Source organism: Artemia franciscana, unplaced genomic scaffold (genome assembly GCF_032884065.1).
Source record: "Artemia franciscana unplaced genomic scaffold, ASM3288406v1 PGA_scaffold_67, whole genome shotgun sequence".
NCBI lineage: Eukaryota > Metazoa > Arthropoda > Branchiopoda > Anostraca > Artemiidae > Artemia > Artemia franciscana.
The window spans coordinates 1,327,564-1,471,742 of NW_027062705.1; the positions used below are offsets into that span (position 1 = coordinate 1,327,564).

Below are 144,179 nucleotides of genomic sequence, written 5' to 3' on the forward strand. Positions count from 1 at the left end.
CTAAATAAACTAAAAAAGAAAAAAAAAGGAAAAAAATAAAGGAGAAAAACAAAACTAAAAAACGAATGTATATACAGACCGGGACACCGGGATACAAATGACGACCGGGACACAGGGAATATAAATGACGACCGGGACACAGGGACACAACTACAACGGGGACACCGGGGGAAACAGGGGGATATAAATGACGACCGGGACACCGGGACAGGGAATGGTCGATTAGCAATCACCATCAACAAAGCTCAAGGGCAATCATTAGAATCATGAGGTTTATATGCAAAGACAATGGGACAGCAAAGAATGTTGTATATTCGCAAGTTTTACGTAGTTAAAACCATATATATATATATATATATATATATATATATATATATATATATATATATATATATATATATATATATATATATATATATATATATATATATATATATATATATATATATATATATATATCTATATTCACAGGTGGGACATAGGGACACAACTACAATGGCGCGTAACTATTATGGCGCGTAACGACTTACGCGCGCGGGGGGGCATAGGGACACAACTACAATGGCGCGTAACTATTATGGCGCGTAACGACTTACGCGCGCGGGGGGGGCTTGGGGGGGGGCGCCCCCACCAACTAGGTGTTGGGGTGGCGCGAAGCGCCACCCCAACAGCTAGTATATATTTATATATATATATATATATATATATATATATATATATATATATATATATATATATATATATATATATATATATATATATATATATCTATATTCACAGGTTGGACACAGGGACACAACTATCTTTTAAAAAATTAAAAAGATTAAAAAAAGAAAAAACCTAAAAAGAAAAAACGTAAAAAGAAAACTTTCTTTTTACGTTTTTTCTTTTTAGGTTTTTACTTTTTTTAATCTTTTTAATTTTTTAGTTTTTTAGTTTTTCTTTTTAGTTTTTTACCATTTTTCTTTTTTCAGTTTCCTTTTTCTTCTTTATTTTTCAGCGTCACTATGAGAACCTTTGTTTTTTTAACTAAAAGCTGGTAGGCATTGATGACCTTATCCAAGTCAAAATCCCAAACACAATCATCATCGCTAACATTTTCAGTTTTGACTCTCGCTGTCCAGGTGGATTTTCATCTAACTGCGCGGTTTTGCGTTCTTTAGCCACAAGCCTTTTGGCATTAACCCTTTGAGCAGATTCCTCGGCTGTTTCTTCTGCCATTGTAGGATTTATACTAAAATTTCTCTTTGAATTAACTATTTGAGCAGCTTCCTCGGCTGTTTCTTCTGTCATTTTAAGATCTGTACTAAAAATTCCTCTTTACGTGCCAAGCTTGCTAAAGCTCAACAATTTAAAATAAACCTCAAATTTTAAGTATCTGTTTTAAGGTTTTCAAATTACTTTAATCTATTGTCAATATATTTCTAAATATTTATGCAGTTCCCAGTTTTTACATTTTAGTTTGTTTTCTTTTTCTTCTTTATTTTTCAGACGTCATATGCAAACCCTCAACACAAAAATACATACAACTTATTTTTATATATATAGAAGATATAATCTGGCGTAACAGACATAGTGTAACAGACATAACACACAAACAACTTATATATATATATATATATATATATATATATATATATATATATATATATATATATATATATATATATATATATATATCTCAAAATTTTGATCGTATGACTTCGGAAAAAGGAAGTGGGTGGGGATGGGGAATCTAGCTGGCCACCAATCGTTTTGGTTACGAGTTTGGAATTAGAATGGTGATTTCCGTTCGAGCAAGCCCTCTTCTGATTTTATATGACCATTAGTTCAATACGATTTCCTTGACAACACGAAAACAGAGCAAATAAGCACGCATCCGTAATTTTTTCCTTTCGGCAAAATTATGAAATTTCACATTTTTGCAGATGGAAGCTAAAAACCCTCATAGTAAGGTTTTCCGATGCATGGACATCCTTTGCTTTCGCACACCCTTTCTGTTTACCTTCCCCAAGTTTCTCCAGGTACCCCTTTGGAGCTGGGTCGACTTTGGCTATATATACAGTATCATGCCACTGACCCCCGTTCCAAACCAAATAACCATTGACACCAAAATCTGAACCACTGTCTTCATGGACAAAGGATTTCTAGTCGAGCGTGCTAACCACTTGGCTAGGATAGCTTAAAATTGTACTGAATAGCCTTTTTGCGTTCAGAGATTCACCAATATCACGATTTCAGAGCTTTCCAAAATTTGTTCAAAACAAGTAGAATTTATGTTTCTTCCATTAATGAAAACTAGCTTACACGTTTTATTATCAGATCTTATAAAAGTTAAAGAGGTAGTAAAGGGCTAATTTTTCGAATGAATTAAATGCAGAAATTCAAAGTTAAAATACAGAGAAATTACCCAAGGCATATAGCAGGATGTAATCAATAAAAATTTCATACGATATAATAATAATTGTGTACTCTACAGAAAGCATAGAAAATATATAAAATCGGCATTCAGACTTTCAAGCTTTACGGTTAACACGAGTACTATATACGGTAAATGTTTAGTTTCATCACAAGCTATCTAAAATAGAAACTATGCTGTTTTGCGGCATAGTTTTCATATTATAGCACTTAAAATGCTAATTCTAGAAGCGCATCCATTTCTGGTTGACCCTCCACCTCCATGGGGCAAACTAAAAATGCGTAAAGTGGACAGCGTTTGGAAGCCGAGGGAAAAGTGGGGGTCGTACAAAATTTTAAATACCAATTCCGGTTATAAGTGGTAAATTCTGTATTGCAGGAGGTCGAAATCGCTCACTTTCACTTTCGAGTTTAAACTAGCGAGCTGTATCTGAACAAAGCAAACATCCGATTTTGCTTACAGATAACATTACCTATAGAGCCAAGCGTATTATTCCATGAGCTGAGTTAAATAATTGAGGAATTAGGACTAAAAGACACTGTTAATAATGCCCAATGTTCTTGGTGACAGAATCATCTTAGTAATGTTCGGGTCTCCTAAGTCGTGTAGATTCCCTTGAGAGCGTACCTCTCAAAACCACGGGAATTGTGCCTGGATTCCTAAACAAGGACGATTAATAAATAATAGTTTTATTTCAATGCTTACATACAAATTTTCAGATAAGGTACATCAAAATTCAACTTAAATTGTTTCGGTTGTCCTACAAATTGACTATACTGTAATCAATGTTGGATTGGAACTCAACCAAGAACTGACTCAAAACTAAACTTCTCCTCACGACGTAAACTTTTGGTATCTGCCCATATCCTGTCTTTTTGCGTCGTTTGACCTTTTCTAAAAAAGGTATTACCTTTTTATACTAGCATACCGTTCTAGTATGTGGAGGTATTGAGGTCAATCACATGAGGTCAGCTGGTTAACTTTTTATATAAACTCGCTTTTTTATTAAACTTGTTTGCAAGTGTAAGAAACAACATTTCTTCCTTTCACTGTTGCAAAAACAACAAATAAGTCGAAACGAATTTCGAAGTTTGAAATTTATAGGGAAATAAAATAAGAAATTTTATTTTGAATTTTATACGGGAATAAAATAAGAAATTTTATTTTGAATTTTATTGGGGGATCGTATGCTTGTATGTCACAATATCGCCACATGGTTCCCCATTTGCCTCTAAGCAGTAAGTTACACAGTTCACAGATTATCCACTATTGTATTGCTTCAAACAGTTAACAGGAGAGCTGGGAAAATCAGTAGATCTCTTTTCTTTGGAGGAAGGGGCTTCAGAAACTTTCAAAGATATAGTTTTTAGAGCCAAATTTTTCCGAGCGGTTCTTCCTATCAAAATGGATAGAGGATTAAATATCTAGTATCTTTTCTGCTGGAGGAATGTATTGGGACTGGGTATGTGATTTCGGCTGTAAAATTGAGCTTTACTTCCAAATTATTGTAAGTATTTTATAGTGAAATAAAAGATAATGTCTACATTATACCGTTCAGCAGCTTTTATGTGAATCTCTTTATATTGATAAGATACTATTTAGTTACTATTTTCAGTTGTTGTGTTTTACCCTAGCCCAGTGGATTCCGGCACTGTATGATACAGGGGATTTGGCAGGAATAATACTTTTCTAGTGAATCCTCCTCTTAAAATATCAGCGTAACAACATTAGGTCGAAGAGAAAACCGTAGTCTCAGGTGCTGTCTGTGGATCAGATATCTTGATAAGTTGTGTGAATCTTGAGTTTCTCGAAAAAGCCGCAGATCTGAATTTCCTTATGATTTCATGATCATGCATCAAAGACAAAGAGGCTGTTTGATCGGGTGATGGTGGGTACTGAGGATACAGAACAGGACGAACAGAATGATGTTGTCATTTAAGGCCCCCTTTAAGAAAATATTAAGAGGGTAGTGTTTTCAGGCTTATCAGTCTCGAAGCGTTGTAAATGTATTGGTTAAACTTTGGCGTAAAAGCTAAAGGTGGATTGAAATGAATATCATAGCGAAAATAGACGGAAATTAAACATAAGAGAAATGTTTGAAAATAGAATATACAACATTCGAACTAAAATAATCAGCAATTAATATACATAACTAGCTGTTGGGGTGGCGCTTCGCGCCATCCCAACACCTAGTTGGTGGGGGCGCTTCGCGCCCCCAAGCCCCCCGCGCGCGTAAGTCATTACGCGCCATTGTAGTTGTGTCCCTGTGTACCACCTACGAATATAGATAGATTTATATATGTGTTTTGAACTGCGTAAAAACTTGCGAATATACAACATTCTTGGCTTTCCCATTGTCTGTGCATATACAAAGCCTTATGTACTTATAATGACGTCATATGCAAATGCTCTTTTTACAAACAAACAAACATGCATACACACAACTCGTTTTTATATAGATAGATAGATAGATAGATACAATACAAATTAACTGCGTAAAACTTGCGAATGTACAACATTCTTCGCTACCCCATTGCCGGTGCATATAAATAGATTGTTAGGTTTACCGACCCTCAAACATGCAACATACAATTGTCCATGGGAAAAACAATCATTATTAAGATCTATACCACATTTTTCTAATGATTGACCTTGAGCTTTGTTGATGGTGATTGCAAATGCTAATCGAATTGGGAATTGCAATCTTTTAAATTGAAAAGGCAGATCTGTTGGAATCGTGGGAATGCGAGGAATAAGAACAGCCTCACCTCAAAAGACCCTGTCAAGATTGTTGCCTCTATTACGTTTTCCATTGTTTTTTTTACGGCAAGTCGCGTGCCATTGCGAAGCTTTGGTGGGTTTATGTTACGCAACAATATTATTGGTACGCCTATTTTTTAGTTGTGGCACGTGTGTTGGAAACCCTGAAAGATCCAGGGAATTTAAAAATTCAGATGGATAATTAACCGCCTCATTTGGTTCCAAAACTGTGTCGACTGACTTGTAAAGGACTGCCTGGTCTCGAATCTTGGTTCAAAAAATATTGTTGATTTCGTGGACGTCTATATTTTTGGGTGCAAGAATCGCTCTTTCACTTAGCTATTTATTATTTTTATAATTATTTAGAATATTCGGAAATACTTTTTCAATTAATTCATTTTTGGACGTCACTAAATTACAGAATTCAGCAGGTAGTTGTATACCTCCTGAAATTGAGTCTACTGGGAGCTTTCCGTTTCCAATTGCCAGCAATTGATCTGAAAATGTTTGACCAGAGTCATCGAGTCATCATTTTTTGATCGAATTGATGTCAGAATCAGTTTTATTACAAACGTTTTACCAGTACCTCCTGGCGTATCCAAAAAGAAAATTTCTCCAACGTTGTTATCGACACAGTGCATTATCGTATCATAAATGTCTTTTTGTTACGATGTTAACTTGGAAATGTTATTTTGTACATACGACAATAGATCACTCGTACTGTAACTTTGTTCACGATCCATTTCTACACATGTCGAAACAGCAGCGGTACGATTAGGTGAAGGCATTCCCAAATCCTGAAGAGGTTTGTTTGCCATACATATGCACAAATCTATATATATATAAATAATCTTCTATAGTAACTAAAGTGTAGTTATAAGTTTCTGATGTAAAATCAAAAGTCATATCTTACGTCTCTAACCGTTTTCGATGGAGTATATCTTCGGACATTTTCGATTTATATTTTTCCCATAACTCTGTCGGAGCTGAAGGAGAGCGAGTTGTTAGTATGATTCCAAACAATGCACGAATTTGACTTGGAGTTGACGTTTCTCACGCGTCATTGATGCAGTTATCCCAGTGTTGGTCATTCTCCATATAAATTCAGAGCTTGGCATGCACTGCGGTAAGTGTTATGTATAGTACTGTTTACAGTTCAAAAATACTCAAAGGACGTCGGACCGGGTGCATTCACCAAAAGCAGACGTAGAAAGAAGCATTCATGTTTATTGGGGTGAACGGTGTAGAGTCTTCCTATCGTGGTATCTTTGAAGATAGTAGGTTGGCCGTCGACTGACTTACCCTGTTTTCGACTTTCAAATACTTTTATTTTTAGCATTCCACATGTAATACGAAGGCACTTCAGTATACAGCAGTTTTTTTTGCAAAAGAATCATTTTTGCATGGCGAAAAGAAAGCAGGTAACGTTGTATCCAGTGGATTCAGGGCTCTTTGTTGCACGTTGGACTCCGAAAAATAAACACGTTGACCATTCTGTAAATGTACCGCTAAGTGAACAACAACTGGACTACGTTCATGTTTCGGAAATGAAAGAACTCGCCAAACAGCTTCATTACTGCTTATGTATCTTTCAGCTTGATATTGTACGATTTCGTCGATATCACTGATTTCGGACTGCAAGCCAAAAACTGCCATGTCACTGCCTTTGTTGACGTATTTACATATGTATTTGATTGCCTTTATGGAGATACAGTATTCAACGTTTATGTGTGCATTAAATGTTTTTGATAATTAAGGGGAATATGGAACAAACCACTGGTTATCTACTTCGATGTGGTACCGTTACGCTTCTTTATTATTGCTGTTTTACCGCCATCTTCAGTAGATCTTCTTCTATATTGTGGGTAACCATCATTGCCAGTAATTGTGTTGGGTACTAAAAGTCGAGGATATTGCTTTGTGCACCTCCCTTTAGCCATGCATGGTGAATTTTCGTTCACTGCACCGCAAGGTCCATGTATCATATTTTTTACAACAATATCATATAACCCCTTATCGACATTTTCATCAGGTATTTCAGCGGAAATCACATCATCAATTTCATTAGAAGTAGTTTTATAATATAGCCAGATTAGTATATGTACGTGTGGCAATCCTCGTTTTTGCCATTCCACCGAGTACATCCAGCATCGCACTGACCCAAACACTTCAAGTTTTACTATTTAGTTTGTCAGTGATTTCAAATTTTGCCGGAAGACACGGGCCGTAATGTCATATCTATGAACCGCCGATTGTCCTTGAAGTAAAAGCTGATGTATCTCGTCCCAAGATTGATTACATGTAAATGTAATAGATAAATCTGGACGACCATAGAGACGAACATACGCAATAGCATCTTGAGCATATTCATGCATATGACTGGGACTGCCATTATATGACGAAGGTAAAATCGTTAATCTTCGAACGTTTGTGGTATTACCGTCATTTACAACTGCATCTCGCAAATGAATTTTTTGTTCAGAGCGGAGCTTGGTCTGATTCGGACGGATAAATTGCAAACGTTCTGATTCAATTTTTGCATACATATCAACGATGTATTAATGAAACAATTGACGGCATTTTAAAATATAACTGTCTTCATCCTGCCGAATCATTAGTCTATTGGAAAAATAATGCATTGCACTGCACTTCTTAGTAATTTTTTGTTAGTGGCTGGATTTATCAATTTAATATTAAAGTGATAGCCGTCGGCTCCATCCCAAAAAATGATAGGATATTGTAGGGCATCGTAGCATCGATGAGTTTCAGCAATTCTTACCAACTGAGCGTTTCGCTTATGAAGACTAATATCTTGAGGTAAAAAGTGATCACCGACTTTAATGATTGCCACTTCGTCGATAGTTGGAGCATTGTATCTACGCACATGTTGGCCAGGAGGCGTTTTGTCAGCGGAAATAATAATTTTATGCGTATTAGTAGGCATCAAATCGATGGCTGTTTTGAACAGACGCACTAAATTATTATTTTCGTGGAAAAGATGTTGCAATTGGGAAACGATTGTCCTTTCAACGTCGGGAGAAATTTCGCAACGTGCATTCAATTTAGAATTTCTGTCACTGATGAAGTACAATTGTAGAAATTTATGATTCTTGCCTGAGAATGGTAGAAGGGACCCTGCTTTATGATAAATTTGCCCTTTTACTTTGAAAGTAGGCATAAATTGATCTGGATTTTCGATTTGGGCACCAAACGACGTCATTTGGAAACATGAGTTAACTTTTCCCATCTGTGATAAAAAACGCTTAGATTCTGACGTAGTTCCAGTAGGCAAAGTCTTCAATGGCTCTGGTGGTGCAGCCAGTAGAGGAAGTTTAAATTTTCCTGAGGCGTAACACATTCCCATTGTTTCACCATTGAATTTCAAGGCCTTGCAATAGGGACAAATTTTAAACATAGTCCCGATTTGAACACATCTACTCAAGCTATAATCATCGACTGGGCTGTAGCTGAATACCAGGAGATAATTTTCAGGTTGCTCTTGTGATTCCTCGGCACGCTTTCTTTTCTTACTTTCTCTATCAGCCGCAAGCCTGTTTTTATGCTGTTGTTGTGATTCCTCGGCACGCTTTCTGTTCTTACTTTCTCTATCAGCCGCAAGCCTGTTTTCTTGCTGTTCTTTTGATTTCTCGGCACGCTTTTTTTTCTTACTTTCTCTATCAGCCGCAAGCCTGTTTTCACACTGTTGTTGTGGTTCCTCGGCACGCTTTCTTTTCTTACTTTCTCTATCAGCCGCAAGCCCTTTTTTCTTGCTGTTCTTGTGATTCCTCGGCACGCTTTCTTTTCTTACTTTCTCTATCAGCCTCAAGCCTGTTTTCCTGATGTTCTTTTGATTCCTCGGCACGCTTTCTTTTCTTACTTTCTCTATCAGCCGCAAGTTTTTTGGCATAGACTCTTTGAGCTGCTTCCTCGGCTGTTGCCATTGTAGGCTCTTCAGTCATTTACAATTAAACATTTTTCCGTTCACGATCTTCTTACAATTAAAAATTTGTCTTTGAACGATTTTCTTAAATACTTTTAATGACGTCATCGTCATAACAAACATGACGACAACTAACTTCATGATGACATGACGTCACTCGACAGATAGACAGACAGACAACTTATTTTTATACATATAGATAAGGGGAGTTGATTCTTCTTTACATCTCTCTCTCTCTCTCTCTCTCTCTCTCTCTCTCTCTCTCTCTCTCTCTCTCTCTCTCTCTCTCTCTCTCTGTCTCTCTCTTTCACTCTCTCGCGTGCTTATCGATGTTAGGTATTGTATAGGCTGGCGAATCGAATGTTATTGACCTTAGAAATTTGATGAAGAGTTTCCATATATTTGTGCAACCAAATAAAAAACGTTTATAAATTAAGTATTCGTGGAATAATAGGGCTAGTTGAACACCATTTTAATTGGAGATTATTTTATTATAGGGAAGAGAACAGAATAAAGTGGAAGATCATCTAAAGTCCGTAGTAGATGATTAAATTCAAAAATATTGTTGAGGAGAATCCCAATTTTTCCCATATAGTAGTAGTAGTAGAACAATTTTGTTAGAAACAAACGTTTCTTAATCAATGGCACAACTTAAGCGAAGCTTGCGAGGCTGTGCTAAATTCAAGAAAAATAAAAAAGAGAATATGGAGAATGAAAGAATATGGAGAATGAGACCATATACCCAAACCAACAACTACCTTGCATGACCCCAAGACAAAAAAAAATACATGAATATTACAAATGAATAACCTATGGAAAGTTTATTTTATTTAATCTGTTTCAAAAGTATACCTACCGAGCAACTCCACACGTAAATCAGACTTAAACTGGCCAAAGCTACCTATTTTCTTAATATTAATACTCAGTTTATTCCAAAGTTTTGAAGCTCTGCAAGTAAGTGAAAAAGAAGACCTACTTGAAACTAATCGAGGAACAAAAGCATTTCCTCGTATCCAACTAACGTGGTGGTGAACATCAAACCTCTCACAAAATACTCCTGAAAAACAATCAAGAAGGCTCTCACTATAATACTTATATATAAAAATCAACGTATAAAAATCACGTAATCCAGCTGCAGGCATTATATTTAATTCTCTGTACACAGACCTGGTTCCCAACACCACCAAAAACTCGGATAGTATTGTTCTGGATCACATGGATGGGACGAACTATTGAAGGGAAAGTACCAAGCCAAATCGACGAGCAATACAAAATGCAGGGGTGAATCAATTCAATTCAATTCAATTTATTCAAATAAAACTACAATATAACACCAATAATAATAAAGATCCTGGAAGCGAACTTGTTGAGGACCATAACCACAAAAAATTGAAAATGAAGAAGAGAGAAAAAAAAAAAAAAAAGAGAAAACATGAGTAACTAAAGCAAATTGAATAAGAATTTAGAGAGTTATAATATCAAAATTTTAGTACATTGCTATACAGCGTGCGAAAACTTGTGGATAGCTCGACACTGGAGGGTATTATATTCCATTGAAGTATAGATTTATAAATGGGGGATCGCTGGGCGGAACTAGAGACAAACTTGGGGACAATGAAGGAACGGTTGGATGAACGGAGACAGAGGCCTTCAGAATTATTAATATTAAAATAAGATAATAATTGAGGAGGAAGATTTTTATGGTAAGCGGAGTATGCAAGGTATAGATTTAATTTTTTGATGATTTGTTCAAAAGGGATAATACCAAAATCGGAGTACAAGTCCTGGGTGGGATATAGTCGGGGCAGCCGAAAAACTGCTTTGATGGCACGGTTTTGGGCAGATTTTAATTTATTGGTAACTGAAGGAAAAGTGCTGCCCCAAACAGATCCACAGTATGAGATATATGGGTAAATAAAAGAGTAATAAAGGGTGACAAGGATATCGGAAGGAAGAAAATAATTCGCACGATTAATCATACTTACCTGTCGCAAAATTATGGCTCTGATGTAGGACACGTGTGTTGCAAATAATAGGGAGGAGTCTATGTGAACACCAAGAAACTTGGCAACTTCGACCTGTGGGAGGAGATTGGTAGAATATTTTAGGCCAAGTGCTTGCTGAGCTTCATTTTTTTTTGTAAGGGGTTCGAAATAATACAACCTGACTTTTCTTGATGTTAATGGTCATGCAGTTAACTAGACACCACTCCTCTACTCTATTCAGAAGGGTTTGAGTAGAGGCGACAACAGATGGTAAATTAGGACCGGTGATGAAAAAGTTGCTATCGTCAGCGAAAAGTACTGGGTGCACTGATGGACCCAGGTCCGTAACCAAATCATTAACATAAAGGAGAAAAAGTATTGGGCCAAGAACAGAGCCTTGTGGGACGCCCCTTCGAACAGGTAGGGGATGTGAAGTCAACCCGCCCAGACTCACACTCTGTACTCTACCAGAGAGATAAGAGCCAAACCATGAGAAAGGAACTCCACGAATCCCTAAGTTGTTGAGTTTACTTAATAGAACACTGTGATCAACCATATCAAAGGCCTTAGAAAAGTCCAGAAATAAGCCCAATACAGTATTTTTAAGGTCAAGTTGGGAACGTATAAACTGTGTGGCGTCTATTAGTGCATGAGCAGTTGAAAATTTGGAACGGAAGCCATATTGATGAGGAGAAATCAACGAATCTGAAGAATGAATCCCAAATAAAAAGGGAGAAAGACGTCGGAATATAATTCTCTCGAGCACTTTAGATATAACTGGGAGAAGTGAGATTGGACGATAATTACTTATCTCAGACGGATCGCCTTTTTTATGAATCGGGATAACAATTGCTGATTTAAATAATTCTGGGAAGACTCCATTGGTCATAGACAGGTTTGCTATGTGCACAATGGGTTCACAAACATAGGAAGATACGGTCCTAAGAAGCTTATTACTTATGCCAAAGAAGTCAGGTGTACTACTATTAGAGAGACAATTGATAACTTGAAGCACCTCTTTACGATCAGTTGGAGAGAAAAACATAGATCCAGGATTCTTGCTAGGTTGAACTGACTGGGAGAAGGAACAGGAGTTAGCATTTGGAATATTAGTGAAATAATTATTAAAAGCATCCGGTACTGAACTTGGGTCAATTAATCTGCCACTGATGTCCTTAAGGATAAGAGGTACAGATCTTGAACTTCTTTTTTTTGAAAGAATTTCATTTATTGTTGACCAAATTTTTTGCAAGTTCCCTTTGCAATGAGAGATTTTCGAATAATAATAATTTTTTTTGCTTCCCGGACAAGTTTGGTATATAAATTTTTGTATTTTTTATAATTAGTCAGGTCAATAACGTTACTGGTTTTGCAAGCTAACTTATATAGGTCATTTTTTCGATATGAAGAGATTATCAGGCTATTTGACATCCAGGGGCGTATATGGCTAGTTTTTCGGTTTGATTTACGAACTGGAAAGATTGAACTGATAATGTCACTCAGTCCTTGTGTAAAACCATTTGTGGCTGAATTAACATCCTGACAATCCAAAACCTTGGCCCAGTCAAAGGATTTCAAACGATCCGTGAACCTGTTCATATTCACAGTATTATATATTCTATTATATGTAGGGGTTTTAGTTCTAGAGGGCTGAGTAGTTGGTAGGGAGGGTAGCGAGAGATAGATTGGAAAGTGATCTGACAGGTCAGAAAATATTATTTTGGAGGACAGGTGGTTTCCCAGGGAAGTGGATACAAAAATGTTGTCAATTACAGTAGCTGTAGACCTCACAGGATCAACTCTAGTAGGAAAAAGGATTGTGGGAAGAAGACCACTTGAGGTGAATGTTTCAAAAAAGGTATCACAATCATTATTATTGCTAACATTTAGTAAATTACAATTGAAGTCCCCAAAAACTATTGCCTTCTTTTGTGGTAAATTAATAAAACTAGAAAAATCATCAAATAGGTTACAAAAGAAAGGGGTCGGAAATGAGGGGGGCTTATAAAATAATGAAAAAATAAGAGAATTCTCGTCAACACTTATGTCTACGATTATTGAATAAATGCATCTATTATTTATAGGTTGCGAGAATAAGGATTCACAGTCTAATAGCCTGGTGAATTTCAGACTTGACCGGATGTAAAGAGGAATGCCGCCAGAGGACTTGGTTAATTTTCTTTCAATATGAATAGCTTGAAAACCAGGGAGGGAAAGTTCATTCTTATCATCAATTTCTGAAAGCCATGTTTCCGTTATTCCAATTACGTCGAAAGGGCAGTAACCATTAATTAAAACTAAGTCTTTAAAATTAGCCCACTTATCCCGTATACTTCTGATGTTAAAGCAAATTACATTAAGTTTGGTCTCTTCCATTAGCTTAGGTTTCACATTTTTTACAAAATCAAAAGTGTCGAGATATTCACAGTTAATTTGGTTTAAAGGGCTATCGGGGCTAGCTAAGGGGCTGGTGGGCAAATTATTTTGGTCGTCGTAATAGTTAAAAACAACACTATTACACAGTGATAAATTCGTGAGAAACGTAAAATCTTGTACGGTGCACATTTAAACATCCATTGTGGTCTGAGTTTCATCATCTCCTTGATTAGAATATTGGAAATCTTCTTCAGCCGACGAAATATCATTGGTGGTAATTTTGGACTGGGATGGAAAGTTTGCCGTTTTTTTCTTAGATTTCTTGCCTTTGACTAGGGCAGTGGCATCGATTACCGTCTTGGGGGTTGTGGCAATTTCAGAGCCTGCATTGATTTGATTTGCAGTTGAGTCTACAGACTTAACTAGCTTTGATGTGGAATCTATGTCCTTTTTCATGGAGGATAATTGAGCCATAGCTGTTTCTAATATGTCATCACCTAGGAGTTTAGTGATAGCTTTCTTCTTGAGAGTATTTTTGGTTTCCTCAGCTTCATTACTAACCTCAATTAAGTGACTGACTGTGAGATAAGTTGCAAGCCTTTGCCATTCTTGGCTATTTTTAGATGAATCTTTTGGAGGGCAGGATGTTGAAGTAAACTTAGGTAAGGGATGGGGGGAATGACTAGAACCTTGAGTATGAACATTATTTGCCTCTTTTGGAAATGATACTGTCTTTGCATCTGCTACAGCAACTGTTGCTTGGCTTCTACTGGGCCGATGGGGTGTGGGTTGCCAAGGGATTCTTGCAGCTACAACTGAGTAGGGTAGGTTCATTTTATCAGATGTTCTAAGGATTACAACTCGCTTTTGGTGAGCTGGGAAAGATTGTTTTTGGAGGGCTGTGTGTCCCTTCCGGTTACAATTTCTGCAGAAAGGGTCTGACTCAGGGCATTCACTAATTGCGTGGCCTGTTTTTCCACACTTAAGGCAAGACGGATGGACTGTTTGCAGTGTTTTTTGCTGTGGCCGTGGGCTAGACAAGTGGAGCATTGTAGGGACTTAGGCTTATAAATCTTGTAAAAAAGAGACATACCTTACAAGAATATTTCTCCGCTTAGCTCAACTTTGCAGGAAATGAGGATTGAACGGCTAGGGTGAAGAAAACCTTCTTTGTTTAAACTTAGCCTTATAGCAGTTGAAGGATTGATGAGAAGACCTGAAGAATCTATTAGTTCAGTTTGTATTTCCTCCACTTTTACACTGGTATCAACACCATACAGCACATACTTGTGTAACTTTTCCACATCTTTTTTTGTGGCTAAAATTTTTGAGCCATCAAGAATTATTTCTTTGGATTTTGACAGGACATGGTCTGCCGCCTGAGAAGACGGCAGATCTGCCGTCTTCTATACGTATAACAATCGTAGAACATTTGAGGGGAAAATATGTTTTAATTTGCGCATGATACCTAAGTTACGTGATAATACTTTCGAAACTTACTTCGCATGATCTTTAAATGATAAGGTTTCATCAACATTAATTCCGAGGTATTTGGTGAATCTTGTTCGTTTAATAATTCCCCGCTCCGAAATCATTTCCATAAACCAAGGGTAAAAATTTGGAGATCGAGAAAAAATAGCAAAATTTGACTTATCTGTATTCAGGTCAAGGTAGTTTTTTAAGCCATGGACATATCTTGCTCATTGATGCATTTATCGTTGACATGAGTAGTTGTTTCGTAGGGGTAAAACACACCAAGGTGTTATTATCTGCAAAGAAGTGCATAGTAACCTGGGTCTTACTCGGACCGTTGTCAACAAAGTCGTCAATTCTAGGCAGAGCTTTTACAACATGCGGCAGATCATTAATAGGAATTAAGAACAGAGTCGGGCCCAGTACCAATCCTAGGGGAACCCCCTATTAACAACATTTTCACTAGACAGAAATCCTTGTAAATTGTCATACTGCTGTCTATTTTGAAGATAACTGCAAAGCAAACCCAATGTAGCACCCCTTAATCCATTAAATCCACATTTTTAAAAATAATATTCGATGGTCGACAGTGTCAAATGCCTAAGTCCAAAAATATACCAGCTACCCTAAGCTTTTTATCAAGAGTATCATTAATTATATTGGTAATAAATGAAATCGCCATTTCTGTTGTTCTACCCTTCCTGAAACCAAACTGATTTGGATGTGGAAGTTTATGACGTTCCAAATGCTCATAAATTCCAATATTAATACATTTTTCTAAAACTCGTGAAACAACAGGTAATAATGAAATTGGTCTATAATTCTCCAAATCATTCTTATTACCACCCTTAAACACAGGAATAATTCTTAAGATTTTGAGACAATTGGGGAGCTTCCCTTGCTTAAAACAAGCATTAATAAGGGACGTAAATATATGTGAAATGCTCGGAAACGCGGTTTTTAAAACAAGAAGATTAATGAAATCACTCCCAGCCGAAGAACTTTTCATCTCAAAGATGGTCTTACGAATTTCATCATGAATGACAGGTCTTAGATACATTGATACATCGACAAAAGTACCCATAAAAGTTTCAAGCGTAGGATCGTTATCAGATCCTACTCTACTACAAAAAAAAATCGAGCCCAAACAGTTGCAAAATGCTCCGAAAGGGCATTACATATTACATCAGGCTCATTCAACTTTAACCGATCATCGTAGTAACTTCATCAGGCAGAATCGAATCTGATATAAGACTTTTAATAATTTTCCATATTCTAGCTGGGTTACCACAAGCATCTTTAAATTTAAACTCAAAATATTTTTTTCTTCGTGTTTCCCAAAAGTTTACTAAGAGCATTTCTAAAATTTTTATAAATTCTATTGGAAACTGGATCCTTTAATTCCTTATTGAAACCCTATATAACTGGTCTTTCTTATTTATGCACCACAGAAGACTAGGTGACAACCACGGCTTTGTCGATATCTTTTTCCTTGACCTTGTCCGATTCATTATACAAGTTTTACTCAAAATAGAAATCAGTATATCATAAAATCCCTAAAAATTTACATTTATATCATCTAGATTTTCAACTACATTATTCCAATCAACATTAGAAGTTTCTAGTTTAAACTTTTCTAGGTTACTCTGGTTGAGCACGGGTAAGATATTCATTTCAATCTAGGCCTTGCTGCTTCGGGAAACAAACTTTAAAACTTGCTGAAATCCCAAAATGGTCAGAAACATTAGTAACAATAACCCCTGGATCTAAAAATTTTCAATTAGAAAAAATATTATCCATTAGCTTTGCTATTACAGTGGTAACACGTGCACAAATATTAATAGTGGGAGCTAAACTCTATGACATGCAAAGCTGTGGGAAATCCATAGGAGTATTCAAATTTAAATCGTTAAGGTCAATATTAAAGTCCCCAAGCATGAAGAATGGGTGCGAACCAGTAGGTTATTCATCTAACTGTTCCTCCAAAATATCCATAAAGGACGGTATAGACCCAGATGGTGGTCTGTATAGCACAACAACATAAACATCTTTTGGCTTAAGCCTAAGCTGAAGGATAAGTCGCTCAAATAACATCTCGTGATACAGCACTAGATCGCTTCTTACCAATATCTTGATATCGCTCCGTATATATGCTCCAATTCCTCCCTGTTGTCGAAGTTGACGATTCCTATGATAAAGTGTATACCCTGGAATATCCAAGAGAGCAGAATTATGCTCATTTAGTCATGTTTCTGTGAGACCAATAACCTGAAAAGTGGAAAGTTTACATATCTTGATTAAAAAATTAAAATATGAATTCAGACCCTGGCAGTCAAGGTGGAAAATTCTGAGATATTCAGAATCACCACCATTTTACCTGGACTTCAAACCATCTTGAAATAGGTACTTCGAATTACAAGAAACATATCGACCAGCAATCCCAAGATAATAATTCCGGTGGAGCTGCTCTGTAAACATACTACAAAAATCTACAGTTGAAGCTTCCAAATTTTCAAGACGGCTGTTGTTGCCCGGGGTGCCACGATCACCATCAACAATATTCATACAGTTTTACAACAAAATAATATGGCCTCTTCTCCACAACAAAATAAAAACAAAAAAGAACAACTAAATAACTTAACAAGAACAAAACAGAATATAACAAACAACAACAAAAAATGACACTTTCCATCTCAGAAAGAGACAAACAAAAAAAAAGAAACAGGCCGTATTCGGTTTACCCGTAACGAATCCATATTCAAGTCACCAAATACACATAATCCTTTATGTGTAATTCAGTAAAGGATTTGGCCTTATATTTGCCTCTCAATAATATCAGAAAATAATTCAGGGTTAAAGTCTATATCCTTTATCAAATGAGTTCAATATTAAATTACCAAGATTTAGTCAGCAATTCACCAGCATTAAGATGATTGTGAATAAGGATATCCTTATTTTACCCTCCCCCCCTTGTTGAATGGAAATACTATCCTTTCTACATACGGAACATATTTCAGGCTTTTTCTGTCGACCCATATAATCAAGATTTACATTCTTTTTACCGCGTATAAGAATAAAAAGAAGAAATTATGAATTTAGTAATTTTTCGGTCAAGGCGAATTTTCCTCAAGATTTTAGTTATTTTGTTTTTGATCGACGACAGGCATATTTGACATTTCTGCCTTAAAACAGTTTCAAGAAGTAATTGAAGAAATAAAAACCACATTTGTTGATTTTTTTGCAGGCCCTTAATTTTTAATGAACAAGTTATGGTTTTCCAGCAGTTTTTTGAAAATATGCCGTATTACGTTGCATAGAAGATGCATGGTATGTATATATATCATTCTAGAATCAGTAATACACTGTAGGAAGGTCAGATACATATATTGTGATTAAACCAAAACAGGTATTTCACAGAAAAAAAGAGAATTAAACAGTTATCATTCAAAAACTAACAAACACACTAACAATGACTCACAGTAACGTGTCACAAAAGTACCAGCATAGAAGAAGCCTCAAAATCAGCACAGATAACTTTTGAAGAAATTTACCAGTAGGCTATTCCAAGGATAATGGAGCCCCATTGTCCACCAAAAAAACAAGGTCATTTTTTTGCATAGAAAAAAAGTACCCTCACTGATAGAAAGATCAGGATAAGTGGAAGAGCTCTAGAAGTTGCAACTTCAGCAAAGTTCCCAGGAGTCCATTTTGACAAAAGATTGACATGGTAAACACATTTGGAAGCCACCAAAACCTCTATTTTGAAGAAACTGGTTCTAATGAAGTAAATGGCTAGAACCTCTTAGGAATCCTCCATAAAAACTGTGATGGATTTGTATAAATTATAGGCTATCTATAATTTAATATTAGGCATTGATATATTATCAATATTATAGCATTATATAATAAATTTAATATATATTATAGTATTGATATATTAAATTTAGTATAATTTAATATATCATATAAATTATGAGGTATAATTGAACACAGAATCCAGGCTTGTGGTACAACATCATAAAAGAACTTTTGAATACATGAAACCCTCCAGAATTCAGCTATTAGGATAACCTTCAGTCTTCCCAGTCACATTCCAGTTGACACCCTGAGGGGAATTGCTAGGGTCCCAAATAGGAAAAATTCTAGTTAATTGATTTCTTGCTATCTTAGAAAGGGTTTAGGTTAGGATAATGAAACTTCCAGGAATGGGTCTACAGGCTAAAGTATGTCCCAGGAAGGTATTTTAAAGTACCCACATCCACTCCTTCTCCCTCTAGAGGGCCCTGAAATTTGCCTACATGACAGGTCTGACCTATTGAAATTTTGACAAAACAACATTTTACCTTAATATTCAGTTACTAGTTGCTTTTTATCTGCCTTTAGTTCTGAAAATTCAATTCCTGTTAATTGAGCAGAATTTTGGGCCATATCAATGTTTTTTTTCAAAATTTAGGAATACTCCAAAACCTTCTCACACTCTATACAGATGACTCTAAGCTCATTGGGGCAGCATCATCTTGGGTAGAGGCTGCACCAATCCAAGCCAATCTTGACAAGCTAGATGACTGGGCTAGACAATGGCTACTTGAATTTAATTCAAGTAAATGGAAAGTTTTACATTTTGGCAATAAAAAGCTAAAACATATTTACACCATGCAAAACCAAATAACTGGTCAAAGAGAACCCCTAGTTGCAGTTACAGAGGAAAGAGACTTGGGTGTCATAGTTGACTGCCAGTTAAAGTTTTGAAGTCATACTGAAAAGATTGTAGCTAGTGCAAACTGCACTTTAGGGACAATTAAATGAACATTCATGATTAGATCTCCATGAACAATCACCAAGCTATACAAAAGTCTTGTCAGACCAAGGCTAGAAACTGGCATGTCAATTGCATCTCCCTTCTACAAAGTGGACATGGACATGATAGAGAAAGTACAGAGGAGAGCAATAAAGATAGTAGATGGGTGCCAACATCTTCCTTACCCAATGAGACTGCAAACTCTGAACTTATGCAGTATGACTTACTGAAGAAAAAGGGGTGACATGATTAACACATACAAATTGATTTACAACAATCCAATTCATGGTCTCTTCTTTATTGATTCATCACAGTGGACAAGGGGTCATTCTAAGAAGCTCATAAAGGTCAACGCTCAGAGGAGGGAACACCATCACTTCCTAACCAACCAGGTAGTAGACCAGTAGAACTCCCTGAGCAATCATACTGTATCCAGTAAGACCATCAAAGAATTCAAAGTCTCACTTGACAAGGAGTAGAGCAATAAGGAATGGAGGCTGGAATGGGACACCTTGGAGTCCCAGACCAGAAAATAAACCCTTGTCTATAAGACCAGCTCAATATTCAAAACAATTCCAAATTGATCCATATGGCAATTTTTGAAGAAATGCTGAGCAATGCTACAGGATAGAAAATGCTTCAATTGCTCCAAGTTGCAATTTAAGGTATTTTAAGGTATGTATTTGCATATCTTTAAAACCTTATAAAATTGAATTGAGCAAAGTTATGAAGCTGAAAACAATTTTGTTGTACTTCAATTAAGCAGAAAATCTATTTTGCAAGGTTTCACTTTTATAACACACATTTTTAAAGGTCATCAAAGGTCAGGGCCCTCTAGAGGAAGAAGGAGTAGAGGTAGTTGCTTCAAAATGCCTCCCCAGGACAAACTTTAGTCTATAGATTCAGCCCTGAAAGTTTCATTTTCCTAACCTAAACCCTTTCTGAGGTAGCAAGAAGTCAATTAACTAGAATTCTACCCCCAAAAATAGAAGAGAGAATGAAGACTATCAACAAAGCACTTCACAAAATCCAAGCTTTCATCCCCAAACACATTGTCACTTCCACACTTCTCAAAGACCTAAGAAGCATATCCCAAAATTACCCTCTGGAGTTAGGCTGTTTAAAGAAACTGATTTGAACTGGAGAAGTGAGACTGTATCTAATCCTCTACTTATAGCCTACCAGATTCCCCCTCTTGGAGAACGGTCATTCTTAAGGGATCAGCTCAAGTTGTTCTTGAGCTCATCCCCAATAGTAAGGTTAGCTTTCCGCAACAGTTAACAAGTCAGCTAGTTTTAAGGAGTAAACAAATGAATTACCCAGATTACCTTGAATTATACACAGATGGTTTGCTAAGACTTGGACTTTCTGATGGTTCCTCTGTCCTATCAGCAGAACTAAAAGCCATTAAAATGTCTCCAAATACTTTCTAGCAGTCCCTCCTGCCATCAAAAAAGTGGTTATTTTTAATGACTCAAAATATGCCCCCTAGCTGGTCTCAAAAATAAATTTGGAAGCCCCTGACTATGATTTATCAGCAATTAGGAATTCCCTTCTAGAACTTTCCAGACAAGGAATAGGAGTTAAGTACCAGCACATACCCAGCCCCTGTGGAATCAAAGGAAATGAGGTAACAGATGAGACTGCACAGCAGGCAGGAGATGGCAAATATATGGAGTCTTACCAAAAAACTATAAGGGATATAATAAGGAACACAATCAATCATATTTGGACCAAATTATCTCCACACCTTTCTTCCCCATTTCAATCTAGATTGGCCAACACTATATATTTTCAAACCTGAGCTGGGTCAGTTTATTTTGCAATTATTCAGCAATTTCAGCTATATTCAGCAATTTTCATTTAGGTTTCACTGTAAATATATAGTGGCTGGCCTCTTCTGAAGGAGAGATACTAAAAAACTAAAAGTAGTGGGCAATCCATTTGACTCCATATCATTTGATAATTGTTATATGGTTCCCTTTCTAAATGCACTCACCTTTTCCCCTGATCATCCCAGACATGGTAAAATTTTAGTTTTGCAGGTTCTGCTGTTTTGAAAACTTGGTGAATAAAATGCTGAGGAATATAGCTATAATGAACTCCTGAAAAGGTGTACCTATTTCAAGGGATATCCATCATGCAGCTTGATAAAATAGGGTAAATTTTTATTGTTTGTATTATTGACTTAAAAATAAAGTGAACATACCACTCAATGCCTTTTTTTCAGATCTTTTTGATTATAATAATTGCTTCTATTGCAAATTCAAATTTAAGCCCTTTTTGGGCTCTTGAAAATGTTCATAATATTTCTAGTTTTTGGGTATAAAAAGGGCTTAAAACATTGGTTTCAAGCTTAAAACAAACAACCTAACCCTTAAAACAAACAAAAGGGTTGACAAATGAAAACAACATGATAGCTAGTCTCACTGCAAAAATATAGCACATAGCTAAAATAGAAACTGGTTTTAAAATATACATAATAAGGTATTACTCAAAGTCTAGAGAGGGGGGGGGGGCAATTCGCTCACCCCTTATAATTAACACTCATGTATTTTTTTATAAATAATAGAACTAAAACTATTTTCTGTTAAGAATTATTTTTGTAATATCTTGGGTATGAAAAAGTTTTTTGGTTTAAAAAAGGCTTAAAACATTGGTTTCAGACTTAAAACAAACAACCTAACACTTCAAACAAACAAAATTTATGATAGAAGCATTTTATATAGAAGCAATTATTATATTCATATATAACTTGAAAAAAGGCATAGAGTTGTATTTATTATGATTATATTATTACTTGATTATATTATAATTATACACTTTATTGTGTGAATAACAAAAAATATACCTAAATTTACAGTTTACAACATAATTTAGCTAGGATAAAAGTGAATGTGTCACTTGATACCTTTTTCTATACTTTTTCATAATAAGTGAATGTGTCACTTGATACCTTTTTCTACACTTTTTCATAATTCAATAATTACTTCTTGTGTGGATTCCATTTTTAGCCCTTAAAGACCTTAATTGTCGCCAAAGTTTGAAAGTAAGTTTCTAATATCCTGATTAACAGAGCATTCAGATAGCTAACAATCAAACTTACCTCTAGAAGGTAGAGATTTTACCCTGAATCAATATATGACATTCATTTCCATTGTGAATTCAGTCTTAACCTACCATATTCTTTCTAGCATTATCCAAATATATAGCCCATATTATATATTTTGCTAATTGTTTAGTTTTGTAACAAGCAGTCTAAACTGGAAACTATGCTGTTTTGCGGCATAGTTTTCATATTATAGCACTTAGAAGTGCTAATTCTAGAAGAGCATCCATTTCTGGTTGACCTTCCTCCTCTATGGGGCAAACTAAAAATGTGTAAAGTGGTCAGGGTTTTGAAGCCAAGGGAACATTTTGAGTTGTACAATATGGATAAAATTATATTTTAAATAATAATTCCAGTTATCACTGGTATTTTCTGTGTAGTAGGAAGTTGAAAGATAAGTAAAAAGCTCATGCACCATTATTGTAACTTCCAAGATTGTTCACTTTCACTTTTGAGTTTAAACTAGGCAGCTGTATGGGCAGCAGGGTGAGGTCTGTATTATGATTGGTTGAATTGTTAGTTGATTAGAATACAGACATTACCTTGCTGCCTGCTGGGGCTCATGAACTAATATGCTTTGCTCTATAGGTAATGTTATCTGTAAGGAAAATTGGATGTTTGTTTTGTTCAGATACAGCTGGCTAGTTCAAACTCAAAAGTGAAAGTGAACAATCTTGGATATTGGCATTGATGGTTGTTTGAGTTTTTTACTTATCTTCACTTCCTACTATGCAGAAGTTACCAGTGACAACTGGAAATAATATTTATAACATAATTTGTACAACCCCAACTTTCCCCTTGGCTTAAATACCCTGTCCCCTTTACACATTTTTAGCTTGCCCCATGGAGAAGGAGGGTCAACCAGAAATGGATGCACTTCTAGAATTAGCATTTCTAAGTGCTATAGTATAGAAACTATGCTGCTTTGCAGCATAGTTTTCTTTTTAGACTGCTTGTGATGAAACTAAACATTTACCTATATTTTCTATGCATTTATTGATCCTCAATTTTGTCACTGGTGATTCAATTTTTGAGTAAACCAGTGTTAACAAAATTGATGGTAACACAGGTATATAAGTGTATCTAAAATAGGAGTAAAAGATGGCATTTTTAAGGGTCCATAAAGGGCTTAAAACTGAATTTGCAACAGAAACAAATGTCTTTTTTTTGCAACAGAAACAAATTGAGTATTCAGATAACTAAGAAATAAACTTACCTCTAGAATCGGAATTTCATCTTGAATCCATATATAGAATGCCTTGATTTTAGCTAACCTTTTGACTAAATTAAACTCCTATTTATATTAAGGGGATATTTTAATTGCCAACTAGTTATTTAACCCATCACTGTCTATATGAAATGCTTTATTTTGGCCAGCCAGGTGACTAGTTTCAGTTCCTATGTACTAGTTAGTTTTGATAAAACTGTAGTTTAAGGGCTTTTTGCTAGCTTGGAAAGTAGTCAAGTTAGTTAAATAAAACTTCAAGGGATGAATTCAGGCCCATAACTATATTCTGGGAAGATATTGTCAAGGGTGGCTGTTGTTTATCCCCCCCCCTCAGTATTTACCCCTCCAGATACTACCCTCTGGAATTTTTAATTCCAGGGGGGATGGGAAAAAAAACAACACTTTTCTTTGAATATTAAAACAAAGCTTACTATTCTAAATAAACAGCCATTTTGTTTCAAAAATCATTCTTAAAGAATTAGGACAAAAAGTCAAAACTTTACCACAAAGAGCAAGGTCTTGTGGAAGGGTCAACTCCTTTCTTATATGTAAAAATTTCTGTTCATTTAAGTTTTGAGGTTGCTCTATACTTTAGTTGAAAAAACTTGTTTTTTAAATTTAATTTCTGATTATTTTTAAATAACACCAGGAAATTTGGCTCTATCTCCAGGAATAATTCCAACACTTGTGTCCCTTGTTTTTTGAATTTAATTTAAGATCATTTTTAAGTAATGCCAGAAAATCTTGTTTTTTCTCCAGAAAAAATTCTGTTACTTATGTGTAATATGCCACTCACTCAAGTTTACAATGAAAGGTTCTTTGTTAGTTTCGTCATTACTCTAGATACAAATTTCGGTAATATTATTTGCACATTAGGGGGGGGGGGGAGTAAAGTATAGTGGGTCTGCATGCAAAATGTAATAGGTACAATTATTCTAGATATTTTTAGGTAAGAATTGTTTTCTGACTTTGAACTGTCCAAATACTTTACTCCTCCCCCTTTATGTGTAAATATATAGCCCAAACTATATATTTCCTATCTATTCTGTCACTTGTCTTTGTCTTGTCTCATGCTAAGCTAAAAAAAAACTAACAAAGAAACTGGTTTGTTCTCAAGCTTTACACAGCATAAACTTGAGTCAGTTGCATAAAGTTTATTTTCAACCCACATGAATGTTACATTATGGAATCTTGATGAAATTTTGGTTCAAAATATATGTCAATTTCTTACTACCCTTTTAATGAGTGAATTGGGAAATTACCCTATTTTCATGAATTTGGCTTTTGGAAAAAAAGCAATTCCTGTTGTTTCAATTGAATTATAAAGTACAGTGTGTCAAGGGTATATTTCTAAATTTAAGAAATACATTTATGTATCTGTGAAACCTTATAGATTGAAATTTTGCAAAGGTATATGGCTAAAAACACATTTCTTGTGTCTCTTTTGAGCAGAAGCTCTATTTTACAAGGTTTCTCTTTCATAATTCCAAAGATTTTAAAGGGAGAGTCTACTCTGTCAGAATATGGTGGGGAGACAGGGACATCCCAAGAAATCATTAAGTTTCTTGGTGGATTCCTGAGTGTTTTGTTCACCTAAAAGTCATTCATGCTCACCTCCCAGTTGCCAAGATTTTTTATTCAATATATTGTTTGGCTATGTTTTGGTTTTTGCAAATGATGCCATGTACTATCTTAATACTTCATATATGCATTTCTTATGATATCATATAAGCGTTTTCTTATATGATGTTATTCATAACATAAATAAGATTGTTGAGTTTCCAATGCATCAATTATTTATTTAATATAATTTCTGTTGGAATGCACAAGAAACGAAAATTAGCAGTTGCAGTTACTATAAATAATGATTCTTTGAAACCAAATCCTGAACTATCAAATGTGATAAGAAGTGAAAATTGACAAGCTGGACAATCAATTGTGACAATACCAATATGGGCAGCTAAAGCAAAGGCCATTCCGAAATTATCTGAAGTAATTGAAATGAGATATGAGATATACATTTATTAAGAAAAGAAAACAAACACTATTCGCCATTTGCCTGCCAAGAAAGGCAATAAGCTTGTAAGGGCAAGCGAGGTTATCACCCTCAACTAATTAAAATCACGTTCACATCACGCTACTCAATACAAAAGAAACTCAACTGATGAAGGAAGAAAGGAAAAAAGAGAGAGAGGAAAAAGACAAGAAGAAGACAGAAAAAAATTACACAGCAAATAAATCAGGGAAATGCCTTGAATAGAATGACAACCTGGAACGGGCCTTACATCAAAATTACTCACGAGATAAAAGAAACTTCTTTACCTGTGACTTGAAAGCTGGAAGACTATGCACATTTTTCACACCCTCGGGCAAAATATTCCAAACATGGGGACCATAATGGCGAATCACAAAAGGTGCCCAAGTAATACTCCTAAACTCATGAGTTAAGTTATCAGCTTTTCTTGTATTATGATCATGACGGTCTCTATTAAAAGTAAAAAGATTTTCAAAAGCAGGGGTGAGCAGGCAATTCAAATATTTATATGAGAAAATTGCAACTTGGTAATCTCAAATTTGGGATACATCCATTAACTTATTCTTTTTAAAATGCTCATGAGCAGGGACCTCATCAGAATCATAAAATTCCTATAATAATTTTACAGCTCTATTCTGAAGTTTCTGTACTCTTTTGAAACATGTTATAAAATTATTTGCCCATATAGAGCATCCGTAGCTAATATATGGACAAAATATAGAAAAATAAATCATTTTTAGAATCTTTTTTTGACTAGATTTTTAGTTCTTTGCATCACCCCAAGACCTCTGCTTAATTTTCAAAAATCAAGAAACTTGTCAAAAATGAAAATGAAGAGCAAAGATACAGGCAGTTACAAGATATGGGTGGTTAGACAATATGCAAAAACAACAATTAGAGCATGTTGATAGTGAAATAAAGAGCAAGGACACACGCAGTTAAAAGACATGTGACACTAAGTAAGTGAGCAAGTCAAAAATGAAAAGCAAAGACACACGTGGCTAGAAGACTTGTGACACTGAGCATGTGAGTCAAAAATGAAACTGAAGAGCAAATACACACGTAATTAGAAGAACAGCAGCAGCAGGTCTGAGCGAGTCAATGAAAAGCAACCTGGACAGCAAGAATCAAAACATGTCAAAATTGAAAATGATTGCAATGATGATGGTGTTTGGAGTTTTGACATGGATAAAGTCATCAATGCCTACCATACCGTTGTAAACAAACAAAGGTTAGGTGATATGTGTTTCATAATGATGACTCCAAACAAACCAAACAAATTAAAAATGATAGAGATAATTATTAGGTGCTGGATTTTGACATGGATAAGGTCATCAATGCCTACCATACTTTTGAAAATCAGAAACCCGGACTAGATAAATTGTTTGAAGAAAAATAAGTTTTTGTCCCACCACTTGAACAATTAAAAGAAAGAAAGGTTTGGCGATTTGTCTTTCATAATGACAAAAGACAACCTGAGGCAAAAGTTAAAGGTCCAATAAAAAAGTGTTATTTCACAAAGGCACTATTTTTAATCTAAGGTCTGTCTGGACATCAAAACGTCAATAAAAGGTTCAAATTTTCTGTGTTTAGAAGTCAAGCACTAATGAGAATTCATATATAGATCCTTCCACATACCAAGTACCAGGACTTTGTACTGTATATATCTATATATATAAAAATAAGTTGTCTGTCTGTGTGTCTGTCTGTGGATGAGGTGACGTCATGTTTCTGTGTCCACTGACGTCATGAATTAGTTGTCGTCATTTTTGCTTTGACGGTGACGTCATTCAAGATATTTAAGACATATGTTCACGTAGAAATCTATTAATGTTTAAGTTTACAATGACTGATGAACTTACCATGGCAAAAGCCGATGAAGATGCTCAAAGAGTCTATGCCAAAAAACTTGCTGCTGATAGAGAAAGTCAGAAAAGAAAGCGTGCCGAGGAATCAAAAGAACAGCAAGGAAACAGGCTTGAGGCTGATAGAGAAAGAAAGAACAGAAAGCGTGCCGAGGAATCAAAAGAACAGCAAGGAAACAGGCAAAAACTAAAAACTAAAAAAGAAAAAACTGAAAAAAAGGAAAAAACTGAAAAATAAGAGAAAAAGAAAACTAAAAAAATATTAATAAATATAAAAAATATAAATATAAATATAATATAAATTAGCAATCAACAAAGCACCGAGACACAAATGACGACCGGGACACAGGGAGTATAAATGACGACCAGGACATAAGTAAAAAAAAAAACTAAAAAAACCAAAAAAATGGTAAAAACTACAAAAAAACTAAAAACTAATAAAAAAACTACAGACCGGGACACCGGGATACAAATGACGACCGGGACACAGGGAATATAAATGACGACCGGGACACAGGGACACAACTACAATGGGGACGCCGGGGGGCACAGGGGGATATAAATGACGACCGGGACACCGGGACACAAGGAATATAAATGACGCCCGGGACACTCAAAGAGAAATCACAGACCGGGACACAAATGACGACCGGGACAGAGGGAATATAAATGACGACCGGGACACAGGGACATAACTACAAAGGGGACGCCGGGGTGCACAGGGGGATATATAAATGACGATGGCGACTCAGGGAATGGTCGATTAGCAATCACCATCAACAAAGCTCAAGGGCAATCATTAGAATCATGAGGTATAGATCTGAATACGGATTGTTTTCCCATGGACCATTATATGTTGCATGTTCAAGAGTCGGTAAACCTGACAATCTATTTACATGCACAGACAATGGGACAGCAAAGAATGTTGTATATTCGCAAGTTTTACGTAGTTAAAAACATATATATATATATATATATATATATATATATATATATATATATATATATATATATATATATATATATATCTATATATATAAAAATAAGTTGTCTGTGGATGGATGGATGGATGTGTCAGGTGACGTCACCTGAAAAAACTGGATCAGGTGACGTCAAAACTGAAAAAACTAAAAAAAGGCAAAAACTACAAAAAAAACTAAAAACTAATAAAAAAAATAAAAAAGCTAAAAAACTAAAAAAACTATAAAGGTAAAAACCAATAAAAAACTAAAAAAAAAACTGAAAAAACTAAAAAAAGGCAAAAACTACAAAAAAAACTAAAAACTAATAAAAAAAGTAAAAAAGCTAAAAAACTAAAAAAACTAAAAAAAGGTAAAAAACTAAAAAAAATAAAAAATAAAAAAAACTAAAAAAAAGGAAAAAACTGAAAAATAAGCTAAAATAAAGGTAAAAACCAATAAAAAACTAAAAAAAAAAAGGAAAAAACTAATAAATGACGACACTCAAAGAGAAAAAAAAGGCAAAAACTACAAAAAAAACTAAAAACTAATAAAAAAATATCTATCTATCTTCTATATATATAAAAATAAGTTGTCTGTGGATGGATGAATGGATGTGTCAGGTGACGTCACCTGAAAAAACTGGATCAGGTGACGTCAAAACTGAAAAAACTAAAAAAAGGCAAAAACTACAAAAAAAACTAAAAACTAATAAAAAAAATAAAAAGGCTAAAAAACTAAAAAAACTATAAAGGTAAAAACCAATAAAAAACTAAAAAAAAAACTGAAAAAACTAAAAAAAGGCAAAAACTACAAAAAAACTAAAAACTAATAAAAAAAGTAAAAAAGCTAAAAAACTAAAAAAACTAAAAAAAGGTAAAAAACTAAAAAAAATAAAAAATAAAAAAAACTAAAAAAAAGGAAAAAACTGAAAAATAAGCTAAAATAAAGGTAAAAACCAATAAAAAACTAAAAAAAAAAAGGAAAAAACTAATAAATGACGACACTCAAAGAGAAAAAAAAGGCAAAAACTACGAAAAAAAACTAAAAACTAATAAAAAAAATAAAAAAGCTAAAAAACTAAAAAAACTAAAAAAAGGCAAAAACTACAAAAAAAACTAAAAACTAATAAAAAAGCTAAAAAACTAAAAAAACTAAAAAAAAGGCAAAAACTACAAAAAAACTAAAAACTAATAAAAAAAATAAAAAAGCTAAAAAACTAAAAAAAACTAAAAAAACTAAAAAAAGGTAAAAAACTAAAAAAACTAAAAACTAAAAAAAACTAAAAAAGGTAAAAACTAAAAGAACTAAAAAAGAAAAAAATAAATGACGACACTCAAAGAGAAAGCGACCAGGACAAAAGGAATGTTCGATTAGCAATCAACAAAGCACCGGGACACAGGGAGTATAAATGACGACCCGGGGGAAACAGGGGGATATAAATGACGACCGGGACAAAAAAACTAAAAAGAAAAAAAAACTAAAAACTAATAAAAAAACTAAAAAATCTAAAAATCTAAATAAGCTAAAAAAGAAAAAAAAAGGAAAAAAATAAAGGAGAAAAACAAAACTAAAAAACGAATGTATATACAGACCGGGACACCGGGATACAAATGACGACCGGGACCCGGGACACAGGGAATATAAATGACGACCGGGACACAGGGACACAACTACAACGGGGACACCGGGGGAAACAGGGGGATGTAAATGACGACCGGGACACCGGGACAGGGAATGGTCGATTAGCAATCACCATCAACAAAGCTCAAGGGCAATCATTAGAATCATGAGGTATAGATCTGAATACAGATTGTTTTCCCATGGACCATTATATGTTGCATGTTCAAGAGTCGGTAAACCTGACAATCTATTTATATGCAAAGACAATGGGACAGCAAAGAATGTTGTATATTCGCAAGTTTTACGTAGTTAAAACCATATATATATATCTATCTATATTCACAGGTGGGACATAGGGACACAACTACAATGGCGCGTAACTATTATGGCGCGTAACGACTTACGCGCGCTGGGGGGCTTGGGGGGGGCGCGAAGCGCCCCCACCAACTAGGTGTTGGGGTGGCGCGAAGCGCCACCCCAACAGCTAGTATATATATATATATATATATATATATATATATATATATATATATATATATATATCTATATATATAAAAATAAGTTGTCTGTCTGTCTGTGGATGTGTGGATGGATGTGTCAGGTGACGTCACCTGAAAAAACTGGATCAGGTGACGTCAAAACTGAAAAAACTAAAAAAGGCAAAAACTACAAAAAAAACTAAAAACTAATAAAAAAAATAAAAAAGCTAAAAAACTAAAAAAACTATAAAGGTAAAAACCAATAAAAAACTAAAAAGGCAAAAACTACAAAAAAAAACTAAAAACTAATAAAAAAAGTAAAAAAGCTAAAAAACTAAAAAAACTAAAAAAACTAAAAAAAGGTAAAAAACTAAAAAAAATAAAAAATAAAAAAAACTAAAAAAAAGGAAAAAACTGAAAAATAAGCTAAAATAAAGGTAAAAACCAATAAAAAACTAAAAAAAAAAAGGAAAAAACTAATAAATGACGACACTCAAAGAGAAAAAAAAGGCAAAAACTACAAAAAAAACTAAAAACTAATAAAAAAAATAAAAAAGCTAAAAAACTAAAAAAACTAAAAAAAGGCAAAAACTACAAAAAAAACTAAAAACTAATAAAAAAGCTAAAAAACTAAAAAAAAATAAAAAAAAGGCAAAAACTACAAAAAAACTAAAAACTAATAAAAAAAATAAAAAAGCTAAAAAACTAAAAAAACTAAAAAAACTAAAAAAACTAAAAAAACTAAAAAAAGGTAAAAAAACTAAAAAAACTAAAAACTAAAAAAAAACTAAAAAAGGTAAAAACTAAAAGAACTAAAAAAGAAAAAAATAAATGACGACACTCAAAGAGAAAGCGACCAGGACAAAAGGAATGTTCGATTAGCAATCAACAAAGCACCGGGACACAGGGAGTATAAATGACGACCAGGACAAAACTAAAAAATCTAAAAATCTAAATAAACTAAAAAAGAAAAAAAAAGGAAAAAAATAAAGGAGAAAAACAAAACTAAAAAACGAATGTATATACAGACCGGTACACCGGGATACAAATGACGACCGGGACACAGGGAATATAAATGACGACCGGGACACAGGGACACAACTACAACGGGGACACCGGGGGAAACAGGGGGATATAAATGACGACCGGGACAAAAAAACTAAAAAGAAAAAAAAACTAATAAAAAAACTAAAAAATCTAAAAATCTAAATAAGCTAAAAAAGAAAAAAAAAGGAAAAAAATAAAGGAGAAAAACAAAACTAAAAAACGAATGTATATACAGACCGGGACACCGGGATACAAATGACGACCGGGACCCGGGACACAGGGAATATAAATGACGACCGGGACACAGGGACACAACTACAACGGGGACACCGGGGGAAACAGGGGGATGTAAATGACGACCGGGACACCGGGACAGGGAATGGTCGATTAGCAATCACCATCAACAAAGCTCAAGGGCAATCATTAGAATCATGAGGTATAGATCTGAATACAGATTGTTTTCCCATGGACCATTATATGTTGCATGTTCAAGAGTCGGTAAACCTGACAATCTATTTATATGCAAAGACAATGGGACAGCAAAGAATGTTGTATATTCGCAAGTTTTACGTAGTTAAAACCATATATATATATCTATCTATATTCACAGGTGGGACATAGGGACACAACTACAATGGCGCGTAACTATTATGGCGCGTAACGACTTACGCGCGCGGGGGGGCTTGGGGGGGGCGCGAAGCGCCCCCACCAACTAGGTGTTGGGGTGGCGCTTCAACTAATAAAAAAAATAAAAAAGCTAAAAAACTAAAAAAACTAAAAAAACTAAAAAACTAAAAAAAAAGTAAAAAGAAAAAAGAAAAAAACTAAAAAAGCTAAAAAAAAGGTAAAAACCAATAAAAAACTAAAAAGTAAAAAAGGAAAAAAACTAAAAAAAATTTTCATCTAAAAAAACTAAAAAAAACTAAAAAAGGTAAAAACTAAAAGAACTAAAAAAGAAAAAAAACTAAAAAAAGGAAAAAAACTGAAAAATAAAGGAGAAACAATCTAAATAAATGACGACACTCAAAGAGAAAGCGACCGGGACAAAAGGAATGTTCGATTAGCAATCACCAAAGCACCGGGACACAGGGAGTATAAATGACGACGACCGGGACACAGGGACATAACTACAAAGGGGACGCCGGGGTGCACAGGGGGATATATAAATGAATAAAATTAAGAATAAAATAAAAAAAAATAAAAAAGATAAAAACTAAAAAAAAAAGTAAAAAGAAAAAACGAAAAAAACTAAAAAAGCTAAAAAAAAAGGTAAAAACCAATAAAAAACTAAAAAGAAAAAAAGGAAAAAAAAACTAAAAAAACTAAAAACTAAAAAAAAAAAACTTAAAAAAAAGGAAAAAACTGAAAAATAGAAGAGAAAAAGAAAACTAATAAAATTAAGAATAAAAATAAAAAAAAATAAAAAAGATAAAAACTAAAAAAAAAGTAAAAAGAAAAAACGAAAAAACTAAAAAAACTAAAAAAAAGGTAAAAACAAATAAAAAACTAAAAAGAAAAAAAGGAAAAAAACTAAAAAAAAATTTTCATCTAAAAAACTAAAAAAAACTAAAAAAGGTAAAAACTAAAAGAACTAAAAAAGAAAAAAAACTAAAAAAAGGAAAAAGACTGAAAAATAAAGGAGAAACAATCTAAATAAATGACGACACTCAAAGAGAAAGCGACCGGGACAAAAGGAATGTTCGATTAGCAATCAACAAAGCACCGGGATACAGGGAGTATAAATGACGACGACCGGGACACAGGGACATAACTACAAAGGGGACGCCGGGGTGCACAGGGGGATATATAAATGACGATGGCGACTCAGGGAATGGTCGATTCACAGGTGGGACATAGGGACACAACTACAATGGCGCGTAACTAATATGGCGCGTAACGACTTACGCGCGCGGGGGGGCTTGGGGGGGGCGCGAAGCGCCCCCACCAACTAGGTGTTGGGGTGGCGCGAAGCGCCACCCCAACAGCTAGTATATATATATATATATATATATATATATATATATATATATATATATATATATATATATATATATATATCCACCTAAGTTACTGCTAATAATCTTAACAAGTTCCTGGCTTCTATTTTCCAGAGCCTTCTGACATTGTCTTATCAATTACCTACTGATATTCTCCCATCTGCTTTCCCCTCCATATCTCCATCTCAGATCAAAAGAAAAATTGGGAAACTACAAAAACAAGTGTCTGCCTTTTAGATATCCCATTTCCTCTTGTTAGTGCTTTCAGTGACTTTCTCTCCCAGTCCTTGTCTGTTATTTTCAATGAGATTACTGAGTCTGGCCAATATCCACAAATTTAGAAACAGGGTTTCATAACCCCCTTGAGAAAGAAAGATGGAAAACCTAGTTTGAAGGTGTTTGTCCTATTTCACTCACTCGTATATTCTCTAAACTATATGAAGGATTCCTTGTGGATTGGCTAAATGAGAGAGAGACTACCCTTTATTGACCTGAGACAATTTGGGAACATCAAATTCATTTCTATTTCCCATTAATTTGTTTTTTTATGGACTCAATTAGAAAAATTCTGAAAATCCTAATTGCTGGCTATATTTAATTTCCATTGACCTTCAAAAAGCATATGACCTTGTTAACCACAATATATTGGTTGAGAAACTTGTAACTGATTTCAATATTAATCCTTTCCTGGTTAAATTGGTTGTCTCCTTTTTAACAAATAGATCACAGGTAGTCAAATATCAGAATGATTATTGCAGTCCTTCTCTGTCCACAATGCCCCTAGGTCTCCTCCTTTTGTCTGTTATGATAAATAACCTGGCTAAGGAAGTTTTTGACAGGTGGAAATTTGTGGATGACCTAACGGTTGCTGAAACCTGCTACCAAAACTCAGTAAGCAACCCTATGAGTTTCCTAAATGATATTGCAGATGATGCTGCAGTCTTGGACATGAGAATAAGCCCCTCTAAATCTATGATAATGTCAATATGTTTCCTTAAAACCTCCCCCCTTTTCTCAACCCTATCCCCCGATATATTTCTCTGTCTTCCTTTAAATTATTTGGGGTTACAATTTCCTCTAATTTAAAATGGGGTATCCACATTAAAAACATGGTCCTTAAAGCTAATGCATTCATGTCTCTCCTTAAGCTCTTGAATAAATTTAACATCTCCCTCCCCATCCTATTATGTATGGATCTATACTTCCTTTGTCCAACCACATCTTGAAAATGCATGTCCAGTTTGGCATCCTGGCATCTCTCATTATGGATCAGAAAAAATTGAATCCATTCCAAATGAGCCCTGAAAATAATTTTCAAAGAAGCTATGGTACCATACTTGCTCCTTCTAAAATTAAATAAAAAACAAGTTTTTTTCAATGGAAAGTAAGGAGCGAGATTAAAACTTAAAATGAACAAAAAATACTTTGTATATGAAGCGGGATGCTTTCTCATTAACGCCCCGCTCTTTACGCTAAAGTTTGACTCTTTCTCTTAACTTTTTAAAACAGTAAAAAAAACTTTAGCGTAAAGAGCGGGGCGTTGATGAGAAAGCATCCCGCTTCGTATACAAAGTAATTTTTGTTTAAAATTACTTTAAAATTACTTTCATATTTTGTATATGAAAGGGGAAGCATCCCCTTTCATATACGGAGTAATTTCTGTTCGTTTTAAGTTTTAATGTCACTCCTTACTTTCCGTTAAAAAAACTTGTTTTTTATTTAATTTCTGAACGTTTTTGAATCAATTCATGTTTTGATTTTGGCTCTCTGCAGATGAATAATTAAAACGAAATTTGCATATTTACTTTTTTTGCTAAATGGCTTTCTCATAGTTTTGATCGATTGATTTTGAGAAAAAAATGAGCAGAAGAGGAGGCTTAGTTGACCTCTGATTTTTTTGTTACTTAAAAAGGCAACTAGAACTGAATTTTTTTACGAATATTTGTATTAGTAAAAGATATACGTAGCTTACAAATTAGCTTACGTAACGAACTTCTGTACTCTCATGTTTTATTACGTATATGAAGGGGTTTACCCCCTCGTCAGTACCTCGCTCTTTACACTAAAGCTTAAATTTTGTCCCAATTTCTTAAGAATGCCCCCTGAATCACAAAAGCCATAGAATAAATAGTTGAAATTGCTGAAAATACTTTAGGGTAAAGAGCGAGGTAATAGGAGGAGATGAGCCCATCATATGTGTAATAATTTCTGTTCGTTTTAAGTTTTAATGCTTCTCCTTACTTTCAGTTTAAAAAACTTTTTCATATTTATTTTTTCATTGTTTTTTTTTATTAAATAATGCTAGAAAATGCTGCGCTCCCTTCATGCAAATTTTCTTCCCCCATGACAAATTCCTCCAAGGAAAGTTCCCCCCCCCAACATATCCCCCTCTTCCTCCCCCCCCCCCAACCTAAAAATCTCCCTGAAAACGTCTGTACACTTCCAAATAACCCTTACTATATGTAAGCACTGGTCAAAGTTTGTAACTCGCAGCCCCTCCCATGGGGACTGTGGGGGAGTAACTCGTCCCCAAAGACATTGTTATAAGGTTTTTTCACTACGCTGAATAAAATGGCTATCTCAGAATTTTGATCTGGTGACTTTGGGAAAATAATTGGCATGGGAGGGTGCCTAAGTGCCCTCCAATTTTTTTGGTCACTTAAAAAGGGCATTAGAACTTTTCATTTCCGTTAGAATGAGCCCTCTTGCAAGATTGTAGGACCAATGAGTCGATACGATCACCCCTGGAAAAAAAAACAAAAAAAAAAAAAAAAACAACAAATAAACACACATCCATGATCTGCCTTCTGGCAAAAAATACAAAATTCTACAGTTTTGTTGATAGGTGCTTGAAACTTCTACAATAGGGTTCTCTGATACGCTGAATCTGATTATGTGATTTTCGTTAAGATTCTACGACTTTCAGGGGTTGTTTCTCCCTATTTTCAAAAATAAGGCAAATTTTCTCAGGCTCCGAAATTTTGATGGGTAAGATTAAACTTGATTAAACTTATATATTTACAATCAGCATTAAAATGCGATTCTTTTGATGTAGCTATTGATATCAAAATTCTATTTTTTGGAGTTTTGGTTACTGTTGAGCCGGGTCGCTCCTTACTACAGTTTGTTACCATGAACTGTTTGAAAGGCCAGGCTGAAAACTCTTGAGCACATGAGAAGAATGTTGTGCTTCTGTTTTGAAAAAAAAATGCAATAATAAACCTTTGTACAGAAAACATTTTCTCTAAAAGACATTCCCCATCCAGACACTGCCTACCATGTATGGTTTCAGAACCCCTTCCTATCTTGTCCCCTCTCCATTGCTTAACCTCTAGGTATGATATAAATCTTTGTCCCCTTCATTACTGATAAAATAAACCACTAGTTTTTCCTTTTTTTTTCTTTGGTACTGGTGATGCCCAAGTTTTATGTTCATTTGATTCTTTTGCTCCCTCTCCTTTGTTTATATGTTCTCTTTTAAACCTTTTCAACACAAATTAATCTCACGTTTTTTTAGTTTTGCTTTTTAACTTTCTGACAATTTACTGCTTAGTTTTTTTTTTACTAATGAATGGCTTTGCCTATTTAATTCTGTTGTTTTTGAAATTATTTAGCCAGTTTTTTAGTTGTTGTGCTAGTTTCATGATTTTTATTTTTATGGTTTTATGATTCTGAAATGTAAATTCAGTCCTTCTGGGCTTGTAATAGTCATATTTTGAAATTAAATATCCTATCTCATCTTATATATTAGCCATTGCCTTATGAATCAAATTCATTAACCGAAGGTTAGCTTTAAAAAAACATGCAGGTTAGAATATGGCATCTTTATTTATTGAAAAGGCATATCTTGTTTTTCATCTTTAAAATAATTTTTGGACATTTTGCCTTGCCTTAATAGTAATTTTGAAAAACAAATTTTGCCACAAAAGACATTGTTTGTGGAAAAGTAAAGAGCTATGTTAAACCAAAGATGTGCATAAATAAAGTCAAAAGCTTAAAACAGATATAAATCATTATTAATAAAGAGATGAAACCCAGAAAATATAGAAACTGTAGTAAATAATCAGATATAACTTAAAACGTACAGAAACTACCATTAATAGGAGTAGGGCTAATGCCCTCCAATCTTTTTAAAGACCAGAAACTCATTTAAGCTTAACTGAAAACAATTGTATTTTGAGCAATATGTATTTATTTGTCATATCATCCACAAAAAAAGAATTAAAATCACCATCCTAGCAATAATTACGAAATAGTACTAATTGCTGCAGATTGAAAGCTTAGTATTTATCTATGTTTGTTCCTGAAGGTTTCAGCAATTATGGAATTGCGAACCTTAAAAAAGGAAAAAAAACACTTCGAGATATATTTAGTTTTCAGGAACAAATTTCCTGATTTTTCTTTTGCACCACGTTTTAATGGTAGTTCAACTATTGAGCTTTGGATAGATTGGTATGGGGAATATTGTTCAAGCAAATGGGTTGAAAATCAATGTAATTTTTGGGTTTTTATAGGTGAGAAACAATCCTCCATCATGCTACAAACCTAAGAAAAGACAAATATTGACTGACCATTTCATCTTAAGAATTATGTTGCACTGTATTTTAGTTTAAGTGCATTTTTTTAAGTAAATGCCTTTTGAGCTTATTTATTAAACCAGTTCTGATTTGTTGTTTAAAAGAAACATTTTTAAGGATGTTAAGAGTCAATGGAATCAGATTCGTTTCTAGTTGAGGTTTGCCTTGATTCTGAAATATTTAGTGTTGTCTTCACAGCCTGAAATGTTATATTAGGTCAACAGAAAAATAACACTTCACAGCAAGAATCAATGCAGCTACATTTGTCAAGAATTTTCTGTTACTGATGAGCTCTTGTTCATCCCACCATGTTAAAATTTTAGAATCTACTTGACCTCCCTGCCCAACATTACCTCACAGTTTCAGCTGTTAATTTGTACCCTTAACCATACCTTAGATATTATAAACATGCTCTTTTGACAACCTGGATGCACATAAAGTCTTTGGGTTTACTTCAGTATACCTTTCAACATTCCAAGGAAGTTTCACCTTAATACCTTAGCCATTCCCGAGATATTGTAGATGTGTTTTTATGGCACTTGGTATTAACCAAGTGACATATAGAAATCGCAATTTCTGTTGGTCTGTCTGTTGGTCTGTCGGTCCGGGTTTTGCTACTTTAGGCACTTTAGGCACTACTCCCTTTCAATTTATTAACATGCATGTACAATATTTTACTACTATGCAGCGTTGCTGCATCTTCCAGATTCTCGGCAATTTTATCCGTGGCCTCCACTTCACAGCTCCTTAGTTCATTTTTTAATGCTTTCTCCACTTTCTTAACATTCTTTTCTTTGGGTATGATCTATCACTCAGATAATTCTTGTACAAGCCCCTTCTTTTTTCTCCATTAAGCTTAAAGTCTTTTCACTAATAATCCTAGCTGTGGTTTTAACTTTCTTCCCTGGGACACCATCAGCAACTTCACGAATTGTTTTCCCAAAATTATTCCATCTATCTTCCACTTTATCAAATTTTAAACTCTCCAGTTTAGTATTCGACTGTTCCTGGAAATTTTCTCTCAAATTCTCATCCTGGAGTCTATCAACATCATAACTTTCTGGAAGGTAGTTACCCTTCGGAAATTTCAGCTTTAAATTAACCTTAGACACTACCCGATGGTAATCTGTAATTTTCAAAAACGTTCAAAAACGTTCAGAAATTAAATAAAAAAAACTAGTTTTTTTAACTGAGAGTAAGGAGCGACATCAAAACTTAAAACGAACAGAAATTACTCCGTATATGAAATGGGTTGTCCCCTCCGCAATCCCTCGCTCTTTACGCTAAAGTTTGACTCTTTGCCACAATTCTACTTTTTAAAACAATTAAAAACTTTTGCGTAAAGAGCGAGGCGTTGAGGAGGGGACAACCCATTTCATATACGAATTAATTTCTGTTCGTTTTAAGTTTTAATGTTGCTCCTTACTTTCAGTTAAAAAAGCTACTTTTTTTATTTAATACTTTTAGTATCAATAACAGCACTCCTATATACCATGGTATCTTGTATTGATCCTGCCAGTCTTCGGTTTACAATAACATAGTCAATAAGGTTTGCTGTCTCAATATCAAGTGAATACCATGTTAATTTATGGGCCATTTTATGACCAAACACCGAATTGGTTATAAGTAAATTGTTATACCTTAGCCATTACTGTTTTCTTTTCCCCCATCAAATTTGGTGATATATAGGTCTGAGATATCAACTTAGGTTCTTATAAATTGCTTTTTGTATTTCTCTTAACTAGAGTATATATCTGATGAGCAAAAGAAAGCGTTAATTTACGATAAGGCCATTTCCATTTTTTAACCGCCCTCTATCCCATAGTGCCTTGCTTGCAAGATATTTCTAACACAGGATATCGCCGTTCATCCTATCATTTAATTATAGCATGATTTAAATGGGAAGACATTGGCTATTCGACGGGAAGATCAGTCAGTATGGGAGAGAAGAGCTCCATTATGTCCCAGTAATGTAAGGAAGCTTGTGAAGTCTGGAGCGAAAGTGATAGTGCAGCCCTCTAACCGACGCGCTTATCCTATGCAAGTATGTAGTTTTTGGTATATGAAATACAACCTATCTTTTTTATTTTTATGTTGAATGCAAACCCTGCATTTAACGTAAATAAAAAATTGAAAAAGTGGAAAATATGGCAAAGAAAAGGTTTTTGAGCCATAATCAACCCTCAGTAGAAATTCTGACTGAGGAAATTCCAATATCTATAATAACTCGCATTTGACATTTGCTTAAAAAGTTTAACAAAGAAGAGGTTTTTGAGCAGTTAATAATCCTCACTGAAAATATTTGAATTAAAAAAAAAAAAAATCTTCAAGACCTTGTATTTGACTTTCTAAAACACGTTAAGCAAAGAAGGCATTTTTGAGTCATTATAAATTCTCGTTGAAAATATTCGGCTAAAAAAATTCTCTCAAGATCTTCCATATGACAGTTTGTAAAAAAAAAATAGACTAAAACCACACTTTTGGGCCATTCTTGATTCTCATTGAAAATTTTTTGCTAAGGAAATTCCTTAAGAAAAACGCCTCTAGTTGTGCTCTAAACAGAAGCTCATATTTCTTTTTTTTACTTTAATTGTAAAGCCTGTATATTTGATTTGCAGACTGTAGGATAGAACATAGGATGCTACTGTGAAATTTAGACTAAATGTATTTTATTCTTAAGTCCCTCGCTAACTTCTGTTATTTTAATTGATAAATAAACTAGACCGAGCTTTATTTAGATCCAGTTGTACTTCACTAATTGAAAAAATTGTACTTCTTAACTATTTGAAGTGATTAGCACTGGAACCCTTAGGAAACTAACTATTTTAGAAGCTTTGTTCAGTCATTGTCCTGAGACATTAACTTTTGTCATTTGATACGAAAGAACTTCTGAGGTTTGTTATGTAGATGTGTGTATATCAGTAAGGTGTGCGTGATTTACCAAAGAAATTCTGTGAATATGAAATTCTGTGACTTTTTCATTAACAAATCAGTGGCAAGACCTCAGCACTTGTGAAATGAGTGCAGCTGACGGATCGTATCGTACCCGGTAAAATATGCTGGTCGCAATTTTTTATTCCATCCAGGGACTGAAAAAGTGTGCGCAGATGGAGATAACCAATTGGGGTAACTGTTGGATGTCCTTAGACTAACCACAAACTGCAGAGTAAGCTCTGTCTCTACTCCATGTTTATCTGCCACCTGTTCAGGCTCTTCTCAGTCTTGGTGTATCCTTGTAGAGAGAAGGAGAACCCCCTGTCGAAAGAAAAAGTATACTAAGCATCTTTAGTGAAGTAAGCAGTCATATTCGTTTTCCTGACCCCACACTACCACTACTACTACTGCTAACAACTCACCGCAGCACCAAGCTGCCTGAGGCTAAGACAGCTACGCAACCTCCTCCTCCATCTCAATCTTTTCAAAGCCTCCCTCTTTATACTCTCTCAAGAAGTCTCCATTTCCTTTAAATCTTTCTTTACGACATCCTCCCACCCAAGATAATGACGACCTGCTTTCCATTTAACCCTAGATAGTTGGCCGAAAAGGACAATCTTCGACAATCTGTCATCCTTCACCCGTAGACCGTGCCCTAACTATCTCAATCTTTCTTTCATTATAGCCCTAGAAAGCGGAATTAAACCACACTTTTCGTACAGCCTACTGTTTGAAAAACGGTCAGTCAGCCAGCTACCCAGAACAATCCGTAGGTTATTTCTCTAGAAAACATCTAGTAAATTTTTATCCGCTTTTCAGAGCGCCCATACTTCAGAGCCATATTTGACCACTGTCATTATTGTACCTACCAATATTCTAATCTTGGTTTGCAGAATTATTTTCCTATTCTTCCAAACCTTCTTTCATTGTGAAAAAACACAGTGAGCCTTTGTTATTCTGCTTTTAACGTCTTCACTGCTCCCATTGTCTTTACTAATATTACTGCCAAGGAAAGTGAAGCTGGCTACTTGATCAATCTTTTCGTTACCCAGCGTCACCTTTTCATCTCCTCTTATTCCTAGCGTTAGTGACTTTGTCTTCTTAAGATTGATTTTCAAACCTATTCTAATACCCTGAATAATCTGGATAATACCCTGAATAATACCCTGAAATCATCAGCATAATCTAGGTTCAGGAGAGTTGTTCCTCCCCATTTGATTCCTCGGTCTCCTGTGCTCTTTAAGACAAAGTCCATCAAACTGAGCCACATATAGGGGGATAGAACACAACCCGACTTAACTCCTGATCCAATGCAGAACCCGCTGCTAACCTTATTTCTTACCCTCGTACATAGAACTAATCCCTTTAATGTGTTTTCTGGTAAGAGCTTTGCTGAAGCTCTTCTATCAACAGAATCGAACGCTTGCTCACATCTGTAAAACTGAGGACCAAAGATGTTGACAAATAAGGCACTTCTCAACTATTACCCTAAGAATAAAAATTTGGTCTTCACTTCCTCTACCTTTTCTGAAACTGCACTGTTCTTCTTAAAACTTTGTCTATAGCACCTCTCAGTCTAAAACGTATCATACTACTTAGTGATTTGATACCTACAGAGACCATACTAATGCCTCGATAATTACGACACTCAATTTTATCACCTTTCTTATAAAGTGGCTTATTTAAGGTCTTCCCAAAATCGTTAGGTACTTCCCCTTTAAAAAAATCATGTTCATAATCTTTAGTAACTTATTTCTAACCTCGGAGCCACCATATTTAAGAAAATCATTTACCACACTATCAGCACCTGGAGCCTTATTATTTCTTAATCCTTTCAGTGCTGTTGCTTCCTCACAAAAAAAAAATCTTGCTTTACATCAAAGGTATTAAGAACTTTTTCATTTTCCTCTATATCTTGTCCTGCAAATGTATCTCGGTATGGGACATTCTCAAAATGTTCCGCCCATCTCTCTTTAACTCTTTCCTTATCACTAATTGTGGTCCCGCTCCTATTTGTAACTGGGACAAGTCCAGATAGACTACTCCCTCTCAATTTATTAACATGCCAGTACAATATTTTGCTATTATGCCGTTTAGCTGTATCTTCCAGATCCTCGGTAATTTTATCCACGGCCTCCACTTCACATCTCCTTAGCTAAACAGTTAGTTACCTAGCTGTCACATCTCCATATTTTAATGCTTTCTCCACTTTCTTTACATTCCTTTTGTTTTCATATGATCTATCACTCAGATAATTCTTGTACAAACCCCTTCTTCTCTCTATTAAACATAAAACTTTTTCACTAATTTTCCTAGCTGCAGTCTTAACTTTCTTCCCTAAGACACCATCAACATTTTCACAAATTTATTTTTCTAAAATTATTCCAACCATCTTCCACATCGTAAAATTTTGAATTCTCAAGCTTAGTATTCAACTGTTGCTGGAAAGTTTCTCTCAAATTCTCATCCTGGAGTCTACCAACATCATAACTTCCCGGGAGGTAGCTACCCTTCCGTAGTTTCAGCTTTAAATTAACCCTAGACACTACTAGATGGTAATGTTTACTTTTAACATCAATAGCATTGTATCTTGCATTGATCCTGCCAGTATTCGGTTTACTATAACATAATCAATAAGTTTTCCTGTCTTACCATCAAGTGAATACCACGTCAACTTATGGGCCGTTTTATGACCAAACACCGTATTGGTTATAACTACATTGCTATGCCTACAAAATTGCAGAAGTCTGCAGTTATTACTGTTTTCTTTTCCTACGCTAAATTTACCTTGGCTAGCATACCATCTATCCCTATTTTTACCGACCTGGGTGTTGAAATCTAGTAAAAACACTAAATTTCTACCTGGAACCCTGTCTATTTGCTCCTGTAACTGTAAGTAAAATCCATCTGAGTCATTAGTGTCTCCATCAGTCGATTCAATAGGGCCATATACTACTATAACTGATACCCTGAACTTCTTAGTCACAAAAGGAGCAATTAGTATTCTATTATTAATACCTTCCCAGCCTTAACAAGACTTAGCAGCTTTCTTATTGATCATGAGCCCTACTCCTTGTCTATTTACCCCATCCTTCCTGCCTGAGTAAACAAATTCTATATCACCTAATTTCAAACCTACCGGTAAGTTACTCGTTTGTAGGTTTCACGCAAGCGGTGGTGAAGAAAAGTGGAAAATTGCACATTTCTTCGTGTTTGTCCGGGCTTTTACGGCTGTCGTAACGATTGTTTTGCTCTACCACACATTTTTGTTTGAAACATTTTCTTTTGGCCTGTGTTTCATGAACTGTTGCGCTAATGTGCGCGTAACTTTCCCCAGAAGATAAAAGCTCCGTTCCAGGACAGTACTGTGAGGTCTAGGAAACGGGATGCAAAAAGCTGCACCTCTGTCAACGTAGAGCCGCCAAAGACCTTTCTGTTCTTTAGTCCTTTTTATAGAATTAAATCCCAAGCCGCCAGTCTAACTCAAACCAAAGCAGCTGATGCCTTCCCCCATCCTACCAGTGTCTCCTCTTGACACCCTGGAAGAGCTGGAAACAGGTAGTGTTAAACACTGTACCTCCGATATAAATGGTTTAATTTATGAACAAATTTAAAGTTTCAGAGAGATCAAAGATTTAACCACCCCTTTAACCGTATTATTCAAGTGTATTAACCTGACAATAATTCATTGTACTAATAAACGAATTTGAGACCATTGAAGACTTACCGTTAATCAACATTCTGGGGAGAGACTTTCACTCAATCCCCAGAATATTTCTTCCATATGTCCTCTCACTTATGAACAGTACAGACGACATAGATTTATGCGAAAAATTCAAGTTGTTAATATTGCGTGTACCAGTAATTCCTGGCCCGCGACCAAGGAGTTGGTTACATGTTACAGATACGTTTTGTAGTAAACTTTGGAGGTCGTGTTGTATTATGTGATGATCATTTATAAACAGTAGAGTCCTTAGCTTTAACGATATGCCAAATAAATGCGGTTTTACAGACCATACAGTTGCTTTGCAGGCCTATGAAGCAGTCTAAGAAAGTAGCGTTACAATTGTGCATAAAATAAGATGTTTGGATGAAAATTAAGGTACTAAGATAATAATTAAAACACACAAATCTGATCCTCGAAAATCTCATGATACAGCTCAGAATATCGTGGTGGTAAAACTGACTAAACTTAAAGTAAGAGATGATAATGATTTGCTGCTGTCGACTAGTGACGTCAATACATTTGTGCATCTTTTCTCAGAATTCATTAACGACTAAAAGTTTTACTGCTTGATGCCTCAGTTTTAAGATATCTCTATTCTAAGTATCACTTCAGTTGTGAATAAGCTGAAGGCACTCGATTCACTTATATCTAGTTGCCCAAATTAGATGCTGATTAAGTCAATTATCAAGTGCTCTATTCACCTTTAGCAACACGAAAACATTGCTCTGTCTCTGTAATAGGTTAGATTATATATTATTTTTTTTTTTTTACTTTTTTTGACATTATGATGAGTGATGTTTAGAAGTGTGTACCCAAAGTTTATTTGATGCAAATTTCAAAATGCATTGAGAATTTTCAAAGAATTTGTTTAGATCCCAAGAATTCTCATATTTCTTTCTTTGCCAGGGGTTGGTATCATGCAAATGCATATAACACTCGTCGAGAAATAGAACCTTCACTTTTCGGTTTTCAGAGGATATTAATGGAAAGCAATAGACATTGGAACACCTACTATGCCTTCTAGTTTTTGGTGGTGGATTTACAGGACTCTAGGCCCTAAGATTCCAGAATCATGATTCCAGGGTCCTGTAGGAGGACCCCTGAGGCCTCAAAGGTGTTTACATAAACCCCTGAAGTTCATATCTACATGCTAATATCCAGTAAAAACGCAAAACTAACAGGTGAAATTTCTCTCCTGGGAATAGAACACTGTATGATTATGTTTTTTTTTAGAGGAGCACCCCCTAGCTATACGTGTGTCCCTTTATGTGCATATATGAAACCCGCTTAGTTAAAATACTTACATAGGTTGTGATAGAATTCCTTTTTTAATAAATGACTGTACTATTATTTTGTTTTAGGCTTATGCAAATGCAGGAGCTGTTATACAGGAAGACATTTCTGAAGCACCATTGATCCTTGGTGTTAAGCAAGTACCAATAGATGCCTTAATTCCAAATAGAACGTACTGTTTCTTTTCCCATACAATAAAGGCTCAAGAGGCCAATATGCCTTTACTGGATGCAATTTTGGAAAAGGTATGCTGGTTTACTATGGGTATTCGTTAAAAGTTATTACCCCCAACCGAGGTGTTTCTCAAAATACAGGATAGGGAACCCCCGCCCCCTTCCCCGCATTAAAAAGGAGTAACTGGTTCCAAATCTATAGTTCTTAGCAAGAAAACAAATATTGAGGTTCACACTGGTTTGGTCATGTGACGGGGAAGATAGTCTTTCCTTCTTTTTTCTGGGGAGATGTTTTGAACCAGTTGCTTAGAATATCTGAAGGAGCCATTTCAAACGTAAATTTAAAGTTCCACAACTCGTTCGGATAAATGAAAAAAATACCACAATAGAGTGCTAATATAAGCCGTTTTGCACTGTTTAGCGACAGATTAGGCACGAATAAAGAAAATATTACTGAGCGAAAACTATTAAATTTCTATGGATTTTAGAACGTTAGCATCAAAAAGCTACTTACGTAACTCTCCCCTCCTCCATCCGATCTCTTGGGTAGTTTTGTTCTGTAATGAGTTTTAACGTTGCCTTACATTTTCATTTTTTTTTAGTAAAAATTCTATGAAATTTCTCAAACGATTTTATAGTCAAATACCCTACACGGTCATCCTGATTGGTGGTTATTCTTGTCACAATAGCAGATAAAGCACTAAATATATAAAAATCACAACCATAGTCGTCGTGATACAATTTTTTATGCTAACTAAAAAATAACACAGAGTCAAAGTCCAACCCAAGACACATAAATATTTAACTTGCTGAAAAACAAACATTAAAATAGAATAAATTCAATTTCAAATTAAAAAAAAAACTTCTAAATCGACAACGAATAAACAAACAAGGGAACAAAACTGTTTGCATAACTTAGATGGTGTTAATTTTAGACACTGGCTCAGCTATTTTTTCTTGGGATCAGTGTTTGTGAAAAGAAATTAAAGGAGGGGGGGGATTTCGTGAAGCCGTCAATTTGCCAAAATACCCACACTAAACATAAGACACAATTCATCACGGCGTGTCGAAAGAGTTTTAAGGGAGCAAGGTTCAAGGTTTAAGTTTATTTATTACAATAGCAATACAGCGTGATTTGGATGTGGTTTTAATTAGCTGAGGGTGATAACTTCGCTTGCCCTTACAAGCTTATTGCCTTTCTTGGCAGGCGAATGGTGAATAATTTTTGTTTTCTTTTCTTAATAAATGTACATCTCAATCGCAGTGGCCAGGAAGTGTAGAAAAATCATATCTAAAAAATCACAAAATAATAAAAACATTAAATATAAGATACCATTTTACACCAGGAATAAGTTTTTAACTTTTAAATCATTGAATGAGCTACGTTTGGAGCCGAGATTTAATGGTGACAATATTATATCTGTAGATGCAGCAAATTTGACCAAATCAAAGTAATCATTTACCGCACTGTAAATATTGACCTCTCACATTCTGGTAAAGGGATTAATAGAAGAGGCCCAGGTCGAATGGAAATGGACATTTTGGGACACAGAGAACACAGGTTCATTTGATAAAAATACTTAGGAAGCTCCTCACGGTCGAATTTAACTTTAAACAAAAATATAGATGACTGTACGCTAAGACTCACCGGGAGAGTATCCACAATATTAAATAACTATTTTGTGATTGATTTGTTTGGCAAAAGGGAAGGAGACAATAGGAATAACTAGAAGGAGATAACTAGAAAAACTAGGAATAAGTAGAAAAGAGAAGGAGACAATAGGAATAATAGACAATAGAAATAGGACACGAGCAGCCTTGTTCTGAATCTTTTGAAGTGAGATAAGATTAGACTGAAACGTTCTTAGGTAAACCAATGCCGCATAATCAAATTGAGATTGTACTAAAGTAAAATAAAGTGACCTAAGTGCTGAGTAAAGAGTTAACTGTTTTAACCGGTTCATTATGCCAACGCTCTGTGATGCTTTCGCACGAACAACTGTGATGTGATCCTTCCATGAAAGATTCTCGTCGATAACCACCCTTAAATAACCAATACTTTTCACTCTTTCAATAGACAGTAAACCGTTCAAGCATAACGCAACCGTTAGTTAATTGTGGAAACCTGCATCAAACACTGCAATAAATAATAATAACAAAAACCACAGTAAGAAGTTTTTCTCTTTTTTTTTTTGTTAAGCATAAGTTTATTGTCATCAATCCATTTGGAAATAGGACTGTATATATGGAAAATATTTATTTGAAGCTCATTTAAAGGTTTACCGCACACAGAAGCATCTGTATCATCATCAAACTGTGTATCTAGAGAAGCTGAGGCTGTAGCAAAATACATATCGTTAATATAAATAAGAAAGAAAAGAGTTCCCATTATTGAACCCTGAGGGACACCAACCGATAATAATAGTGGAAGGAAAGAAGAAGCAGAATTATTTATTACAGTAACTTGCGATCTCTCAGAAAGATAAGATTTTACTAACTCCAATGCTTTCTTACGAATCTCCGAATTATTAAGCTTAGAAAATTAATCAAATGAGAAATTGAGTCGAACGTTTTTTGAACGTCCAGGAACAGGGTTGCAGCAATTTGTAATTTGTCAAGATAATCATTCACAAACTGGTTAATAATGATCATAGGATGCTCAGTCCCATTTTTTTTTTTTGAAAACCAAATTGAACCTTTGAAAACAATTCTGATTTTTCAAAAAAAAATTATACATCCGATTATATAACGCTCTTTCTACAATTTTACAAAACGCAGACAGAATTAAAAAAGAAGTGGGAAAAACTCCAGCCTGAAATATTAAATTTATTATATGTGTAAATACAGTTGTAATACCTGCCATAACTACTTTCACAAGGTTAGAAAAAGAACCGTCTTACGCTTCGGAATAGCCATGTTTCATAAGCGTAACAATGTTCATCACCTTGGGTTCAGTGACAGGAGACAGGAACATTAATTTGTCTAATGGTGGTGGTAGGTACTTACGGTAGTAAATGGGTACCTGGAAAAATCTGGGAAAGGTAAACAGGAAGGGTGTGCGAAAGCACACGATGGTTGGCCCCCAACCCCCCATTGCACTTCCTGGCTGAAGGGCCAAGAAACGGAGATCAGCACCGCCAGTAGGGACTGTAAAGTCTAATGCCGTATCCTTACCTTACCACCCTTATTTGCTTTATTGTTGTTCGGTGTGGTCATCTACTTTTCAAACACATTTGAGGTCATTACGTGCTTTTCAAAATTCGGCGATTCGGGTTCTTGTCAATTGTGATAATTGTATATCAGTTAGAGATAGTTATAAAAAAAATAATATTTTACCAGTTTCAGGTCTTTTTAATTTTTATAAGGATCTATTTATGTTTGATATATTGCATAAAAATGCACCTGAATTTTTGGTTGGTGTGTTTGAGAGAGATGAGCCTGAATATGAGACAAGGAATTCGTCAGCGATTAGAAAACTTATTAAAAGGTCTGCAAGGTCTGCATTTTCGATTCGCCATGTTCTTCCTTCTATGTGGGAGTCCCTTCCTTATGATATAGTACAAGAGACTGATAGTCCGACTTTTCGTGGGCTGCTTAAGGACCATCGTTGTGGTATTTATGATTTATGATTTTTTCTTCTTTTTTTTCATATATAGATAAAGTACGGAAGTGATGCGTAATAGTGTCGTTATATTAAGTTAGTGTAGTACAGGGTCTCAAGTGGCGACTTTTTTTGCTGGTTTTGTTTTGTGTTTTTGCTTTTTAGGGTAATCCATTGATAAGTGATTTGTTTTGTAGTTTCGAGAATGGCCGCACAAGCCATAAGGTTTTTTGGCAAATTTTTATTTTTTTGTGTTTTTAAATAATTTTTAAATAAATTCTATATCTAAAAAAAAACGAATCAATTAACCTCCATGTCTTTTTTGGCTACCTTGCGATTGCAAAAATTGAGCCTCAAATTATAGATTTTTTTGCATTACGAATCAATTTTGATTACTGTGTTGCGAAAGGAACACTGGTTTTGTCGTGTTTTTTTTTTCTAGCACCCCGATTCCAGCTTATTCCTAGAAAGTGGTAAGGGTCTAACCTCTGCGGTTTTTAGAGAAAGTGTGGACCTTAGGCGGGATTGATGAATATGACTTTGCATTTTGGAAAGCTTCATAGAACTCTTGCCTGGGGCCAAAATGGATTTTTTTTTGCTTGTTTTTCTACCCATTTCTGTTCGTGATTTCAGCTGAGTTTATCATTCGGGTTTTTTGCACTTAGGATTTCGTAGAGAAATGGTATCAGATGTACATCTTAAACTTTAAAAGGTTACTGATTGCTAAATAAATTAGAGTTTATCCTTTGCTTCTTTCTAATTTATGACGTTAGAAACTTGGCCTACGGCAAAAAAGTCAACTTTTGACCTGAGACAGACATTTTTTTTTTTTTGACGGGAGTTGATAGGTCTTGATGAGCTGATCAAAGTAGATTTCATCCATTTTTTGGTAGAAAAAATCCTTCATAAGATATGCCAGTTTGAATATTTAAAGGGGTTGATAACTATAGTAGTAAGGTACACACTGAAACCAAAAATAGGCCGATACAGTAATGATATCAGGTGTGCCTCTGAAACTTTAAAAGTTCTCTTACTGCTAAAGAAATTAGAGTTTATCTTTTGCTACTTTCTAAATGATGACGTTAGAAACTTGGCCTTCAGCAAAAAAGTTAACTTTTGAACTAAGACAGATAGATTTTATTTTTCGACGGCAGTCGATAGCTCTTGATGAGCTGGTTAAGGTATAGGTCATACATATTTTGGTAGAAAAATTTCTTCATGAGATATACTAGTTTGAAAGTTTAAAGGGGTTGACAACTACATTAGTAAGGTACACACTGAAACCGAAAATAGACCGATACCAATTGTGAGACATATAGAGGAGTTTTGAGCAACAATTGACTGTTTAGCTCATAATCATCTTTGGCAATGAAGGGTTCGTAAGTTTTGCTAGTTGGTGTACCTATTATTTGTTTCCGGTGTATTTGATGGTAAGACCTATTTGGTTCCAGTGGTAAGAATCAAAGTGCCCCGAGGCATTGGACCCGTTGGTCCACATGTAGGGGACTTGTAAATAATAATCGGCTGTCGGGCTATAATCATCTTCAGTGATGAGGGGCCTGTAACTTTTGCGAGTTGGTGTACCTAGTATTTATTCTAAGATCCTGATTAACAACTTCAGCGTTTAATCGAAATGAAGAAACGAAACCAAAGTGTTGCTCTCACAACACTTTACTCGGCGAAGCCGAACGAAGGTTGCCGCAACACCTCACGTTGCCCATGCAACGTAGATCTAGTGTGTTTTTATAATTAACAGAATTTGATTTATTATCCTGATTCGGCTCTGAAACATATTTTTTAATTATATTTTTTTACCTGTATTGATCTCAAAATACCCGGTGAAATCCACGGCTTAGGTGGCGTGTCATATTTTTTACAGTTTCGAGACACAAATTGACATACTTCATTTATAGCATTTTGAAATTTTTCGAAGAACATCACTGTAGTCTCTTCGGGGCACTTTGATTTCAGAATATAATTCCAATCCAATGCTGAAAACAGTTTCAAAATATTAACTTCACTAATTTTTTTTTAATATTCATCACATTTTTAGGGCGATAATTTAAGCAGAGATCGTATACAGTGATCATTCTGATCATTTAAATGAACTCGTGTTTGGAAAGGATTAATTGAAGTAAAAATATTATCTAATAACGTTGCAGTTTGCTCTGCTGTTCTTGTAGGAATTCTACATGACGAAACTAACGATTTCACGCAATTTAAGTACAGAAAATCACGCGACTTTTCTTCAGTGTGTTGATTGCGCTGTTCGTAATTTATATTATCACAAGATAGGATATTGCAATTAAAATCCTCCGTAATCACGACCTGATCTTCATTTTCATCAATCTCGTCTAAAAAGTGTTCATATATATCCAAAAATTTCAGGACACAAAGGGTGGCCGGTATATTACCGAACAAATAATTTTTTTGTATTTACCATAATCTCAATCAACAGACTTTCAGAAATCACTTCCTTGTCAATACTAGACAATTCACTCTTAATTACCCATGGTATCCCATTTCGAACCAAAAATGTTTGCCCTCTACTTGATCGTGTTAGTAAATAAAATCATAACCTACACACTATACAAGGTTTTCGCTACCGAGACAAGTTTCACATAGACCCAAAATGGCAATTTTATCGTCATCAAAAGCGAAGCAATAGAATCCAAACTCTCAAGTAAACCTGGGTGATTAGTGAAAGCTCTCCTCAGAGCTCTTTCGTAAATTCTACCATACTTGCCTACCGATGAATGTAGACTAAACGGGGAGCTAAATAATCAGAGAATATGATGAAGCATTTGTCATAACCTTCATCTGTTAATGGAGCGTTTCACTGGTAAAAATCCTTCAGACTAAGCTGATTTTTTTTCAATATCTCTCAGCCTCCCCACCAAAGGTTCACTAATACTCATTGAAAGTCAAATAATCATTTGTTACCTGATGTCTCGAACTCTATGTGCTGACAGTTAAGTCGGGATAACACGTAACCAATATGAAACAGTAGAGATAACAGAATTGCAAATGTCAAAGATACACATACTGTGTGATCGCTGGACCAATTCAGTCACAACATGGCAAAATATACACAGTAAGAACAAAAAAGAAACCTTGAAAAAGTAAGCTTAGGCCTAAAAAAATAATATAAAATGCTGGATGAAGAACACTCGTGACATTCCACAAGAATAGACGGATCATTTCACACTGCACTTTATTCTGATATCAGACCGGTATGAACACTTACATAAACAACGCTCTACTTGATTTCAAAAAGAATACTTGGACACTATTCATGTTTCTGCCAGTTGAGATTAGCGTCCTTTTTTTACCTTTAGTCCTATATTTGTACCCCTTTGTTTAACACGAGTCATTAACGCATCACCTCTTTCACGTAGCTCTTTCCCTCTAACTAGGAGAGTGCTGCGATGGTTGTTCAGCGCTGGTGGTAGGTCTGTTGTAATACGTATTCCGGATTTGGAGTTTAGAAACAGATTCAAAAACGCTTTGGATCTCAAGTACATTACGTAATGAGACGAGGACTGTTTTGCTTTGGACCTTTTACGCAAAGTAATCCCGCTTGTGGGTTTATCAAGAAGATGGTAACATTTTTTTCACATGAACACTATCACCCGCTAGGCCAAGGATTTTTTTTCAAAAAGGTTTTCAACATTAGACTTGGTGTTTTGACCTGGGCGGTCGGACGGCAAACTATGGGTGACTACGTTTCATTGTTTGACTTCAAAGCTGGTAACTTTTTTTCAAGCTTATTGCTGCGAGATTTTTGTAGAATAGAATCCTTCTCAAGAGCTACAATTTTACTCCCGTGCGAGGAAAAGTGGGTTTTCAGCTCTGTAATCTCAGCGTTCATACAGTCAAGTTTCTTTGAAATTTCAGAGTGGGACCGGATGGTCGAGTCCAGCTTTAAATTCACACTTTCTGCAAAGGTATCAAAATTTACTTGTGTCACAGCCGCCATCATACGTTACTATAGATAATTGCCCTGATCCGCCTTTATTAATTTAGAACTTCATTTGGTTCTTTTCTCTCTTAGTCATTCAAAAACAGCACTTTCTATCAGAAATGATTTTTCTTTATATTAGATGGCGCTAAAACCGAAAATTGTAAAACTTCTGCTTTAACCAAGGAAACTGGCTCTAAAAAAGCAGCTTCAAACTGCTTCACAGTCTTTTGAGAATGTTCAAAAATTGCCGTACCTTCTTTCTGTCACCCACAACTTATTTCTGGTACATTTAAAATCACTAAAGATTTTTGATATGTTTAAGTGTTCACAGTTAGATAAATGGCGCCCTGACTTAGGGGGATTTAGAAACTACCAGAAGAGTTCGCAATTGGATCCTTCCCAGGTGGTCCTTCTGATCCGAAGTCGGGTCAAAATGCCAAAACGGGACAAGTATAATCAACCAGCGGTCGGATAAACGTAAGAAAATACGCAATAGGAGTGGGGCTAAAAGACCATGGTGAGTAAGGAGTTTTAACGATAGGATATCCGGATTTGCCCATTTGATCATCTCCTGCGTGTGTTGTTTCCACTTCAGGTCATCAGCGAAACATATTCCTAAGAGTTACTTTAAAGTTAAGAGGTAAACCTGGCTAATGATTACCTCCCATAGATATGTGAAAACATTTATTAGAACAAATTGAAGTGTTCTTGTGACATTTTTTGAAAGACAACCCTTTAAAGGATTCAAAACTTTTTCATATAAATGCCAAAGACTGGGCCTAGGCTAAATATTTTGCTAGAGGTTTGGTCAAATCAGGATATTTCTTTCCATCGTGTACAGTTGACATTAACTGGCCTCTTCTGGATTACGATGGTAACAAAAGAGCAGGACCACTCAAATTTCAGTTGAACACTTGCTAGTTATAATTTTTTATGATATGACAATATTGCCTCCCCCTCCCCCCCCCCCGATACCTGGACATAACCATAGGTAAGCCTTAAGCACAGGTGCATAGTTTAAGGAAGCCCTGAAAAATCCTGAAAACTACTTTAAAGCAATAATAAATACTTCTTTTGTCACTCCTGAAGGTTTTTTCCTTCACTTTACCCCCCCACCCTTCCTGATAAATAAATGCTCATTCATTATATATTTTGCCATTGTATTTTATTATACTGCTATTATGTTTCTCTCTGCATGAGTAGTATTCCTGTTGTAATAATAGTGTTTACCATAACGTTATAATATTATAAAAGTTACAATAGGAATATGTTGTAGTAAGTATATATAATGTTATGTGTAATTTTATATAAGTTTGACTTGGCGAACAGTTACCAATCTTGTTACATATTCTATCTTGAATACTATTGAGTTTTACTCAGGGAAAAGAGTTTGTTTAAGCCCGTTTTTTTTTTACTCTTGGTTACTATGGGCTGGAATTTGCCCTTTATTAGATAACGATGATGGGTGAGGTTGTACTGCAGTAGTACAACCTTGTTATTTTTGTTAGTCTCCTATTTGCTTCTTATAATGAATGGTTAGAAAAACAACACAAATGAATGAAATATTATAATTTTACCCTCCTCATCCACCGCCAAACTGGAAGAGTCTGCTGGAGGCAACATATAAGAAAAAGTATTGACTAGGATTTGTACAATCCCTGTGCCTCTGTTTTGTATGTCTCTGAATAGTCACTTTTTGTTAGTTTTTCTGGATGGAAAAAGTAATAAAGTCACTTTTCTTGCACATCTCATTGCGGCCGACCTCTTTAGTCGTTCCTTTGTGTTTTTATGGCACTTGATATTAACCAAGTGACATATAGCAATCGCAAATTCTGTTGGTCTGTCTGTCTGTCGGTCCCGGGTTTACTACTTTAGGCACTTCCAGGAAAGCTAGGACGATGAAATTTGGCAGGCATATCAGGGACCGAACCATATTAAATTAGAAATAGTCGTTTTCCTGATTTTGACCATCTGGGGGGGGGGGGGGGGGAAGGAGGGGCGGTTAATTCGGAAAAAATAGAAAAAATGAAGTATTTTTAACTTACGAATGGTTGATCAGATCTTAGTGAAATTTGATGTTTGGAAGGATATCTTGTCTCAGAGCTCTTATTTTAAATCCCGAATGGATCTGGTGACATTGGGGGGGGGGGGAAGGGGAAACCTAAAATCTTGGAAAACACTTAGAGTGGAGGGATCGGGATGAAACTTAGAGGAAAAAAATAAGCACAATTCCTAGATACATGATTGACATAACCGGAACGGATCTGCTCTCTTTGGTGTAGATGGGGGGAGGGAGGGTTGATTCTGAAAAATTAGAAAAAATGAAGTATTTTTAACTTATGAACGGGTGATCGGATCTCAATGAAATTTAATATTTAGAAGAATATCGTGCCTCAAAGCTCTTTTTTTAAATCTCGACCGGATCTGGTGACATTGGAGGGAGTTTTGGGGGGGAACCTAAAATCGTGGAAAATGCCTAAAGTGGAGGGATCGGGATGAAACTTGGTGGGAAAAATAAGTAGAAGTCTTAGATACGTGATTGATATAATTGGAACGGATCCGCTCTATTTGGGGGAACTGGGGGGGGGGAGGTCAATTCTGAAAAATTAGAAAAAATGACGTATTTTTAACTTACGAAGGAGTGATCGGATGTTCATGACACCTCATATTTAGAAGGACCTCGTAACTCAGATCTCTTGTTCTAAATCTCAACTGGATCCAGCGTTATTGGGGGGGGGGGGAGGGGACCGGAAATCTTATAAAATACTTAAAGCCGAGAGATCAGGATGAAACTGGATGGTAAGAATAAAAACAAGTCCAAGATACATGACTGACCTAACTGGACTGGATCCGCTCTCTTTGGGGGAGCTGGGGGGAGGCTAGGGTTAATTCTGAAAAATTAGAAAAAATGAGCTATTTTTAACTTACGAAGGAATGGTCATATCTTAATGAAATTTTATATTTAGAAGGATCTCGTAGCTTAGGTATCTTATTTTAAATCCCGACTGGATCCAGTGTCAAAGGGGGGAGGGGTAATCAGAAATCTTGGACAACGCTTAAACCGGAGAGATCAGGGTGAAACTTGGTGGGAAGAATAAACACAAGTCCAAGATACCTGACTGAAATAACCGGACCGGATCCGCTCTCTTTGGTGGATTTGGGGGGGGATTTGACTCGAAAAATTTAGAAAAAGAATTAGAAAAATTAGAAATTAGAAACATTAGAAAAAATGAGGTATTTGTAACTTACGAACGGGTCATCAGATCTTAATGAAATTGAATATCTAGAAGGATCTTGTGCAAAAGAACTCTAATTTTAAATCCCAACCAGATACAGTGACATTGAGGGGAGTTGGAGGGAGAAACCGGAATTCTTGGAAAACGTGAAAATCGAGGTATCTTACCAATGGGTGATTGGATCTTAGTGAAACTTGATATATAGATGAATCTTATGTCTCAGATGCTCTATTTTCAATTAGAATTGGATCAAAAGACATAGAGGGTTGGAGGGAGGAAACAGAAATCTTGGAAACCGGAAATCTTTGAAAACGCTTAGTGTGGAGATATCGATATGAAACTTCATGAGAAGAATAAGCACAAGTTATAGATACGTGATTGATATATTTGGAACGGATCCGTTCTCTTTGGGGGAGCTGGGGTTGTAAATTTGGAAAAAATAGAAAGATTGAGGTATTTTTACACAAGAACGGGTGACCGGATCTTAATGAAATGGTTGTTTGGCGAGTTCGGTGCTTCTGGACGTACTAGGACGATGAAAATTTGTAGATGTGTCAGGGACCGACACAAATTCACTTGATAACAGTCGTTTCTCAGATTCGACCATTTGGGGGGGGGGTTGTAGGGAGGGAAAATCGTGAAAATTAAGGTATGTTTATGTTACGAATGGGTGATTGGATCTTAACGAAAATTCATATATAGAAAGATTTTATGTCTCAGATGCTCTATTTTCAATTCGGATCGGATCCAGGGAAATTGGGTGGTGGAGGGGGAAATCTTGGAAACTAGGAATCTTGGAAAATGCTTAAGAGTGGAGAGATCTAGATGAAACTTGAAAGTGTTTGTGTGACAACCCCCCCCCCCTCCCACGAAAAATAATTCTGGTTATGGCTTTGTAAAGCAGCTTTCTGAAATACCTTCAAATGTATTTATATGATAAATTTTTGCTTTCAAGATAGTTCTAAATAATAGTTATCATTCTTGAATCACCAGTAAATCAAAGGCAAATTCTGTCGGTATTTCTGTCTGTCTGTCGGTCCCGGTTTTGCTAGTTTAGGCATTTCCAGATAAGCTAGGACGATGAAATTTGGCAGGCGTATCAGCGATCAGACCAGATTAAATTAGAAATAGTCGTTTCCCCGATTCGACCATCTGGGGGGAGGGGGGTTAATTCGAAAAATTAGATATTTTTAACTTACGAACGGCTCATCGGATCTTAATGAAATTTGATATTTAGAAGGATATCGTGTCTCAAAGCTCTTATTTTAAATCCCGACCGGATCCGATGACATTGAGGGGAGTTGGAGGGGGAAACCTAAAATCTTGGAAAACGCTTAGAATGGAGGGATCGGGATGAAACTTGGTGGTAAAAATAACCACAAGTCCTAGATACGTAATTGACATTGAGGGAATGGATACGCTCTCTTTGGGGGAGTTGGGGGAAGGGTTAATTCTGAAAATTAGAAAAAATGCTGTATTTTAAACTTAAGAAGGAGTGATCGGATCTTAATGAAATTTCATATTTACAAGGACCTCGTAACTCAGATCTCTTATTTGAAATTCCGATCGGATCCAGTGTCATTGGGGGGAGCCGGAAATCTTGGAAAACGCTTAGAGTGGAGAGATCAGGATGAAACTTGGTGGGAGGAATAAGCAAAAGTCCAAGATGCGTGACTGACATAACCGGACCAGATCTGCTCTCTTTGGAGGAGATGGGGGGGATGATTCGGAAAAATTAGAAAAAAGAGGTATTTGTAACTTACGAACGAGTGATCAGATCAGAATTGAATTTCATATTTAGAAGGGTTTTGTGCTTCGAAACTCTTGTTTTAAAATCCCAACCAGATCCAATGACATTGGGGGGAGTTGGAGGGGGAAACCGGAAATCTTGGAAAACGTGAAAATTGAGGTATCTTTGTCTTACGAATGGATGGTCGGATATTAATGAAACCTGATATATAGAAATTTCTTATGTCCCAGATACCCCATTTTCAATTTGAATCAGATCCGGGGACATAGGGGGCTGGATGGGGGAAACAGAAATCTTGGAAACCGGAAATCTTGGAAAACGCTTAGAGTGGAAAGATCGGGATGAAACTTGATGGGAAGAATAAGCACAAGTTTTAGATACATGATGGACATAATTAGAACGGGTCCGCTCTCTTTTGGGGAGTTGGGGGGGGGGGGGGGTTCCAGTGCTTTGGGGACTTTGGTGCTTCTGGACGTTCTAGGATGATGAAAATTAGTAGGCGTGTCAGGGACCTTCACAAGTTGACTTGATAACAGTCGTTTCACCGAATCGACCATCTGGGGGGCTGGAGGGAGAGGAAAAATTAAAAAGAGGTATTTTTAACTTTTGAATGGGTGATCGGATCTTGATGAAATTTGAAATATAGAAGGACTTCATGTCTCAGAGCTCCTATTTTAAATCCCAACCATTTCCGGTGATACTGGGGGAGTTGGAGGAGGAAACGGGAAATATTGGAAAACGCTTAGAGTGGAGAGATTGGGATGAAACTTGGTGGGAAGAATAAGCACAAGTCCTAGATACGTGATTGTCATAACTCGACTGAATTGGGAGTCGGGGGAGTTGGTGTTGGGGGGGGGGTTGCTAATTCGGAAAAATTAGAAAATTGAGGTGCTTTTAACTTAAGAACGGAATGGCGGATCTTAATGAAATTTGATATCTAGAAGGAACTCATGTCTCAGAGATCTTATTTCAAATCCCGACCAGATCTGGTGACATAGGAGGGAGTTGAAGGGGGAAATCTTGGAAAAACGCTTAGAGTGGAGAGATCAGGATGAAACTTGGTGGGTAGAAGAATCAAATGTCGTAGATACGTGATTGGCGTAATCGAACTGAATCTGCTGTCTTTGAGGGAGTTTGGGGGGGGGGTTCAGTGCTTTGGGGAGTTCGGTGCTTCTGGACATGCTAGGACGATGGAAATTGGAAGGCGTGTCAGGGACCTGCACAAATTGACTTGATAAATCGTTTCCCCAGATCTGACCATCTGGGGGCTGAAGTGAGAGGAAAAATTAGAAAAGAGGGGATTTTAAACTAATTAGTGAGTGTTCGGATTTTAATGAATTTTGATATTTAGAAGGACCTCGTGTCTCAGAGCTCTTATTTTAAACCCCGACCGGCATTAAGCCTTTGATTTTTCTTTGAAATCAATCTATTTATTCTAAGAATTTTGCTAGAGCTCATGCCATATGAGCTCTTGGCATTTAGCTCTTCTAACGTCGTCACAAGTGCCATATAAGCTCTTAGTTCTTGAAACTGAAACCACTTAGAAATTGGATGGGAAGAATAAAAACAAGTCTAAGATACGTGACTGACATAACCGGACTGGATTCATTCTCTTTGTTGGAGTTGAGGGGGGGGGGGGTATTTCGGAAAAATGAGTTATTTGTAACTTACGAATGGGTTATCAGATCTAAATGAAATTTGATATTTAGAAGGATCTTGTGCTTTAAAGCTCTTATTTTAAATTCCGACCAGATCCTGTGTTATTGGGGGGAGTTGGAGGGGGAAACCGGAATTCTCGGAAAACGTGAAAACTGGGGTATTTTTATCTTACGAATAGGTGATCGGATCTTAATTAAACTTGATGTTTAGAAGGATCTTATGTCTCAGATTCTCCATTTTCGACTCGAATTGGATCCGGGGACACAGTGGGCTGGAGGAGGGAAACAGAAATCTTGGAAAACGCTTAGAGTGTAAAGATCAGGATGAAATCTGATGGGAAGAATAAGCACAAGTTCTAGATACGTGATTGACATAATTGAAACGGATCATTTCTCTTTGGACGAGCTGGGGGGTGTTAATCCGGGAAAATTTGAAAAATTGAGGTATTTTTAACTTAAGAACCGGTGACCACATCTTAATGAAATTTGATATTTAGAAGGTATTCATGTCTCAGAGCTCTTATTTCAACTCCCGACCAGATCTGTTGACATTGGGGGGAGTTGGAGGGGGAAATCGGACATCTTCGAAAAAGCTTAGAGTGGAGGAATCTGGGATGAAGCTTGGTGGATAGAATAAGCAAATGTCGTAGATACGTGATTGACGTAATCGTATTGGATTCGCTCTCTTTGGGGGAGATGGGGGGAGGGGTTCAGTGCTTTGACGAGTTTGGTGCTTCTTGACATGCTAGGACGATGAAAATTGGTAGGCGTGTCAGGGAGCTGCACAAATTTACTTGATAAAGTTGTTTTCCCAGATTCGACCATCTGGGCTAAAGGAAGAGGGAAAGTTAGAAAAAATGAGGTATTTATAACTTGTGGGTGATCTTATAACGGGTGAATATGTGAATTGTGGGTGAATTTATAACGAGTGGGTGATCGGATCTTAATGAATTTTGATATTTAGAAGGACATCGTGACTCGGAGCTCTTATTTTAAATCCTAACCGGCATTAAGCCTTTGATTTTTCCTTGTAAATCAATCTATTGATTCTTAGAATTTTGTTAGAGCTCATACCATATGAGCTCTTGGCTCTTAGCTCTTCTGGCCTCGTCACAAGTGCCATATGAGCTCTTAGCTCTTGTTTTCCGTGAAAAGTTGCCTCGTTTTTCAGCTTAGTGCTTTGATTTCTTTTGTAACCTATGGACGATCTGCTAAAAAGAACTCGTTTTATTTTTGTTCTAGAAAATAAACATTTTACTTGCCGAGATGTTTTTCTTGAAAAGCAGGGGCTATTTCATCAGCGTCACGGCATAATTTTATCACAATTCATGTGATGTACCAATTTTCAGTCGTGAGCCAATTACTCAAACAATCCATCATTGTTTGTGACATCATGTTACTCGTAGTTGTTTCAGTAGTGTACGTGACCGGGACTTTGCTTGTAAGGTGTTGCTCGAGGGTGAAGTGGCAACTTCCTTCTATTGGTGGGACTGGTGAGGGTATCCTGTAGAACTGAATAATATTATTTCCAGAACTGTTTCACCCTTTGTTGTAGGGGAATTAACTAACCGCTTCAGATTTAATCCTGCTTCCAAAGCCTCTAGTCTTCGTCTGTTAGCGTCACCAAGGAGGAACTTACCGCCCTTGGGTATTTACCCTGTACGTAGGCAGCACTTCATTAAAGTTTCTCCCGGGAAGCTTTTTGAGAATGGCATGTCGTCTTGGCGAATGATGAAAAACATAAATAGCAATATCATTGTAATGGGAGGGCATGCGTTTGGTCTTTGCAAACACCCAAAGAATCTTGTCATAATCATCGAGCACAGGTACCTCGATCTTAAAAGTTGTAATTTTCTTATTTATATAAATTACAAGAATTCCTTTTTTTTCCTCCTCCTTATCATTTTATTATAACTGGACAAACCGAGTAGATCCGAACTTTGCCTATGAATTTTAAGATGAAAAATCTTGGAGATAGCGGATAGCCGATAGCGGACAGATAAAGCAAATAGTGATCAAGTCTCGATGCTTTCCAACAGAACAAAACCCCTATGCTTCATTCTAGGACATTCTGTCTACGCCTTGGAATCAATACGCTTCTGAAATTAATCAGAAGTTTCAGACTTATGAATGGTGAATATAGTCTACTCTCAATTTTATGATGTTAATGTTTCTAGTAGGGCCAAGGCTATTTGAAATTACAAGCAAGAAAAGTTATAATTATTGTTGTCTTCTTTTTTTCAACACTGATGAAAAAATTGCATGATATTTAATATTTTCACAAATGTAAAAAGATGCGTACCAAAAATTGACCAAAGCCATAAATTGCCATAAAAAAGCCATAAATTGACTAAAAATTGATAGAAATAGCTGAAACTCTGGTAAATGGTCTTCCATAAACTGAATAATGTGTGGTCGCAATTTGAGATAAATAGCTTTTTAATCAAAACCATTATTGAAATTTTCATGGGTACGAATCTTTTTGGGTCACCCTGATATAGCGGAAAAATCTAACGCATACCAAAAGCAGTAGCACCAATCTATAATTAGAATATTCATTTTCAGTTGAACAATAATGGACTTATAAAGTTAACAATTATTCACAAAAGGAACAACTTTATACATAGAAAAACTATTGGTAATTAACAGATAACTCTATTAGAAAAATAGTATTCCAACTTTTTGATTGATCACTTGTGATGAATTATTGTGTGCGTAAATATTTTTGTATTAAAATTGTATGGTTCCAATTTTTTGAATGGTCTCATAATTCATTATTATGTCTGCTGGTATTTTTCTGCGTGTATAATTCATGTTTTTTAATTTAGTATTCATATTTCAGAATATTCGCCTCATTGATTATGAAAGAATGGTTGATCACGCTGGCCACAGGGTCGTGGCATTTGGTAAATATGCTGGTGTTGCAGGAATGATCAATATTCTGCATGGACTTGGACTTCGTCTTCTTGCACTGGGACATCATACTCCATTTATGGTGAGAGTATTCTCAAATTCTCATCAACCTCTACGAGTCTGCTTACAGATTGGTTTTGGATAGGCAAAAAAAGGGTTTTTTTTTTACGGCGTTTTGATGACCAAGTTTGAAAGAAGGGTTTGGGGTCTTGTTTCCTTGAATTTTTTTTTTCACTGATTATTTTGTGTTCAAGATAAATTTTGTCAAAAGATTTTTTATTTATTATTAATAATTGAACAGTTAACATTTAACATTTTTTACGTTTAATAGTACGTTATTTGGGATAAAAAATAGGAGACAGGAGGGGGGGGGGGAAGAAGGAAACTAAGAATAACCAAAAATAGAATGCATGGAAATTATAAAGTTCAAAGCGAAATAAGCAAATCGTTTGAAAATAATGTAAGAATAACGTACGAAAAGTTACTGTAATCGCAGGCCTTAAGGAAGTGATTAGGCCATTGCATATAATGTGGATATATTTAGAAAAAAAATTATTATATAAAATGTATCCAGAGACATGAAATTTTAGTATCCAAAAACCTCTCTGTTAGTCGCGATTATTTAAATCATGCTTTACCTAACATCAATCCATTTGGACAGCTGTTATTATCTTGGAATCGCTGAACACACAACCAATTGAACTTTCATAACTTTGAGTCTACCTCACCATACTTTGTGGCAATGAGATAAGGTTTTTATTTCAAAAAATTGCTATTTCAAGCTCAGAAGGCTGAATTCAGATTTTGGTTTCAATAAATAAAAATATGAAAACCAAAAAAGAAAATACGAAAACCGAAAAATGACAAAGAACGCTAAGATAAAAAAAAAATGTCAGAATGAAAAACTAACTGTTATTCAACAATTTTACTCGTTAAAATTAAAAAGGTAACAACTGGTATAACTCAATAAAAAATAAATGTAAAAATAAAACAAAAGCGGAATAAAAAAAAGTGAAGGGATGGGGGACAGAACAGGTATACAAATGCAAAACATTTTTTCATAATGAATGATAAAAGGTCGGTTTTGTATCTGAAGGCACAGTATCGAACAGGAAAAAGGAAAGAACAGGCTGGGAAGCGGTCCGAGGAGACTGGAATCTGGGTTGTTAGCCTCTTTTCGGAGCAATATAATTAACGTTTGCAACATTTGATCCTTGCGTTTTTTATAGAAACGTCTCACGCTCAAGCGTCTCTGACCTAATCTTTTGTAGAAGTCGAGAATAGTGTACCGTGCCTTCTTCGAAAATTTGAAGCTTTTTGCTTTTTTTGCGGACATTTCTAGGGGCATGGGATTGAGGAAATGGGGAGGGTATTTAAGGGAACAAATTTGAATTATCATCAATTTATTAGGACCGGATTATGACTGAGAAAAGAACGGGGGCTAGGATAGTGCTTTGAGGTACTCCATTGTGGACGCGAGAGGATTGGAATAAAGATTCTGATATTTGACTACTTGTGATCTATTTGATAAGAAGGAGACAACTAGAGTTGCCAGGGAAAAATCAATAAATGGATTTGGTTTACTTAGCATTGGACATCATTTAATTATTTAAATACTATTCTCTCCTTTTAGCAATTGTCAATATGAAAGCATTTATTATAGGAGTGACTTGTTCGTAGTATTCGAAATTCTAAAGAACGGAAATAGGAAATACCCACCTAAAACTCAATTTGAGTTTCTAGTTATCGGTTTCCCTTCCTCTTTGAATCATACACTATGCGGTAATTTTTTCTCTAGTCTCCGAAGCTGGCAAGTTCGAGGTTCCAAGTTCCAGCTTCTCGACCTCTACCTAGCATTATCACTAGCCTGAATATGCCTATTGAACTTTTTTTCAGAGACACCAACAGATATTTTTGGTGAGGTGACCGCTGGGAAATTATTCAAAACGAACACACGTTGTAAATAGAGCTTTTCTTCTTGTAATCGATTATAGATCCTGCAAGTAATCACCAGTCTTTTGTCAAATCTTTTTTCCATGTATTTGCTCTAACCATTTTTCTTTTTTTATAGCACCTCGGCTTGGCTCACAATTACAGAAATTCAGGAAATGCAAGGCAAGCTGTTCGTGATGCTGGTTATGAAATAGCTTTGGGAATGATGCCAAAATCAATTGGGCCGTTGGTGTTTGTTTTTACGGGTAGTGGCAATGTATCGCAGGGTGCACAGGAAATTTTTCAGGAGCTTCCGCACGAATATGTACCCCCTTCTTTGCTGAAGAAGGTTGCACAGCATGGTGGTACGCTTTCTGTGCTATTTTATTCCATAACACTCTTTATTGGCTGTAATGTGGTCAACTTTTCATGACGAAAACCATCCCTTTCTACAAATACTTCGAAGAGTTTTCAGTAAATTTCTGGCAAAATATGTGGAAATTCTAGTAAAATCTTTCTGAAAATCCTAATAAAGCTCAAAAACTCTTTGACAAGTACTCATAAGAAAGTAATTGGTTATACTTCTGCTTTTGGGGCTGTTTTGTTGTGGTATATGCTCATTAAAATGGGTATCTAAGGGTATATTATCTAATGGTATATATTAGGATTTATTAAGGGTATCTGCTCATAAAAGGGATATTTTCATAAAATGACCGAAAGTAGTATATTTATTCCACAAATTTAGTTGTAGAATAGGAAAGCCCCAATTAGCCCCAAGTAGTATATGATTAGGAAGAAACTTTTGTGAAACATTGTAATTTTTTAAGCATACAATGTTGAAAAAGAGTTGATTCAAAGCAATATAAGCTTCACTACGATAACATCTCCCCTTCTTTTCTGGCGAAATAGTATGGTAGACTTAAGGGTTGATCTGCGTGAATGTTCAGGACTAAAACCACCAAATTCGGTCAGTGCAATTACTACGCAGACCCCTAGAGAAAACTTCAGAAATTTTGGCAAAATTCAAGAATTCCTCTTAAAATCTTCAACACTTACTTTAAAATTATAAACCTCTTTGATATGCATTTGCATAAAATCAGGAAAATATAGGGTGCAGTTGCTAATAGATCTCCTCTTTGTGGCTGATTCGTTCTCTAATCTGCTTATAGCAAAGTGTAACCTGGATTAAAATCTATTTTTAAGAAAAAAAAAAGCTGAAGTTGTAATTACCATTCAAAAATTAAATTGCAGAGTAAGAAAATAGTTAAAAGTTCCAGCAGTTATTTTTTCGCAAAGAAGAAAAAAAACAACAACAAAACCAATAAACTAAAAGTGAAACATAAATTTTAGACAAAGGGAGTTTATAATGAGTTTTGATGCTTCTATGTGAATATGTTCCTCCTTCAATTATTTCTTCGTCCATTTTATTTCTTCGATTATTTTATTCTATGGGGATATCACGTGACACAGAGAACAGGTAATGCAGGCATTAAGCAAGTGTGTTTGCGCTCTATCGTAGCAGTGAATGCACTGATTTTCAGAAATTTGCTCCCATAATTCTTAGTTTTCTTAGTTTTATAATTTCTTAATATCCTATTATTTCCATAAGTCTAAATTTTTCCATATTCAATATAGAAAGAATCCCAAATTTTCCATATAGAAAGAATATTTCCATATTCTAAATTATTTTCATTCCTTATTATTTTTAAATTCCATAATTTCTTAGTTTTCACGTTACTTGCCTCTACCACGTTTTGGATTAATGCCAAGTTCTAACTAAAACACGTTTTGACGACTAACAATTTTAGTTCTATAAATAAATGAAGAGAATAAAATTGCGGAAATCATAAGATGAGAACAGCTGACCTATCCTATTTTCTATCTGAAGAAAAAAAGAGAGTTTAACCTGGGCTAATTCTCTGTGCTAAAATTTCTCTGATTCTCAGATTTGACTAACTAGATATACTTATCTATTTTGACGATTCAATGTAGCAACATGGGTGGTATTGCAAACTTTGCAATTTAAATGAAACCAAAAGAATAAAGTTAAAAATCACAGTTTTTGAGGAAATCCGAGATTTCGCAATCATTCCGTCGGATGACTGGGGCTATATTGCTTTGCAAACTCTTCGAGTTAGCGTTTATACGAGAACTGTAAAAAGTGCATTTGCTACCCCACTTCGAATTCTTCCGAGGGACAGGGTATGCTGAGGTCTTAACCGTCGCTGCTAATTTCTTGATGGATGCCGAATCTTCTAGGGAGAGCTTTGTCTTAGCCGGACTTGACATTAAATACCCATTTGACTCTCCAATCCATGTAGCTATGCTTTTGGAGACGAGTAAACGTGGAATGAATATAGCTGTCATTGGCTCTCCAGAATTGGTATTCAAGATTACGGATCCAACTGAAGCTACATCCTGATAAAGATTTATTCCCCATTCTGTTTACTCGACTTACTCCAGTCAAGGAAGAGGCCTGTCAAGAAGCAGTAACCTCCCTGTACTTTTCAATAGCTGTGTACTTGATGCTCAATATCTGTGTCCATCTTTTCTATCAACTTGTCTTTGATATGTTGTCTGGATGACATCCTTAATGAAGGCTCAAATTCTTCAAACTCTTCTGTCTGCTGAGGAGCCAAACTTTTCAGCAGATAACTGAAATTATTGGGATCCTAGAAGGTGAATGTCAGAAAGCTGAACTTAAATTCAATTCCTCTTGACCTTCGCTGCTGCTAATGTCTTGATTGATGCTTTGCCTGCGAGAGCCTTGCCTCAACCATTGACATGCATTCTATTCTTCAATCCATGCAGCGATGCTTCTGAAGACTAGTAAACGTTGAATCTATCTGTAATTCACAACCTCCTAGATCGGTATTCAAGACTATGGATCCGACTGAAGCTACCTTCGGACAAAGCTTTGTTCCTCATTATGTGCATTCAACTTATTCATGCCTAGAAAGGAGTAGTCACATCTCCCTTACTTTTCTATACTTGTGTACTTGATGCTTAAGATCTCTGTCCATCTTCGCTGACGTCTTCTATTAACCTGTCTCTGGTAGGTTATGTGGATGACACCCTGAACCGTAGCCTAACTCTTCACCGGATGATTAAAATTTCCGAATTCCTAGAGGATGAAGATCAGAAAGTTATACTTCAATTCAACTTATCAAAATTGGATATCACCTTTTAATTGGGAAATGAACTCCTGTTTTACTACTGTAACCCTCGCTTCTAGCTCTCCGCAGCCTGTCGAGCACCTTACGTATCTGGGTCTACCCGTAGATTCGTGAATCCGTCACACCCAAAATCTTCTCTTCGAACAAGCGAAGAATTACAACATCTTACGCTTCTATCGTGTCGTGGAAGCTATGATTCTACCAATATCTTCCAGCAAATCTGTACAGCGCTGTCGTTATTCCTCACATACTGCATGCTAATTCTTTCTGGAAACTTCTCACTGAATTTGATCGGAACAAAATTGGATCAATTATCTTTTTTTTGCAAAATATTCGCTTCATCTGTCTGCGTGGTACAGGAATATGTAAGTCATTACCGAAGTCAAAGTTGTTAGTCCTGACGTCACTGGAAAGAAGGTTAGCGAGCCAAAATAGAAAAATTGATGTACCCGAATGCTCCCAACCCCTAATTCAGGTTTTTTTTTTAGATTATTTTTCTCTTTCAGCTTAGTTGTTTTCGTTTGTTTCTTTTATCTTTTTTTTCAAGTTTTCCGTCTTGTTTTGTGTTAATATGATAGGTTTATCAACAAATAAATAAAATACACTGGAATCACAAGACTTCTCGGCCCTCTCCCTGTAAGGTGTTCATAAAACTTATTCCTTTGTAAGTTTTGTTTCATCTCATTCATATTAAAAGCGGAATAAAACCTTTGATTCAAAATATTAAGGCTTTTCTGTCGTATGCCTAGAAAAATATTTTATCCTCCTTGCAAGATCTGAAGATCATGACAAAACTCAGAAGAGAAGAAAATGTAAGTAGGAAAAGGGACTTAAAACCTCTTAAGTTCAAAGTAGAAAAATTTAAGGCGAATGTTTCACCTGTCTAAACAACAATGTGTCCTCAATATAAATGAAAACAAAAAACAATTATATAAAAAAAACAATACAGACTTTTAAAGGGCTCGAGAGGTTAAATCAAAATTAGAAATCAAAGAACTAAATGAAACTAAAAAAGAACAAAGGAAAACAAATCACCGCATTGACAAGTCGAAGTTATACAATTGGGCTACTCCTATCCAATGCAAACAGTAAATAATTTGGGTTTTCCTTTTGAAGTATGAATTCAGAAATGTTTTTTTCCGCTTGCGTTGTGGATGCCTTGTTCTTTCTTCAAGGCAAAATACATATATTTCCTCTTTGTATTTCTCTCGACGACAGTTCTTGTTATTTGTTTTTGGGGGATTTCATTTTGTTATCTTCTCTTTTGCGCATTAGTTTTGGTGCTGAAGGATATGCTTTATGATATTGAGAAGCTAAATTGTTTGATCAGTCTATCTTCCTGGTTTCATGTGTCTTCCAGAAGATTTTTGAATTAACAAATGTTTGATTTTTTATTTTTATTTAAACAAATAATTGGTTTCATATTTGATAATTTCATTACCTAGTCTCTTAAACGGGTCTTTGCAAGTAAATGCAATTTTAAGTTTAAAATTAATATCAAGGATTTGCAAATTTCTTCTCAAGGCTTAGGTCAATTTAACCTGAAATTTAAATGTGAAGGTCAATATTTTTTTTATGGGGGGGGGGGGAGATTAGCCCAAATTTAAGCATGTTTTTTAACTTGCTCTTTACATAAACCATTTATTAAGATAAAGGCTGCTTCTTGTTTGTGTGTTTGTTTCATGGTTAAGCATTTTTTTTTGTCATTTTTTTGTTCATAAATATATTGGTTTTATGAATAGGTTTTAAGTTATCATTTAAATATTAATAGGGGTAATATAGTTAGTAGGGATACAAACCAGTCTTTTTCAGATTTGAGGCTATCACTACGATTTTTTAAAAGGATATGAGACAACCTGATCAGGAGAATCAGATGGAAAAGGAATGCCAAGAAAGTAAACTTCTTGAATGACCTTAGGTTTTAATATATAGGTGGGGCCCCTTTCCCAATCATTGGGAGTGGATTATTGATTGAGAGATTTTGAATCCTGAAGTTTGGATAATACCATGAGATATTTGATCTAACCATTATTACCATAAACTAAATCCGCGAAATTTTGTTTCCAGTTTGGTTTCTTGTCTTACGGTATGTAAAGTGGTACGTTAATTTATTTCAATTTTATTTTTAAACTGAGATACGTTTGATTGAATAGCTTAAGATAAATTGTCCTTGTGGTATAATACTTTATGCCACATATGTATATTTTATACATGTTCTTTCTCTGTGGGAGCTGAAGTTTTTGGTCGCCGTTAAATAGATGCGTTGTTATGGTTAGTTACGAATTTCTTCTTTTATTTTATTATTTATTATTTATTTATTTTATTTCTTCTTTTATTAAATATCTTCAACTTTAGTCTTTTATTATTTTCTCGGTTAAGTGGTATAACTGGGAACTTTCACTGTGGAGGATATTTGCTATGAAAAAGAAATCTACTAACAACAGGGTTACATAAATATTAATTTCGAAAGATTTAGACGCTTTGTTGAGTACTATTTTAAGCAGAATCCAAAAACCCTTATTTAGGATTTCAAAATAAAGGCTTTTGGAAATTCCAGGAGGAAGGGGGATACGGAACGTATTTTTCATCTATTGGATTGCTTCCTAGTGGATTTATTTGTTTCGTTTTCTATCTGCTTTGGTTTTTGCGTTTCGTCCTAAGTGTTTGTGTAACGGGTCACACATGAATCATTATTGTTTTGAAGGGACTGATCCCTCGCCACTGTCTGACACTTCCTTCTAGAGGTTTGGTGATGAGACCCTTTAAAACAAAATAGTACATCAAAGTTTAGCTAAATTGGCTAATGGTTTTGTGTTCCCACTAGCAGACTTTACTAGCCTCACATAGCAAACTCACGTATATTAAACCTTTTTTTGTACAAATTAACTATAATGTTCACATGATGAGCTTCATCATACTATTTCTTCTTACTGAGCTTCTTGCTATTTCACTAAATTCCCCACCCTCCTTGCAGGTCTTATGATCCTAGTTGTCCTAGAATATCGGGAGAGGGCACATTCAAATGAAAATTAGAAGTTTTAGTGCCCTTTTTCAGTGACCAAAATGATTGGAGGGCAACTATACCACCTCCGCACGCCCCTTTTTCTCAAAATCGTCCGATCAAAATTTTGAGATAGCCATTTTGTTCAGCATAGTTGAAAGGCCAAATATCTATGCCTTGGAGATAACAATCGATTTTTTCAAAAAATAATTATATACGTGTTTAGCTAAATTGGTTTAGCACAGGTTTTGGTTTTTGCCTAACTTTCCGTTGTTGTGTGCTTTTGTATATGTTCTGTCTTTTTTTCTGTGTAGCAACGAATAAGATATATGCGTGTGAAGTGAGCCGACCAGATCACTTGGTCAGAAAAGATGGAAAGCCTTATGATGAAAAAGATTGTGAAGAGAATCCAGAAAACTATATATCCGTTTTTTCGCATCAGGTAGACCCATCTTATTACTTCTAAAAGTGGTTTACTGGCTTGACTGGGGGAGCTAAAAAAGAAATTTATAGGTAGAAGTATCTACACTTTGGCGACTGATAAAACTATTGAGATGTAGTATTTTATTTGGGAGTATATGGGAAAAGTCGTAGTTACAAAAAAAAATCATTTACAGTTTAGAAAGCTTATTTTGTATACTGAAAAGTCATACATAGTTTGTAAATATGGATAATGACAATAGTTATCTTGCTGCTGGTTTTTGTTGTTTTCTGTTGATTTTTTTGGCTTATTGATTAGCATATCCCTTGAAAACCTCATGTAGTAGCCTCTGTTGTTAATGTGGTACACCCTGAAAATCTTCACTAAACCTGTAGCGTAGCATATCAGAAAAAAAAATTCTGTCTAATTCATCTGAGGCTTTTCAGTATTTCATCGGTAATAATAAATGCCGCTCCTTGGCAAGACCATCAGCCCATAATTTTTTTTTATTATCAAGATAAGGGTATGCGTGTCATAATAAGATGACAAAACCTATCGTTTGATTGAAGAACCGTAGAAAGCGGCTATGTTTTTCGCTAAAATACAAATGGGTCACCTGGCTATTAGTTTCAACTTCATAAAAAATGCTCAAACTTCGAAACCATTTAATTAGTTGGAGTGTGAGGACTAAAACCAGTGAATGTCCAATGGTGACCAAGTAAAACTTTTTAGCGATACCACCTCCAAGCATGAGATCGACTTCGATCATAAAGACCTTTCGGTCATTATTAGAGGAAAAACAGGGGAGATAGATGCAAATCTAATTTTATTATTATAAATTTTTTTTTTTATTATTATTATTTTATTTTATTTTTATTATTTATATTTTATTTTATATTTTATTATTTTTTTATTATTATATTTTATTATTATTTTATTTTATTATTATTTTATTATTATATTTTATTATTTTTATATTTTATTATTTATATTATATTTTATTTTTATATTTATATTATTTAATTTTATAATATTTTATTATTAACTGTTTTTATTTTATCAGTGCTATAATACTAAAATGAAATGCGATTTTTGAGAAAAATCTGCTTGGTTTTGAACACAAAATTTACTCCGTTGACCTGATACCGAATGACTCCCAGTGATATCCGATGTATTTCTCCCAGTAAGCATTTTTCTAACAAGTTGCTGACCAAAATTTTGGGTGATACAGAAAATTTATGGTAGAACTCTTATATTTGAAGTTAAGTTTATATTAGAATATTAGATTATATTTGAAGTTACCCTACTACTAAACCAAAAAGAAAACCCCAGGCTTGTTTTTGACACAAACATATAAAACAAACTCAACTACCGTCTTGCCTCACAGGCCCGGGACAAGTTGCATGGTAAGGATCTTGAAAACGAAATCTACATTTAAATACTATTTCATTTTTTCTGAAAAAAAAGAAGAATACTTAGAATCACGTATTCTTTTTTAAGTCCTACATCAATGAAAATGTTTTTGTTGTTAAAAGAATTTTCGTAGTATTATGAAAAGAAAAGTCAAGATTCGAAGCTGTAGGGCTATTTCAGAAGATTTTTCTTCCCCGTTGGGGGTGGGCTCAAATCACAGAAAGTCTATTTTTATGGCACTTGGTATTAACCAAGTGACATATAGCAATCGCCAATTCTGTCGGTCTGTCTGTCTGTCTGTCGGTCCCGGTTTTGCTACTTAAGGCACTTTTGGGTAAGCTAAGACGATGAAATTTGGCAGGCGTATCAGGGACGGGACCAGCTTAAATTAGAAATAGTCGTTTTCTCAATTTGACCATCTGGGGGGGGGGGAGTGGGGGCCGGCTAATTCGGAAAAATAGAAAAAATGAAGTATTTTTAACTTATGAATGGGCGATGGGATCTTAATGAAATTTGATGTTTAGAATGATATTGTGTCTCAGAGCTCTTATTTTAAATTCCGACCGGATCTGATGACATTGGGGGGAGTTGTAGGGGGGGGGAAAACCAAAAATCTTGGAAAACACTTAGAGTGGAGGGATCGGGATGAAACTTGATGGGAAAAACAAGCACAAGTCCCAGATACATGATTGACATAATCGGAACGGATCCGCTCTCTTTGAGGTAGTTGGGGGGGGGGGTAATTCTGAAAAATTAGAAAAAATGAGGTATTTTTAACTTACGAACGGGTGATCGGATCTCAATGAAATTTGATGTTTAGAAGGATATCGTGTCTTAGAGCTCTTATTTTAAATCTCGACTGGATCTGGTGACATTGGGGGGGGGGGAGTTGGGAGAAGGAAACCTAAAACTTGGAAAACACTTAGAGTGGAGGGATCGGGATGAATTTTGGTGGGTTAAATAAACACAAGTGCTAGATACATGATTGACATAAACGGAATGGATCCGCTCTCTTTGGGATAGTTGGGGGGGGGGGTTATTTCTGAAAAATTAGAAAAAATGAGGTATTTTTAACTTACGAACAGGTGATCGGATCTCAATGAAATTTGATATTTAGAAGGATATCGTGGCTCAGAGCTCTTTTTTTAAACCCGACCAGATCTGGTTACATTGGGGATGGGGAGTTGGGAGGGGGAAACCTAAAACTTGAAAAACACTTGGTGGAACTTGAATGAAACTTGGTGGGAAAAATAAGCAGAAGTCTTATATACGTGATTTACATAATTGGAATGGATCCGATCTATTGGGGGGGGGGGGTTATTCTGAAAAATGACGTATTTTTAAGTTACGAAGGAGTGATCGGATCTTCATGAAACTTCATATTTAGAAGGACCTCGTAAGTCAGATCTCTTATTTTAAATCTCAACCGGATCAAGCGTAATTGGGGGGGGGGCAGTTGGGGGGGCCGGAAATCTTAGAAAACACTTAAAGCGGTGAGATCAGGATGAAACTGGATGGGAAGAATAAAAAACTGTCTAAGATACGTGACTGACATAACCGGACCGGATCTGCTCTCTTTGGTGGAGTTGGAGGGGGGGGGGTAATTTTGAAAATTGAGGTATTTGTAACTTACGAACGGGTGAACAGATCTTAATGAAATTTGATATTTAGAAGGATCTTGTGCTTTAAAGTTCTTATTTAAATTCCGACCAGATCCTGTGACGTTGGGGGAAGTTGGAGGGGGAAACTGGAATTCTTGGAAAACGTGAAAATTGGGGTATTTTTATCTAACGAATAGATGATCGGATCTTAATGAAATTTGATTTTTAGAAAGAATTCATGTCTCAGAGCTCTTATTTCAAATCCCGACCAGATCGTTTGACATTGGGGGAGTTGGAGGGGGAAATCTTGGAAAAACACTTGGAGAGTAGGAATCGGGATGAAGCTTGGTGGATAGAATAAACAAATGTCCTTGATACGTGATTGCCAGAATCGTACTGGATTCGCTCTCTTTGGGGGAGTTGGGTGGAGGGGTTCAGTGATTTGGCGAGTTTGGTGCTTCTGGACGTGCTAGGACGATGAAAATTGTTAGGCGTGTCAGGGAGCTGCACAATTTGACTTGATAAAGTCGTTTTCCCTGATTCGACCATCTGGGGGGGCTAAAGGGAGAGAAAAAATTAGGTATTTATAACTTACGATTGGGTGATAGGATCTTAATGAATTTTGATATTTAGAAGGACATCGTGACTCAGAGCTCTTATTTTAAAACCTGACCGGCATTAAGCCTCTTATTTTCCTTTTTAAATCAATCTATTGATTCATAGAATTCTGTTAGAGCTCATACCATATGATCTCTTGGCTCTTAGCTCTTCTCGCCTCGTCACAATGCCATATGAGCTCTTAGCTCTTGTTCTACAAACTGGAGTTCAAAACACATATTTTTTTTTAATTTACGTAAAATAATAAGTAGATAAAATAGCAGAAATATTCAAGCAAGCCAAACAACGCAACGATTTACAAAAAAGAATAACAAAATACAGCAATATCACATTAAGTCTACGACATAAATAATAACTCAATAAAATTTATAAAAAAAAAAAAAATTACCAAGCAGTTTCAAAATTTATGAAAAGAGGAAAAAGTTTTTGAATAGGGTTAAAATTTTCAGGTTTACAATTAGAGTTATGCATTTCGATTTTTAGCTATTTTAAACGGCCTATTTATTTTAAATCTCGAGACTAGCAGTATTAGTAAAACAAATTGAAAACACCAGTTTTTATCCGTTCTTGGCTGTCAACTGGTCTTAAAATGTCGTTCTCGGGGGAAACTAGGAATATCTCGGCAATTACTGGTCTATATTTATATATATACAGAACATTGCCTGATGTTTGGACTTCTTTTTCAAAAATTATTTTTTTATCAAATTACCAGTGTGAAGGTTAGCCTTTGGAGACAGAAGTGGATTTCTATCTTAAGTTGATTCGAAGTAGTAATTTGTCTTGACGTCATATTATAAATGTATATATTTTTAGATTGCCCCCTATGCCTCGGTAATTGTCAATGGTATTTATTGGGCCGTAAATTCTCCCAAACTTATAACCATCCCTGATGCCAAGATGCTCTTACGCCCCGCCGACCTTCCATGGATCCCAACTTCAAGAGGATCACCAGCGTTGCCACATCGCATGCTTGCCATTTGTGATATTTCTGCAGATCCCGGCGGCTCAATCGAGTTTATGAATGAGTGTACCACCATTGACACCCCGTTTTGTCTCTATGATGCTGAACAACACATGGACAAGAAAAGGTAGGTCAAAAGATTTATTTCTGCAGTATTTAGCGCTGATCCAATAAAGCAATGTCCAATTGAAAGTTTTTGCGCCTTAAGTGTTTATTAGCTTTTATTATTCGTGGTCTTTACACAAGGTTAAATTGGCTTCAGTTCTTTTCTAAAGGCATAATATCAATGTTCATTTCGAATGCTGTCATTTTGTTACTTGTGTGATTATGAATGAGGTTCGTGCATTATTGATTGCAGTGCTAGTGCAGTGGTGGACTTCAAAACAAAACAGTGGAAATTTAAACATTGCGTACAAGTACATATCATAGTATTATGGTTTTAACCTCTTTTCTTATGCCTAAAATATATATTGAAATTATAGCCGTGGGAAATAGTATAGAAGCCAACCACCCTGTGTGATGTTACCAAACAGTATATGGGCCTGTCTCTAGGAAACTGAACTCTAAAAGAAGGAATTTTATTGTCCATTTATTCAAGGCTTCTTCCTAATTTGTAGAATCGGCAACTGGTGGTAGTCGTTTAAGCAGGCTTCTTCCTAATTTGTAGAATCGGCAACTGGTGGTAGTCGTTTAAGCAGGCTTCTTCCTAATTTGTAGAATCGGTAACTGGTGCTTCCTAACTTATGGAGAGTTCTTGTGCGACCCCTTGTTACTTGGCAAAATAGCAGACATTCTTCTAGCAGAACTTTCGGATGGGATATCCATTTGTTACTGAGATCAGAAGTTTACCTTAATACAAAATAGTGGCTCTTCAATTAATATTGACCATGTGGTAACAAACTTCCCACCTATGGAAAATATAAGGGTTGAGTAAGACCATACCTGTTGTGACCATATAGGTCTATCTTTCAGTGTCCCTTTTCAATCTACTGCCACCGCGCAGCTTATAAACAGTTTATTAAAACTGAGAGGGAAAATCGACATGGTTCTGTATCAATGCACTTGTAACAAAAACCTGAGCAAAATTCAAGTGCTCTACCAGCTACTACTGCATTGTGTCCAAGATTTGATCACTTTAAACATCTATTGTGAGGAAATTTTCCATGCCCTCAAAACCTTGGAAAAGCTAGCTGTCTCCTGTCGTGAGGTCCGTTCTGGTTTCAAAAACCAGGTTGTAACAAGTGTCTTCCCGTCAAACAAGCGCGAAACCTGCTAAATTATATCACAACATCTGTATGGAATCCGATAAGCCCAGATCAGGAGTGGTCTTCCAACTGTTTGGGAGTGCAAAGAAAGAATTAGATAAATCTAAAGGGAAAAACTAAAAAGTGAAAAAAGCTGATAAAGTTTCAAAGCAAGCCTTAAAATATCCGAAAGTGATGCGGAAGTCCTTCAAGAGATCCCAAAACTGTAAAAACAAAACCTACTAATCTGATATTCCGGAAAAGAAGTTGTTAAGGCGTTACTCTATAATATTTGGTTCCAAAGACTCCCAACTTGAGCAAGATAGTGTTAAATGTCTAAACGAAAACTGATAACCTTATTAAAAGTTAAAATGTAAAAAGTTAAAATGTTGCACTAATTACAACGCAGAAAGGCACCTGGGTCGGCGGTATTTGCCCAGATAACCTAAGCCATGGCACTGACCTGGTTGAAAATATCTCTCTTCGGTTCCAAATGTGTGGTGATATCGATAAGGTCCCTAGCTCATTTTGTGCTGGTGTTCTGTCAGATATGTCCCGAAAAGGGGAAAATCAAAATCAGCGCACAGAATATAGATCAGTTACCATTTCTACCGTTCTCAGTAAATTCCACGAGCTACTTCTCCCACAAATTTCCGGGAAATATAGATTGGATTATCGTCATTTTGGATTCCACTGAAACCTGAGTTGCGCGTTTGCTCATTGACTTTTATAGAAAGCTATTGACAAATCCAACGGAATGGGGTCCTCCCTCTTGATGGGCAGCATGGATATCTCAGCTGCATTCGATTAGGTTGTGCAGTCTAAGGTGCTCCTGAAATTTCTTGAGTGTGAATGCTCACGTCGTCGCACTTTTGTTTTTGGTAGTTTTGTGACAAATGAGACTGACTCGTCTGAGACCTTCGGCAAGGATCTGTACATAGTTCTATCCCGTTTGATACCCTGACATCCGGAATAACCAAAAATATTGGTGGAGGATTTAGTATCAATCTATGCGACCACAACCTGTTTTTATGTACTAAAGATCTGCTGACGTTAAGCTGTAAGCTGCCTTCTCTTCAAGGGAATCTTGACTGCCTGATAAGTGGATACGAATATATCAGTCTGAAAGTCAATGCAGTAAAGACGGAGCTCTTGGAATTTTGTCCCTCGGCAAGTAAGCAGCGAAATAGTAATCTTTCATATCTAACTGTTGAACGAACAGAAAATTTTCCTGGAAAGGCAATTAAGTAGCCTACCTGTGAATAACGTGCGGTTATTTTATAAAAAGTTCTCGTTTACTAATAATTGAGGCAATTACCAACAGCATTCACTCAAGGTACGACAATCTTGTGTCTCTGAAATTTCGCTTGGACAGGTATATCCTTGTAAAGCTTTATGCCGTTGTTGGTCTTCCTCATCGGCTTTATTTATCGCCGCTATGGTAGCCTACTGGTTCACACAAACTAATAGACTAACGCTCCCGTCTGTATACTGCAAATACCTCAAATATATATTTTGCTACCCGCTCTATGAGAGAAACACATTCGTTTTAAATGGTAGACCCAATTCTCGTGGTGCCATCTCCTAAAAAAAATGCAGAAAAAATTGTTCGATTTTTTGCCTCTACATCTGATCTATGAATGCGAAGAAAAAAATTAATATTTTATTTGTTCTTTTGTGCTGAAAGTTTTTTGTTTTTCCTTTTATTACTCCGCTTTTCTTGTTTTCATGTATGAATGGGCAAAAATAACATCATTATTATTAAAGCTAACAGCTTATAGCACACGATTGAAATACGATTTTTCAAGTATGTTACTAAGATAGTTCCAACAATCATTTTGTTATTTTATTTCTTCCTTTTCTTCTTTTCATTCTTTTGTCTTTTTTCTATTTTATTCGATTCTATAGTTTCTCCTTTTTTAAATTCTATCCTTCTGTTTTTTAGTTTCAAGGGACCTGGCGTGTTAGTCTGTTCTATTGATAACATGCCGACACAGCTGCCACTAGAAGCCACAGATTTCTTTGGTGACTTACTTTTACCTCACATTCCTGAATTTCTTAAATCTGATGCAACCAAACCCTTTGAAGAGCACGAGTTTACACATTGTGTCCACAGCGTAAGTAGATAAGTTTTTACTGTACTATTGTTTCGGGGATACTCCCCCTCCCTCTGCCCGGTTAAATGTAAAAAAAAAACTCTAGCCAGTGCTTGTAGAATTGAATTCAAAATAACACGATTGAACTGGTAATCTTGGTTTAGTTTTTCTTTATTTTACATCATCTTACTTGAAGTTAATTGTTTAAGTATACTAGAGCTTGGTTTTTCATTTAAACTACATTTTTCGTAACAAAAGCAAAATTTTTCACACTGTGAAAGCAGTAGAGGCCATGGATGGGAGAAGAAGAATTTCTGCAAAGGGGCTTTTCGATATCTTAATCAACCTCTTTTTCAGTACTTATATTTGAGACTGCGCTGCCTTTCCAAAAAGTATTAAAAAAAAGAATGGTTTATGTAATTCGGTTCTTGTAATTTATATAAAAGAATATATTTTATGCATTAAATTAGCACAATGCTATATTTAGTGCTTAAACTATAAATGCACAAAAGGGAGATAAAAGAACGCAAGATGGAAAGGAATCAGGAATCGACCTAAAGCATAAGCTAATTGAGTCAGAGACAAAGAATAAGAACACGAAGGAACAAAGAGATTGTTTTTTCTTTGTTCTTAGGTTTAAATTTCCGAGCTGCATGAAGAAGAATCAGTATCCGTGGTAGAAACTTACTAAAAAACGTAAAATACTAAATTCAAGAACAAAATACACAGGAGTGGATAGGGATCTTGTAAAATCACCCCATCGAGTTAATCTTCGGTTTAATGTTGGTATATGTGTTTGTTTTTTGTAATTTTGGTAATTGGTAATTTTGGTAGGGTATTCTGCTAGGGTATTAAAACCACCCTGTCTTTTACTACCCTTCCCCTGAATAAGCTTGAAGGGTCCTTCACCGTTTGTAAGGGTATTCATATTAATGTTCTCTTGTATTTTATTCTCTGAATTGATGCATGGTGTTTAGCTTAAGTATAATCATCTTCGCTAAACAATATTATTAAGTAAACTCACGGCTGTCTGCTGATATTTTCTGCCCTTTTTGCAGGCACCTTTGGTAAAATCTATTAGAAATTTATTCTAAGAATCGATTAAGGTCTATATTTCCTCTAAAATAACCGGTTTTATGACGATCCTGCAGCTGTAACTTACACAAATGGGACAAAATCCTATATCATTGGATTCATTAGTGCAAGATAAGAAAAATATTTATTTCAAAAAATTCCTATCACAAGCCCCGAAAGTATCAAATACCATTTTTAAGTCAAAAAACGAAACAAAAATATAAAAAAAAGCACGCCAACTAAAAAACTGGCAAAACAATGCCAAAAACAATAATATCAAAATGGCAAAACCATTCATTGGTCAAAAATATTAAGCTGCAAAGTGTAAGAAAGTTGAAAAGAGTGAAATAAAATGTACGTTAAAAAAGGTTTAAAAGAGAACACATAAAAAGGGGGAGAGAACAAAAGAATCAGACGAACATAAAACTGAGGCATTACCAATACCGAATAATGCGAATTTATCAATTCACTGAACCAGAATTATAATGTTCTGGTTCAGTGAATAAGACGTGAAACAGTCTGATTCAGTCTGTTTGCGTCTGCCTGCAAGCTTCTAGGCTTAAAGTAGGTTTCTTAAAGTAGTTGCCTCTAAACTCGTTATCATCAGCAGAGATTTTAATGTAGATGTGACTAACACAATGTCTCCCCGATCACAAATGTTTTGGGGCTATGTCCCTCCCGACTACTGTGTATGGCCTAAGAGTGACAACTTTTCATATATTGGGCCGCTTTCCTCAATTTCTAACTTAGACCATGTTGTTGTTTCGTTTGGCAGTCACGAGGTCAAAGTTTTAACAGAAGGATTCTATTCTGGCCACCTTCCTATCTCTACTTGCTTTTACTCTTCCCCACTGACGGCTCAAAATACAGAATCGAATTGGTTTTCTTACCGAGATTGGAAAAATGTCTCAAGTGAGTCTTTCATTAAAGTGGTTGACGAGATGCTGAACAAAATCAAAGTGCCTTTCAATCTTTTATGCGATCGTGCTGTTCTGCCACAAAGTGAAAAGAACATCTCAGTTGAGCTCACTTTCTACTTTGCACAAATAAATAACACGCAGAAATGTGCTGAAATAAGCGCCGTTCCTCTTCGATGTGTTCGTAAAAGTCTCGGCTAGCGGATTGGTCAAAAAGCTGAGATCTAGTGAATACGTGTAAATCGGCCTAGCTATGGCTTTCTATTTGGATCGATTTTGGTTGCACCAGAGGTGGCTTAGTCACTGACTTATGGCTCCGTACGAATAATACGTATTGCTGAAGACCCCTCCAAACTCTGGAATTATAACAAGCGTGGCAAAGCCCCGAGTGCTAGTGTGCCAGAAAAAAAGTAAGTTGAATATTTTGCGAGCGAGTTCAGTGCTGCCAATGAAAGCATAGAGATGTTTTTTGAAAAAGAGCTTGACCTTGTTCTTTCAAATAAGACGAAATCTTTCCTGTTTTTTTCGCCAGGTGCTGTTCGCTCTTTGATTTCGAAATCAAAGTAAAAATCTTCCTCTGTTGTTGATTCTATTTCAGCAAGACACCTGCAACTTGCAGGTTTTTTTATCGAGCAACATTTAGCATTAATGTTTCAGATAATCCTTGTCCGTGGTGTAGTTCCTTTGCAATTTTCTAACGGACAAAAATTCCCATCCTTAAAAAGGGCAAAAAAGACGCTTCTCTGTGCAGTTCTTATTGCCCCATTACCGTCTCATGTACCACTTTCAAGCTCTTCGAGTCTTATTTGATAAAAGACATTGAAGAAAATTGTTTCGCCCTTCCTTGTCAGTTTGAGTACCAGCGAGGCTTAGGTAGAAAGCATGCTCTCTTTCTGGTTATAAATATGCTGATAGATATTAAAGAAATAGGTGATTTCTTGGTCTTGTGTGCACTTGATGTTACGAGAGCTTTTGACTCGTGTGTATTTTCGCAAGTTTTGCTTGAGGTCCTTTTGAAAGGTACTGATGCTGCGGTAATTACTTGTTTAAGATACAAATCTCAAGACTGGAATTAAAGATGGAAGTCAATTATTTCCAATTTTGAAAGGTGTACGCCAAGGAGCTCTGACTTCTCCATTTTTTTTAATAGTTGTGTTACCGTGCTCAGGTTAAGTTTAACTGTACAGTCGATCTTTTGTTAGTTATGTTTGCGGACGACTTATTAAACCTTTCCTGCACTTTTCAAGGATGCTCTTCAACTTTTGAATTTCTCCAAGAAGAGTACAAACACATTGGTCTGAGCTTTAATACTGATAAAACAGTTGTTCTACCATTCAACTATAAAGGAAATAGAAATTCAATAAGTCTATCCGGCTCTGAGGTTCCTTTTGCTAGCAGCCTTACTTACCTGGGTATGCCTATTGGAGCAAACCTGAAAGAAACTGTAAACCTTGTAATTATAAATTATGATAGTAAGATGCGGGCTGCGTATGCCTCCTCGGCTTCAAACGTTTCGTATCTGAGTAGAGTTCACCATTCTCAGTTATTTAATAGCCTATCAGTTCGTCACTTACTTGCCCTTGCTCCTGTTTGGTCTTTTCTTAATTATGGTAAGAGACAGCAAGTTGATCACCTTTATTTTAAATTTGCAAAGTATTTAATAGAACTTCCAACTTGGACAAGTAACTCTTTTCTGCAAAGAAAGTATCAAGGGGTAAACCCAGCTGGGGCTATTGAGAATCTTACTTGTGACTTCTCTACTGCATGCCAGAAGTCTTCCTATCTTTTGTCATTTCTGTTTGTCCCTTGTTTGTATTTATCAAAGTGTGTTTTTTTTCTGTTGTTTCTTTTTTGTTTTTCTTTATTTTTACTCTGTCTTTTTCTGGGCTTTCCGCCCAGTTTTTTGTGATGGGTTATAAATAAAATGATGATGATGATGAATATAACTTAGGCTTTTTCGTAGGAAAAATTCTAACTTACTGAAAAAATGGAAATTGTCCTTTTCCAAACCATTTTGAACATATTTTCAACCAAAAAACCATGTAAACCAAATTTTACATGGTCCCTTGCGTCCCTGCAAGGGAGGAAACTTGCAGAAGTGACGTTTCATGTTATCATCAACTACTTGCTGGTAGAACATAACAACGAATACAAATTTGCCCACGATTTGTCGCTCTTACTCGCTCATCTTCTTCATGGCAATGTCCCCACCAAGCAATTCTCCAAAATCACTTTCGATCTACTAAGTTCACAGTGCTCTGATATTAAAATTGACTATTAACTCTGTTAAGTCAAAAATACTTAGACTGAACCCGCTAAAGAGAGACTTCGTCCCCCCTGAAGTTCCTTACCCTGTTTTGAGTGAGGTGAAAATACTAGGTGTCATTTTCTCACATGATTGCATCTTTACTACCCATATTAATAGTTTGACCTGTAAAGCTAACGTATCTCTGCAAACCCTTTCAAAAATGCGTCGGTTTGGGTGCAACGCCTACATTCTTCTTCGGGCATACCTGTGCTACGTACGACCCATACTTGAATACACTTGTCCCGTCTGGGGCCCGTCTGTGTTAAGAACCGCCTGTCTAATGCAGGAACTGGAGTCTGTTCAAAATGGAGCTGCAAGGATTATCCTGAGCAATTGAGACATTTCCTATCACGATGCCCTAGCAACCCTTGAACTCAAAAGTTTACAACTCCGTTTAGGTGACCTTATCCTGAGGTTTGGCAAAATGCTGCTGTCTAACCCTGCTCACTGTGACATTTTACCCCCAGAAGCCCTGACAGTAGGCCGTACGAGACAGAAGCTAAGACCTGTGCCTTTGTGTGCTCGGACAAACCGCTAACAGAACTCTTTTATCCCTTTTTTTACGTCATTATTTAATAGTGCATAATAATACGTTTTGTATTTCAACATCAGATTAGCCATTTGAGGTACTTGTGTTTTGTTTTTTAATTTTGTTTCTTATAGGATCCAACTAAAGAATTATTATGTATCTGTTTTTTTGGAACCGTCTGTACCTAATCGTTTTTCCCACGAACTATAGCAAGTTTTTCTTCCCTATACCTGTAATGAATGTATACGGACCTCTCAGCTTTCACTAGGGTGCGAGAGAGAAAACTCGAAATGGCCAATAACGAAAAAAGAAGGAAAGAAATATCTTAGTTGAAAAAAAACTAAAATAAAATGACTGGCCTAAACGCATTTTGGTATTTAACTGCGTTATTAGTTTAGTAACAAAATATATGTGTAAGCTTAAAATCGTATCGCCAAACCTAAGCTGTAAAAATGTTTAAAGATGTTACTGCCGGTATTCTTTTTTTTGGACTTCAAACGGAAAGTAGAGGGTTTAATCAGCCGTATCAAGGAAATTGATAAGGAAGGGGGATTAATACCCGCCCTTGGAAACCAGAAGACATCAAGAAAATGTATAAAAAGGTATAAGAAAAAGTTCCATTTAAACCTTGGTGAAAACAAAGCTATTGGTAGCACTTACTCTCGCCCTCCTCCATCCAATTTTGGAATTTCTTGGTAGTGTTCATGAGTGGTATTATTTGCTGAAAGTATTCCACATGATAACTATATAATTTGGGGTTAAATTGCTGCTTTTTACTACTTTCTATGGAAAGTAGGGTTCGGGCTTGTTAAAGAGGAAGTAGAATCAAAGGTTTTCAATAACTCCAATATTTCCATTTCAGGCTGTCATAACTTCCAATGGACAACTCACGGATAATTTCAAGTATATTCAGGATCTAAGACAAGAGAAGTAAGGAGGTTTTATCGCAATCATTTTCTTTGTTTTGTGTTAATCACCAAAGTGCCTATTTCTAGCTTTTATTTGTTCATGCGATGTGCCTTCTTCTCCCCCTCCCCCCTCTCTCTATCTCTTTCTCTTTTCCCCCCTCTTTCCTTCTCTGCATGATTGGGGAGATTTCTGGCAAGGTCCCGGGTCACTGTAGGACCAAATTGCTATTTCATTAAAATGATTTTTTCAAAACTTTGTCATTTACACTTCGCGCTTTTTAATTTATTTTATTAGAATCAATTTCTGACCTGATATAGTCAGCTTAATAAACAATTTGCTGTTTCTACATGAATTCATACGGATCAAGTCAAGGACCTGAGAAAGACGTTTTTTAAGAATAAACGAGGAATAAAAAAAAAAAAAAAAAACAAAAAAAAAAACAGGAAAACAGACATATAAGCAATGTTCGAATGTGTCTATTTTTCCTGTTTCTTTTATTTGTTTATTTTTATGAAGCCGATTTAACATAAATTATCTTGCAGATGTTAATGGAACACAGACAATTTGTGTTGTCCCCTTTGAGATTGCAAGGAATGAATTATTGAGTAACCTGTTGGGTCCAGCATATTAGGGTTAGATTAGTTTACAGCTGTAGGCTGTAGCCATAGTTTATGATAGGCCTACTGCTGTAGGCTTAACCGAAGGGCACTAATGGCACCAGGCTCATGATTTCTTTGTCCATCCATTCACCGAGCTACAATTATAATATTACTGTACTTGAGCTTTATCTTTGATGCTACTACTACTGCTAACAACTCACTGTAGCCAATTGTTGCCACTTGTTGCCAGCACAGCTATGCACGCACCTCCTCCATCCCAATCTATTCAAAGTCCCCCCTCTTTACTATCTCCCGACTTTCTTCATTCATTTAAGATACCTTTATACAAATTTGCGTAAAAAGAAAAAAAAAATCCTTTTCTCAAGGATTTTTAATCCATTTTGAACTTTTTTTCAGTCTAAAAAGAGAAAATTTAAACAAAATATCAAAAATTTAATTTTGGTTGATGGATAAAGCAGAATTTCAGCTATCGAATGACACCAAAATTGTTATCTTATGTTGAAACATTAATGCTCTTGGACTGCGGGAAAGTAGAATAACAAAAAGTTTCAATAGAATATAAGCGTTGAAAAATTGCTATGAAATTCAATTAGACCAATAAAAATATTTACTCATTAACATTAGTTTATTTTTTAAGTTCAAAATTGACTCTTTTTTGTGTCATTTCCCATGTTTTTGTTTTGCAGGAGAGCTAGTCGTCATAAAGTACCAGGACCTGGAATGGAAAAACAAGTTTTGGTTCTTGGTGCTGGATATGTTAGCGCACCCCTAGTAGAATACCTCTCTCGTTATAAAGATATCAATTTGGTAGTTGGTAAGTTTTGAGCTTCACCAGTTGTTCTCCTATTTAATGTTTTTATCTCGGTATTGTATGGGGTGAAATCAGAATGAGTCAACTAATCAAATGGCCAGCTTTTATGATTCAAAAATATCTTGAATGATCAGGAAAAGATGTAAGCATAACAGTTCAAAATAGGGATGAAACCTTTTAATCGACATTGAACAGATATAAAATTTTTGTAACTGGATATTTCGAACACAAATGGCCAATTCTAATGATTCAAAAATATCTTGAATGATCAGGTAAAGATGCAAGTATAACAGTTCAAAATGGGGATGAAACCTTTTAATCCACAGTGAACTGAACAGACATAAACAATTTTTAACTGGATATTTCGAATACATATACAGTGTTCATTATCAGCAGTAAAATCTTCGAAAAAGCAGTTATCTACGTAAAGATGTAAAGTTGATAACTCTAAGTCGGAGTTGTTTTTATGTCCTTTGTTGTGATTCATAAAACTGGCACCTAGACCAGAAATCAGAGGAGACGACATTACTGGGAGTTAAGAACATTTTCCTGCTTCTTCTTCTAAGGCTTCACTGGGCAAAGCAGGTTTTGAGTGCGAATGTGAGATTTTATCAATCATTAATCGCAGGCAAAGTACCGTATATAAAGGTACCCAGATCACGCCATCTGAATACCTTAAATTTGGCTGTCTAAAGTTGTCCTCCTGTCCGAACCTGTTGGATTCGAAAAAGAGGCAGAACAAAAAATACACCCGAAAACTAGCTACTTTAATGACCTCAAAGTTTCAACGCATTTCTGCAACCTGACCGGTAAGATGTGCGGGCAGCAGCACCAGTGAAGCCAGCCTGGTAGTTCGTCTTAGAAGCCTTAAGGGCCTCTGTAGGCACAGAAGGAACTAAAAGATAAAGTAAATTTATATTTTCACTTATTAGGCTTGTTATAGTTCATTTCATGCTTTCCTTGGCAAAATGGGACTCAAGATTTGATTCCAGCTGTCAGTATGTGATGGAATATTTCTTATTTTAACTTTTTTGGTATTCCAAAAACTGGATAGTTTAAAAGCTCAGATATTGTAAATTTCTACTTAGTTTTCTAATCTTTTCAGTAATACTAAACCAGTTCCAAGATTTAAGATTAAAGATTCTTTGGAATTGGCTAAAAATAAAGATGAATAACTTTTATGTAAGCTCGAAAATATTCTCTTTTTTCCAGAATTTAATAATTCTTTGGGATATTAATTATTTTTCTCTTCATTTGACATATTTTATTCATTATATTTTTTAGCCTGTTGTAAATTCTTTCTTTTATTTGTTGAAGTATATTTGTAATTAAATTTTTGTATTTTGTATAATAATTAAAGCGAAATAACTAAAGAGACTGCTTACAACTGTGACTACAACCACAGGTGACAGTAATCACTTACTCTTGTAACTATTTGCGACTGCAACTACTTGCAACAGTGATTGAGTTTTTCCAAGTTGTTTCAAGAAATTCTATCCATGTCGAAATATTGGTAGATACCGAGTTGTTGCTCGTTCTAGCACTAAGCCTCTTCATAGCCCTTATCCTCATCTTCTTTTCGAGGCTTTTTGGACTCGAGCCAAGTTGTCGCCTTTTTGATCTCTTCAGTAGGTAGTTTCTACTATGCATCTGTTTAGTAGAGAGTCATTCAATAAGTAACGAGGCAAATCACTGTAGCTCAGAAGCGATTTATTTAATTAATTCAAAATTTTTGCTATTTTTCACGTAGTACCCAGCAACATTTATGCACCTATCCTGTCATTGCTCTAATCTATGTATGTCTCTGAAATAAATTTTTTAGATTTTTCTCTAAGCCACTATTGCATCTGATTTTTAACTTCTTCGCTGAATCGAAAATGTTTTCCTTTTAGAGCCTCTTTAAGGGCTCGGAAAAGTAAGGTCTGGGTAGTATGGGTATTTGGAGAGATATCCGACTCCAGTTTTAAAACAGTTTCTTAGTTTAGCAGTGCCACATGTGGACACGCCTTGTGATGAAGAAAAATCACACCTTTAATCGAGAATCCACGACGTTTTGTTCAAATGGCACGCTTTAAGTCATGATTACAGTATTCTGGAATTCAATGGAGACTATCTATTGTGACTGTCCTGAACATTAACGAGCCAGTATCATGATACAACCAGTATCATGGTGATATGGTGACAAGAAAAGTTACTCTTTCCATTCGAGTGAAACATCGTGAACTCTAAAAGTATGATTTTCCTCTATGAAAATATGCACCCACGTGTGTCTCTGCTAAATCCAGAAACAACTCATAAAGCTGGGATGAAAGACCCTTCCAAATCACCCTTATTGTCCCGACCTTGTCCAGCAGACTTTCATTTGGTTGGACTCCTAAAAAAGTCTACCCAGGAAACCTATTCGATCCTATGATGAAGTTAAAAATGAGACACAAAAGTGGCTTCGAGATGAATTTGATGTCAGAGGCCTACCCAAATTTGAACAGTAGAACAAATTAAAGAAGAACGTAAATTAGAACAGTGTTATTATTGAATGGCTTGAGTCAAGGTTAAACAAGGTCTTTTAGGAATAATTTGACTGATATACTTTTAAGGTCAGCAGGTCGTGATCGATTTAGTAGCTCCTTAAAGGGAGTTTCCTAGGAGCCTAGGAACCTATTTGCCTAGGAGCTCCTAGGCGTCATTTTGCCTGTCAGAGTCTGTTAACAGCATTAAAACTTTGAAAAACAAATGGAATGATTTAAACAGTCGTCTCCTAATATTTGCGCTGGAATTTAGTGAACACTAGACTGAAAACATTTCTATTTGAAAGATTGCTGCTAGCTAGTAAGTATAGGTGTTTTACTTACCGACTTTCTTTCTAACGATTTAAATTGAAAATGCTACTGTTTAATTCCATAAATATACTGTTTATTCCTCTAAGTATTATTTTTATCACACTGCTCTTATGTTACAATGCTCGTTCTTGGATCATATTAAATTTTAAAACGAGTTATTTCAACTGAAAGTAAAGAGCAACATTGAAACTTAAAATGAACAAAAATTATAGTGTTAAAAAATATCTCCTATTCCGAGTCAATGTTTGAGATTCATTTTTAGATTTTTTTTTCATTATTTCTTTTGGGGGGGGGGGCGGGAGGGGCTTAAAATCTTTTGTTTAGCACTTACGATATAAAAAAATAAACTTTTTTGTTTGTCAGTAATAAAGACCTTTTCCCTACCCCTTATTGTAGTGCATTGGCGCTACTAACTTGTGCGTAGGAAAAAACACACTTAGTTCACCAAAAACTAATCTCAATCAATATTTTGCTGGATACTTTTTATATACTAAGTGCAATAGCTCTAGCTGATAATTCTCTTGTCGTTCAACTGACCTGTTTCATAGAAAGGCAGTGAATTAATTGAGCTTTAACGCTTTATGCAAATCGCTGAAGACAAATTTGATCAAACCATTTTAAGAACCCAATTAAGAACCTTTAAGAATAGTCATAACACGAATTTCATTCACTCTTTTACCAAAAATATAAAAATTGTGTATTACACACAGGGAAAAGTATTCGGCTTTTTCTTAGCAGGAACTAGTAAAGAACGAACTGCAATGTTATCACTCATATCTTAGCCACCCTTTAAAGTATATTTGATACAGCCTTGCAGATCTCTTAACTTTTTTTTTAGTAGCTTTATATATATATATATATATATAGTAGCTTTATATATATATAAGCTTTATATATATTATATATATATATATAGTAGCTTTATATATATATATGTATATATATATATATATATGTATATATATATATATATATATATATATATATATATATATATATATATATATATATATATATATATATATATATATATATATATTTTAGTAGCTTTCCTCACACCAATACTAGTTATTCTGCTAGCGACTATTTGTCTATATTTGTTTTGTTAATCCTGATCATTATGTTAATATACCTTGATCCTAAGCTGCTCAAGTTTGGTTTCTTTCAGGCATTTTTTATCTCTTTTATTTTTTATCACTTTTTATCTGTTATGAATTTTTTTTAAGTTTTTGACGTTTTTATCTTTTATGGCTATTTATCTTTTATCACTTTATCTTTTTTGACTTTTTCATCTATTTGGTTTTCTTGTATTCTAGGATGCTATCCTTTTTTTTTCGCTTTAGTGCTGTTGTCTTACAATGCATGCTTTGGTTGCGTGGCTCTGATACTTTTCTCGGTTTTAATCTGTTTAGCCTGATCTGTTGACACCATTTTGCTTATAAGTGTTTTTACTAATTAACGATATTACTAAATAACGACAGTGCCGTTGCAATGATGGAATTTGAAAGGATGATTTTGAAAGGGTTTATCGCCAAGCTGATACACTCTGTGTCACCATGAATTTAAATTAACGTCATGCTACCCTATACCTGGAAATGGGATTTGCTGTGTTTGTGGCACTTCTTTCCTTATCAGGACAATATTTATTAGCTCACAATCATCGTCGGCAATAAGGGGTTCGCAACTTCTGGTAGGTGGTGTACCTATTATTTGTTTCCAGTGTATTTGACGGTAAGACCAATTTGGGTCCAGTGGTAAGATATGTAGGATATGTAAGATATGTCTATTTTTCAGCCTCGGCCATTCAAGCGGAAGCGGATTCGATAGCCAGACAGTTCGATAGTGTGGAACCTGTTCTTTTGGATATCATTCATCGCCCAGATCTGCTCAAGGATCTAGTCAAAAATTCAGACGTTGTCGTGTCTTTATTGCCATATTCTCTTCACCCTCAGGTATTTTTTTTAAATAATGTTTTTCAGTTTATTTTTTCCATGTCTTAGAAAGCTTTCGTTTATTGTGCGTAAATTAAATAAAAAAAACAAGTTTTTTAACTGAAAGTAAGGAGCGACATTAAAACTTAAAACGACCAGAAATTACTTCGTATATGAAAGAGGCTGCTTCCTCATCAACGCCCCGCTCTTTACGCTAAAGTTTGACCCTTTCTTTCAATTCTTCTTTTTAAAACAGTAAAAAACTTTAGCGTAAAGAGCGGGGCGTTGATGAGGAAGCAGCCTCTTTCATATACGAAGTAATTTCTGGTCGTTTTAAGTTTTAATGTCGCTCCTTACTTTCAGTTAAAAAAACTTGTTTTTTTTTACTTAATTTCTGGACGTTTTTGAATCAATGCATGTTTTGATTTTGGCTCTACGCAGAGGAATAATTAAAACAAAATTTGCATTTTTTTTTTGGCTAAATGGCTTTCTCATAATTTTGATCGAATGATTTTGAGAAAAAAAGAGCGGGGGAGGAAGCCTAGTTGCCCTCCGATTTTTTGGTTAATTAAAAAGGCAACTAGAATTTTTAATTTTTTACGAATATTTTTATTAGTAAAAGATTTACGTAACTTATAAATTAGCTTACGTAAAGAACTTTTGTATTCTCATATTTTTATTACATATATGAGGGGGTTCCCCCCTTGTCAGATCCTCGCTCTTTACACTAAAGCTTAAATTTTGTCCCAATTCATTAAGAATGACCCCAGTATCACAAAAGCCGTAAAATAAATAGTTGAAATTACTAAAAATACTTTAGCGTAAAGAGCGAGGTATTAGGAGGAGGTGAGCCCCTCAAATGGGTAATAATTTCTGTTTGTTTTAAGTTTTAATGCTGCTCCTTACTTCCAGCTGAAAGAACTTTTTCATATTTATTTTTTCATTTTTTTTTTTAAATAATGCTAGTAAATCCTGCGCTCCCTTCATGGAGATTTTCTTCCCCCATGACAAACTATCGATGGAAAGTTCCCCCAGCATATCCCCCTCTTCTCAACCCCTCCCCCAACCAAAAAAATCCTCCTGAAAACGCCTGTACACTTCCCAATAACCATCACTATATGTAAGCACTGGTCAAAGTTTGTAACTTGTTGCCCCTCCCACGGGGACTGTGGGGCAGTAAGTCGTCCCGAAAGACATAGTTATAAGGTTTTTCGACTACGTTGAATAAAATGGCTATCTCAGAATTTTGATCTGTTGACTTTGGTAAAATAATTAGCGTGGGAGGGGGCCTAGGTGCCCTCCAATTTTTTTTTTGTCACTTAAAAAGGGCACTAGAACTTTTCATTTCCGTTAGAATGAGCCCTCTTGCAACATTCTAGGACAACTGGGTCGATACGATCACCCCTGGGAAAAAGAAAAAAAAAACAGCAAAAAAACAAATAAACACGCATCCGTGATCTGCCTTCTGGCAAAAAATACAAAATTCCACATTTTTGTAGATAGGAGCTTGAAACTTCTACAGTAGGGTTCTCTGATACGCTGAATCTGATGGTGTGATTCTCGTCAAGATTCTATGACTTCTAGGGGGCGTTTCCCCCTATTTTCTAAAATAACGCAAATTTTCTCAGGCTCGTAACTTTTGATGGGTAATACTAAACTTGATGAAACTTATATATTTAAAATCAGCATTAAAATGCGATTCTTTTGATGTATGTATTGGTATCAAAATTCTATTTTTTAGAGTTTTGGTTACTATTGAGCCGGGTCGCTCCTTACTACAGTTCGTTACCACGAACTGTTTGATACAAATAATGAAGCACGTGAAGAGAATCTAATAATAATAAACAATATAATTATATTGGAAGAATGCACGCAAATACAACTAAATATTAATGCAACAAAGATAAATTGACACTTTGTTTTTCAGAACTGAACCCAGTATCCTTTCTGGGTAAAGCTACTGTAAAAATACAGTTGATATATATATATATATATATATATATATATATATATATATATATATATATATATATATATATATATATATATATATATATATATATATATATATATATATATATATATATATATACATATATATATATATATATATATATATATATATATATATATATATATATATATATATATATATATATATATATTCGTTTCTCTACACAGTTCGTTTCTCTACGGTTACCGGTATTATTTTACCAATATATTAGTGCTGGTAAAAATTACTACTTAGTAATAAGCTCTTACATTGTGAAAATTTTTCAGAACAAACAGCATCCTCTGGAAGATGGTTCCAATGGTTACACACTCTAGGTTGGTTCAAAGCGATCCTCCTTACGCTTGTGGAGGATGTAACTTGTAAGGGTTTTCCATAGTAGCTCTGTAATGCGAAAATCTAAAGATCGCACAGGTGACGTTATTACTTCGATATATGATTCTGAATCTTTCTGTCATTAGCGCTCAGCCTACGAATTTAAAACTTTGAAGATGTAAATTAGGTGATCGTGGACTATAAGGTAGCTTTTTTGTTACGAAACTAGCCTTGTCAAGCCTTGTCTCCACTAGCTGCTTGTCAGAATGGTTTAAAACACTCCGTACTCTGGGATAAAATTCAACATTAGTTCTTATTGATATGTTATATAATATTAAAACAGTCTGATTTTAAAGAGAAAATGCACAGTTTACTTTAATTTAACTTTAAGTAAATTTAATTAAGTAAGTTTAGTGTAAGTTTAGTTTAGTTTAAGTTTAATTCAAAGTATTAAAATTTTGTATTAATATAAAATTCTATGCGATGTAGAATCACGTTTAAGAATGTTGCAATGAGAGTTCGTACTTTTTGATATGTGTGCTCGATGTCGATCAAATTGTGAAAGTCAACACCGAGATATCTCACTTTTTCAATTGTAGCAATTGCTCTTGAATAAATATTATTCTTGTAATTTGGCGCACTTGTTCGTATACAGTGGGTAATATAGCATTATTTTCAATGCTCACGAATGTTGAACTGAAATGACTTCACTCAGTGCATCGACATCCTGCTTTACCAGTTAGCGACGTGCACGATTGGCCGTCTTTCTATGTAATTAGACATCATCTACAAAAAGTATTCAAACTTTAGTGGCTGCCACATCACCTGAATATAATGATTTTTCCTTATCTTGTGAAGTAAATACTTGTCCTTTAGCCTAACTCTAGCCTGTTTTGGCCTAATTATCCTAATGTTTGGTAAATATTTTGTTGCCGACATAAATAGAAGTGCCATCAAATATCTGGTGTTTCCCTGAATACTACTAATAAAGAATTGTTTGATTTAAAACTTATTAAAAAAAATTGGATATAATTTAAGGAATGCTTGCAATGGAATCAAACCTGGATCTTATGAAAGGTAGAAAAAGAGATATTCGCTAACTCGGAAGTTCGCTATGCTAGATGAATAATCTTTCAGAATCGGATCTACATACCAAGTTATGACACTGAAAAGTATTTTCAAATTCTTTTTATGGTTTTGATATGGGCTAGCAACAGCAACACTTAAGACTGGAGTGATTTAGAAATATTATATCTGACTTTGCATCCACTTGAACCTCAGCTGTGTTTGTGCAAAGTACTCTTAAATGTTTTTGAAACAAAACACTTACTTGGCAGCCAGTTAAAGATATGTGGTTCATCGGCTCGTAAAATTTGTGAGTTTTTGCTAGAGGGGATACGGTAGTACCTTTGTGGAAACTTTCCCTCTGTGGCGAAATCTAGCCGGAACACACAAAAAAAGTGATGTAATATGTACAGGTTTCAAACGCCCCATCTTTGAAGGTGACCGGACTAAAACAACTTATTCTGACGCGAAACCGAATTTTTTTTGCATCCCCAAATACATAGAAGAAAAATTATAAGCACAACCTTTAATATTGTGAAACTACGCCGTTGTAGTGCGTTTTTATTCGTAATCACATGAAGGGAAATTTCTCCTCCTCTAAATTATTGGAGATATAAGAAATATTAAAAATTATCTTTATTAGCCTAAATTATATATCAGGAACCTACAGCAGATACAACAACCAGGAAAAATTGTAAGTACCTCGTAGACCAAGATGACCATGGTCTAACAGCCGAAGGGTGCTTTCAAGCCTCAGTATTGTCTCTGACTTTTAATCCAAATTCTTTCAAACAATGTTTATATTCAAACTTAAATTGGAGCACTCCAGGTCAAAGCAGAAACATGGGTAGTCTTCTTAAAATGGTCCTTCAGGTCAAGTTTAGGTCCTTCAGGTCATATTAGGGCCTTATTGAGACCTTAAGTAAAAGAGAAGCTGGCTCTTGACTGCATTTGAAAGGAAGGAGAAAAACGAGATTTAAAGGGTGCATTAAGACGAGTTAAGGTCTGATACATGTATTTGCAGTCAAGAGCCATTTGCAAAGTTGTTGAAGCTGTAAAGTCTCGAAAGTACCAAGGACGTTGAAAATTAAATCTAATAGTTTGAATTGGTTAAAGCACCAAAGAAAGTAAAAAGGAAGTTCTGTGGTGGTGCAGTGGGTTTGATTTCAGCTTGGTAATATACATAACTCGTTGGTAATATATTGGTAATATTTGTATACGGTAATACTGGTAATATGGTAATACTTGTAATAGTATATTGTATATGGTAATGTATTAGTAAAATTACATTAATAGTAAATGCTAATAGTATATTGGCAATGTGGTAATACTTGGTAATTATTGGTAATATAATATACAACCCAGAGTTCGAATGCAGCTGTAGCAACACACTGTAGGGGCGACGCTAGTATCATAGTACCCAAGGTAGATGACTTCGAAGACCACACTGTCTTTACATGACGAAAGTATTACAGTTCAAAATATGGGATAAAACCTTTTAATTGACAGTGAACAGATTTAAAATTTTTTAACTGGATATTTCTAACACATATACAGTGTTCATCATCAGCAGTAAAACTCTTAATTTTACTGCTGATGATGAACACTGTATGTGTATTCGAAATATCCAGTTAAAAATTTATATATCTGTTCACTGTCGATTAAAAGGTTTCATCCCTATTTTGAACTGTTATACTTTCGTCATAGTACTCAAGGAGCGTTGTTCATGTGATGCAACTGCTACAATTAGGAGTCAAAATGAAATTTAATTCTTCCCACTGGCTAAATGAAAATTGCCACAACCAAAGACGTTTTAAAAATTTTGAAAACCCCGTAACTCAATTTTCAATGCAAAAGACGTTCGATGCTTGTAAGTAGTTTTGCCACTTAGCGGGTGCTAAGTTTAAGAACAAAGAACGTGTGTGAAATCCTGCGCAAAATGAACGAAAAATGAACGAAAATGAACGAAAAATGAACGAAAATGAACGAAAAAATGTGTCATCATGGAGCTCTAGAAAATGTTACTTTCCTGATTGCTGTGACAAAAGACAAGCGCTGCTACTAATTAGCTGTTAAAAGAGTATAAAAAGAAAAAAAAGATAAACGTAAGAGTACAACCATAACATCTTGTTATCAGATTGAAATCAAAATAAAATGTATGTTTTATTGAATAGCTAAAACCTAAGCTATACATTTATGTGCTATTGTTAAACTTATTCAAGATTAATGTTCCAATCATTTTATTTACTTTCCTAGCAAAATATCTTTAGAAAGACAAGTTATCCTATTTTATGATATTTGCCCCTTAAATGTATCTATAGAATGCTTATTCTCTTTTGATCCTGTAAATATCTCTTTTATTGCCTAGTTTTATTTTGTAAAGCACAAATATAAAAATCGATTTTTTTTTACGTTAGGATGAAAATCTCTCAGACTTAATGCCTTTGTATGTCATAGACTAATAGCATATATCAAAAGGTAATTGTAAACCTCGGTGGTATTTACCTAGTTTGAAAGAAGCGTACTGGGTGTTTGAATTTTTATGGACAAAAAAAAAATAGTCAAATTTTCCTAGTTAGTTTGTGTTTATTTTCTTTTTTTTCGCGTTCCAGTGCGGCAACAATGGTGAAACTTACACAAAAACAAAATTTATTATTAACCAACAGAAAAAAGTCATAAAATTCTGGTTCTTATGTATGGATAGGTGTGAGACGGAGGCAGGGAAGGCAAAAAATGTTTTCATTTTTATAAGTGTAAAATTACAATCATATATATCTTCAGAAATTTAGGAAAGTTTGGGAATTCAATTTTTAATCGAAAAGACTTCCATATGCAATTGTGCAGTTTTGGTCGTAGCGCATGCCAAATTACAAATAATGATTCGATGAAAAATCAGCGAAAAATAGCTAAAAAAAATATATAGCACCAAATAGATTAAGATGGTGTAGCTTTCATCTGAAAGCGAAGATTTCTTAGGGATTTAACAAATCGTTAACTTGAATTTTTAAAGACAGAAAGGTTTGCCAAATTTAGCCCATTAGTTTTGTTCATTTCTTTTGTGATAGAAAATAAGGTAATACCCGAAAAATTTATTTGCCCCAGGAAACCACCCCAATGGAAACCCCAGGAAACTGTCCCAACGGAAACCCCCCAGGAAACTGCCTTACCAACGTACTTAGTCAAAGAAAGAAGGCTTTTTGCCAAGATTTTTGAGGGAGAAGATTCAAAGTTAAAGAATCTGACAAGCAGGGGCGTAATTATCTATGAAGCAGAAGGGCAACTGACCCTCCCAGACCCAAGGTTGCCCCCCAGACCCCAGTTTGTCCCTCCTTTGTTGAAATTTCATTTCTTCAAAAATCTTATCAAAACTAAGATAAGCCTGAGTAGGCCTAATCCAAGCATCCACAGAAAAGGGTCAGTTTTATTTAGTATATCTTTACCTTTTTTGTTACTGTATGGCTCATTTTTCAGTTTTCACTGTCATTTTCACTTGATCTGGGGAAATTGGCTCCATCTAATCCCCCCCCCCACCCCCAACCGACACCAGGATTTTGACGAAATTACCCCAAAGGCTTTAGGCTTAAGACCCAATGTTTAAAGGCTTAAGGGTTGGAGTCGGGTACTTTATAACACTCGTGTACCCTGATTGGTGCTGTTGATCCAACTTTTTAAGTGAGTGAAAAGTCCTCCAACTAGACCTTTACTGACAGAAGTTAGGACTATAACCAAGTTTAAAAAATAATTCGTTTAACCTAGTGCCAAAGCTATAGACCCATGAAAGTAAAAGCTTATTTTTTGTTTTATCTACAGGCATGTTCGGTATTGTCAGAAGTAATTTAAGAAAATTCGATTTCACATTGGTATAAAAAGGTCAATGTTGCTGAAGTCAAACTCATAGAACTTGGAAGGTTTCTTTTCTTTTTATTTTATTGGACCGAGCGTCAGGTGTCATTTAATTTTCCTTTTATTTTCCTTTTTATTTCAACTGTTTTTCTAAAATACAAAAAAACTACAAGTAATCGAGATTCCAACGCTAAATTTATAAAATCCTGAGCATAAAAAAATCTTATTGTTAAATGATTTTAGGACACGCTCCAAAATAAGTATAGGTTAAATGCTGAAAAACATGCGTCTTTCATTGTTTAATCAAAAATTAAACGAACAGACAAGGCTGTTATTCAAAAAGCTGAACAAAGTTTAGGAACTTGAACAATTAGGACAAGAATTGAGTAGACCAAAGGGTTAGGTGTAGACAAAAGAACGAAAGGGTCCTTTGGATCATAGGGGGGGGGATCAATATCAAGGAATGTGTAACTATGTTAATTAAATATTTGTAATACCCTGATTTCGAAGTTTGCAACATAACCCCATGATATACTGAATAAGCGTATACCCGAGGTTATCAGGAGTTTTAGACTTAGTTGGAGAGATTAAAGATATGCTACTCGATGTAAGTGGAACGAAAAATAAGCAAAGACCAGGATTATTTTGATAACAAGACTTTGAGAAAAGAAATAATAACAACTTTAAAATATAGATATAGTTTCATAAACAAAGAGCTAGAACATGGACTCATATCAAACAGTTTTATCTACATTAGTAGCATGAGTTTCATAAATTAGAATAAACTTACCTAAAAATAATTTGTTTCCATTTTGTTCTTATTATGTTTTGAATTTAACTATAAGAATGATTTAATTAATGAAGGATCATTTTTTTATGGAAATTTGTTTCTTACTTCAAATGAATTGCGGCACTGTTTAAGCCAAATTCAAAGAATTCGAAAAGGAAACATATTTTTGTTTCTTTATTTAGTTAAAAGTATCTCTGTGGGTTTTTCTTCTTTTTGTCTGACAAAATTTGTTAAGCGAACTTCAGACAATTCTTAATTAAGCTAGTTTTGCAAACAGCATTTCCATTTTAAAATTTTAGTAATGTTTACAAAATTTTGTATAATTATCTGAAGAAAAAAAGCGGAGGAGGATAGGTTAGGTTCAGTTATTCTAACCGGGGATTGATCATAACTACTACTGATAACAACTCACTGCATCACCAAGCCGCCAAAGGCCAGCACGCTCCTCCATCTAAATCCATTTAAAGTCTCCCTCTTTACATTCTGTCAAGAAGTTCCCATTTTCCCCTAATCTTTCCTTGCGAAATCCTTCCCCTCCCCTTCGGTGGTGACCTGCTTTTCGTTTGGCTCTAGGCAGTTTATCCGAGTCAGATAACTCATAAAATATTGCTTTACTAAGAAATTTTTATTTTTTCTTTGATACCCCTGTTTTGTTGGGGGGGGGGCAAAGCTTTAAATTTGGCTTTTATTTTTCTGTAGTTTGAACTGCCTTTTATTGAATATGTATCCTGGGAAGTTTCTTTGATTTTTCTGTAATGACGATTAAACAAGACAGAAAACAGAGATTTTTATTTTATGTATTTTTCTAAGACTTACACGACTTATGTTTTATGAAGCGCTAACTGAGAAAAAAAAAGAATTGTAAGATCTTTGAAATATCTATAAGATCCTTAAATAAAAAGAATATAAGGCTATAACAAAATTCATCAAAAGCTAAAAAGACTCCTAAACAAAACAGTAACAAACAGTTTGACAGATTGACTGAGGCCAAAAATTTGTAAAAGTTTTTTTTTTGTTATAAGGGGACGTAATAAAACTGATTTAATCTCTGTGTTTTATACAGTACGAGTCTCTGCTGTAGGGAAAGATTTTAAGCTAGTCTCGAGACAAAACATTTGGTGCCGTATTGCCCTTACTGGTAAAATCCAAAGAGACTGTAGGCTTTTTCGTTCGTCACCATTTTTCTGCTTATAGCTTATCTTAAATCCTAATTTCCTAATCAACTAAAATCCTAATGTCAGTAGTAAGTGCCTAATCTCTTCTTTACCTAGTTTGTCAATAAAAAACATTGACTTATTAATTTGTTAATCCAGTACCGTTTTAAGGGTGAATCAATAGAGGACTTTATTTTTGCTCTCAAGTCTTAATGCCAGGAGACTGATCTTCGCTCGGTCTCCGATTTACGCAATGTTAAATGTAAAAACGGCGTCCGGCATGTTGCCCCTACGGTAAAGGAAACAAAAACAAGGTATTTTCTTTTAGGTAAAGCACCCCGGGAAAAGTTATTTGTGGAGTAGTTAACTAAGTTTACTTTTTAATTCAACTTAGTAATGTTACAGGTTTATGTTACTTGTAGTTTCTAATTCCTTAAAACGTTAGAATACATTAGACAACAAATAAAGTTATTTTTAGCAATTGTCATGTGTCTTTTCTCTGTAGTTAAAACGTACCTTTTGGGAGTCTGGTAATACGAGGCCTAGTTCTGTGGTCCAAATAAGTAAGCTCTGCAGTTCTGTGGTCTCATTGGCTTACTGAAAGGTATTTGCCAACTAGCAAAATATTGTTCTAATGCTGCTGAAATAGTTGGTTTCGAAGTTTGAAATAGGGGCCAGTTTTCATCCAGTTTCTTGTTTCCTTAGAGCTAAACAATTTAACAACCGAAAACTAAGTCAATTTCATCAATTTTTTTTTATTTTAATTATTAATTGACGTCATTAATTTTTTTAAAGGTAGCTGAGGAATGTATTCAGTCTGGTACAAATTTAGTAACTGCATCTTACTGCTCACCTGCTATGATGGCCTTGGATGAGGCGTAAGTATGAATCCAAAGCTTTTCTTATTAGTCAGGAATTATCCTGTGAAACCCTTTTTTTCTAGTCAACTAAAAAAAAACCAACAATGTTTTCATTTTTCAAACCAAACCTAACAGTCTCACAACGACTGAATTTAGGAAGCTACTAAAAATATTTAAATATTTATAAAAACTAAGAAAATCCGCCTTTCTCTTCAATTTCTGTAAAAGTCTGTTTTGGTATTATCTTACAGAATATGGTATATATTCAATTTTTGTCCTGGTGGGAAAGGATATAATCCCATTAGAGTATCTGTGGTAGGGGAAAGGATGAATGGAAGTAAGAATTTTGAAAGCGCTTAGGTGTTACAAATAACTATTATATCAAATGTAATAATATATTTTCATCATTCATCATTTTAATCATTTCATCATTTTCAGTTATTCATTAGTTAAATGTAATGATAAATATCAAATTTAATGATTCATTTTCTGTTTGCTTCTGTGACAGCTTAATAGAACCTTTTTATTTTCTTTCAATTCCTCTTTACTTTTATTTTTATTTTTGTACAAAACAAACTCGAGCTGCTGCTTCTCCGTACTTGAAATATATATGTGAAGCTGTTAATGCGTTTGAAAGAAAAAAATTTAGAATAATTTTTTTTCAAAAACAGTAAATAAAAATTATTAAATTTTTTATTAGATATTTAATTTCTAATTAAATTATTTAGCTGTTAAATTATTAAATTAAAATTATTAGTCTCAGACTTGAACTTGTGGAACTCCTTGCTTTTATCGAAAAGTCCGTGGAAATGCACAAAAGCAAGGTTAGGGGCAAGGTTATGTTTGGTTAGGGGCACTGTCCCCTAACCAAATTATTAATACCAATAATTAATATACCATTATTGGTAAATTAATGTATGTATAATATATCAATGATTTTAATGATTTGTCATGTCTTAATGATTTTTTAAGAAGTGATTCCTAGAAATCTAAAAGACATACATAATTTTCTAGTTTGGGGCTCAAATCTCTTCTCTTTCCATGACTCCAATGAGGTTTGTTTTAGTGTTTTTAGCATAGATCAAAGAGTATGAGTAAGTTTTAAGAGTGAAAACTTGTGCTAATGTTGATAACAAAACAACTGTCAATGCCATCTAGCGTTTGGTCGACAATTGGTCTTTTTTCAACCTCTGTATTCATTTTCTATCAGGAACTGAGCACAGAGACTTATTTCTTCCCTAATTTTACCAATTACACTAACTAAATTGATTATTTTTATTATTGCATTGAGTAAGTTGTTAAGTGTCGTCAAACGTTAGATGATGATAATTGTTTTTGTCGACACTAGTGCCAGTTTCAGCGCTTATAAGGTACCCATACTCTTTGACATAGATACTATGAACAAGGAATAAAACGAAACGGTCTCAACTCTGGAAGTACAGTCCCTTTTGATCATCAAAATTTGACAGACTGTCAAATTAAAAGGAAACTGAATGATAGAATTATTAGTAAAAGAAGATAATTAGCAAACGTACTTTTTATCATTACAAATTTATGGTAGTTATTACCAGTAAAAGTTTAAAATCTGTCTTTCCTTAGATAAATAAAATTTTAAGATATTCCAGTGAAAAAAAGAGTAATATTAAAGTTGAAACGAGCAAAAATAAATGAAAATATGGTGGCACTATGGTGGCACCCTCATTAGTGTATGTACTCACTCTTGTGAATTTAACAAACTCTAGTTGTTCGTTTTTGGTGAGACATGGAAGTCAACTATCGTATTAGTCTTATTATCACGCAATCGCATCTTTTACCGTGCAGACTATTACCGCTAAAGTAACTTCGAATGCTAAAGAAGGTTTTCTAAGAGTTTCATTAATCGTTATTCATCGTAAATGTTTCTTTTTCTTAATGATTTGATGCGAAATAATAGTCGGGTCTGTTGGATGATTGGCAAAAAATAATACAAAAAGCTTCAGGTATCCCCTATCTTTGTTTTGTAATTGTTTTCAGAGCTGAGAGTTACCAATTGTTTCATATCGTATTCGTAGAAAATTGTTAGTGACTGCTGGTTAGCTACCGATCACTAATTGATATAAACTAATACTAATAAAATTATTGATCTTACTTGACTGGCTTGGAGAAGCACTGGAGTACTTAAACTCGCAGCACTAGTAAGGGCTAAACGATTATTAGTACTTATTTAAACGATTATTATTAGTACTTATTTAAGTACTCATTTTTTACACCGTGTCGTGTTTCCATAATATGTTAGAACTGGGTCTTTGTTATGTCACCACGGCAATTGCTAGCATAGCTGGGCTATTATCACATTTGGTATAAATTGCTTAGAAACCATTCTGCGCCCTTTTTAGTCTCCATTTTAATAACAAATCAAATCAAATTCTTTTCATCATTTCTTGCCACTTATAACTTTTTGCTGCAGTTTGAACCTATATTTTTTTCTGAATTGTATTGTTTTACCTACGCTGTATTCTTTTTTTCTTCTCACATTTCATGTGTCTATGAAGATGTGTCTAAGATTTTACTATTTTATCTTGTTTTAAGTATTGAGAACAAATAAAAAAATAGATTTTATTGCAATTTTTTACTCACAAATCATTTGATTTTATACTTTAGGGCCAAGCAAGCTGGAATTACTGTTGTCAATGAAGTCGGACTTGACCCAGGCATCGATCACTTATTAGCCATGGAATGTTTTGATGAAGTCAAGAGAGGTGGCGGGAAAATATTATCATTTATATCATATTGTGGAGGGCTTCCAGCACCTGAGAGTTCGGATAATCCCTTGAGATACAAATTTTCGTGGAGTCCAAAAGGAGTTCTAATGAATACCCTCGGTGGAGCAAAATATCTCCAGGACGGCCAGGTTAATTCTGTCTTCCACTTTTATTCTCTTTCTCTCTCTCTCTCTCTCTAAGTATTAAAATTTTCAGCAATTAATATGTCGTATAAAACCGTGTAATTCACAGTATTAAATAGATCTATTGTGAACATAAAACTTTGCACAACTGAACTTTACCTCTCGAAGATATTCGAGAACTTTACAACTGAACAACTTTGCACAACTGAACTTTACCTCTCGAAGATATTCGAGAACTTTACAACTGAACAACTTTGCACAACTGAACTTTACCTCTCGAAGATATTCGAGAACTTTACAACTGAACAACTTTGCACAACTGAACTTTACCTCTCGAAGATACCAAACTTCGCCATTTCAACTCTTCACTTCTTGAAGAAGTTTCCACTTCAGCAGTATATTCCTATGGTTCATTAGGACTTTAAGATTCAATTCATACATTGCAAATCTTAGAAAATATTTGAAAATCATTGCTTGTTTTTATTAAATAAGTTGAAACTTCTTAACTTTTGTACTGAAAACTTGGAATATGGAGGGTTGTTAACTAATTCTCAATAAATTGTTGTTGTTATGTTATTAGTGCATCTGAGCTATTTCACCTTTGCACACAGGACACACGACAAGTCAAAATCTCACAATATTCTTATAACTAAATAAATAATATTCTTATAACTAAATATATTTGTGACGGCGTAGTGGATAACGCTGAGGTTTCCAGTCTAAGATTTCTTGGTTCAATCCCACGTCTCGCAAGGAAATACTCCAAATAGAAGGTTTCTATAATTTTTTACGTTAAAAAATGACTATCGCATCGACATTTTGACTGACGAATTCAGACGGTTTGAACTGGATTTATTAGGAGTTTCAGAAACTCATATCCCAGGGGTAGGAAGCATGAAATTAGGTGACATAGAATTTGTTTACTCAGGAAGGAAGGATGGGGTACATAGACAGGGAGTAGGGCTCATGATGAATAAGGAAGCTGCTAAGTCTTGTTTAGGCTGGGAAGGTATTAATAATAGAATACTAATTGCTCATTTTATGACTAAAAAGTTTAGGGTATCAGTTATAGTAGTATATGCCCCCATTGAACCAACTGATGGAGATACTAGTGACTCAGATGAATTTTACTTACAGTTACAGGAGCAAATAGACAGGGTACCAGGTAGAAATATGGTGTTTTTGCTAGGAGATTTTAATGCCCAGGCTGGTAGAAATAGGGATAGATGGTATCCTAGCCTAGGTAATTTTGGTGTAGGAAAAGAAAACAGTAATGGCTATAGGCTTTTGCAATTTTGTAGGTATAACAACCTAGTTATAACCAATACGGTGTTTGGTCACAAAATGGCCCATAAGTTGACATGGTATTCACGTGATGGTAAGACAGCAAACCTTATTGATTATGTTATTGTAAACAGAAGACTAGCAGGATCAATACAAGATACTAGGGTGTATAGGAGTGCCGTTATTGATGTTAAAAGTAAAGATCACCATCTAGTAGTGTCTAAGGTTAATTTAAAGCTGAAATTTCGGAAGAGTAACTCCCTCCCGGAAAGTTATGATGTTGGTAGACTTCAGGATGAAAATTTGAGAAAAAAATTCCAGGAACAGTTGAGTACTAAACTTGAGGGTTTAAAATTTAACAATGTGGAAGATGGATGGAATAATTTCAGAAAAACAATTTGTGAAGTTGCTGATGGTGTCCTAGGGAAGAGTGCTAAGACAGCAACTAGGAATATTAGTGAAAAAGCTTTAGGTTTAATAGAGAGTAGAAGGGGTTTGTATAAGAATTATCTGAGCGATAGGTCGTATGAAAACAAAAGGAATGTAAAGAAAGTGGAGAAAGCATTAAAATATGAACTAAGGAGATGTGAAATGGAGGCGATGGATAAAATTGCTGAGGATCTGGAAGATGCGGCTAGACGGCATAATAGTAAAATATTATACTGGCATGTTAATAAATTGAAAGGGAGTAGCCGATCCGGACTAGTCCCAGTTAAAGATAGAAATGGGGTCACAATTAGTGATAAGGAAAAAGTTAAAGAAAGATGGGTGGAACATTTTGAAAATGTGCTAAACCGAGATACAGTTGCAGGAAAAGATATAGATGAAAATGAAAAAGTTTGTGATACCTTGGATGTGAAGGAAGATTTGTTTAGTGAGGAAGAATTAGCGACAGTACTAGAAGGATTAAAAAATAATAAGGCCCCAGGTGCTGATAGTATGATTAATGAGTTCCTTAAATATGGTGGCTCTGAGGTTAGGAATAAGCTACTGAAGATTATGAACATGATTTTTGAAAAAGGGGAAGTACCCAATGATTTTAGGAAAACCTTAATTAAACCACTGTATAAGAAAGGTGACAAGAGTGAATGTCGGAATTATCGAGGCATTAGTCTGGTCTCTGTAGGTAGCAAATTACTGAGTAATATGATACTTTTTAGACTGAGACATGCGGTAGACAAAGTTTTAAGGGAAGAACAATGCGGTTTTAGAAAAGGTAGAGGATGTGTCGACCATGTTTTCACTCTTAGGTTAATAATTGAGAAGTCCGTTCGTTGTCAAACACCTTTGGTCCTTAGTTTTATCGATTATGAGCAAGCTTTCGATTCTGTTGATAGAACAGCGTTAACAAAGGTCTTATCGTTATATGGTATACCAGAAAAATACATTAAAGTGATTTGCGCTATGTACGAGAATAATACTGCTGCGGTTAAGGTAGGAAATGAGGTTAGCAACTGGTTTTGTATTAAATCAGGAGTTAAGCAGGGTTGTGTTCTATCCCCCTTTATATGGATCATTTTGATGGACTTCGTCTTAAGGAGCACAGGAAAGGCAATTGGAGACCATGGAATCAAATGGGGAGGAAGAACGCTCCTGGACTTAGATTATGCTGATGATTTAAGCATATTAGATGAAAGTGTGAGCAAAATGAATGAATTTTTAGAGGTTTTACGAGTTCAGGGTGCTAAAATAGGCTTGAAAATTAATGTTAAGAAGACTAAGTCACTAAGGTTAGGAATAAGTGAAGATGAACAGGTGACCTTAGGTAACGAAAAGATTGATCAGGTTGGGAGCTTCAGTTACCTTGGTAGTATTATTAGTAAAGATGGTGGGAGCAGTGAAGATGTTAAAAGTAGAATAGCTAAAGCTCAGGGTGTTTTTTCACAGTTAAAAAAAGTTTGGAAGAATAGAAAGATAAGCCTACAAACCAAGATTAGAATATTGGAAGCTACAGTGATGACAGTGGTCAAATATGGCTCTGAAGCATGGACACTCCGAAAAGCAGATGAAAATTTACTAGATGTTTTCCAGAGAAATTGCCTACGGATTGTTCTGGGTACCCGGCTGACTGACCGTATTTCAAACAGTAGGTTGTACGAAAAGTGTGGTTCAATCCCGCTTTCTGGGGCTATAATGAAAGAAAGGTTGAGATGGCTAGGCCACGTTCTACGGATGAAGGATGACAGATTACCGAAGATTGTCCTTTTTGGCCAACCGTCTGGGGCTAAACGGAAAGCAGGTCGTCCTTGTCTGGGTTGGGAGGATGTCATAAATAAGGATTTAAAGGAAATGGGAACTTCCTGGGAGGGTGTAAAGAGGGAGGCGTTAAATAGATTAGGTTGGAGGAGGAGCGTGCGTAGCTGTGTTGGCCTCAGGCGGCTTGGTGCTGCAGTGAGTTATTAGTAGTAGTAGTAGTAGTAGTAAATAAATTTCATGGTGGGTTCAAATGAATACAGATCTTTGACTGAATTGAAAATTTTGTTTCTAGTTTTGCAAGGTAGCTCCGCACTATCAGTGATGCTTGTATTATTAATTGCTTTTAAACACATTTCATAGTGCTAAAGTTTCCTCTCTTATTGCTTCCCCCCCCCCAAAGAATAAAAAGTGCACTAGCCTATTCCAAGCGTGTCGCTCTGAGATTCAGGTATAAATTAAAGATTGTCATTTGGTGTTTTCCAGCCTTGCACTCTGTATGTTTCTAAACGTGAATCCTTGTTAAATAGTTTTATGTATTTCTGAATAATTTGTCAAACATAGGGGCTATTTTAGAAACCAAGACTCTTGTATTTGATAATAGAGGGGGTACTAGAGGGTTACAAATAGGAGCTATTTTAGAAATCCAGACTCCGTTGTATTTGACCATAGAGGTGGTTCTAAGGGCTATGGTACTAGAGGGCTAAACATAGGAGCTATTTTAGAAACCGAGATTCTCTTGTATTTGACAATAGAGGTGATGCTCGGGGCTAGGGTACTAGAGGGCTAAACATAGGGGCTATTTTCGAAACCAAGAGTCTCTTGTATTTGCCAATACACGGGGTACTAGGGGCTATGGTACTAGAGGGCTAAACATAGGGACAATTTTTGAAACCAAGACTCTTGTATTTGCCAATACAGGGGGTACTAGGGGCTATGGTAATAGAGGGCTAAACATAGGTTCTATGGTACTAGAGGGCTAAACATAGGGGTATTTTAGAAACCGAGACTATCTTGTATTTGACAGTAGAGGTGGTACTGCATTATCTAATAGTATTCAGCATGCTAATTTACATGGGACTATCAGACATAAACTATTCTAAAAAAACAAACTAAATATTAAAAACTACTCATATAATTTTCATAGCTATCTGCTCTTTTTATTTTTGTTGTTTAATGAAAGAATGAACTAGCTAGACTGATGCCATAGAGAAACAAGCTTGTTAATTAAAAATTTTTGATTATTTTTATCAATTCCAAATTTTCCACGTGGAAGCCAATCAGGTGAGGTCTAATTTTTTTTTTCTGTACTAACATCAAATTTCATGTAAAAAGTTTTTAACGCCAATCGAGTTTTTGAAAAATGTGTCGTTTTTTTTTATTAGGGGTTTAGCTTCATAAATACGTCAGATATAAACCGATAATGTTGAAGTATAGTTGTACCTTTGAACTACAGAACCTTTGTACCTTTGAAAAGTCAATGTACCTTTATACCTTTGAAAAAGTCATCCGTCAATTTCACTTTTGGTTATGGCAATGTAAGCGTTCTCACCAGGTGCTCCTTTGTCACACTCTATTAACGGCAAGTTAAAGAGCATGAGAACATGCTCCTACCTTAAGGGAAAGGTCCCCTATATGCATGTTTTGTAAGATCTTATTGACCAGGGTAAATTAGCGCCGTTGTAAAGGTATTAAAAAACAAAAAGTATACACAGATCTTTGTTTGTGCTGATCATCAACAATTGAGATTCATTGAAAAAATGAAAGGTAAGGTAGGGGACCATACCTTAAGGTAAGGAAGAGAAAAGGTAAGAACCAGTCACTCACTACGAATTCTAGCTAAATATTATAGCGGTGGGATAACTTTTTGTGACATACGCTAATAGACAAGGTTGAAATACTTGGTGTGTCAATACTACTGTTGCATGATTTGGCAACACTGTGAGCCATGATGTAGCTATTATATTGCTTGAGTGTGAAGCTTGTATTAAATGCTAATAAAATTGTATTTTTTATTTGCTTTATTGTAAAAATATGTCAACTGATAAGTTATTGATACAATATTATACTTTATTGATACTGATATGTTATTGTCACTTGGTGTCATTACGTATATTTTTAGGTTCTTGAGATTCCGAGCGGTGGAGCTCTTTTAGAATCGGCAACGAAGCAAGAATTCTTGCCTGCATTTGCTTTGGAGGGATTCGCCAATCGAGATAGCACCCAATATGCCAAGTTTTATGGAATTGACGCGGCACAGACTGTTCTTAGAGGAACTCTGAGATTTACTGGCTTTTGTGAAAATGTCAAAGGTATGCAAATGTTGGGTTTGCTGAATCCTCAAAATCATCCTATTCTTCATGAATCAGGGCCTGAAATCACCTGGGTATGTATCACTTGTTTTTGTTTGTTTCAATTTGTGTGTAATGTCAAAGGTATTTGTGACATTACAAATACCAATTTGTGACTTTTGTGAAAATGTCAAAGGTATGCAAATGTTGGGTTTGCTGAATCCTCAAAATCATCCTATTCTTCATGAATCAGGGCCTGAAATCACCTGGGTATGTATCACTTGTTTTTGTTTGTTTCAATTTGAGTGTAATGTCAAAGGTATTTGTGACATTACAAATACCAATTTGTGACTTTTGTGAAAATGTCAAAGGTATGCAAATGTTGGGTTTGCTGAATCCTCAAAATCATCCTATTCTTCATGAATCAGGGCCTGAAATCACCTGGGTATGTATCACTTGTTTTTGTTTGTTTCAATTTGTGAATTCTTATACCTAAAAAAAGAGTACTCTTTCATAGTTTTTTCTTTGCTGCATATTTCATGGTATTCTCATTTAGTACCAGCAGATGTGACCATATCAACATGTTTGAAGGGATTCCTTCGAACAACTAATAATTAAAAACAATTGAAAACATAATAACGGGTATAACTCAAAGAAATTCATAAAATCCGTATGCTTGTAAGTAAATGTTTCGTTTGTTTGTAATAAAGTTCGGAATAGCTGGTAAAATAAATTAAATTATGAATAAATTATGGATAAATTTAGAATAAATTATAATTTCCAATTTACTCCAAAAATAATGAGCACATTACTAACGGTAGTCTTGTAACGTTTGAATACATATTTCAAGAACAATAACCACCAGCTAACATTAAAGAAAATATTTGTTTAAACAGCTTCAATATATGCCGAAAGAAGGGAGGAGGGGCACACATATACATAATACATACAAACACATAATACATAGACAGAGGGAGGAGGGTGTTAGTCTAATAGCAAAAGTAAGTAAATTATATAAAACTGTACCAGAAACTTTTCTTGGGTAGACTTCTCTTCTCGTCACGTGTAAATGTGCGCGTGATCATATGTGTCAGGTGGATCTGTTGTCCATTGGCAAGTTTATTTTTATGGCACGAGTTTCTCAAAATATATCATTTGGATCGTCTTTCCTCTGACGACGTCTTTCCTACTTGAAGATAGAACACAACTTTGGATGTTTAGGAGTTTGAGCTCTTTACTGCCAAGAGACATGTAAGAAAGATATCCCTGTTCATTCAGGGCAATGCAAGTATAAATTTGGACAAATCTTGATCAGACAAAATGCTATTTTGTCGTACAATTTCATCATCAATATTTTTCTGGTTGTTTTCCCCCTGAATTGGTTGTATTTTTGTTTTTTTTTTATTTTATTCTTATGAAAGAGATAAGCGTGGAATCTATCTAAATTGATTTTTCGGGATTTTTTTTTCAGTGGAATTTTGCTAGATCTTGGCAGTTTATAGTCATTGTCTTTGTATTAAGTTGCTTTTGCAAAATTTATGTGTTTCCAGCTTCAGTGGCTCAGCAATGGGTATGATTAATTTAGCCTCTAACTTTTCTATTTTGTATAATGCCTTGTACCACACAATGTCTTTTATATGGGGTGTTTTCATAGCAAACTTTCACGTATTTCCTACAATGTCCAAAATATACCGTACTTCGGTTGATTTTTTTCGTATTCCTCCTTTATTCACTCACTAATCAATTGTTTCATTGTGAATTTGGGGCCGTAAAGTGGGAATCTTCCAAGCAACTGATGACACTGAGGAGTTAACTACTGCGTGATCGAGATCTCGGTATATTTAATACCCCGAACCGTTCGTTCTGTAAGTAGTCAGTCCCTTGGTACGCCTCAAGAAACCTGTTGTTAGTAACGGTTACTTATATTTATGACTTGGTTCCAGTATGAAAAAGACTCTTCAAAACTTCTACAAGATTGTGGGAAAGGAATTGTTGGAGGTTGCCTCATTACCTCCAAGACAGAAGTCCCACAATATCCCATGTCTCAAAGATTATTTTTTCGTTAGAGCAGCCTTGGTCACAGAGTATCATTGTGACCAAAGGTGACCAATTATTGTGACAGTATCACAATGTGACAGTATCAACTGTATCAGAAAAATCATTGTGACAGTATCAACTGTGACCAAGGCAGAGCAGCCTTGGTCACACGGATTCTGATGGCTATATTGACCTGGAAAAAAATGCAGAGAAAAATGTTGTAGAAGAATGTAAGAAAATCATAGACAACTTTATGCTCTGTCTAAAAAAAATACATGGAGCTAACCTATGGCTATCTTGAATATCTGTTCTAGAATCAAAAGCTTATCAAAAAATTTCTAAAGTGTTTCTTTTATGATGATTTAAGCGCAATGAGCTGCCTATAGCCAGAATTTCATTTGTTTCAAACCCTTGGCCACTAAAATAAAGTTTATTTTCAAGAAAAAAAACGGAAACTCCTGCCCAAAACCTCAGTATTCAAAATATGCTTAAAGTGATCGAATTTTTCAAATTATTTCCTTTGAACTCCGATTACTGAGCAAAGTGCTCAAAGTTATAAGCACTAGCAACCGCTTTTGCACCGATCATCAATAAATTCAGACTATATCTGGTAAGGCAAAAGTTTCGATACCTCTCTGAAATGTTCTGGTCTAGTTTTGTTGCTCGCTGCACTGAAATTTTTCATTTTCTGTGCTACATTTTTGTGCTGTTGACTATTTAGAAATATAGAAACACAGAAACAACAACTATCAAGTAAAAATGCTAATTCTAATCGCATGAAACATTTTGTGCCCAAAAAATGTCCTCAAATTATAACTTGAATTTAGCAAAAGAAAAGATTTACTTTTAAAACTTACACCAACTTCCCCACCCCCCCCCCCCGGAGTCCAGCGTTTCCCGACAAATCTATCGGGGTTTTCCTCACTTCCAGAAGTTCATTGCTTAATTTGTACATGTTATGATTTCTAGCGTCAACTTGTTTGTGAACTCTCTGGAATAATGGATGATAACCTATTCTACGAGAATTTCAAGAAACAAGTTTATGAAAGAGTTGGTTTCAATAGAAAAAGAATTGATGCCATCGAGACCTTGGGTTTACTCTCTGATGACCCTGTGGCCAAACGTGGATCGCCACTAGACACCTTAAGTCATTATCTTTCAAAGAGACTGAGCCTGGGTAAGTAGATTGTACGTTCCTAAAAAACTGTGAACGAAATTTGTAAACGTCTGTGGGTTGATGATATCTGTTAGTTGCCTGTTTAGTCTGTTTGATTCATGATATATGTTCGTAGGGTACCTCATGAACCTGTAAAATCTCTTTAGCTCGTTTTTTCGAAAATTGAAATTTGATTTTTATTTTTTCATTTTTGTTCATTTTGTAGAAAAGATAGGGAAAACCAACACCTGTTATACCATTTTCTGAAAAAATTTCTGAAAAAAAATTATTTTCTGAAAAAAACACAGCGCTGAAGCTCTTATTTCCAAAATCGTTTCTAGATATCCTGATAATTTTTTGTTAGCTTGCTTTGATTTTGTGCCAAAGCATATCCCTGGATCCTTCTCATGTCAACTGTTTATCATTAATGACAATGAGGCTGTTATGTAGCTAATATTGCATTTATGCTATTGGCATTGATTTTTTTCTCGCTATTTTATTGAATTTCATAAATTTGCAATAGAACTTTTATTGAATATTATGAATATAATGTTGAGTTTTATGAATTTCTATTCTATTAAAACTTAGTGCCACTTATTAAAGTGTTGACTTGAATAAGAAATATTCAGTTGTTATGTGATCGTAGAAAGTAAAACACAAATGGTTTGGACATAATTTTTTTTACTACTTGATGGCGAGGGGCCTATTTTGTAACGAAACTTAATTTTTTTATCAAAGGTAATCGTGATGTAGGAACCACCCTCTACTTTAGAATTTATCTAATGAAGAATTATTAACGGATCCCAGACAATTAGTTTACAAAGCTTACTTATTAGGCATTTTATTAAATCATATTATCCTAGGGGCTAGAAATCATTAATGTAGGTGGATTTTAATCAGGCAGAAATGGTGGAGAGTATAGGGAAGGAGTAGGACTCATGATGAATAAGGAAGCTCTTGGGTCTTGCTTATGTTTGGGAAGATATGAAAAATAGGATATTAGTTGCTCATTTTACGATTAAACAACGCAATGTATCAATCATAGTAGTATATGGCCCTGTAGTATAGTATAGTAGTATATGCCCTGTAAAACCTATTGATGAAGATAGTAGTGATTCAGATGAATTCTACTTACATCTACAAGAACCAATAGACAGGATCCCTGGTAGAGATATTGTATTTTATTTGAAAATTTCATTTCTAGGCTGGTTGAAATAAGGATAGAGGGTGTTCTAGTCTTGGTAAATTTGGTATAGGAAAAGAAAGTAGTAACGGTGGACTGCTGCAATTTTGTGGGTATAACAATCTAGTAATAAACACCACAATATTTGGTCATTAAGTTACCCATAATCTAGCATATTATTAATTAACATATTAATAACAAAAGTTAATTAATTAATATAGTATTTAAGAAGACAATAGTATTACTATTTAGGAGTGAAGAAGAGGTTGAATATGAGGCTAGTTAATTTTGGACTTAAAATGTCAGAGGTTACAAAGGGGATTTGTTTATTTGGGTGTTTAGTTTAGCGTGCTAAAGGTGATGTTTAGGTCTGTCGGGGATTGTATTTGAAAGACAATAAGCTAATAAATACGCTAGTGCCGGTTCCCTCATTCAACTAAATTTCTGTGCAACTGAACCCTCATTCAACTAAATTTGTGCAACTGAACCCTCGTGCAACTCAAATTTTTTTAATTGGAACTTTCGTGCATTTCAAACCCTTTTTAACCCAATACCCCTTCAATTCAACCCTCACTCAACTTAATATTCGTGCAATTCATCCCCACTTAACTTAATATTCGTGCAACTCATCTCCACTCAATTCAGCTCTCATTTAACTCGATTCCGTGTAATTCAACCCTCTCGAGCAGCTCAACCTCCATATAACTCAACCCTTGAACAACTCAACCTCCATATAATTCAACCCCTGTGCAATTCAACCCTCATTTAACTCAATCCTTTTGCAACTCAGCCCCCGTTTAACCCAGCCCTGTTTAACTTAGTCCTCATTCAAATAACCCCATTCGGCTCCACCCTCTTCAAATCAACAATATAACTAAAAAAATTTAATTCAGTCTGTTTTTTTTTAGAAGTGATTTAAACTGACTCGAATGAAATTGTGTTATTTATTGGTTAACGCTTGTGTAAATGCTTTGTTTTTATTTTATGCTGCTTTTCCTCTCCCCTCTACCCTAAAAACAGCAATTTATCCTCCGGTCTGATATTTTTGAAAATTAACGAAACTTTTCATGCCTAGTGCCCGAACACTCCTGAATCTCATGGTTGCAGCAATAGCTGCAGCCTAGTATAAAGAAAACGGCCCATAGTAACCAAAACCTTGAAAAACACTTTAAACAAAAGCACTGCCCCGCAAGAAAAATTTGCTCTTAATGATGATTCAGGCATGGTAGCTATTATTTAGGTTCATCTTAATAATAAAAGTTTGCTGGGGAAACAATTTTATGGAAATTTTTAAGAAGAGCCGAAAACTCTGATAAGTCTCCATTTTTCTGTTTTATTTTTCCGGTACTAATAGGGCAGTAGAAAGTTGCAGAGAGGTGTTTAATGTCATTAGAAAGCTAATGCTCGCATTTATGTGCTTTTCATAATTTCGTCATGGTAACACCATTATAGAATATCTTATGACCTCAAAATACAGTTTTAGGGTCATTTCATGAGTGGAAAGACTTCCATGACTCAGTCATGGGATGACTGGGATCACCATGATTCCCATAACTCGGTAGTTTTGAGAAAACTACCGAGTTAAAAAATTACGTCACATACAAAGCTAATTCGTCAATGATAGATGCTATTTATTTTCATATTTATTTTGCCATTTATATTTAATTCTCATATCAACGCTAGGATCAATTGCTAAACAAATTCTTTAAAATTCCAAAAAAGTGTTTGATATCCGGACACTTCTTCTTTTTTCTTTGAACGAGGGTTCTTTTAAATAGCTTTGTATGCTCCTCTTTCAGTTCTGTTTGTACAAATCTTCACTCTACACCTTCTATGAAGTCAAAATTTCCTTTCCTTTAAATGATTGCTAATGACCTCTTTCTACTCCGTTAACGGACGATCTTTTCTCGTTTTAAACGAGTACCTAAATCCTACTATACCTTAACATATGCCTTTAGAATGATAATTTCTTTCTAGAAAACTACTAAAGGCTAGAGTGGATATTGTTTAGGCTGTATTGCTTGGACTGTCACTGTAAGTATAACCCTAAATAGTTCCCTTAATTGATTTCAGGAAAAGGCGATAGGGATCTTGTTATCCTGCGGCATGAAATAGTTATCCAGTGGCCAGATGGTAAGCGAGAGAAGAGAGGAATCAATCTTGTTAACTATGGAGATTCCAATGGCTATTCAGCAATGGCAAAAACTGTTGGTTATCCAGCTGCAATTGCCACAAAAATGGTACTCGATGGTGAGATTTTAATTCTTGTGTTTTTTTTATTGCTTTTTCATTCAATTTTTTTTTTTAATTTAATTGCTTTGACTTTGTGTTATAAACCTGTTACCGAAAAGATTGTTTAGAATGCAAAATTACCGAAACTTGCCGGATATACAAAATTGTTTTTTCTTTTTAATTGCTTGGGCTCTGTGTTATAAACCTGTTACCGAAAGGATTCTTTAAAATGCAAAATTACCGAATCTTGCCGGAAATGCCAAATGCAATTTTTTTTTTCTTTTTAGCTGCTTGGGCTCTGTGTTACAAACCTGTTACTGAAAGATTGTTTAAAATATAAAATTAACGAAAATTGCCGGAAATCCAAAATTATCGAATCTTGCCAGAAATTATCGAAAAGCAAAATTCAAAATTGTTTTCTTCTTTTTAGCTGCTTGGGCTCTGTGTTACAAACCTGTTACCGAAAAGATTTTTTAAAATGCAAAATCACCAAAACTTGCCGGAAATACAAAATTATTTTTTTTTCTTTTGATTGCTTAGGCTCTGTGTTATAAACCTTTTACCGAAAGGATTCTTTAAAGTGCAGAATTACCAAATCTTGCCGGAAGTACAAAATAGTTTTTTCTTTTTAGCTGCTTGGGCTTTGTGTTATAAACCTGTTACCGAAAAGATTGTTTAAAATGCAAAATTAACGAAACTTGCCGGAAATGCAAAATGCAAGTTTTTTTGCCTTTTTAACTGCTTGGGCTCTGTGTTATAAACCTGTTACCGAAAGGAATGTTTAAAATGCAAAATTACCGAAAGTTGCCGAAAATGCAAAATTACCGAATCTTGCCAGAAAAGCAAAATGCAAAATTGTTTTTTTCTTTTTAGCTGCTTGGGCTCTGTGTTACAAACCTGTTACCGAAAAGATTGTTTAAAATGCAAAATTACCGAAACTTGCCGGAAATACAAAATTTGTTTTTTTCTTTTTAATTGCTTGGGCTCTGTGTTATAAACCTGTTACCGAAAGGATTCTTTAAAATGCAAAATTACCGAATCTTGCCGGAAATGCAAAATGCAAAATTGTTTTTTCTTTTTAGCTGCTTGGGCTCTTGTGTTACAAACTTGTTACCGAAAAGATTGTTCAAAATGAAAAATTACCGAAACTTGCCGGAAATACAAAATTGTTTTTTTCTTTTTAGCTTCTTGGGCTTTGTGTTGTAAACCTGTTACCAAAAAGATTGTTTAAAATGCAAAATTAACGAAACTTGCCGGAAATGCTAAATGCAAGTTTTTTGCCTTTTTAACTGCTTGGGCTCTGTGTTATAAACCTGTTACCGAAAGGAATGTTTAAAATGCAAAATCACCAAAACTCGCCGAAAATGCAAAATTACCGAATCTTGCCGGAAAAGCAAAATGCAAAATTGTTTGTTTTTTTTTAGCTCCTTTGGCTCTGTGTTACAAACTTGTCACCGAAAGGAATGTTTAAAATGCAAAATTACCGAAACTTGTCGAAAATACAAAATTGTTTTTTCGTTTTAATTGCTTGGGCTCTGTGTTATAAACCTGTTACCGAAAGGATTCTTTAAAATCCAAAATTACCGAATCTTGTCCGAAATGCAAAATTGTTTTTTCTTTTTAGCTGCTTAGGCTCTGTGTTACAAACCTGTTACCGAAAGGAATGTTTAAAATGAGAAATTACCGATACTTGTCGAAAATGCAAAATTATCCCAAACTTGCCGAAAATGCAAAATGCGAGCTTAAGTTTTTCTTTTAAACTGCTTGGGCTCTATGCTATAAACCTGCCACTGAACGAATTGTTTAAAATGCAAAATTGCCGAAATTTTGCTCCAAAAAACTACAATGAACAGTATAGGATTTTTCTCCGTGCTCACACTTATTTTTGTCTCTGCAGAATTTGAAAGCTGCATCATAAATTTGATTGCTTTTTCGAGTTTTACAAATAGGTCATATTGGAGAGTCACTCCCGTTCTAAGCAGGAAATCCATTGCTCACCTAAAAATATTCAAATATCAATTCTTCTAAAAATAGAAAGACTGTTACAGTTAAAATATTTTTTGTTCATTTTTGTATTTATGTCAAATATTTGTTTTAACACTTCTTAATTACCAGGTTGGGCTTCTCTCAAAATATTGAAATGAAACTGTGCTTTTGTTAAAATTATCTTGATATCGGAATTTATTAGGTATAGGAGAATTAATCGGTCAAAAATAGTGTTTTATGGAAATTTTGGAAATGACCCGGAAATTATCGCAGTCTTGATATGCTTGATGCAACGCAGGTGTGTGTACAATATTCAGCTGAACCAGAAACCACAGCCAGAGAGGGGGGGGGCACTGGGGATTGCACACTTTTGATCAAGTTTTTCACTTTTATTAGGCATTTTTGCTTATATTTTAGCCGAGAGGTACCCTGGATACCACAAACCCTAGGGACGGCTCTGTTTTAGGTTATTTATAAGTCTTCAAGCGGATAAGAGGTCCAGTCCTTGTTCTAAAGAATCCTTTATTATGGTATATACCCTCAGATCCTGTTTTCAAGAACCGTTTTGTGGCTTTTTATTTTTGTTTGTCTATATACACCGAAAAGTCTGATCACATTCACTCTTCTATCTTTTATCTGAAATAATTTATTTTACTATGGAGTCCTTTTATTATTTTCTTCGCCTAGATTTTTTTTAATTATTTTTGTCTTGGTCGATTATTGTTTTTTCATGTACGATTTTAGGTGAAATTCAGACAAAAGGAATGGTACTACCGCTGACTGAAGATATCTACAGTCCGATGCTCAAACGCCTCAGATCTGAAGGAATTAACGCTTCCGAAAAGTCCGAGATCTTGTAGAGATCTGAAATATTTTGAATTTGTTTAGAATACCCTCTTTTTAAAATACCAGTAACTGTTAGTTTGTGATAACATTTTACGCTGTTAACTAGTTTTGAATTTAATAAATAGTTTTAATTAATAAAGTTGTACCATACTTACCGAAAAAATATTATTTTTCTAGACTAATTACATGGGTGTGTCGCCTGAGAGAATACATAGGCAACAGCTCTGCCTACCATCCTGTTTTAACCTTTATACGTTTTTTCCTTATTTTTCCCCTTCCTCTAAACCATCAAACATGACACACCTTTTTAATTAGTTTTTTATGTCTTCCCTGTATGTTCTACCGAGAGTACAGTTTTTTTGCATCCACTGGACCAGATATCGATGAATGTGTTTAAGCTAATTGTTTTGAAAAAAGTGATTCTGGGTGCCTTGTCATTAAGCGTTGGTGACTCCTAAAATTGCTTTCAAACAATGTGAAGATATTTATACCATTCTATACATACACAATTCCAACATGGTATCACCAGCGTTGGCACGTTTGCAGAGAGGGGAAGTTATAGATGGCACATAGATAGATGGCATTTTTACGTATAATATCTTAACCAAATCATCTGAAAAGCTGGATTCCTTTAGCTTTTTCTAAAAAAAACCTTAGTGAATTCATTCAAGTACAGAAAAGCGACAATTTTAACAGTTTCCCTCTCCTTAAGCAGAACTTTTCGGATAGATAAATTGATAAACTTTTATTTTCACCAAAATTTTCATGGCACCGCCGAATTTCTTTGGTATAGTCACATTAATAAGCGACGCAAAAAAAAAACAAAGAAAACAAATACTAATCAATCCTCCTGACTTCGTTATACATTTTTACAAAACTAGGTATAAAATTCTTCTCTAACCGCTGGTGGGCACAGTGTACCGGATGAAGTTTCTCAACAGGCACTGCGACCCTGCGTGGGAGTCGTTTTGCTGTGGATTGAGGGGGGAAAAGGGTTTTGTGGATTTGGTGGATCAAAGATTTTCTTCCGAAATCCATGCAGAGTTTTTCTCTTCTTTTTTCAGACTTTTCATTTTAAACTTTGTCAACAGCTCTTCATACAACATTTCTGCCTACTTCAAAACTATCATTAGAGCTCTTTTCTGAACTCTTTCGAGCCTGGCGCTTTGCTCGGCCGTCAGTCCAAAATTGCATATAGGAGCTGCATATTCCAGAATTGGGCGAATTAAAGATGTAAATATTCGGAGGAGGAGATCTGGAGGGGCGCTATGTTTTGAAATAAGCTTGAGCATCTGCAGCCCAGCATTACCCCTTTTTACTAGACTAGTTGTGTTTGCTTCCCATTTTAAATCACTGGTAATAATAACTTCCAAGAGTTTAATCCTACTGACTTTAAGAGAATCAGGGATAGTTGGTAGGAAATTTGGTTCAGAAGAATTTAAAAATGAAATAGTTAAAATTTTTCACAGAAAACAACGTATAGTGATGAGTGTTGGATTCAAATATAACATGAAGCAAGTAAATTGATATTAACATTGACATTCCAGTAACATTGACAGGAAATTAATATTTTCATTGACATTAACATGACAATGACGTTCTGCTTCATCATGACACGCCACCTGGCAGATCAAAATGGCGGAAAGAGCGGTAAAATAATTATAGTTTGGAATCAGATCGATTGTAATGGTTTCTCGTTAGATTAAATTATTTGATAAGTTAAACTTATATCTCAGATACACACTATCTACTGAGCCACCAACAGCCGTAGAAATGGCTCTTATATTCACAGATAAATAGGATAGCCGTAATTTCTACACCTGATGATTTAAAACAAATAAAATGAAAAGTTTTGATACAGGCGAAAGAAAAATTACCGTAAATATCCAGTTGTGACTCGTTATTAGCTTTCTCTTCCACATGAAAAAAGCTCAGAAGTAGTCAATCTTTTATACCACAGTCCCTTTTCATTAGAAATAAAACGAGAATTAGAAAACGTATAATAATTCAATTAGACCGTAGAAAAATTATAAAAAGGCTTTTTTATACTAATAATGGTAAAATTCTGTACTTTTATCATTAGTAGTATAAAAAAGGCCTTTTTAATTCTTTTACCGTCTTTTTGAAAAATTGTACCATGTATTTTCATTTAGTTTTAATTTTACAAAAATGGGCATTCAGGGAGAATTTGAATATCAAATTCATCATCTAATTTGGACATGCTGGTGGTTAGAAGAATGTATTGTCTAAGATCTGCCCAAGGTTTGCAAATAGCACATAAATTTTAATTTCGTAAACTCATAACCTGAGCCATATTTAGCGGTAAACTCTTCTAGTCAAGTTTTGAATACCTTCCACCAAAGAGCCCTCATTCCTTCACATACAGAAAACTACAGGTGAAGTGGTTGTTATATATCTTGATCAAAAATGACATTTGTTTTGCGGTGCCTTCTGAAAGAAATATAAACAATGATTTCCTCTAATCCTGAGCCATCCATAAGGGTATCCCACCAAGTTCGCGTAGTTTATGAGCTTTTGGAATCCTCCAAGCCACTGGACTGAATCGGAGAATTTTTTCTGGATGAGACCTGCGAAGGCTGATCATAGGAAAAATATAACTGAGGATCCTCGGTACTGGTTTCTGCTTTCTATATATTTTGTTCTTGTGACTCAAATTGGGGCAGCAGCTTTCTTGGTGTTCCTTCAGTCCAGCACACCGTTAAGTTAGTTTTTATCCATACGTGCTTTTACGTTACGCGGATCTAGCACCTCTCCTAAATTTTGAACTCTGGATTACTGGTTCTGACGTTCAGTGTTATTCTCATTGGTTAAATATTTTCCGCTAGATGTGTGTCCCTAAGTAATGACGGCAGAATCAGGAGATTTGGCCAAATTGAGATACCACTTGTCACGTGCCGTACCACTGCAGGTCGCTTAAATGTTTGATAAAAATCCTTTTTCATACAGCAAACACTTTGAACAGTTAACGAGGTGTAACAGCTAGCTGGGTCTCTTAATAGGAAACTGGTTTGAACGCCATACTTCACCACGAAAATTGAAGCTTACAAAGGCAAACTAAAAATTTAGTTAACATCAAGCGTTAAAAAAACAGTCTTGTGAATTTTAGTTAACTTCACATGCAGTTGTAAAGCCTACAATCGAATTTGACCATTGTTTACATATAGTAATGGTTATTGGTAAGTATACAGACGTTTTCTGGGAATTTTTTTTTTTATTAAGGGAGGACGGGGAGGGAGTTGCGTGGTAGGATCTTTCCATGGAGGAATTTATCATGAGGGAAGAGAACTTCCATGAAGGGGCCACAGGATTTTCTAGCATTATTAAAAAAATGAGAAAATAAATTAAAAAAGTTTTTTGAGTTGGAAGTAGGGAGCAGCATGAAATTCTAAAATGAACAAAAATTATATCGTATATAAAGGGGTTCGTGTCCTCCACAATACCTCGCTCTTTACGCTAAAGTATTTTTAAGTAATTTCAACTATTTATTCTACGGCCTTTGTGATTCAGGGGTCATTCTTAAAGAATTGGAACAAAATTCAAGCTTTAGTGTAAATAGCGAGATATTGACGAGGGGGCAAACCCTCTCATATACGTCATAAAAATATACAAATATTGAAGTTCATTACGTAAGTTAATTCGTAAGTTACATATATTTATTACTAATAAAGCGTTCTTAAAAAAAATAAAAAGTTCTAGTTGCCTTTTTAAGTAACCAAAAATTGGAGGGCAACTAGTCTTCCTCCTCCATCCCTCTTATGATGACAATCGTCTCAAAACTATGAGAAAGCCATTTACCAAAAAAATGATATGCAAGTTTTGTTTTAATTATTCATTTAATTATTCATTCAAACGTTCAGAAATCAAATAAAAAACAAGTCTTTTTTAACTGCAAGTAAGGAGCGACGTTAAAACTTAGAACAAACAGAAATTATTTTGTATATGAAAGGGGTTGTCCCCTCCTCATCGCCTCGCTCTTTACACTAAAGTTTTTTATTGTTTTAAAAAGTAGAGTGGTGAGAAAGAGTCAAACTTTAGTGTAAAGAGTGGGGCGTTGAGGAGGGGAAAACTCCTTTAAATACGGAATAATTTCTGTTCGTTTTAAGTTTTAATGTCGCTCCTTACTTGCAGGTAAAAAAAAACTTTTTTTTTTATTTAATTTTGGACAAGGGTCATAATCAGTCTCTTTTCCGTCAAACCATATATGTTTTTAGAGGGAGGGGGAATTTTTTTCTTCTGTTAAGTATAGTTGCTTTGATCTTTGAGGATGACATCAGAATTAGATAAGTCATAGAAAAAGTCCAAAGTTCTTCTATCATTTAGCTCGAATAAACCAATAGTGCTATCTGTAGACTCTAACTTCACAATACCTGTCAGATAGATATCTATCCAAAAACTCAATAGCCTCGTCAGGATAATCCATATTTTTATGACTTCTACAAAGTAAAGTTTAATCATTATTGTTAAAAGCAGCTTCAAAATAAACCAAAACGGTCATCAAAATCTTTCCAGACTCGGTGGATTGTCTCGTATCAGCTTATAGACACATTAAATTGTCTACAAGAAATTTAACCCTGTGGAAACCTGATTGGAAACTCGGTAGGAACTGGTTTTGTTCAATGAACCATTCCACCCTGTCATGGATCGTTTTCTCAAAGAGTTTACCGATGACCAGTAAAGGGATAGGTCCTTTCAAGACTACATTCTCTCGGATAGTTTTCCTAGATAAGGGGTTGGTACAAAACAGCCTGGTTCCACAACTTAGGAAAACTTTAACTCTGTCAAGAATGATTATAAATGCGAAGGATTTTTTTTTTTTTTTTTTTTTTTTTTTTTTTTTTTTTTTTTTTTTTTTTTTTTTATAGACGTCTCCGGATTTAATTTATAAAAGATGCTCACTTGATCACATGATCTCTTGTAGCAGATGAAATATTGACTTCATCAAGTTTATCAGTCACCTGTATTACTGTCAGAAGCATAAGGCCCCCTCCAACCTAGCCTTATCATTTAGTGCACAACTGAGGTGCTTCTCCACCCTTGAGAAAAAAAACTGGCTTCACTTAAGCTGACCACCGAAGCTTTAGACTTTTCTTTATCTTTATATAATAATGTACCTCTGGTCTATAATGACAGGATGATGTTGCAAGTATGTCTGATACTTCTCTCCATTTTCTTTATAAAAGTGTGAATCTTTGTTGAGGGAGAGTTTTCATCAAGTTCTACAGATAAACCTTTCCATACTCTTCTTTTAGCTTACTGTCTATTATTTACCTCAGATTCTTCTCTCCTCAGTGAAATCAGGGTTTTTCGGCTACGATGCCTTTGAATCCTATCTGAGGCCTTTTTGCCATCAATTACATTTCTGCAATCATCATTTCATCAAGTTTTAGGCTGTTTTTACTTTTAGAAGAATCATATGATCAGAGAAAAGCTCTAGAGCATTTTCTGCTGCGTGGATTACTTGAGATTACGTGGATTTCTTGAGATTCTAGGTCTTCTTCTTCTGTTAGTGAAGAGTAGTCAGCTTCATTTAAATGTTGCTTAAAAGATTACAATTAGCTTTACATATGTTAAATTCATATATTGATGAGTTTGAGGCAAAGATTTTATCTGTTGTCTGGCAAAGATGGTTAGTATGTAGTTTAGGTACATATGTAATATCTTCTTCGGCTCAAGCCGAATAGGTTAAATTTACAAATTAATCATGGGGAAAGAGTTGTTTTTAACAATGTAGTGAATCAGAAGGGATGAAAACAAAATCGTGTTAGGACCAAGAATTACTGTACAAGAATTATAATTCACCCAGAGGAAACTATGAGCATTAAAAACCCCAAAGACAACAGTATTCTCATCACTTGTAGCCACTTGAATGATATCTGTAATATTATTATTACAATTAGGGCTATATGCAAACAATTTTTAGTTATCTCTCGTCATCCAAATGTCAACAATTACTAACAGCGTCAATCTCATGGGGATATTCCTTGGAAGCAACAAATGAGTGGGATATATAATGTCTTATGAGGATTGCCGCAACTTTACCTCCCCCTGCCCCTACTAGCAGATCTATCTCTTCTGTAAATGTTAAAACCTGGATATGGATCTTCCGAGGTTATAAGGATATTTTTTGTAAACAAATTACAACAACACAATCAAAAGCAATCCTTCTGTTCATTAGACATTGAACTATTCAGGTATCATATTCTATTGAAGAAGATAACTTCGAAGACCACACTGCCTTTCCATGACAAAAGTGTAACATTTCAAAATAGGGATGAAAGCCTCTAATCGACAGTGAACAGATATAAAATTCTTACCTGGATATTTCGAATACATATACAGTGCTCATCATCAGCAGTAAAACTAAAAGACATCAATAAAAACAAACAAAATTCATACCCAATAAACCAATTACATATATTTTATTGCTCTTATTTTTTTCAATGCAACAGCGGAAGCCAGTCTCCTTGACCTTTTTGGTTCCGGTTCATTAGATTTATCTGACATATCTGGTGAACAGAGGTCACAGCTCTTAGGTGAAAAGAAATTTACTTTATTTTTATCTCAGTAAATTATCATGAATTGAATTCAATCCAAATTCACTTGTATCTCTATTTATGGAATTATTCTTGAATATATATATTTTTTTTTTAATTTCGATTGTTTCCCTGAAAATTTGCTTTAAACCTTGGTCCCTAGAAATAAAATTCATTTTCTGTTGTTTCCAGAATATCGTTAGACAATTCTAGAATTTTTTTCCTTCTTTTCGAAAAAGTCTGGTCAGTTAACCAACCTGGATAATGGTTACTTATTAAAATTTCTTTTAACAACAATAATTCTTCTTCAATGAATTTTTGAGAGCCAATTCTAAAAATAAAGTCAGTTAAGGACATAATTAAACCAATTTTTACTTGGTGAGCATTACCGAAGAAGAACGACGAAAATCTATTACTGTTAGTAGGTTTTCTGTAAATTTTAAAATCCAGACTATTTTCATTTTTTAAAAGAAGAACATCCTAGTTCAGTTCAGTTCAGTTTATTAACATCAAAATAAATGGACAACAATAACTTTCTACCCCTACAAATAGAAGCTTCTACTGGAACTTCCATTTCCAGAAATGGAAGTTTCTTATCCTATTCTAATTCTATTGTAAATTTTAAATCACCTCCCCAAAAATTAAGATGTTCTAAAGATATTTTAATTCCTCCTCCCCATAATTCATCCTTATATGTCCCCCAAAATTTGTGTTTTAAAAAATTAGAATCTAACGCTATTGTTTCAATATTTCTACAAAACAATTTGCTAATAAAGGACTTAAAGGGGCCCCCATGGGTAAACCATTTACTTGTCCGAGAAAACCCCCTCTGAATTGAAAAATTAAGAGAACGTATTGATCAACCTAATTAAATTCATAATTACACCGACTTCAAACACTGTTTCACCACTAATTAAGTCCAAATTTCTTAATATCTTTCAAGAAGAATTTCTGCGGCTCTTACATCAATACTCATATACATTGATAGTATGTCGAAACTTGAGATTATAAAATTTGAAGAAATTTCCACTTCATTTTGTTTTTATTACAAGTTCAGATGAATTCTTAACGTAGGAAATTTGTGTTGACATGTGAGGTTTATATGACGACACTAACTACTTACTCAGAGCACTTGTTGGTGACTTTGTACTTGCAACAATTGATGGTAATGGCAGATTTGGCTTATGTATCTTTGGAAAAAGCTTTGGTATCTTTGGAAAAAGCTTTAGGTTTAATAGAGAGTAGAAGGGGTTTGTATAAGAATTATCTGAGCGATAGGTCGTATGAAAACAAAAGGAATGTAAAGAAAGTGGAGAAAGCATTAAAATATGAACTAAGGAGATGTGAAATGGAGGCGATGGATAAAATTGCTGAGGATCTGGAAGATGCGGCTAGACGGCATAATAGTAAAATATTATACTGGCATGTTAATAAATTGAAAGGGAGTAGCCGATCCGGACTAGTCCCAGTTAAAGATAGAAATGGGGTCACAATTAGTGATAAGGAAAAAGTTAAAGAAAGATGGGTGGAACATTTTGAGAATGTGCTAAACCGAGATACAGTTGCAGGAAAAGATATAGATGAAAATGAAAAAGTTTGTGATACCTTGGATGTGAAGGAAGATTTGTTTAGTGAGGAAGAATTAGCGACAGTACTAGAAGGATTAAAAAATAATAAGGCCCCAGGTGCTGATAGTATGATTAATGAGTTCCTTAAATATGGTGGCTCTGAGGTTAGGAATAAGCTACTGAAGATTATGAACATGATTTTTGAAAAAGGGGAAGTACCCAATGATTTTAGGAAAACCTTAATTAAAACACTGTATAAGAAAGGTGACAAGAGTGAATGTCGGAATTATCGAGGCATTAGTCTGGTCTCTGTAGGTAGCAAATTACTGAGTAATATGATACTTTTTAGACTGCGACATGCTGTAGACAAAGTTTTAAGGGAAGAACAATGCGGTTTTAGAAAAGGTAGAGGATGTGTCGACCATGTTTTCACTCTTAGGTTAATAATTGAGAAGTCCCTTCGTTGTCAAACACCTTTGGCCCTTAGTTTTATCGATTATGAGCAAGCTTTCGATTCTGTTGATAGAACAGCGTTAACAAAGGTCTTATCGTTATATGGTATACCAGAAAAATACATTAAAGTGATTTGCGCTATGTACGAGAATAATACTGCTGCGGTTAAGGTAGGAAATGAGGTTAGCAACTGGTTTTGTATTAAATCAGGAGTTAAGCAGGGTTGTGTTCTATCCCCCTTTATATGGATCATTTTGATGGACTTCGTCTTAAGGAGCACAGGAAAGGCAATTGGAGACCATGGAATCAAATGGGGAGGAAGAACGCTCCTGGACTTAGATTATGCTGATGATTTAAGCATATTAGATGAAAGTGTGAGCAAAATGAATGAATTTTTAGAGGTTTTACGAGTTCAGGGTGCTAAAATAGGCTTGAAAATTAATGTTAAGAAGACTAAGTCACTAAGGTTAGGAATAAGTGAAGATGAACAGGTGACCTTAGGTAACGAAAAGATTGATCAGGTTGGGAGCTTCAGTTACCTTGGTAGTATTATTAGTAAAGATGGTGGGAGCAGTGAAGATGTTAAAAGTAGAATAGCTAAAGCTCAGGGTGTTTTTTCACAGTTAAAAAAAGTTTGGAAGAATAGAAAGATAAGCCTACAAACCAAGATTAGAATATTGGAAGCTACAGTGATGACAGTGGTCAAATATGGCTCTGAAGCATGGACACTCCGAAAAGCAGATGAAAATTTACTAGATGTTTTCCAGAGAAATTGCCTACGGATTGTTCTGGGTACCCGGCTGACTGACCGTATTTCAAACAGTAGGTTGTACGAAAAGTGTGGTTCAATCCCGCTTTCTGGGGCTATAATGAAAGAAAGGTTGAGATGGCTAGGCCACGTTCTACGGATGAAGGATGACAGATTACCGAAGATTGTCCTTTTTGGCCAACCGTCTGGGGCTACACGGAAAGCAGGTCGTCCTTGTCTGGGTTGGGAGGATGTCATAAATAAGGATTTAAAGGAAATGGGAACTTCCTGGGAGGGTGTAAAGAGGGAGGCTTTAAATAGATTAGGTTGGAGGAGGAGCGTGCGTAGCTGTGTTGGCCTCAGGCGGCTTGGTGCTGCAGTGAGTTATTAGTAGTAGTAGTAGTAGATGTCCATCAGCAGTCCAGTTAAAATTTAAAATCCAGTTAAAAATGTTATATCTGTTCACTGTCGATTAAATGTTTCATCCCTATTTTGAACTGTTATATTTTCTATTAAAGAAGTTTAATATTACCCGTAGTTTTTGCTTACACCTCCCCCCCCCTCCTCTTTTCTAATTTAGTGGTCCTATTATCTTTAGAAGATGGCAGTAGTTTTCATTAAAATGGTAACGAATTTCATAAGTAGTATTATTAAACCTACTTTGTTTTTCTTCTCAAGGCTTGGGTCCAAGTCTAAAGTTCTTTTTCTACCTAAGATTTTTGTACAGTATACAGGGTCTGGAAATATGTTAAGGTTAAAAGAAAACTCCTGTATTTTTTAACACTTGTGAAATAATTGCAAAAACATTTACTAAGGTAAAAACAAATGTAAAACGAAATCTTAAGACTACATTTTAACAATATTTACATGTACTGAGTTCTCAAAGGGAGAAATAGCAGGGAAATTTGCCGCGTAAATTTGATCTATCTGATTCCTTGGTGCTTCAGAAAAGGCTGAGAAGAATTGGTGCTGTGACAAGACGTGGGCTATGGTCAGAACGATACCTAATGCCTATTTTACAGTAGTCTAGCAAGCTTTTCTACAACATTATTTCACATTGGTTGAAATCCTGAGGGTGATGATGGCCTCAATACCCTATATCCAAATATCGTTTAGAACATCCTGAAGTCAATTTATTGTAGGGACACATACAAACTAATTACTAAACAGTGACTCCAATTCAATGAAAAAGTTTCAAACATGAAAAAATTAACTGAGATACGTATATAATTCGAATATCGTGTACAAAAAACAATAACAGGAATAATCAAAATGGAGGTACAGTTTCACCAAACGAAAATAAATACTTTTTTTCCAAGGAGTCTTAATGTGACATTTGAGAGGGATGGCGCTGAAGGTGCATCAAAATAAGGCTCTCTTTTTTTCTGAGGAACGTTTTAATAAAAAAGGCGTCATCTCGGGTTCTTCAGGTGTGTGCATTCGGCCATCATAAGATGCCAAGAAGGCAGCTGCAGTAGAATTTAATACAGGTAAAGATGGAGAGGCTTTTGGACCGATAGGAGGAATAGCTTCTCCACTTTTTTTGTCGCGATGAGGCCGAATAGGCATAATCTTGGTTTTTACTTTTGCATCTTTTATTACTTCAACTGGAAATTCAATTGAAGGCTCATCTGAAGATCCAGATGTTCTCTGAAAAATTTTTGCTGACATTAGAGACGAAACTAAAAATAAAATTTGTCTAAATGAATACTTTTCTTGATGATTTAATATATTCCCAGTTTTCAATGTAAACGGAAAAATTCCCAATTTCTTTTATAATGTGGTGCAAAATCCAATTTTCTATGGTTAAAATTAATTTTCTATTGAAATATAGAAAAACAAAGTAATACTTTAATAAGAGCGGAAGCATAACAAAAAAAGTTGTTTTCCACTAATAATAATGAAGGTTTAGATATTTCGACTACACATCCAGAAGCCTTTATCAACATATACAAAAAAAAAAGAAAAAAAGAATAATAAAAATAAATAAAAATTTACTATAAAAAGGGAACAAACAAACAAAAAGCCAGCAATAACAACTCACATCTTAACGATGTCCAATACAGGGAATATGAAAAGATTCATGGTATTTATTAAACGCAGTAATTTTATTTTGATCAAGTTATAACCTAGGGGATATTTAAAAATAATAGAATTTTGTTTTGCTAGGCTTCTATAAGTCAACCATCCAACTGTAGCATATTTTTAGGATTGCGAAATAAATTTGAAGATATTCCATTTATAAGAAAGACAGCCTATTTTATCCTGCTTTGTCGCTGGGTTGCCTTATTGAATGATGATTGTTAGCACGTGTGACATTATTAAAATGTTAGTTTTAGTCGTTTATTTCCCCTTCCCTTTTCCATATGCATTGTTTTATTTTACAGTTTATTTTTGCTTTTTTTTTCTTCTCTTTTTTTTTCGGTGATAAAGGCTTCAGGCTGTGAATCTGAAATATTATTAATAACAAAAAGACCGTTTTAGATATTTTTCGACTGTCCTATTGAGATATTACAGCCGTTTTGCCCCCTTTTTCATTACCTTTGAATTGTAAATAAAAAAGAATATCGCCTAAGAATTTTTTGTATTATCAGTGATTTCACTCATTAATAAGAAATTAAACATAAAAAAATATTCAAGACAGGATAAAACCCTTCAGTTATAGAATATCGCAATTTGAAAAACATAAAATGTTATCAAGGACTGTATATCTCTTCGGTACTTGTATGATACAGTCCCTACCTAATATTCTTCTAATATGTTTCTCTGACTCTCAATCCTAAAGAAATATACCTACAATATATAAAAAGAATTTTCTTCAAACATTCATTGCTCTTGATATGCTCCCCTTGGTGCTCCCAAGCAAAAATTTAAAATCTACTTGATCTCCCCGTACAACACTCCAACAAAATTTCACCTGGGTTCCCTAAGCTGTTAATTCACACCAATTCCTGTACCTGAGACAGGAATTGGCAGGTTGTATCTTTTGGCAGGTTGCCAAAAGATACATTCTTTTGGCAACCTGGATACAAAAAGAACGTTTTTCTTTAGTTCAAAATCCCGCTAAGCCTTCCCTGGAGGTTTCAACTTAAAACCCTTAGCCGTTGCTGAGACGTTGTAGATACACCCTTTTTATACAACAGGGATGTAAATAGTGAATTTTGATTTAGTTCAATAATCTTCATTAAAGTTTCAAATAACACCCTTAGCCGTTCTAATACGTTGCAGATAGTCTATTTTGACGAATTACATGGACATAGTTTTTTTATTTAGCTAAACATACCTAGAGAGTTTTCGTTTAAAAGCCTTAACTGTTCCTATAACATTGCACCAGTGCTGCAACAAGTACTCCAAATTTTTACTTAAGTATCAAGTATTAAGTACTCATTGCTTTTTTTTACTTAAATATCAAGTAATAAGTACTTTCCAAATTCTAACTTAAGTATCAAAAATCAATTACTTGCCAAAATTGTACTTAAGCATTACTTCAAGTACTACTTCAAGTATTTATTCTATCTGTCTATCTATCTATATATATATATATATATATATATATATATATATATATATATATATATATATATATATATATATGTATAGTCTTTTTACATAAATTATCACTGGAAGACCGAATCCGAGAAGGCACATCAATTAAACCGAATCGAGAAATTATTTTTCTGTTTTGGTGCCATCTAGGAAGCCGGAGGAGAAATTTGCAATATCTAAAATAAGCCGCAGGTAGAAAAAAACAAAAGAGCCATGCGTGATAAAAAAAAAGCACAGGGGCGCAATAAGCGTTATAAATCATGCACGAACCATTGCGATTGTAACGGCTTTTGTTTGGGGATATTTTTCCGTAAGCGATGCGTAGCTTTTCCACGGCTTCATTCACTAGGGATGAAAAGGTAGTGGAAAGTGCTGGACCGACACAGAGACCAAGCCAACTAACTACAGAAGAACATGGCAGAATTGCAGTCCCAGCAACGAATGGAGCGACCGCATAAGGGCTCAATCGGCGAGTCCGGGCAAAAAGAAGAACGTCGTCTACATATGCAACAGAAGACAAACCAATATTACCGTAAGAAACAGAGCTTTTAAGGGGACGCACGAACGATGCAAGCACACATTTAAATATACTAGAAGACAATACGGCAGAAGTTGCAACCTATCTATTTCTAGCAGCAGTTTTCACATCATGAAGTGGCAAAAACCATGAGACTAAGTCGAAAATCTTCTGAGAAAAAAGGAATAAAATAAGAGCTAAGAGCTAATATGGCACTTGTGACAAGGTCGGAAAAGCCAAGAGCTCATATGGTATGAGCTCTAGCAAAATTCTATGAATCAATAGCTTGATTTAAAAAGGAAAATAAGAGGCTTAAAGCTGGTCGGCATTTAAAATAAGAGCTCTGAGACACAAGGTCCTTTTAAATATTAAAATTCATTAAGATCCAATCACCCACTCGCAAGTTAAAAATACCTCATTTTTCTAATTTTTCCTCTCCCTTCAGAAAAAAGAAAAAGAATTCGCTGAAACGAATTTGACAAAATACCACTGCATTAGATCCTGCTAGAATTACCTAGACTTGTTTATTCCAGACAACATTTAGATGGGCTAAGATTCATAGCTTCAGTAGTTTTACCAATAATATGGTCCTGAAGATGATGAAATGGTAGAAATCTGGTTCAGTTGACGAGATTACAAAACTTAAACACTAATGTTAGAAATATAAGCCCAAATGGACTATATTATGCAACATTTAGCACAAAACAAGGGATTTTAGCTCACTGTCGACCAATGAACTGCAAAATAATTTCAATTTTCTTTGTTATATAGTTTTTAAACAAAATTAAACCAACTGTTAATAATACTATAATTGTTTTTGTCAAAAACAAATACCTTATTTCATATCCAAAAATAGGACATGGAGGTATATCTGAGCTTACTCTAAATCTAAAGGGTGATGTTTTCCTGTACATTGCCGAAGCACAGACACACAAAAGTTTCGTGTCAAAGGTAAAGTATTTGAAAAACAGGTACATTAAAGGTATCTTAAGTAATAAGTATTTCGTAATCTTACTTAAGTATCAAGTGATAAGTACACCCTTGAGTTTTTACTTAAGTACAAGTAGAAGTAATGGAAAATTTTACTTAAGTAGTACTTCAAGTAAAAGTACTTCAAGTAAGTGACAGCACTGCATTGCACACACATTTTTTGACAACCTGGATGCAAATACTGTCTTTTGAATTAATTCAGTATTCTTCTTAACATTCTTTGAAAGTTAAGCTTGATACCCTTAGCCATTATAGAAGTATTGCTGATACTTTTTCGATAATCTGTAAGCAGATAACGTCTCTAGATTTAGTTCAACCTGCCCCTCAACACTTCCTGACAGTTTCCACTTGTTACCCATTGTTCTTCCTGAGAAACTACAGAAACTTCCTTTTGACAACACTGATATATGTACAAATTGTCTTTGGATCGGATCCAGTATCTCTTTTAAAAGCCGCCAACTTTATGCCCAGTTACAACTTTATGCCCATCCTACCATATTGCTGATACACTCGGTTGAAAATATAGATGCACATAGTGCGTCTTTTTCAGTTAAAAGTGCGTCTTTTTCTCGCTCCTCAATGTTCCCTGAAAGTTTCAACTTAATAACCTTAGTTGGTTCCAAGATAAACCATTGGCCAGTCTTTGGTATTGGAGATATGTCCATTCGACAAACTGGATAATGTCTTTTTTACTTTAACATCCCGCTCATAACCCCTTAAAGTTTCAACTTGATACACTTAGCAGTTCTCTAGGCGTTGCATGTTGGCCTCTTTTGAGAGCATATTATGTCTTTGGATTTAAGTTCAATTCTTTTTTCATAGTATTCCCTAAGAGTCTTAGACTCATACCCTTAAACACTCCTGAGATATTGTACATACACCTTTCTGACAACCTGGATGCCCATACGAAGTGTCTTTAGATTTAGTTCAACATTCCCTGAAAATTTATACTTAACATCCTAAGCCATTCCTGAGATATTGCCTATACACCTTTTTGACAACCTGGATGCACTTAGTGAGCTTTGATTTAGTTCAACATCCCAGTAAACATTCCGAGAAAGTTTTTGGTTTATTCCCTTAGCCGTTCCTGAGATTTAGAAGACCCGTCCTTTTGATGACCAGGATGTACATAGTGCCTTAGAACACTATGTCTTGGGCCCCCTTAGCGTTCCCAGAAAAATTCAACCTAATAACCTTCATTGTCCCTGAGATTTTGTACATGTGCTTCTTTGACAACCTTGATTCATATAATGTCTTTTGATTTAGTTCAACAGCCCCTTCAACATACCCAAGAAGTTTCAACTAAATAGCCAAAGCCATCTCTGAGAAACAGCAGATACACCCTTTTGAAAGAAAAAATTGCTAGAAAATATGGCAGAGATAAATATTCTTCAATATCTTATTTTTATTCTAAAAAAGTTTTCTAGAAAAAAGAAAACAAATGGAACAAAGTGATAAAATTGGACGGATTCCGAAGAGATAACAATGAAAGTTCCTCGTCGCTTTACTCTTTTTATCTAAAAGCATTTGAACTTGACCTCCTATTTGTCCGTCGTGAGGAACTTTGCATGTAGGTTGGCTCAACATTCCTCCTCATCCCCATGCCTCCCTAAAAGCTAAAACACAAGTATTTGAGGATTAGAGAGTATTATTTAAGAGAACATTAGTTGCTCCCGCCGTTTATCCAAACAGTATGAAAAATATAGTTCGCCCCGTTCGCCTGCGAGTCCAGGGGACTTGTTGGTCATGTGTCAATCCTAAAACTCGGTCGATCGCCTGAGACTCTAGGCAGGCGGGCTTATTAGTTAGGTCGCTTGTTTACCTGCAAGTGTTCAGTCCCCCGTTTTATCTACAAGCACAGTGGACATTGTCCGTCATGAGCCAGCACCAAAATCTTTATCATCCCCATCGCGATCCCAGTGGACTTCCCTAGTATGCAAAGCTCACATAATATCAGTATTTTTTATTTTATAACCAAATTGAAAAAAAAACTATGTTTTGACCATGCATAAGAAAGTGTATCCTGCTTACAATAAACGATTTGGAATTTGAAAAAAAATTGTTTAACATATCCCCAAACATTCCCTGATAGGTTCAACATGTTACCCTTAACCATTCCTGAGATATTTCACATACGTATTTTTGACAACGTAGATAGACGTAGTGTTCTTCTGATTTACTTTAACATTCCCCTCAACATATCCTGAAAGGTTCCACTAAGCATCATTAGCCATTCCTGAGATACTGCGGATAAATCATTTTGACAACCTACATGAACAAGGAGTCTTTTGCACATCCTCCTCTAAATTTCCTGAAAGTTTCCCCTTAATACACCCAGCTTTTTGGAGACCCAGGGTTACACACACCCCCTCCGCCAATATAAAAATACATATTTAAGCAATGGAAAATTTTTATAATTTACAATCCCAGCCACAGATGCTATGGTGAGTCATATCATCCATGGAGACCTGGTTATATGAACTTTTGACCATTTTGAATATACGTTTATTTCATAAATTTGAACTGATACCTTTAGGAGGGGAGAGGAGCAACTAAGAATGGCGTAAGAGGCGGAGTTTTGTCCTCCAATCATGCTTGACTACGTTTTCACAATAACTCCATCCACACAAAGTAGCCTGAAAAAAATACATTAAAACCCCATCCCTCTTTACTCAGACAGCACTATTTCTCTACATACGAATATCTTCCTGTTACACAACGTTAAGTGTTCACGATTGAGGTTATTTCTGAAGGATCTTTAAAAGAATTTCAATTTCTTTGGAAGATCTAACAATTTTGCTTTCCATTAAAAGAAATTACCAGAAATTACCAGCCAGAAATTAGCAATGTCACTTGATCGTTGCTGCTTTACAAAATTTGAACTTCCTCAAAGCCACATTACTTTAGTTATGTCCTTGATAAAAGACATTTTTAATAAGTTCATGAATATAATGACTGACATCCTTTGTAAGATTTTGGAATAGATTTTTCAAAATTCCGTTTAAGATTTCAATTTTCAGCAAGTAATTTCAAAGCATAATCCTTACTCAAGGTTTCAGGACATAGTTTAAAAAGACAAATAGCTCAAACCCAAAACTTACAACTCAATCACCATTCTTGTTTATATTTCCAAGGTTTAGTTGAAGTACCGTTGAATTCTACACAATATATCAGGACTTGCGACTTATAGTAGAAAATTTTGGAGGAAACATTTTTTTAAAGCTTACCAGAGTCAATATCCCTTTTTGAAGCTCAGGCATGGCGATTGAATTAAGTTCAAGTGAGGCCGATGATTGTACTGGTGATTTTTCTGCATGCTCTTGGGCATCATCTTGCCTAGCGGATGAGCCTTCTCCGTCCCTGTTAATGATAACATTAGATTTAGGGAACAACGTTTAATACATATAGATTCATATTTAACTTTCATTAGAAAAATTTTCTTTTAACTGAAAGCATTGTCAGGGAATAAAATTTAAGCTCAGGATGTACCGTTGTGGCTGGGAGGAGCAGCCTTTCTCACCTAAGAAAATACAAAAACACACCAACCCCACCAAGACAATAAAATAACAAGAGCTAAGAGCTCATATGGCACTTGTGACGAGGCAAGAAGAGCTAAGAGCCAAGAGCTCATATGGTATGAGCTCTAACAAAATTCTAAGAATCAATAGATTGATTTTAAAGGAATATCAGAGGCTTAATGCCGGTCAGGATTTAAAAGAAGAGCTCTGAGTCACGATGTCCTTCTAAATATCAAAATTCATTAAGATCTGATCTGGGAAAATGACTTTATCAAGTCAATTTGTGCAGCTCCCTGACACGCCTACCAATTTTCACCGTCCAAGCACGTCCAGAAGCACCAAACTCGCCAAATCACTGAACCCCTCCCCCCAACTTCCTCAAAGAGAGCGAATCCAGTACGGTTATGTCAATCACGTGTCAATGGCATTTGCTTATTCTATCCACCAAGCTTCATCCCGATTCCTCCACTCCAAGTGTTTTCCAAGATTTTCCCCTCCAACTCCCTCCAATGTCAAAAGATCTGGTTGGGATTTGAAATAAGAGCTCTGAGACATGAATTCCTTCTAAATATCAAATTTCATTAAGATCCGATCACCTATTCGTAAGATAAAAATACCCCAATTTTCACGTTTTCCAAGAATTCCGGTTTCCCCCTCCAACTCCCCCCAATGTCACAGGATCTGGTCGGAATTTAAAATTAGAGATTTAAAGCACAAGTTCCTTCTAAATATCAAATTTCATTAAGATCTGGTCACTCTTTCGTAAGTTACAAATACCTCAATTTCCCAAATGACCCCCCCCCCCCAAACTCCACCAAAGAGAGCAGATCCGGTCCGGTTATGTCAGTCACGTATCTTAGACAGGTGTTTATTCTTCCCATCCAGTTTCATCCTGATCTCTCCGCTTTAAGCATTTTCTAAGATTTCCGGTCCCCCCCCCCCCCCAATGACGCTGGATCCGGTTGAGATTTAAAACAAGAGATCTGAGTTACAAAATCCTTCTAAATATGAAGTTTCATGAAGATCCGATCACTTCTTCGTAAGTTAAAAATACGTCATTTTTTCTAATTTTTCAGAATTACCCCCCCCCCCCCCCCGCCAATAGAGCGGATCAGTTCCAATTATGTAAATCACGTATCTAAGACTTCTGCTTATTTTTTCCACCAAGTTTCATCCCGATCCCTCCAATCTAATCGTCTATTTTAGGTTCCCCCACCCCGAACTCCCCCCAATGTCACCAGATCCGGTCGGGATTTAAAATAAGAGCTTTGAGACACGATATCCTTCTAAATATCAGATTTCATTGAGATCCAATCGCCCATTCGTAAGTTAAAACTACCTCATTTTTCTAATTTTTCAGAATTTTAACCTTGGTAATTTTACCACGTGATGGTTAATGGTGGCAAGAATTACTCTCGATATAGGTCTCTGCGTCAACATGAAGTCGCATCAACACCAAAATGAAACTTTAGGCCTAAATCAGGTCTTGGATTAAGATTAGTATCAGATACCTATTCAGCAACAATGGACAATCATGTCGCTATGAATTACTTCAGCATAGAATGTGTGACTGAGCTAGGAATCAACGCTATGGGGCCTCTCACACGTGATAATTTTGTACACCTTGCCGAAGGATCTACACTATCTATTGCCAATATTATAAAGAAAAACAATCTAGAAAAATGTAGGGCCTTCCCGAAGATATGTAGATATATGGATTGTAAAATATTCTACCAACTCACTCATACACACGGAGGGAAAGGACTCACTCTAAAAGCGGTCTCAAAGATTCCCTCTCTTAGGACAATTAAAAATTGTTGAGTGAGCACACACTTTTTAGACATTTAGCCCCCCTCCCTTAGAAAAACTTTCAATTACCCTCATTGGTCTATGGAAGTATTTTTTTGCTTAGCATATTGCTATGTGAGAACATTAGGTGGAAGGGGGGTTGAGAATGAATGGTCCAAAATTTGAAGAAAACCATAAAATAAACATAAAATTAGCAATCTATAAGTGTCTCTTTTTGTTGTAGCATCTTTGTCTCCTTCTGAAAAGCCCCTTTTCCAGACGTCAATCAATTTGACAAGAGTCGTGTGTGAGAAATTCATTGCGTACATACAATGCAGGGTATATATTTGATATTCAGGGGGAGGGTAAATTTAGGGAATTAGCCTCCCCTCCCTTAGAAAAACTCCTAATTATCTTCCTTGGTATTGGAAGAAGAGCACCAATGTGTGACTGTTATATCCACGTTTCTAGAAGAAAATAACCATGTTTGTGTTTTGATGTTTTATAAATAGGTGTAATGATAGTAATCATTCTAAAAGCGGGACAAATACCATAATGCATGCCAATTTCGTTGAATCAAACATCAAACAGTTCAATGTAATTAAATGCAAGTAAGGAGCAACGTGGCCCAATAGTAGCAGAAACTCTAAAAAAAAGAAATTTTGATAACAATTAATACGATTCGATTTTTTATGCTGATTCCAAATATACAAATTCCACGCGGAGGAAAGTGTAAAGCATACATGCAATATCTGAGGCGCTGCGTATGGTATGTTGAAACTTTCAAAAAGCTAAGTAAAACTAAATGAAAAGGCACTAATTACATGCTGTTTATCGAGAGGGCGGATCAGCATTATTTTGGGAAAAGCTGAGGATATTAAATTGAAACTTTTCAAGTAGCTGCTCCTTCTACAACTACCGTTGCTACGTAACTACTATGGAAATAAATCAAAAGAATTTAGGTGAATCCAGTATGTAAAAGTTGTACAGATGCAAGAACTCAGGAACAGAAGAGGGTACAGAATTGAAATATTCAGTGAAAGTTTGTGTTGTTAATATAACTAAACCAAAAGGCACAATGCACATGCTGGTTGTCAAAAAGGTGTAACAGGAATATCTCAGGAGCAACTGAGGTTATTGAGTTGACTCTCAGGGCTACTACAACTAGTCTTTCTTCAAATATTGAATTAATTCAAAAGAATTTAAGCGCATCCAGGCTGTCAAAATGGCAGAGATACAATGTCTCAGAAACTGAATAGAGATTTAAGCTTTATTTTTCAGGGAGAGCTGAGGGGAGTGTAAAACTAAATCAAAAGGTCCTAAAGAGGACCTAGATTGTAAAAAGGACATATTTGTAACATCCGAGGATGAGCTAGTGGTGTTACGTTAGAACTTTCAGAGCATGTTAATGGGAGGTTAAACAAAACCAAAAGATGAAATGTCCATCCAAGTTTGTGAGAAGGGCGTAATTACCATATCTTAGGAACAACTAAAAGTATTAAGTTGAAAATTTCAGGGTATGTCGAGGGGGGAGGATTTTAATTACATATGGATGTTAAAAAGGGCATCTGCCATATTTCTGGCATGGCTAACGGCACTAAGGAGAGACTTTCAGGGGGTGTTGTTGTGCATATTGAACTAAATCAAACGGACTACATACATGCAAGTAATAAAAGGGAAGCATCAACAATATCTCAGTAATGGTTGAGGGTATTAAATTTAGCCTTTCAGGACTAATACAACTACTATTATGACAACTACTACTTATACCACTACAGCAACTGTGACTATTTATAAATGGACCTTTGACTAATTACGACTTTCAATGCTTGTGTTTGTGACTACTTGCGACTGCAACTAATTGGGTTTCCGACTACTTACGACTGCGACTGAAACAATTACTTGCATCTGCAGCTATTTATGAACACGACTACAAAAACCTGACACAGTGACCCTGACCACTTAAGACTCCGACTACATGTGGCTGCTACTGCGACTACTTGTGATTGCTACTGCTACCGCTTGAGGCTGCTACTGCAACAATTACTACTGCAACTACTGATATATCTATTATCAAACTAAGTCAAAAGAATTTTAATGCATCCAAGTTGTCAAAATGGCATGGATGCAACATCTCGGGAATGGAATAGGGTATTAAGTTGAAGCCTTCGGGGAACGTTGAGGGGGGTGAAAACTATACAAGATACACTATGTGTCTACAGATTGTCAAAATCGTGACTAAGCAATATCACATGAAAAACTCAGGGTATTACGCTGTGGGTCTAGGAGTTTAAAGCGCTGTAAGCTAGGCTAATAGCGCAAGCAATTCGTTTATTGTTTACATATAGCGTATGTTATTGGGAAAGGTATGCATGCTTGAATTTTACTTTCCAAGAAGACTTCGGGGATTCAAGTGAACCTTCCAGAGAATGTTGAACTAATTCTAAAACACGCTATGTGTATACAGATTGTCAAAAGGGTGTAAAACAGGAAAAACTGAGTACGTTAATTTGGAAAATTCAGGAAATGATAAGGGATATTGCATGCTACCACTACTACTACAACAACCACCACTACTATTACTATTACATACACACTGTCAAAATTGTAAATCTCAACTATTAACTTGGGTATTAAAGTTGGAGCTTTCAGAGAATGCTTAAAGGTGGAGATCATCTCACAAAGAGGCAATATGTGTACACTGTTGCTAATACTGCTGTTACTGCCAAATTTACTACTACTACTCATGCTACCACTTCTATTACAACAATTATTAAGGTTAAGAGCATTGAGATGAAAATTTAATAATTATATAAAGATGCGGGTTAATAAAAGGACATACCAGCAATCTCATAGCAATAGCTAATTGAATTAAGTTGAGACTTCCAGGACTGAATGAGAAGAATGTTCTACAGACCAAAAGGCAATATGTTAATACAACTAATGCTAGTAGTACTACTGCTATTCAATACTTCCATTGGTAATATCAATACTACTACTGTGACGACTATTACCACTATATCTATGGATATGAAGGTGAAATTTTCAAAGAATTTTGAGGGGGAAGGCAAACTGAATCACAACACGTCGTCTGTATATAGGTTGCCAAAAGAGTGTTACAGCAATATCTTAGAAACAGTTAGATGTGTGAAGTTGAAAATAACAGGGCTTATTGTGAGGGACGTTGAAACAACCAGAAAAAAATATTTGCATCCTAATGCTACTGATTCTACGACCAATTCTACTGCTACTACTTCTGTTAAAACTAAGGATATTAAGCCGAAATTTTGGGATATATAAAAACTGTATGGAACAAATTCGAAACACACAATGACCAACAAAGGTTGTCAAGCAGACGCATGGAAATGCTTCAGGAACGGTTGACGGTATTAAGCCGAAACTGTCAGCTTATGCTGAAGCGGATGTTGAAGAAACCAAAGGTATTATACGCATACTACTACTAATACTGCTATAACTATTGCGACTGCGCAAGCTAAGGGCATTAAGGTACAGCTTTTAATGGATATTTAGGCATTTGTTGAAATAAATTAAAACAAACTATGAGAGTGTGGACTTTCAAAAAGGTGACAAAACAATATCTGAAGAACACCTTATATTATTAAATTAGACCCTTAAGGGTCGGTTGTGGGGGATTTTGGAGTAGCCAAAAGACACTCTGTGTACACTTAATACTACCACCAATGACACTAAGGGTATTAAGGTAAAACTTCTACAGAACGTTTAGAAGGAGTGTCAAATAGACGAAAAAAAGTATATGCATAAAGGTTTTCAAAAGAGAATACATGCAATATCATAGGTGGTACCACTCTATAACTACTAGAAATATCATCGAAACTTGTAAAGGAGCTAATTAGATTCAAAATTAAAAAATCTAGTGCCCTTTTTATGAGTAAAAAGAGATTGGAGGGCATGCAGCCTTTCTCTCGAGCCCATTCATTTTCCAAACACATCCAGTCAAAATTTTGGGACAACCATTTGTTGAATAATCCAGCAACCATGTCTTTAGGAATATTGGGCATATCAACCCC

The 144,179-nt window shown here is 35.2% G+C and overlaps 2 protein-coding genes across 2 annotated transcripts in view; one reads left to right on the plus strand and one right to left on the minus strand.

Annotated features, from left to right (window-relative positions):
- The first annotated feature begins 18,125 nt into the window (after positions 1–18,125).
- On the plus strand, positions 18,126–120,587 carry LOC136042118 (alpha-aminoadipic semialdehyde synthase, mitochondrial-like). Its single transcript, XM_065727016.1, has 17 exons — positions 18,126–18,280; positions 40,559–40,714; positions 46,693–46,869; positions 63,849–64,001; positions 65,991–66,216; positions 72,343–72,470; positions 76,895–77,169; positions 80,232–80,403; positions 86,073–86,140; positions 87,426–87,553; positions 92,182–92,339; positions 102,292–102,374; positions 104,997–105,246; positions 110,840–111,103; positions 114,015–114,222; positions 117,458–117,634; positions 120,347–120,587. The coding sequence occupies exons 1-17, from the start codon at positions 18,212–18,214 to the stop codon at positions 120,460–120,462; spliced, it is 2,808 nt and encodes a 935-aa protein (XP_065583088.1). The 5' UTR covers positions 18,126–18,211; the 3' UTR covers positions 120,463–120,587.
- Positions 120,588–130,980: 10,393 nt separating this feature from the next.
- LOC136042119 (uncharacterized) overlaps positions 130,981–144,179 on the minus strand; it is a 22,139-nt gene continuing 8,940 nt past the window's right edge. Inside the window, exons 3-4 of the mRNA XM_065727019.1 lie at positions 138,052–138,184; positions 130,981–131,421 (exon numbers count right to left, since the gene is read on the minus strand). Coding sequence (XP_065583091.1) covers positions 131,134–131,421; positions 138,052–138,184 — 421 coding nt within the window. The 3' untranslated portion in view covers positions 130,981–131,133. The remainder of the gene's footprint in view (positions 131,422–138,051; positions 138,185–144,179) is intronic.

What these genes read in the sequence shown, in the direction of transcription:
- LOC136042118 (XM_065727016.1), top strand. Translation starts at nt 18,212, where the DNA reads ATGAACAAGTTATGGTTTTCCAGCAGTTTTTTGAAAATATGCCGTATT. An exon ending in CAGGATCTAAGACAAGAGAA is followed by an intron (nt 86,141 to 87,425) that starts GTAAGGAGGTTT and finishes TTTGTTTTGCAG; the next exon opens with GAGAGCTAGTCGTCATAAAG. An exon ending in ATGATGGCCTTGGATGAGGC is followed by an intron (nt 102,375 to 104,996) that starts GTAAGTATGAAT and finishes TTTATACTTTAG; the next exon opens with GGCCAAGCAAGCTGGAATTA.